Here is a 144,179-nt window from a genome sequence, read left to right as displayed (position 1 = left end):
CTCTGCAACTTAGCAACTTTCACATGACTATCACCTTTATACAAAGTCTCTAGCTTCTTCTAGATCTCATGAGCAGTCTGCAAATCCATCATGTTAGTCATCTCAAAATAAGTAAAGGAACACAACAATTCTTCCTTCACTCTAATATTGAATTCAGCTTCATTTACCTCATCCAGAGTGGTAGGACCATTCTGAGGAACATCATACACATTTTTAGTAATCTTCCAATAGTCTTCACCAATGCATCTCAAATGACATTCCATATGGATCTTCCAGAGAGTATAATTTGTTCCATCAAATCTTGAATGATCTTTCTTAAAATCAAAGGTTGCCATCCTGGATCTCCTCAAGTGGCCAAGCTTCTTCTAGAGGATCTACCTTTGATACCAATTATTGGCAACAATGCAATAAACTAAGAGGGGGGGGTGAATCAGTTTGCACCAAAACTCTACACAACTCAAACTTAAATTCAAATCTTATTGTTAAAAATTAATACATAAATTAACACCACATAAATAACACATAACACCAAGATTTTTGACGTGGAAAACCCAGTTAAGGGAAAAAACATTGTGGGAACCTACCCACAATGAGATAATACCTTGTTAGGAGTAAGTGAAATATTACAATGGGGAATGTGCATGCATTCAAGAACAATTCTGAGAGCTCACTGCTCAAACCAACAAAGGGCTACAACCCTGGGGAAGGCTCACTGCCTTACAAAAGATTTGGACAACAATTTGGATTACAAGAATTGAGAAAATAACATCTCCTAATGCATGATTATAGTTTTGAATAGCACATAAACTCAAACTCTGCACTTACACACTTTTGCACACTCTATCACACTTCTCAACTCTTCTCATCTACTGCTGAGTGATCAAAAAAAAATTCACACATGCAGATACATCTCGCAAATGAATATTACATGTATTTATAAAATTCATCAACCTATATTTCAAGGTTGGCTAAACCCTCAACACAAATTACAAAATAACAATCTCACATGCTACAACAACACACACGGACCAAAACAATGATTGATAAGACATATTTTGGACCCAAACCAACTCCTTGAACATGCAACACCAACAAGAATCGTGTCTCGATCATCTGCAACACGCTACAACCACTAAGAATGTCACATAACACAAAGAACACCACTGGATAAAAAAAAATGATCAATAACGTGCACAATGATCAATGTGGACCAAAAACATGGATAGAACACAATATTGAAACATCCACAAGCAATGTGAATCACCACATAAACAACCACAACATCACCACTTACTAGAATCATCATCATCATTATACCGAACCTCAAGAACATCAACTCAACTAACTGTCAAATTGAAAGATTCACTTACGGACTTCCAAATCATGAACCACCTGATTTGAGGACACATCTAAATGTCCTAAACACTTTGTCAAATCCACAAACCAAGATATTGCAATTCTAGAGCAATGCGAAGCACAAACCAGAATACTGAATAACATAAACAACTGAATATCAACCATAATACCAGATCACACAACTTGATCAAATCATCATGCAGATCACTGAAAATTTGGTTGAATCAACTAGAGATAAGCATCTCAAAACCCATTAAACTACAACAACTCATTTGGAACACACTAACCAAAACAACTCACTTAATCTAGCTGCAACACTGGAACACACAGAAGAATATGTTGACATCAATGACAAAACATCATTCCAACAAACTTCTCAACAATATCCAGCAAATATGATGTTTTAGGCACAAGGTCATAGAATCTCCTTACTCCTGATTTGGACTTGCAAGATAAGATGCACAACCTTAAGGAAACATACAATGGACTTGCATTAATGAGATGCATGATCCCAAGACAAGATACAAATTTTCACAAGCTACCAAAAGAACTCATTGTCTTTTGACAAGCCATGAGAAATGATGAATTGAACTAAGTAGGATCCATTGATTATAAATGCACAACAAACTAGTATTCACAATTCTTCTTCCACACATATACTTCTACATCGTCCTCAATCAATCCACACCATAATTCACACATCTGCACATCTAATTATATCAGCTTATTCACTAAAACACTCAACTAGGTTGGCCACAAACAAAATATACATAGATTACATAAAATCAACCACCATGAGAAAATGCACTAAATGCGGTCCACTCCAGGAGATAAAGGGCACCCAAATACATCAAATCTCTTCCTAAGTTGATTGAAATGAACCACACACACCAACACATCCTCCAAAGTATGCATCAAACATAATTTGTAGATAAATAATTAAGTATGTTAACCAGTTGGCCAAAAACCTTATCCAGGCAAGTAGCTTAATGTGGATATTCACACCATGATAAGACCCATAACAACATCTTAACTCAACCTCCAATGCATATTTGAACCAAAATAATATGATCTAAATAAGATGAACCAACTAAGTTGGCCAAAGACCAACACAATAGATAACGTCAAACAACAGTCTAACATAACTTCACTTGCAAAGCAAACCAACACATAAATTTTGAATTGGAACATTGTACAAGCAATATAAATGTGTCCTCCAAGCCACAACACTTGAAGTAACACTATGAAGAAATGTAGAGAATTCTCTAGACTAGTCCTGATAGAGAGCCTCACTATTAGCAAACTACAACAACCAACTTCAACACCTAAACCATTGAGGACTTGAAAACATAAAAGTGCAACATCCATAAAGCCTAGACATTAAATATAGAACCACAAGACATCATCTTCAAAAAAGGAAGAATGCGGAGGAGCATTCTCTCATAAAGACTTTAAATACTTTTTTGTGCATAATTCAACTTTTAATACTATCACATTCTAAAAATAACACATACTCACTCAATATCACCACCAGACTTCACAACAACATCTGAACAGTCATTTTTGGGCCATATATGGAAAGTGATAATCAGATTGATAACAATGACCACAACTATACTAAAATCACAACTGAACATCTACAACTTCATCTTCACATTTGTCATCAATGCACACAAGTGTGACATCAATGACAATAAAAACTCATATTTTCAACATATAAACATATATGTATGTTGGAATCCAAGAACACTGAGGGGGGGGGGGGGGTGAATCAGTGTTCTACCAGAATGGAGAAATTTAACATTATTAATACAACTCAGCAATCGGTAAACATAAAAGCATATAACAATAAGCAACAATGCAACCACAAAGATGAACACCATAACACCATAGATTTATATGTGGAAAACCTCAAAGAGGAAGAACCACGATGGGATTGGAGACCCATAATATCTATCCACTGATTAGATGAATAAATATTACAATAAGGGGCCTACACATGCAGGAAGGCCAACAACCTAGAGCACACTTCTCATCACAAAAGGAACCTCACTCACTACAGAAAACATCAGACTACAATCCATGATGAAGATTGAACTGCAAGTATAACATCTCCTATGCCTGAGTACAGTTCTAGTTAAGCTCAATATCGGAGGTCTAAAACCTCTTGCATAAACCCAACTCAATCACCTATGATCAACCAAATCCTCTGCATATGATTATTACATTCTTTGCTCCTTATATATGATCTACAATGAGATCTTACATATATTTATACAAACCCTGGACCTAAACAATTAGGTCGGCCACCCAAATGATAATTCAGTAGATCCATTACATAATCCTAAAATAAAATCATAAAACATGTTGGCCTAAGGCCAAACATATATCATCCAATCAATAAAACATCCCGAAAGCACATCAAAAGGATCTATCAACACGTTTCATGAAACCGGTCCATAACCTAGATAGCACCGGACCTAAATTATATCCTAAAGCAGTCATCGGTGAGGAGGGACCTCGAGGAGATCAGTCCAAGTCTACAATACTATCCTCACTGAATTCTGGTTCATGGTACTCACGAAGATCTGGAATGTTGAATATAGGTGAAATACTTAGACTATCTGGTAGATCCACTTCATATGCATTTCCAGAACTGAACTTTCTCAAGATCTTACAAGGTCCAAACTTCTTCATCTGCAACTTATTATAAGTTCCAACTGGGAATCTCTCTTTTCTCAAATAGACCACCACTTCATTGCCAACTTCAAATTCCTTATGTCTCCTCTTCTCATCTGCCTTCTCCTTGTATTTTCTATTCATGTCTTCCAAATGTTGTTTAACCTGAATATGCAATGTTGCCATGTGATCTACAAATTCTTCTGCTTCTGAACTCTTCTAGTCTTCACTACTAATGTCTCTCAATTTTGCTATTCCTTTGGGATGCACTCCGGTAATAATCTCAAAAGGTGTTTTTCCGATACTTCTATTCATTGAATTGTTATAGGCAAACTCTACTTGTGCAAGGATCAAATCCCAACTTCCGGTTTTATCTCCCACTAAACATCTCAACAAGTTTCCCAAACTCTGGTTAACTACTTCTATCTGTCCATTAGTCTGTGGATGAAAAGTAGAACTGAACTTCAAATCTGCCTTCATCTTCTTCCAAAGTGTTCTCCAAAAATAACCAACAAACTTAGTGTCTCTATCTAAAACTATGCTCTTAGCTAATCCATGCAATCTTACCACTTCCTTGAAAAATAGGTCTGCTATATGCAATGCATCTGATGTCTTCTTACAAGGTATGAAATGAGCCATCTTTGCAAATCCATCCACTACCAAAAATATAGAATCATTCCCCCTCGATGTCTAAGGTAAGCCAAGTACAAAATCCATACTTATATCCTCCCAAGGTCTTACCGGTACTATCAAAGGTTTATACAATCCCACATTTTGACTACCACCTTTTGCAACTTGACAAACTCTACAACTCTGCACATATCTCTTAACATCCTTATGAATCTAGGGCCAAAAATATTGCTCACTCACCAATGCAACTATTTTATCAATGCCAAAGTGTCGAGATAAACCTCCACTATGCTTCTCTTTTATCAAGTTCTCTCTCATGGAACTTTTAGGTATGCACAACTAAACTCCCTTAAATAACATCCCATCCTAAATGAAGTAATCCAACCATTTGCTCCTATCAACCATAATTGGTACTCTACATGCTTTCCAAGGTTTTGCAAAATCTGGGTCTTCATCATACAAGATCTTCAAATCTTCAAAACCTAATACTATCACACTCATCTCTATCAGCAAATTCCTTCTCCTATTCAATGCATCAACAATTTTGTTAGATTTCCCACTTCTATGTTTCAACACAAAGGTGTAACTCTGCAAGAACTCTACCCGTCTCATATGTTTCTGATTCAACTTACTCTAACTGTTCAAATATTGTAAAGCTTGAAGATTTGTATACAACACAAACTCCTTAGGCAGCAAGTAATGTCTCCATTTCTTCAAGGCTTGAATTATGGCATAGAATTCCTGATCATATACTGAATATCTCTTCTGGGCATCTTTTAATTTCTCACTGAAATATGCTATTGTTCTCCCTTCTTGACTCAAAATTGTTCCTATTGTTGTTCCACTTGCATCACAATCCACTTAAAATACCATATTGAAATTCGGTAAAGCCAACACAGGTTGCTTAATCACTTTTTGCTTCAACAACTCAAAAATTTTGTTTGCTTCAGTGGTCCACTTGAATTCCTTCCTATCTCCCCTCATGGTCTTAGTCATAGGATTACAAACTGAACTGAAATTTTTGATAAACTTCCGATAAAAACTAGCAAATCCATAAAATGATCTTACCTCTCCAATGCTTTCTGGCGTAGGCTACTCAATAATGGCTTTCACTTTCTCAGGGTCCATCTTCAAACCATCCTCAGATATCACAAAGCCCAAATAGACTAGCTCATCCTTCATGAAAGTATACTTATTGATATTGATCAGTAACTTTTCTTCTCTCAACCTCTTCAAAACTTGTCATAACTGCAACAAATGCTCCTCTTTTGTTTTACTAAAAATCAGAATGTCATCCAAGTACACAATAACAAACTTACCCAAGAATTTCTTTAAAACCTCATTCATCAGCCTCATGAAAGTACTTGGTGCATTAGTTAGTCCAAAAGGCATCACCAACCATTCTAATCTGATGATATCCACTCTTCAAATCTATCTTTGTAAAGTACTTTGCTCCACTGAAACACTCCATTATGTCATCCATCCTAGGCAAGGGAAACTAGTATTTCACTGTGATCTTGTTTATTGCTCTTGAACTGGTACACATCCTCCACTCTCCATTATTCTTAGGTGTCAATACTGCTAGTACTGCACAAGGGCTCAGACTTTCCATGATCAAACATTTATTCAATAGCTCTTGCACTTGTCTATTCAGTTCTTCATTCTCTGTCAGTGTTAACAGGTGCGTAGCTTTGTTAGGCAAACTAGCTCCGTGAACTAAGTCCATGCAATAGCTAATACTTCTAATAGGTGGCAATCCATCAAGTACATTATCTGAAATGATGTCCTCATATTCTATCAACAAATCTCTTATCTCTGTCAGGTGTTCTCCTTCCGGTTCCAGTCTCTCAGTCTTCTTAGGAATTAAGGCAAAACACACATTCTCATGTCTCAGTCCATCCATGAACTTCCTTCCATCTACAAGACAAATTCTAGTATTTGTACAGACTTCATTCTTCAAAGGTTCCTCCAAAGGCAACAAGGTTTGCTTCATCCCATTGGCCACAATAGTGTATGTATTCTTCCTCTCATCATGTATTTTCTATCTATCAAACTGTCAAGGTCTTCCCAAAAAAACATGACAAATGTCCATAGGCATAACATCACACAAAACTTCATCATGATAATTCCCAATTTTCAATTTTACTAAACACTGTTCACTTACTAACAACTTATGTTCATCCTGAATCCATGCTATCTGGTAAGGCTTAGGGTGTTTCAATCTCTCCAATTTCAACTTATTCACCATCTCTTTTGAAACAAGATTATCTAAACTACCACTATCAATAACAACTTTACAACACTTACTGGATACCTTACATTTGATCTTAAACGGGTTATTCCTCTCCAAGGGTTCTTTATCTTCTCTGGTATGACACAAATCTCTCCTCATCATCAACAGTTCTCCATCTTTCGGTTTATTGTCTGATCCAATGGGGTTCTCTTCCACTACTTCTGCTCTTCTGGTAGTCTCTGACTTCTTCCATTCAAATTGACGGTGTCCCTCTCCTCCATATTTAAAATAGGTTCCACTGAATGTTCTTTTGTCTTGTCTTCCAAAGTTCTCATTCTGGTAACCATCTGGTTCTCTCCTCCGATAGAAATTTATATCATCCTTCTAGTACAAATTACCTTCTTTTCTCACTTCCTTGTCCTTGTTATGATCTATACTAGTTCCTCTTCCTCTAGTGTATCCTCTTCCTCCTTGAAATATTCCTCTGGTAAACCTTCCACCTCTACCTCTCTATCTCTTCTCATGCCTCTTATTCAAATTTTATTTAGCCTTTATTGCATACTAGTAAGCCTCTTCAACACTCTCTAATTTGATCATACTCAATTCATCTTGTATAGACATCTGCAATCCATTCAAATATCTAGCAATTTGTTCAATTTCATCATCAGCATGTCCAAATCTAATGTTCAACTTGTAAAATGCTTTGGTGGACTCCTTCACACTAGATTGCTTTTGTCTTAGATTCTGCAACTTTCGGAACAGATCTACTTGATAATTTGTCAGGACAAACTTTGATTTTAACTTAGCAATCATCATATCCCACGTTTTAATCTTTTCTTTACCTCTTCTTTGCCTATCAACTTGCAAGTGCTCCCACCAAAAATATGCATGACCCTTCAACCAGGTATAGGCATACTTCACCTTCCTCTCTTCTACAGTGTTTTCAAAATCAAAATACTTCTCCATCTCCAAGATCCAATCTATCAATTCATCTGAATCTAACTTCCCATCATATTATGGTGGGGTAAAATGAGGTTTAGTGTTTGCCCTACTCAAAACCCTTAAAAACCTTTCCTCCTCCAGATCAACTGTCGGTAGATTCACTTGTTTTGTCGGGGCTTCTTCTCCTTCATCTTCACTCACATCCTCAACATGTCAGCCTCTTCTCTGGGTTGTCTCCACGGCTTCTATCTAGGTTGTTATTCCTCACAACATCTCTATTACAGTAGGATTTGCATTCCCACGTGCTCCACCATTCCTAGTTCCTCTTCGTGCCATTGATCCACGCTAGTCCTCTGTAATTGCAGGTTGGATCCGCAATCCACCACCCTACAACAAGATTCAAGACACGTAATCTCCAGAACAAACTTCACTCTGATACCACTTGAAGCAATCACTGATGAGGAGGGACCTCGAGGAGATCAATCCAAACCGATCATAACAAACTATTTTATTGCATGATATTTAACTACATCCAACTGGTAACAATCAGGTTACCACATATCGGCACACAAGCCTGGTAGAATAGGTCACACCGAGACCTTGAATCAAAAGATCTATCTTCTAGGCACAGTCTATCTATCTGATACTTCTTGATTCTTTGAGTTTATTGATTTCATTCTAAAGCATGATTACAAATATATATATCTATCCAAAGGATCTGGTTAGCCCAAAAGGATCCAAACCCTAACATGCAGAAATGAAAGAGGGCAGCCTTCGCCAAGAGATTCTTCCAAAAAATCCAAAGGATGAAATGCAAAAGGTTGTCCACATGCCAAGAAACATTGAGATCAATGTGCAAGACTCCGCAAGCATCGGAATGGGTTCTGGTAGATCACTTGAATAGGTCTTAGGTAACTGGTAACAAAGGAACAACCAGTAACAAGAAACTATCAAGGAAACTAGTAGCGATATCTTGTCAGAAAGTGATCCAAATGAGATGTGGATAGAAAGAAAGAAGGGTAATCAAGTCTTCAAGTAGAATCCAACTCCACAGGAACTAGTGAGCCATAACCGGTACACACAAGGAAAAATTGAAACTACAAACAAAATAGAAAAGAAAATGTTTTTGGTTGATGCAAGATTGTTGTGAACCGGGGATGCTCCTGCATCAGATCCACACATGCCAAAGTAATGACACCAATCAGTTGAGGCACAAACACAATCACCATCAGAATCCCTTCTAGAAGCCACATCAACACCACTTATGCATTATATCAAAGATCTTCAATAAAGCTCTATCGGTGAAACCCTTACCAGACCTACAAAGCAGGCTTACTAGAACATAAGATAGCATTTGATCATCAAGTCAATACCAACTAACTGAAACATACTTCAAAATCATATGAACCATTCATACAAACTTATTCCATCATTCAGATCGTACCAGTAACAATCAACTGATAAACTTCCCAATTCAATTCTTCTACTAGAAGCTGGTAAACAACCATAACAACTAGTGTTGACATCAATGACAAAATATCAATGCAACACAAAACCAATTCCTTCATATTGCCAACAATCTCACCCTTTGGCATGATGGCAACACTAGATGTAAAAAAACATCCAAGTGCCAAAAAATGCCAAACAAGTCTCCCCCTATGGAAGACAGCCAACAATCTCCCCCTCCTTGTGCCAACAATCTCCCCCTTAGACTGATATCTCTGTTAAGCTTTGTTTTTCACATATATATCTCCCCCTTTGACATCAATGCCAAAAATCTAACATAAACACCAAAGAAAAGCCTTTGAACCACACAGTTGACTACTCCCCCTGAGTAGTAGCACCAACTCATCAATCCAGAATGAATAGAACCCCTGTAAATGCATATCGGATTGATGCCAATCAGCATCACTCAAGTCTCTACCCGAGGGATAGAAACTCCCAATCTATCTTTGAAGTACTCAAATGATTCCTCAAACCAATCTAACTTCATTTCCTTCTCCATCAGAAAATTATACTTGATAGAAATGTGCTTTGTCTTAGAATGAAATATCAGACAGTTTGATATGTCAATAGCAGCAGAGTTATCATGGTGAATAACTATCGGTTCATTGCAATGTACCCTTATATCCTTCAACATTTGCTTCATCCATAGAACTTGTGTACAGTTAGTAATAGTAACAACATACTCAACTTTAGCAATAGATAAAGAAGTACATGACTGCTTCTTGTTGATCCATGAAACAAGTTTCTTTCCAAGAAAGAAAGCTTCACCAGATGAGCCTATTTGGTTACCTATATCTCTATCCCAATCCGCATCTGAATATGCTCATAGTGTAAAATCCTCATAAACCAAAAACCATTCCAGAAAATCCTTGAAAATATCTGAAAATCCTAGCTACCGAAGCAAGGATTCAACATAATCAATTTCTTCCTTCTGAGAATATCCTTTGTAAACCAATCATGTATTGTCCTTTTCTAACTGATCCAATTCCTCTTCCATAGTTTACATCCAACATTCATCCTTTCAAGCTTCATCCACTAATGTCAGTTCAACTTGAGAAATTAAACGTACCTCATCAACTGCCAACCTTCTTCTTGTCCAATTATCTAAATGATTCAACCTTACATACCTAGGAGTCTTCTGAAATTTTGTTTCTCTGCTCTGATCTTTAGTTACTATTAAATTTTCTAATGTTGTTGGGGTAACTGGTTCAACATTATGCTCTGGTATAGGCACTACCAGTTCAATTAAGATCATCTCCACTTTCGGTTCTCACTTATACGTTCTAATTAATAATCTTCACAATTCTCTACAATTTTTTGTTATAACATCTATGTGCTTTGATTTTATTAGAATAACCAAGAAATATCCCTTCATCACATCTAGGATCAAACATTCAATTCAGTGTCAAAGATTCTGAAATACTTAATTGTAGATGTAAGACTAAACCATAACTCATAAAGTGACTTATCGGTAAACCAAACCAGATCGAAGATCCAACAAATCTTCATCGTTTAACCTTCAAATTGACTTCTCCAAAGATCTAAAATGGGCTTTCAGATCACTACCAGGGGAAATGCAAGCTCTGTCATTAATTTGCCTCCCCCTAAGGCGAATGCCTTAGTTATCGAATGAGTTTCCTGCCAGTGCAGGAACATTTTGCTCTGTTGGTTGAGTAACCGGGGTATATCCTTTAGCCAAATGAACTTATGGGGCAATTGATTTTTCTGGTTGAGCCTCAGACTTCATAACCCACTTCTTCTCATCCTCCTTTCAAATTTCATCAACCTTATTCTTTCCTTTTTTATCAGATTTATCACTTCCTTCCAGTAGGTTCTTTCTTTTGCAAAACTTAGCAATATGTCCTACTTTGTTACATGCATAACAAGTGATATTATTCTTTTGAACTTCCATACTATAACCTTGACCATTCCTTGACTTGCATTGATGAGCCATATGTCCAAACTTTCCACATGCATGACATTTCACATTCATTCTACAATATTTTGTCTTATGACCATACTTTTTACAATTTGAACATTGACCGAGAACTGCATTGTTATCCTGATTTGCTCTATTTCAACAATGTCTTGCCATATGACCAAATGTATTACAAAAAAAACATCTACCATTGAATTTATGTACAGGGGTTGTCTTATCAGTGACCTCTCGTTCTGGTTGACCTTCTGATCGAATGTGTCATCCTAATTTTCAGTACCGGAGCTTTCTCCATGCTCAAATCCAAGACCTAAGTTCATCTTCTAGCTTTATGTTCTTAAATTTTTTAGCTTCAAAATCTTCAAGAGCAACTTTAAGCTACTGCCTCAAACACATCTCTATGGATTCTGGATTCAAGATCTTCCTCAAGCTATTAGGCTTCCTTTGAGGCACAAATCTCTTATACCAATTGTTGGAATCCAAGAACACTGAGAGGGGGGGTTGAATTGGTATTCTACCAGAATGGAGAAATTTAACCTTATTAATACTACAACTCAGCAACTAGTAAACATAAAAGAATATAACAATAAGCAACAATGCAACCACAAAGATGAACACCATAACACCACAAATTTATACGTGGAAAACCTCAAAGAGGAAAAACCATGGTGGGATTGGAGACCCACAATATCTATCCACTGATCAGATGAATAAATATTACAATAAGGGGCCTGCACATGCAGGAAGTACAACAACCTAAAGCGCACTGCTCATCACAAAAGGATCCTCACTGACTGCAAAAAACATTGGACTATAATTCGAGATGAAGATTGAACTGCAAGTATAGCATCTCTTATGCCTGAGTACAGTTTTGGTTAAGCTCAATATTGGAGGTCTAAAACCTCTTACATAAACCCAACTTGATCACCTATGATCAACCAAATCCTCTGCATATGATTATTACTGTCTTCACTCCTTGCATATGATCTACAATGAGATCTTACATATATTTATACAAACCCTAGACCTAAACAATTAGGTCATCCACCCAAATGATAATTCAATAGATCCATTACATAATCCTAAAATAAAATCATAAAACATGTTAGCCTAAGGCCAAACAAATATCATCCAATCAATAAAGCATCCTGAAAGCACATCGGAAGAATCCATCAAAATGTTTCATGAAACCAGTCCATAACCTAGATAGCACCAAACCTAAATTAGATCCACACACACCAAAGAAATGACACCAATAAGTTGAGGCATGAACACAATCACCATCAGCATCCTGAATCCCTTCTAGAAGCCGCACCAACACCACTTATGCATTATATCAAAGATCTTCAATAAAGCTTTGTCGGTGAAACCCTTATCGGACCTACAAATCAGGCTTACTAGAACATAAGATAGCATCCGATCATCAAGACAATACCAACTGACTAAAACATACTTTAGAAGCATATGAACCATTCATACAAACTTATTCCATCATTCAGATCATGTCGGTAACAATCAACTGATAATCTTCCCAATCTAATCCTTCTACCAGAAGTCAATAAACAACCATAACAGCTAGTATTGACATCAATGCAACACATAATTGATTCATTCACATTTCCAACAATGTATATATGTATGTATTTGTGTGTATACGCATATACATACATATACATATATATATATACATATACATATACATATATATGTGTGTATATATGTGTATGTGTATGTGTATGTGTATGTGTATGTGTATGTGTATGTGTATGTGTATGTGTATGTGTATGTGTATGTGTATGTGTATGTGTATGTGTATGTGTGTGTATACACATACACATACACACACATACATATACATATATATACACATATATATATATGTATGTATATATATATATATATATATATATATATATATATTCATACAAACTTATTCCATCATTCAGATCGTACAGGTAACAATCAACTGATAATCTTCCCAATCCAATCCTTCTACCAGAAGTTGCTAAACAACCATAACAGCTAGTATTGACATCAATGACAAAAACATCAATGCAACACATAATCAATTCATTCATATTTCCAACAATGTATATATGTATATATGTATGTATTTGTGTGTGTGTGTGTCTATATATATGTATGTGTGTATGTATATACATACATACATATATATATGTATGTATATGTATGTATGCATATATGCATATATATATGTATGTATATGTATGTATGCATATATGCATATATATACATACATATACATAAATATATGCATAGATATATATACATATATGTATGTATAAATACTACACATACATACATGCATACATACATACATATACATATGTGTGTGTGTGCGTGCATGCATGTATGTATGTACATATGTATGTATGTATATGTACATATATATATGTATGTACATATGCGTGTATGTATGTATGTACATACATACATAGATGTATACATACATACATACATACATGTGTACGTACATACATACACATTTACGTGTATATATATGTGTGTATGTAGATATACATACACACACATGTATATATATGTACATATATATGTATATGTACGTATGTATGTATGTATGTATGTATGTACATACATACATAGATGTATACATACATACATACATGTGTACGTACATACACACATGCGTACATACATACACATATATGTGTATATATGTGTGTGTGTAGATATACATACACACACATGTATATATATGTATACACATACGTGTATGTGTGTATAAATATATATACATGTGTGTGTGTGTGTATTGTAGACACGGAAAAGATTTCAAAAATAGTTAGAATCACAAATCAAACAAAAATAATGCAATTATGTTGATCATGAAACACTTAATCAAAGCATAATAATCTATCCTCATCTTACCAACATAATCAAAAAACATGAAAATAAGCATCGTTGCCATCTCATTTCTTCAACGCGGCCTCGTTGTCTCTTCTTTCATCTCCAATGCGGATTTGTCGCTTTTGTATACAAGGTGCACGAATGAAGAAAGCAAGGTTGATAGCGAGATTTACTAGAAGTGTGATTGATCACAAGATGATTGCTAAATGATAGAGTTAGATGATTACTCAAAAACTAAATTGATAGAGTGAAGATGCATAAAGTTAGATGCTTGCTAGACAATTTGACAGAATGACAATAGAAATGTTAATTGAAATGATTGAAAGGGGAGTCTCAAATTATAGAAAATCGGAGACTTGACGAATGGACGAGATTGAAAATATTTTAGATCGGGTGGATGGACCAGATTGAGTGTACAGTAAAGCTGCCATTCGAGGAAGGATGAAGGTGATGAGGAAAAAGCAAAGAAAAAGAAAATAAAGTAGATTTTCTGAGGACGCATGCCTCATTTTTTATTTAAAAATTAAAATGAATGAGATATTTTCAAAATGATAGATTTTTTAAAATCAAAGAGGATATTAGGCAATTAAAAATTAAAAAGCAGATATTATCCTCATGTGAGAAGATAATTAAAAAAATAAAAAAACAAAGATATTTGTTTAATTTTGATGACATAATTAACTAATTGAATAATTTAAATAAATTATTCAACTTTAGGGCATATAAATTGAACATTTAATTAAATAATTAAAGATTATTTAATTAAAATGTGAAATTCAAAATTAATTAAATAATATAATTATTTAATTAATTTTAAAATGGAATGGTTAATTGATGAAATATTAAAAGAAGAAAAAATAGCAAAAAGGGAAGGCTTAATTAATTAAACCTAAAAGGGCTAATGGATAGAAAATGGAAAGATTTCAGCGAAAAATGGGAAAATTATGTCAAATTGGGTTAAATCGAGCAACAACAGGTAAACCAAATCAAAGCAAGTCAACGGATGGAAAAGGGACGAATGTAATGTCATTGGGAAAGAAAGAAGGCCAAAATGAAACCATAAAATAGGAATAGGGAAAAAATGAATCCAACGAGATAGAAAATGGAAAGTGGGAAGTGATAGGACCAAAAAGAGAGAAAAACCCTAAATTGAGACAGGGGTTTAGGTAAAAAATTGACATCACTGGATCAAGAGGGGAACGAACCGACACCAAGGAAATGAAGTTGAGCATAAAATGAAATCCCGAACTTGAAATAGGAAGAAAATGAAATTATCTGGATAGAAAATGGAAAAGGCAAAACAACAAGACCGAATCAAGAGCAAAAAACCCTAATTGGGACAAAATTAGGCAAATCAACATCGCAAAAATGAAAAGGGAAAGATTTGACACAAAGGGGATGAAGTTAAGGGTAAAATTAAACCCCAAACTCAAGATGGTAAGAAATTGAAACAATTCAAACAGAAAATGGAAAAGATCAAATAGGATGGGATCACGCGAATAATGAAGATTATACATGCAATTAGGTTAAAAATGAAGAATGTAAGTGATACTGATTTTTAGAGTCTACACATATGTGTGTGTAATATATTATATATTATATATTATATATTATATTATATATTATATATTATATTATATTATATTATATTATATTATGTGTGTGTAATATAATATATTATATTATATATTATATTATATATAATATATATTATATTATATATATTATATATTTTATTATATATAATAATATATATTATACATTTTATTATATATAAAGTGAGGGGAGAGAGAGAGAGAGAGAGAGAGAGAGAGAGAGAGAGAGAGAGAGAGATGGTTAATTAGGGGGAGGGTTCCCAGGGGGAGAAAGACATAAAAACAAACAAAGAGGAAGAGCATGGTAAGGAGAGACCTGGAGAAGGAAAAAAGAATGAAATGGAGAGAGAGAGAGAGAGAGAGAGAGGGGGGGGGGGGTAATTAGGAGGTAGGAGGAGAGGGGGATAAGGGGAAGTGTCAACAAAGGAAGAGAGGGAGATATGGTGAGAGAGTGAGAGAAGGGCATGATGGGATCTAGGTAAAGATCTAAGAACATAGAGAAGGGGAGAGAGGTAGAGAGAAAAGGAGAGGGGTCTAGTAGGAGAGGAGGGAGGTTGGGATCTCAAGACAAAAGTATTACATATATATATATATATATATATATATATATAGAGAGAGAGAGAGAGAGATGAGGAGAGTTGGGTGCAAATAAGTGTAAGGTGGAAGAAATAGCGATAGAGGTAGACCTGTAGACAAAGGGAAAGTGTATCCAAAAGAGAGAGTATAAGAGGGATAGAGGGAAATATAATTTATTTAATATAAAATGTTATATCAAGCATGTATTTAATATTTTTAATATATATTAGATTAATATTAATTATATCGTATTATATTTATTAGTAATTGTGTGTACAAATATGTGTCAATTGATAAACAATAGTGTAAACGACACACCAATGAAACATTATATCTAAGGATGTAATTAATAAGAAAATTAAGCAAACAATCATTCAAAGAAGTTTCATTGTTCTCTATCTCTAAGGTCATGGTTTTGCTCTCAGATCATTGAGCACTTGATTTTCAGAATGACAACCTAAAGAATGATTGCTATGATAAAATGATCTATATGTTATGCAATTAAGATCTATATGAGAGTAATAATGCTACTATAATTTATGGGTGTGTAAGAGAGACCTATGATAATGAAGGAATGAGTCCTATTTATAGAGGAAAGGGGCAAATGAAGGATTGAGATTCAATTGAATGAGGAAGGGTTAGGATTGTCATCCATGTGCTCCCCTTCAAGCCATTCACATGTTTACAAGTGTCAACATGGGAAGGCTTTAGAGGAGAGGGACAAAGCATTAAATGCTTGAAGAGACATGATCGTTACCATGGGTGGTTAGGTAAAGGTTAGGTTAATGGATAAAGCTTTTATCCAAGGGGTAAATGAATATGCAAGGGTTAAAGGATTAGATTGGTAAAAGTATTAAATGATTGAGGAGAATTGAGGGTTACCATGGATGGTTGGGTTAATGGATAAGTCTCTAACCAAGGGTTAAAGGTGGGTTAGTTTGGTCAAAGACCCATGTGGGCTAGCTTGTGGAAGAGAAAAGGCTTTTAAGGCTCTATAAGAGCCTTAAATGTTTTGAGAAGTGACTCTTCTATAATCCCTTAGTTTAGGAATGTGCAAACACTTAGAGGGTTATTAGGCTAATGATAGGGGTTTAGACATGATTAGGAGAAGGATTAGCGTGCAACTTGAATTTTCTAGAAAGTGCGAGTGGGTGAGGGATTTAAGAATTTTAAATAAATAAATATTTATTTAAATGTGAGGGGGGAATTTAATTAAATAAATATGATTTATTTATTTAATTAAATATCTGAATTTGGTTAAGTGAATTAAATTAAATAAATTGAATAATTTGTTTAATTAATAGGAGAAGAGGGTTGGGGAGAGTTAATTAAATATTAATTTAATCAATAGTTGAAAAAAGAGAAAGGATTAATTAAAAGCGAATTTAATTAATAGTTGGATGAATGATAATTAAACAAATATAAAATTTATTTAATCAAGTGGACAGAAATAGGTGTCTACAGTAATATATATAAATATTTATATATATTAAATACAATATATCTAATTTATATTGATATATTAAATTTATATATAATTATATAAGAGAGTATAATATATCATACATTATAGACTAACAAATTAAATATCAAAATATATAGTTGAAATAACAAATTATTTATAATAAAACAATTAAAAAATAGACAAAAGTAATGGATATCGATTAGCATCGAATATGCGATACTAACTAATATTTGTTACTAACATCTGTTGCTGACAGAAATTTGTTGCTGATAGATATCCAATAGCAATTGATATCCATTTTCTCTAACAAAAACCTACAACCTTGGGATTTGACTTGGATGTTCCAAACCTAGAAAATCAAACACAAAAAATGTGTTTAGAAGTTTTCCTTGATCTTTCAGACTTCGCCCATGTGGGTAGCAACTTTTTTTCCCAAAATTAATGAAACGAAAAGGGTTTATTAGATAAATTGTTAGCTTTCCACCAATATAAATTACTTATTTTGAATTTAATAAATAATTATTATTGATTTTCTATATGAATTATGACTAAAGTCCTAATTGATGGTTTGATTGGAAAACATCTATAACTTTCAAATGGTTTCATATTTTTTGAATTTAAAAGATGCACCACATTCTATGCTTTTGATTAATTTTTTATTTTTTAAAGAATTTTTGAATTTTTATGATTTTACAATCGATTCATCTCCCGATAAATTGAATAATTGATGTTGCTAATTAAATTGATTAGGCAAGTGGAAAAAGTTACCCTACATAATTACCCCTTTTCACCCCTTAATAAGGTAAAAAGTAAAAAAGATTGATCATTTAAATCCATTTTCACCCTATGATTTGAAAAGAGAGGTTGGAGCCAAAATGGTTATCCCATACCATACTCATCGATTCGAGCAAGTTAGGTGATATAAGTGACCCATTGCATATGGACCTTCGCTAAGTAGCTTGAAAATCCTCTTTTAGTTGAATTTTTTTTTTTAAACAACACGTTTTTTATGTTTAAACATGAAATTTAGTGATTTAGCGCATTCGAATTGTGTTTTAGCGCTTAAGTTTTCTATTTTAGCACATGAAGATCTAGGGCAGTAGTTTAGTGCATAAGATTAGTTTGCTAGTGTAAATATAGGTTTCTTTAGTGCATGTGTTATTTTTGGGCATAGGATGATTAGATTAACGTAATTAAAGATTGTTTTAGCGTATAGATAGTTTTTTCTAGCGCATAAAAGCATTGTTTTAGCGCATCCACACCAGAATGATGGAAATTTTATTTTTTCTCCTTGATTTTGAAATTTTTCGTTTGCAACAGCTTTCATTGTGTTGATTTCTAATAGGATGAATGATGATTGATCTCATGATGAATGAGAATAAATGATAGATGCTCAACGAGATTGATTGAAATCTCACCTGAGCTAATTAGATTGATAGATAAACTGATTGGTCAAATGTTGATTTGCGATATTTTATGATTGTAGGAGAATTTAGGAGTACTACAGTCTCAGGAGCCATACCTGAAGAATTAAATATTAATCCCTCATCTGGTGTAGGTGGATTTAGATATCATTGCTACATGTGGATTATCTTTGTTCGTCGAGATGCTCTGGTACAGGATTAACAAGGGATTATTGATGGCATTGGTTGAGAGGTGGCATAGCAACACCAACACTTTTCATCTGGCAACTAGTGAGATGGCAGCCACTCCTGAGGTTGTTTACCAGATTCTGAGGATCCCTGTGGTTGGAGATTTGGTCCCATATAATTACACTGAGGAGGGAGGTACAGAGACTCTGAGGCAGATTTTTTGATGATGATCAAATTAACGGCTATGAGATCCCATAGTAGGAGATGGTAGATTTGTATGAGCCACTACCATTAGTACTTGTTGGATTTGTTGTACGCTTCTTATGTCTCGACCATAGGTCGAAGGGACTCTCAATTGACTGGGGACAAGTATTAGAGAACATGATTACAGAGGGTACTCGGTATGCTTGGGGCTCCTACACGTTTGCACACTTATATCACGATCTTAATCAAGTGGTGTATCGTAGAGATATGAGCATATCAGCTATGGTCACACTATTATAGGTTTGGGCATGGGAACATATAGCTATTACCCGACCCTTGGGCAAACAAAGAGTGACCAACTAGATGACCATATGTTTTTGGATATGTCGGTGTTGTTGTCCAGCATAAGTTGGGAAAATTGGAGTACTGGCAACGGGTGCTTGATGATTTAGACTCAATTATATACCAATCGTACTTAGATTGTGAGCCATGGTCGAAGGATGATACAGAGATGCCTTTTGTTTTTACCTCTAGATATTTGGTTGGACGAACACCTTTCATTATAGAGAGATTCATTCATATGAAGATGTATCGATAGTATAGTTGTGTATAGGGGGTACCACATGGAGCAACGTTATATGCTCATTGACAACAAGATGTTTCAAATAGGGGTCCCACCATATCATACAAGGCGGTGTGTGCATAGTATTTTGGTTTAGCACCATAAATATGGGATTATGTAACTAGTTTTATTGATGGTGGGATGACTATCGAGTATTCACAGTATTTTGTAGTACATGTAGTACCCAAATTATCTTGTCTCAAGATGATGATGATGATGATGATGATGATGATGATGATGATGATGATGATGATGATGATGATGATGATGATGATGATGATGATGATGATGATGATGATGATGATGATGATGATGATGATGATGATGATGATGATGATGATGATGATGATGATGATGATGATGATGATGACGACGACGATGATGACGATGACGATGACGACGATGATGATGACGATGACGATGACGATGACGACGACGATGATGACGATGACGATGACGATGACGATGATGATGATGGTGCTGATGGTGATGATGGTGATGTGGGTACTGATGGTTATGGTGATGGTGATGGTGATGATGATGATGATGATGATGATGATGATGATGATGATGATGATGATGATGATGATGATGATGATGATGATGATGATGATGATGATGATGATGATGATGATGATGATGATGATGATGATGATGATGATGATGATGATGATGATGATGATGTTGGTGATGATGGTGGTGATGACGGTGATGATGGTGATGATGATGATGATGATGATGATGATGCTAATGGTGATGTTGATGGTGATGTTAATGCTGATGATGATGTTGATGCTGATGCTGATGCTGATGCTGATGATGTTGTTGATGATGATGATGATGATGATGATGATGATGATGATGATGATGATGATGGTGATGATGATGATGATGATGATGATGATGATGATGATGATGATGATGATGATGATGATGATGATGATGATGATGATGACGACGATGATGATGATGACGATGATGATGACGATGACGATGACGATGATGATATGATGATGATGGAGTTGGGGCAGGTGCCAGCAATTCCAAGTAGGGATTGGATGTCAGGTAACTTAGAGGAGGAGAATTGGGATCCCTCCTACACAAGGGACAAGCATGTGAGGAGCTACTAGGCAGGATATAGGTGCAGTAGGTGTTGCTAGTCAGGCTCCAACATAGGCACATAAAGGACAAAGGTAGGTGCAAATTAGAGTTGGGGTAGGTGCCAGCAATTCCAGGTAGGGATTAGATGTCAGGTAACTCAAAGGAGGAGAATTGGGATCCCTCCTACACAAGGGACAAGCATGTGATGAGCTACTAGGCAGGATATAGGTGCAGTAGGTGTTGCTAGTCAGGCTCCAACACAGGCACATAAAGGACAGAGGTAGGTGCAAATTAGAGTTCCCACCCATCAGCAATGATCTCATAGCTGCTTTATGGACTATGGTACAGGGATTGCAAGGATAGCTCAGATAGGTATAAGGGTAGTTAGCCTAGGTTCAGGGACAGATTGCCTCCCTTATAGTAGAGAGGTAGGTTGTTATTGATAGATATGAGTTGGTAGAGCCTCAGATTAAGAGAATACAAACAGTGGTCGAGGGGACTAGTGCAGGTGAGGCCATCAAGGTGATTCAACACTCATCCCAAGAGAATGAGTATTATAGGCAGTTATATTATGCCAGCATTTTAGCATATCAATGAGCCTCGAGTTATGCACAGGCCACGAGTACTAGGTTAGGACGTAGTCAGTCATGGACTAAGAGACAAGGGGTCACAAGTCCACTTCATAGGGATCCATCTGATGGAGACCCAGGTGCTAGGGGTGTAGCAGCAGGAGGGTCAAATAGACCGATAGCATCTAGAGGGAGCACAGTTTAGCTCTTTGTGTCATATTTGCCACACCTTTTGTACAATTTTGATGTATATACACATTTATTTGGATATTATATGATTCCTACCATTTCTGATGTATCTCTCATTATTGATGTGATATCCTTGTACACTTGACATTGATTAGTTTTGAGATTATATGAGATGCAGTGGCGACTATTGATCTATATGTTGTCTACATGCTTTATGATGTGATGCTTCCTTGACTTGATGGATGTATGCATGTGAGTCTTATATGGATGATATGTCCTTATGATTTACTTCTATGATGAGTGGATGTATTTGATTCCTATATGCATGAGATGTCTATGTGCTTTACCTAATTATGCATATGATTTATATTTGTTGGTGTAAATAAATATTCATTTTGAATGTTATTACACTTACTTAAGTTAACTTAGGATAATGCATCTCTTCGTAGTTTGGATTTGAGACACTTAGGGAAGTGTGCACATAGGGATAGAGCTTGTAGGAGAAATTCCACCTTTTGTGGTCTTATTTTGCTATTACACTCCACATTCAGTGAGTCATCCACCTCTTGTGGAATATTATATTATTTCTCCTACCTACCCTTAGTATTTCTTACCTACCCTTGTTTCTCATTGAGCCACATGTCATATTTGTGTGCTCATACATCCATATGGCCTTGCCTATATAAGCAAGCCTATATTCATTGTATTTGTATGAATCCAGTTGATCATTTGCATATTGATGAGAATACAGTTTTGTTCTTGTCATTCTATTTTGTTCTCTCTTATTTGTTCTTTCCATTGCCTCTTGATCTTGGCAAAATCTCACAATATTCTAGATGTGTTAGATGTCTATATGATGTTAATGTATATGATAATGCAATGATGAAATTTGAACATGATAATGATTATGCAATGTAGAATATGGATTATGGTGATATTTTTGATGTTGTATGCTTTTATGATGATGCATGCTACTTAATTTTATATGATAAATGTAATAATGCACTTAGTTTATGTACTAATGGTAATGCACTCTTGTTACTTAAATGAATGCACTAATGTGAAAATGTATTTAAATGAGATGAATGAATGAATGCAAATGCTACTAAATGAAATGATATGTATAAATGCATGTTACTAAATGAAATGAAATGTATGAGTGCATGTTACTATATGAAATACAATTAAATAAAATGATAATGAATGTGACTAAATGCAATGATATGAAAGATGATTCCTTTTGTTAATGTCAAGTGTACTTAATCCCTGAATAAGAGAAATAATAACATGTTAAAAAATTTCAACCTTGTAAAATCATGTGATGGAGATGACTAAGAATGATTATGCAAGACATGATATGAATGCAATCTATCTTAGCCACACAAACCTAAGAAACACAATGTTGTCATTCTGTCAACCAAACTGTGTTGTGCTTTGTATCATCATTGAGCTTTTAAATTGTTGAAAGTTAGCACAAACACCAATGGTATAATTGAACCATGATGACCTTAGTACAACTTACATGGATTTTGATATTACAAGGCGATGCAAGCATTGAGGTATAATTGAACCAAGATGACTTGAGTATTGCTTGTGTAAAACATACAAGAGTTGACCCTTCTTTCTTATGCAAATCCGAAATGTCCTCAATGATATGTTACCAATCATGTCCTATGAGAAATTTTCATAGTACTAATGATCCACTCACAAACAATAGACAAAGAAAAATATCATGCTCTTTCCTTGCTTCTCTAATTCAAGACATCCTTGAGTCGCTTAGGAGATATGATAACAAAAATCAAGATACAAAAGTTGAATCTTCCTAGCAAAGTGATCAAATTATGATTCAGAATAGATCATCCATTGAGTTTTTGTTTTATCATCAATCCTGATGTTGAATTTGATAGTTGGTTTAAAAAATTGTGAGCTATGTTCAACATTGATTTTCTTTGTGATCCTTGTTTTAGATGTGTTGTCTTATTGTTGTTTGTCTATTGTTTTAAGCTCAAAGCAGATTACCTCTACTGAGTTTAGGATTTTTCCCCCACTGCAGAAATAAGCTTTTATTATGGATAGGTACAATGATCACTAAGCCATGGTGAGATGTTATTGCAATGCCTGAGGTGTATACGAGGCTTTTTATTATGGATATGGACTGTAGACATCTAAAAATGGTCAACGCTTGCGGAGTCATACTTTAACATTTGCGCATTGCCTTATTTTAGGGTTTTTGCGTCGCATTAACATTTCTTCTATGTTGCGCACTTGGTCTTTATCATTTATGAGCATCGAGTCCTTCTTCTGCATTCTTCATTTGTCTCGCTTTCGAATTTGGTCTTGTCGATAATAATCTTCAGTCATGATTTTGGTCGATCTTATCCTATCGCATCAATGTGCGTGCTCATTTGGCATATTTTGACATCATCAATTCGATTTCATTTTGGACATCGTCAATCCTAATCGATGATAGAATTAGGGTTTTGTCCTCTTGTCAATCTCATCATTTTACAATCGATTCATCATCGATCATTGTCCTCTTGCCAATCTTGTCATCTTGCGATCGATTTGTCATCGATCCTCGTCCTTGTCAATCTTGTCATTTTGCGATCGATTCATCATCAATCATTGTCCTTTTCAATCATGTCGATTTGGATCAATTAGTCATTGTTCCTCATCAATTGGCGCCTATCAATTTGATCTCTTTGTCAATCTTGGTCAATTTGTCAACCAATCTTAATCGTTTATCAACATTGGTCCTTTGTCAATCAGAATCATGATTGAACCTACATCAATTATCTTTTGTCAAGACCTAATCGTCGTCCTTGCATTTCTAATTCATCTTCTAGGGTTTTATGATTCGTTCATTTAATCTCATTTGTCATTTTCCCTCTAGGTTAAATAATTTATTTATTTATCCTAAGTCTTCTTGTCACAATTAAATATTTATTTAATTGGCTAATTAATTCCCCCTCTTTTTGTGAATTAATTAATGAATGAAAAATTATTAATTAATTTACCTAATTTTCTATTTCTCCTATTTTTCTAATATTTCTCCTAATTTCATGGGAATGGCATTTTCAATTGTCATAATTTGTCATAATTTGTCATAATCAATCAATCTTGCATGTCAATTTGTCATAATTTGTCAATCAATCAATTTTGCATTTCAATCTTGTCAATTTTGTCATAATTTGTCAATCAATCAATTTTGCATGTCAAGTTTGTCATAATTTGTCATATTTGTCATTCTTGATTTGAAATTTCCTTTCAAATCTCTTCATGCTAATCTTGTCATCTCTCCAATTTGTCTATAAATTGGATGAGTTTCTTCAATCAAGGGATCAATTAATGACATTATCGAGCTAATCATATTTTCAGAGAATCAATCACGCTTCTAGTATCCTTACACTGCCATTTCATCTTGCTTTCATGCTATGCCTTTGCATTTGTAGGTGAGATCCACAAACAAAGCAATTTGAAGGAGAAAGAAGGACAATGGAGAATTATGGAGGAGATATTCACGTTTGTAATGGTTTGCATTTGATTTGAATGTCTTGTTTTCATATCTCTATTGAATGTTTTTAGGATTTCTTATCATTGCAGTCTAGTTTTCGTGATTGAGCTAGTCTAATTTGCTATTTGCTTTGATGTTTTCCCAAATTCCTATGTACATGGACAATAATAGAAAAAAGAACATGCATAACATATGCACCAATAGATGGAAGACTCGATCTATCACAAATAGCGCCTGTTGTCAGGTTTTCACTACTTGCTTTTATTGCACCGTTTTTTATTTTTTATGATTTATTTTTACTTTTTCTGTGAACTGGATGACTCGGGTGTAAAAATTATTAAGATGGATGTTGTTGGTAGGCTCTTCAAATAGGTCCCCTTTCGGTGTAGATAGATGAAATGCTAGAAATCCATATGTTGATATGATGACAAACAAAGCTAGCTAGTTTGGTTCAAATTTTCCCTTCTTTTCTTGATCCTGTTGATTGCAGGGATTCTCTTTTAGAACCAAGTCACCAACCTGAAACATTATTGGCTTCACCTTGTGGTTATAGCTTCTGGACATCTATTGTTGATATTCTTTAAAAGCATGTTAATAGCATTTATCTAGCAGCTCCAACTCTTGTAGTTTGGATACTTGGTATTCCTCATCTGGGATGAGTCCTTTCAATGATACTCCAAGTAAAGTTGGCTAGACCTCAATGGGTAAAATGTCTTCTAATCCATACACAAGTGCATATGGTGTGGCTCTAGTAGGTTGCGGATGCTAATTCAATATGCCCACAAGGCAGGGTTTAGTTGGACATGCCAATCACGACCAACATCGTTCATAGTTTTCTTTAGGATTTTCAAAATGGTTTCGTTTGAAGCTTCTGCTTGGCCATTCCCTTGAGGATAATAAGGTGTGGAAAAGTGATGTTGGAGGTGAAATCTTTCACAAAGTTCTTGCACATCTTGGTTCTTGAAGGGTCTACCATTGTTAGTGACAATAGAACTAGGAATGTCATACCGACAGATAATGTAAATCAAAATGGAGGATATTTTTTTGTCGATGACGGTGGTTAATGGAACAACTTTGATCCACTTTGTGAAATACTCAATGGTTGTGATTATGAATTTGTGTCCATTTGAGGAGGAGGGATGGATCTTACCCACAAGGTCGAGTCCCAACTGACAGAATGACCATGATGTCGTGAATTGTTGTAACTCTTGTATTGATGCATGTACAAGATTTCCATGGATTTGACAATTCTAGCACTTTCTAGCAAATTAATAGGTTTAATTTTCCATGTTTGGCCTATAGTATCATATCCTCAAAATTTTCTTGGCTAGAGTAGGACCACTTGAATGTGTGCCACAAATACCTTCATGAACTTCTTGTAAGGCGGTTTCAAATTCATCACTTTCTAGACACCTAAGGAAGTACCATCAAGACCTCATCGATAAAGCATATCAGTTGTTAGGGTGTAACGGGCTACTTGACGGATAAAGTTTTGTTTTTGGTTCCAGGATAAATAAGGTGGAAGGGTATTATCTTTTAGATAGGTATAGATCTTTCCATAGGTTGAAGATTCAAAACCAACCAAGTGGCATACGACTTGGGAATCAAGATTGTCATAGGAAAGGGAAAACAATTGTTCCACTAGGAACTCATAACGTTTTTCTTGTGTAGTATTTGTAGAAGAGAGGTGATGGTTGACATTGCAACTATGAAGCTTTTGTTGTCCAATCTTGGAATTTGTTCAAATTTGATCTCAACAAAGTATTTCTTAAAATCATCCACCATTATTTTGTACAACAACAACTTGTCATCCTTTACTTGATAGTCATCATTGACTTTATTAATGACCAATTGAGAGTCTCCATAGACTTTCAACTCTATGATCTTCCATTCCACTACTACTTTGATGCTAGTGACCAGTGCTTCATATTTAGCTATATTGTTTGTGCAAGGAAACATCAACCTCTAAGACCTAGGGATTATGTGTCCCTAAGGAGTGACAAATAGGATTCCAGCACCCAATCCATGTTGGGTGTAAGATCTATCAAAGTATAGTACCCACACTTGTGTTGTAATTGCTAGTACATTTGTATCCAAGAATTCAATATGCATTCGATGATTATCTTGCAACGATCCTTTAGCCAACTGATCTGCTATTTCTTGGCCTTTGATGGCTCTTTTGTACATATATTGAATGTCAAACTCACTCAATATCATTGCCCACTTTTCTAGTCTGCCTGTTAGAGTGGCCTTGTTGAGTAGACATTTTAATGGATATATCTTTTCTATAAGCTTGATTGTGTGGGTTAACATATAGTGTCTCAACTTTTTAGATGAAAATACTACAATTAAACAATCATTTTCAATGAATGTGTAATTAAGTTCATAACCACTCAATGTTCTACTGATGTAGTAAACAACCCTTTATTTGCCTATTGAATCTTCCTATGCTAGCAAAGCTCCCAAGGATACCTCAGTTGCTGAGATGTATAAAAGAAGTGGTTTTTTTGTTATTGGTAGTACCAATATAGGGGGATTCATCAATTATTGCTTTAACTGATCAAAGGCTTCTTCACATTTTTACTCCCATCTGAAAGGAACATTCTTGTGTAGTAAATGAGTGAAAGGAAGACATTTGTCAATCAGCTGCACAATGAATCTTCTAATGGATTGCAGCCTTCCTTGTAGCAATCTTAATTGGTTGATGTTTCTAGGAGGTGGCATCTCCATGATTTCTTGTAGTTTTTCTAGATCTACCTCAATGTTTTTTGTTGACACTATATACCCTAGGAGTTTTTCGGATGTAACTTTGAATACACACTTCTTCAGATTTAGCTGTACATTGAATTTTTTGAATCACTGAAAGATTTTATCTAGGATCTCTAAATGTCCTTCCCTTGTAAATGATTTGGCTAGTAAGTCATCTACATAGTCCTCCATGAATGTGTTCATCATGTCATGGAAGATTGTGGTCATGGCACATTGATATGTTGTTCCTACATTCTTCAATCTGAAAGGCATGGCATTCCAATAATAGGTACCCCATGAGCATGTAAAAGTTGTTTTGTCATGGTCTTTATGTGCTATTTTGATCTAATTATAACTTGAGAAACCATCTATGAGTGATAACATGGCATTTCCTATTGTTAAGTCCACAATTGTATCTATACTTGGTAAAGGAAAGTCATCATTTGGACAAGCTTTATTAAGGTCTCTGAAATGTGTGCATATATGAATGCTCTTTCCTAGTTTTGATATAGGTACAATGTTGGAAATCCATTCTGCATAGTCGATCGGCTAAATGAATCCTACATCTAGTAGTTTTTTTGATATTGCTTTGACTAGAAGTGCTACATGTGGATGCATCTTTTTTAGCTTCTTCTTTACTAGCTTAGCTTTAGAAGATATGAATAGGTGGTGCATGATTAAATCTAGATCTATCCCTAGCATATCAGCATATCACCAAGAAAAATTGATTTGTTTTTCTTTGAAGAACTTTAAGAACTTTGGTCTCTCCTTATTTGTTAATGATGTAGCTAGATGTATAGTCTTTGTTATTTATGTTGTGTCGATATTTATTGATTGTGTTTGCTCAATCAATATTGATGATCTTTCTTGATAATGTTCAAGAAAAATGTCAAGTCTTTCATCCATCAGTGCCTCAGAGAGGTTTTCACCATTGGATACACCCTTTCTTTTTACTATTTTATGATCTAACACTGTCATTGCATGGTTTTTGCCATTAGATCAATTTTTTGCTTTATTTTTTTTATGGCTAAAAGACTTGGCACTCCCCTAGTTAAAAGCTTCATTACGAGACCTGTTGGTGGAACATATTTCTAGATCCACTGAACAGAGGTGATGGACAACAGAATTGTCATCTTGGAAGATGGGTATATTAAGTGGTTTTGTTTGTTCCCAGTTGATGAGTTCGGGATGTATCGATGGTAAGGAATCATCTGGTGGGTGAAGGTCTAAAGTAGTAAGGGTAATAATAGAAATATTTTCATGGTTTGTGATAGAAAAGTCAAGGTCTATGATATTATTCTCCTTGCGATTGTCTATCTCGTTTTGAATTTGATCATCCTCACTAGAGTCATCGATATGTCGTAGTCCACATTCAAATGGTCTAGACCTTGAGCTTTACCCTTCATAGGGTATTGGTATATATGATTGTACCACATCAACATCCTTCTCTTCACAAGATTCTTTAGATGGTGAATCCCATTCCCATTCATTAGAAATTGTTTCAAAACTAGCTTGGAATTTAAGAATTTGTTCATAAACCTTTTGAGTGGCTTCTTCTATGATCTCTTCTTTGTACCCTATTTCTAGCTTGTCTATTGTATTGGATAAGGTAGGTTGTATTGGTTTCACAATACCTTCTTTTCGTTTGCTGATAAGACCTTTTCCTTCATATCCCATCCTTTGCATGATCTTGAACCCATTTCCATATTGTTTTGTTGGTATCTTGATGTTTAAAGCTGCTTATTTTGATTCCTATTCATCCTTATAGATCCAGTGTAGGATGTCTTTATCATCAAATTCATTATCTAGAGTTCCTGCTTTAACAAATGCATCGTCAAAGAGTTTGATGGGCTATGAATATTGTTGTTTAGATGTCGATGGTTGTCTATTGGATCTCGGTGAAACTGGTAGTTTTCATAGACATAAAGAATGTTTAAAAGAATATTCTCCCATGACCTTATCTTTCAACTAAATATTTTTCTCAAAATCTATTGATAAATAATTGAGTTGGGTTTCACTGTATGATGAAGTAGAAGCAAGAGCTTCCCAGTTGTGTGGTACAATGACATCTTGAACTTCCTTGAGATTATGGCAGTACTAGAAGGGATTACAATCTGTTGAGATTGAGATTTCTTGTCCATTGTAGGGGAATTTCAAACATTGGTGGTAGGTAGATGGCACTGCCTGCATTTCATGTATCCAAGATCGACCCAAGAGTATGTTATAAGACAAGTCTATGTCCAAGACTTGGCATATTGTATCTTTCTGAATCGGTCCCACTTTGATGAGCAATGCCACTAATCCTTCTAAAGATCTCTCTTCATCATCATAAGCTTTGATGGTTATCTTTCTCTTAGGATCTATATTATTTTCTAAGAAATCCAATGCATGGATAAGCTTTAAAGTACGAATATTTTCACTGGCTCCTCCATCTATTAATATGTGTTTGACCTGATGTTTATAGATTAAAACCTTGATACAAAGGGGAGTGTTGTGTGGATGACTCAAGGAGATGTCATCATTCTTGGAAAATGATAGATTGTGAGGCGCAGATAAATGCCCCACCATGGCTTGGAATTGATCGACATCCAAATTGTTTGGTACTATGGTGTCACTAGAGCTCTTTCTAGAATATCCTTATGCGTAGGTGATATTTTAAAAGTTCTTGTATGGGTATTTATGTTGGTGTCTTTTGCAATTGATCTACTAGGTTGTATTGATTTGAAGCGATAGTAGATGTTTTAGATGTGTTTCCTTTCAATACAAACTTAGACTGTCCACATGTGGTTATATTTACCGATCTATATTCTTGTTTATCCTTGATTTTGATGACATTTACTTGGTTGTCAAACATGGAAATGTGATTGATGACATTGTCATAATGTAATTCACTTTTCTCCTTTTGTTGTTCGATGAAGAGGGTTCTCCCTTTTCATAATTATGAAGAGGATATTTGAATGCTCTGTGATCATCATTTCTTTTGTGTCCTTCCATTGTTATGTCACTTCCATCTATTAAGTCTTGAACTCACAATGATGTGCATCATTCCATCATGATAGTTTGACTTTCAGATTGAAATCTCGTGTATCTGGTAACATTATGAGTTTGTTTGCAAGGAGCTCTTTGAATGTTGATTCGAGTGACTGTCCAAAAGGTGTAACTTTTCTTCAATATGGTGCAGGTGTCAGTTTAGATCTGTTGTTATCTTGATTGATTTTGGATGTAGTACCTCATAAGTTTAAGATTGGTTGATGTGGCTTTACGTTATGTGCATCAACTACACCGTCATTAACAATGTTATTGTTTCTTGTTAGAATTTTGATTTGTCATTGTTATTGTTGTTGTTGTAATTATTAGAATAGTGTGTTCCATCTTTAGAGAATTTCAATACTCCTCTTTTACCTAAGGCTTCCTCAATCTTGAGACCATTTTCAATTAAATTTTTGAAACTTTTTGGACATTGCAGTTGGGTTCTATAACTCATCTCGCTATTTAGATTGTCAATAAAGATATCCATCTTTTCTCTCTTAGGTACTAGACGAGAATATCTAGCAAATAATCATCTCCACCTTTGTAAGAATGTAAGGAATGATCCACCAATTTTCTATTTTGTGCTACATAAGTCAAGCATAGTTATCTCATGTTGGATGTTGTCTGAATATTGAGATACAAATTTGTTTACCAACTCTTTGAATGTTCTAATACCTGTTGTAACTTTTGATAGTCATTCCATGGTTTGTCCTCCCAAACTTCTTGGAAACAACCTCATTAAATAGGTCTCATTGTGTGCAAATTCCAAACTCATGGTGCAAAATTCCCTTACATGGTCTTGTGGGTTAGTTTTGCCATTGTATTTGTCATATTTTGGAATTTCACAATTTCGTAGAAATGGTATCACACTCAAATTCTGATCAAATGGATAGGGACAAATGTCTTCCAAGGAGTATCTTTTGGTTGTTCCCCTTTGCATGTCTTGAATTTGTTGTTGAAGGATTTGAATTTGTTCGGTTAAAGTGCTTAAGGGATTATTGTCATTATTTCTTGCCTCAACTTTTTCTTTCTTGGGATCTTCTTTTAGTTTGTTTATGTTGAGATTAGTAGGTAGTTCAACACCTTGACTTGCCAATGTCAGAAAGTATTTTCTCGATCAATTTCTAGAACCTTTTCCATAAATTTATGGAATTTGGGGTCTTCTTGAGCCTCTTGAATTAGTTCATCAGTTATCTCCTCTATTTCAGTATCTTGATACTTGTGAAAAGGATTTTCCTCTCTTTCTGCCATGGTAGGTGGAGTTTCTACCTTCTTTCCTTTAAGTTTCAATTACTGATATCTCATCAAAACAAGCATGCAAGTGATTGAAATTGTTTTAAACTTTTGATCTTTGTTGTGAGTGCCAATTTAATATGAGATACCTAAGTCAAATAGGAAAGATCCTTCCTATTGATAAGACTAGGATAATCTGATTTCCACCTTTGTTTCGTGATAAAGGATGGCATATCCTGATAAATGAAACTTTGTTGAAAATCAGAGCAATAATTACACTTAATTTGTTTGATCTAAGTTTATATGAAATCATTGTACTTGCAATAACCTAATTTTTCCAAGTTTAAACTGATGTTTTGATGATAGATAAGATCAACTCTAAAAAGGGTGTCTGAAAATGATTTTGGTTTTCTGAGAAAATTTAAAATATGCTCTTTGTCTGAGATGTTTTATAGTTAACAAGTTCATACACTAAAAGAGACATTGAATGCGTTAAAATATATGATCAATGTGTTGCTTTGTTCTAATTATGCGCTATACTATCCCCTGAATGCCCTAAATTATCTTATAGATGCGCTAAACTAGGACTAAATTTGACTATTATGATCGTGTTGAAGGTTGAAAATTCTACTTGTTTGATGTGCTACTAATGACATTGGATGTGCTATTGTATTACTCTAATACACTACTATGTTTCCTCTATGCACTAAAAAAAGACTTGGATGTGCTATTAAACTGTTTATGTGCTAATTTCTTCTGTCAATGCGCTAAACTACTCTATGACTAGAAATTTGGACAATTTGAATGTGTTTTGAGTGAAAAATCTGAGTTTTTAATGGATGATCTTTTGAAAAATGATTGAAAATATAGTAGCAAGTAATAAGATAGTAGTTTCGATATACATTAGCAAGTAATAAGATAGTAGTTTCAATTTATTTCACCCTATGATCTAAACAATGAGTGTATGCTCAATGATCTTTTCAAATCCCCTTTGTTTTCACTAGTTTTAACAATAAAGACGCATTATTTAGACTCTTCTATACTCAAGGGTCATTAATAATACCACAGCCCACATCTTGATACTCCTTCAGCTCAAACAACCTTGTCACACCCGAGGGTGCACCTATTTTTTTTGCCTTTTGCCAGAAGTTGAACAAGAGAGAATTGATTCTCAATTGGATCGTTTCTTGGGAGCCATATGGTAGGTTTCTTGGGGGTGGATTCTTCCCCACCCTTGCACTATGATATTACAATGTTTGGATAATTGACTCATCTTGGCTCCTACACTTAAAGTTCATAGTAAGGGTTCCATTTGGTGCATCAATGATAAACTCTCTTAAGAGGCTTCTCAACCTTTTAAACAAAGGCTTTACGTATCTCAAGGATATTGGGGGAAGGTTATCAATGAAAACTACCATTGGATGTGATTTTAGTCACAATCCACATTTAATTATAGTGGGTTGGAATGTTTGGCATTAGTTGTTCCCCTCTCACCCGGTTGTATAGGTTACTTGCGAGGGCAGGCATGCTAAAAGTTGTTATCCTAATGCAAAATTTGAAAGTGTGTCTAGCATTTTGATCACCCAATTAAGGGGAGAGCATAGGCCTATCATAAAACAAAGTAGAAATGATGTTCATTAACCTTCTGATTAAATTAGATTCCTAATTTAACCAAAGGAAAAAAAAAACCTGCAAGAATCATTAGTATTTTTAAATTTGGTCTTTGACAGCGTATTATTTCAGATCTTGAACCTTTTATAGCATATTAGGTACTAGAAACATAAAGAAATATAGATTAGTCTCAGATTTTCAAATTATGTCATAATAAGAAGATGTAATAAAACAAAGCATGGATATGCTAAACTTTGTAGTAAATGCGCTAATAAAAATAGCATATGCGCTACTAAATGACTTCAACACGCTATGTTGATGACTTAATGCACTAAAAGAAAGGAAGATAGAGAGCAGAGATAGATTTTGTGGATGCGCTGAAAATTTGTGTAGATGTGCTTCTTTGGAGCTTCAATGAGCTACAACAAAGCTCTAATGTGCTAAATTTTACATTCAATGCACTACAATTTGCAACATATGCGCTACTCTAGGACTCCATTAAACCTGTCTGTGAACCTACGAGAAAAAAATTAAAAATTTGGGGATGGGAGCCATAAATGTGTGTACAAATATGTAACAATTGATAAACAATAGTGTAAATGACACACCAATGAAACATTATATCAAAGGATGTAATTAATAAGCAAATTAAGCAAACAATCCTTCAGAGAAGTTCCATTATTCTTTGTCTCTAAGGATTCTTCAAGTCATGGTTTTTCTCTCAGATCATTGAGCACTTGATTTTCAGAATGACAACCTAAAGAATGATTGCTATGATAAAATGATTCATATGCTATGCAATTAAGACTTAAGTTTAATTAAAAAAAATCCTGAAAATTTTAATTAAAAATACAAAATAAAATTTAAGTTGGGGTTCACATAACCCCATACCACTTTTTTGTGCAAGCATCATCAACTAACAAGCTAATATATGATGACTAACTTTACAAGTAGTGGATCCCATCACTAGCATTGGTTTAGCCTCCCCCCCCAGCGCCCCCTATATGATCCCCCAGCCATATCGAGAACCTTAAGAATATCCTAGGTAGGTATTTTGATATCTTAAAGAATTAAACGACAATTTAAAATTGTGTCAAGTTCGTAGGGTGGGGGAATAAAATTTTCAATGAAAACAAATTTACTAAGTTCTAGTTTCTTAGCTTGATTATCACCCTAGCATGTCATTGCTAACCGACTTGCACCATTGCTAACATCAACATGACATCATCAAATTTTATAAACTATACAACCCCTAAACTCTCTTATAATAATAATGGAGCTATTTTATTTTACGGGCATAAATTTTGCCCATGATGTCCATTTTTCAACTTTTGATAGTTGACAAAAAGCTCTTTTTGAGCACTATGTAGTTATATAGGTTCGGTTCTATGATTTTCCATTTTCTTCATTTTTGGGGACTAGAAGTCAAATTTTTTTTGAGACATGTTTACACTCATAATTTTTGCACACAAAAATTCTATTTTTAATTTCGAATAAGCGTTGGAGAGAATTTGGAGTGTGCTAGATAGTTGGTCATGTATATTTTTAGTTTATGGTACAAAAGGAGTTCGATTCCTGGTTGATCACTTGCATATGCCTAAGATTTGGAGTGTGATTTTATGAGCATTTGAATAAGTCAATGGGTGAAAGATTGAGGGAGTTTTATTTGATATTTGTAATGGTATAGATGACTATTATTTTGGTACTTCTTGGCACAAGTTTACAAGTGTGTTCAAGAGTTTGACATTTATGTTAACACATACAAATGTTGTTGTCTAGTTTGAGGACATTGATTGAAATGTGTGGAGACTTGGAATCTTGGTATAGTGATTGTTGAGTATAGCTACACTATCAATGATGATTGTGGTGTCATGGACATGAGGGTAGTATATTTGAGTGTTAGCATGAGGGTAAGTGCACCAAGATGGTGAACAAAAAGGGGGGTATAAGTGGCCACTTGTTTCTGAAAACGGGTAAACCTGAACTTCAAAGAGATATTTGAAGGTCATGCACTAAAAACTAGGAGTTGAGAAAAGAATAAGAATTGTAGTGCTCTGAATCTAGTTTCTAAACTACTAATTTTAAAAAAAATTGGATAAGATTAAGAGGGTCAAACCTTTCATGCACGAAAAATTGTTCCCTGATTTTTTCAGAAAAATACAACATAGCTATTTTTGTGCACTGCACAAAATATATAGTTAAATTTACTAGTTTGCAAAACCCTTTGGTAGGATGATAGGTAAGAGTGAGATCTAGAAGTTGTGTATTTTTTTGTAATTTTCTATTGAGTATTTTTTTTATGATTTTTTGAAGTGACCGCATCCTAAAAATTTGGTACATGTTCATGTGTTGGGCATAACTTGCATCAAAATAATTGAAAATGAAAACTTCTTTTTTATAAAGTGTATAGAATCTAGTGTAGAACAATAATGTAATTTATTTTGAATTTGGTCAAGTATATCAAAAGTTATTAAAAAAATGGTAGACATATGTCTGTGAGGACTATCAAGGCACTGGTAAAGAAAATTAAAGTTTACTATGCTAATGTTGTCCAAAAATTAAAAAAATTATATGGTTAGAAAACTGAGAAGACGTGTGAGATTATGGTATTAATTTTAGAGATACCCACTTGATCATTTGTAAACTTCATGATGACAAAGTCGAGAAATCATGTTGGAAGATGAAAAAACTTGTAAAGGGACAAAAATGGGGGGTAAATGGGCTTGCAAGCCTTAGGATTGTTTTCCAACCCTCTTACCAAGCCAAAACCCACACGGGTTTTTAAAAACAAAAGGTACTATTCACAATTCTTCATAACCCGCACGGGTTTTGAAAAACAAAAAGTTCTATTCATAGTTCTTCATAACCCGCACGGGTTTTGAAAACCAAAAATTACTATTCATAGTTCTACATAACCCGTACGGGTTATGTAGAACTAAAAGCATTATTTTGTGTTTCACAAAACTCGTATAGCTTATGAAGACATAATAATGTATGCTTGTAAACTTAGCATTTACTACACATATGTACAAACATACATATATAATATGTGTTTATGTATGTATATATTCATCTATAGTTATATATACATATATTAATATAGATATATGTATATATGTTTGTATACATGCATGTCTCCCTTATTTTCCTCCCTCTCTCATCTTCCTTGCCCATCACTGTATTTGTCTATTCTAAGCCCTAATTATCCTCCTTGAGTTCTATCTCATCTCTCTCCCCCTCACACTTCTTTCTCTGTCGAGTCTCTCACCCTTTTCTCCTTCTTGTTCTCTCTCTACCTCATGTCTCTCTCTCTCTCTCTCTCTCTCTCTCTCTCTCTCTCTCTCTCTCTCTCTCTCTCTCTCTCCCCATCTTTGCACCCCCTCTCTCTCCCCTCCTCTCCTTATCCTATTCTCTCCCTCTTCATATCTCCTGTCAATCTCTCTCTCTCTCTCTCTCCTATTCTCCCCATCTTTGCACCCCCTCTCTCTCTCCCCCTCTCCTTATCCTATTCTCTCCCTCTTCCTATCTCTTGTCAATCTCTCTCTCTCTCTCTCTCTCTCTCTCTCTCCTATTCTCCCCATCTTTGCACCCCCTCTCTCTCCCTCCCCCCTCCTTATCCTATTCTCTCCCTCTTCCTATCTCCTGTCAAACTCTCTCTCTCTCTCTCTCTCTCTCTCTCTCTCTCTCTCTCTCTCTCTCTCTCTCTCTCTCTCTCTCTCTCTCTCCCTCCCCATCTCCTTTTCCCAATCTCCCTCCCTCCCCCTCTCCTTATCCTAATCTCTCTCTCTCTCTCTCTCTCCCTCCCCATCTCCTTTTCCCAATCTCTCTCTCTCTCTCTCTCTCTCTCTCTCTCTCTCTCTCTCTCTCTCTCTCTCTCTCTCTCTCTCTCTCTCTCTCTCTCTCTCTCTCTCTCTCTCTCTCTCTCCCTCCCCATCTCCTTTTCCCAATCTCCCTCCCTCCCCCTCTCCTTATCCTAATCTCTCTCTCTCTCTCTCTCTCTCTCTCTCTCTCTCTCTCTCTCTCTCTCTCCCATCTGCTTTTCTGAATCTCCCTCTCCCCTCTCTCTCTCCCTCTCTCTCCCTCTCCCCCTCTGCTTTTCCTACTCTCCCTCTCCTCTCTCTCTCTCTCTCTCTCTCTCTCTCTCTCTCTCTCTCTCTCTCTCTCTCTCTCTCCCCACTTCCTATTTGGTTCCTAGTTCTATATAACCCATACAGGTTATGCAGAACTAAGACAAAAACTGATAGTTTTGCATAACCCACAGGTTTCTAAAAAGTATAATGTTCAAACTTTTCATTTTTTATTATAAAATATAATGTTCCTCTTGATTTTTTACTATTTTTTTAATTGTTTTTGGCTAGGCTTGGTGTTACCAAGCCTAACACACATGGGTTATGAAAAATTTCACTTTTTTTTGCATGTGGTCACTTTTTTGTTCACCATCTTGGTGCACTTACCCATGACATGATCATGTATGTGGTTGTTTATTGGTGGTGTGGTTTAGTGCTAACGAATTTGTTCTCATTTTCTAAATGCTTGTTTGATTCTCTATCTATGGTTACTCATTTGTGGACTTGTTTGGAAAATTAGATATGTAGTTGATTTAGTGTTTGAGCCTTATGGTCTATATAATTATCTTCTTGGATATTTCATTTTGGAGGTTACTAATGTCGTGATGACCTTATATATACAATTATTTAGATCTTCATGTTATTCGAGTTATGGACTAGCTACCCATTTTCTTGTAGAGGGATGAATCGGATGTGGACCATCTATATCCATGTGATTGATTCAATGTTGATATAGAATATGTTACTTGGCATTGTCTATGGTCATTTATACGGTGTTTTGCGTTGCATCGGGATGGGAGGATGGATTACTAGAGTACCCAGATAGTTGGTTGTTGGGACTTATAGCATGTTTATCACAATTTCATGGATAGCTTGGATACACTATTTCCTTTGGTTAGAGATCTTGGTTCCACTTTGGTATTATTCATATTATAGATGTTTATGTGTGGACCATGTTGATCTTCAAATTAGAAGATATTTTATCTCGATTCTATGTGTAGCTCAGTATCATAAGTTTTTGGCAGTGATGACGATTGTTCACCTAGTGATGGATGATCTTCTTTAGTGTTTGTTGATGTCATAGAGGAACTATTGGAATTTTCTACTATAATGAGAGTTCATTCGCAATTACAAGCTCCCTATTGGTATATTTTTATCTTCACATGATTGGGGATATTAATTCTTGGTTCATGTAAGGACCTCCATAATATTAAAATAACATAATTATACAATCATTTAAGTCAACTTTCTCAAAATATACTAGAATAGAGACATGTTATTAAATTTTGACATAAAGTATGTGTACAAAAGCCAATGAATAGGAAAAACATAAGGAAACTATTTCCTTTATATAAGACAATGAGATCAAATACATAAGTACATAATTGAAGACAACTAGGCTGACATGTACTCCCAACATATGATCTCTCTTCAAGCACACCATAGGAAAGAACATTGTTGGAGTACTTTACCAGCCAACCTCAAAGATTTACGCTTCCCCAAAATCCTTCCTAACATGAAGAATACCCAACCTTGCATGAGGATTCCTAGCAATATAAAACTAACAGGAGTAACAAAATATGGTGTAGTGTGATATATCTGTATTCTAAATGCTAATATTTTAATATCATGATATGGTAGAGAGTATGAAAAATAACCATCGAATTAGCAACATATACTGATATATTGATCAAATAAGTTTTGGCCAAAGCGTCCTTTTCGTTCTTTGTCAAGAAATAGATTTAAGATGGAAATCTATCCTTCTCTATTCCTCCATATTTGGCACCATCTAACCTCACGTAATATAATCATTGAAGATACTGTAAGAAATCCACTATGCATAAATTAGCCTGCAAGCATCAACCAATGCAATATCTATTTGTTTAACTTAACAAATGTCTAATTACTAATTCAATCAAAAAATTCTAATGCATAACATAACCACAAAATTATTAATAAGTAGAAAGATGAACATGTCAATTATGCACATATAAGATTATATTACACTCACAAATCTTAATTAATTATTCACACAAACATATATTTTGCACATCTAATTGATGTCAAAGCATATTTCAATGTCACAATGTTTCTTAAACTATTTCTTATCCAATAAAGCATGAATCATAAATAGATTTCAACATATGAAAATGATGATTACCAACACCTTTCCAATTACATTCAAGAATACAGAGTATGATATTTGAAGCATCATTCATCTACAAAAAGACTTCTATAATCTGAAATATTATCAATTAAATAAATCATAAGATAATTTTTTTAAGTATGATAACTTATACTAAATTAATCATTATCATGTTATAATTTACTAATGAACCATTGCTTCTTATAACCAAGATATGCTTACTCGATGTTGGTTCCAAAGACTAGCCTCCTTACCCAACCCTTGTTATATTCCTTGTCCCAAGTTTAGATCTTTATCAAGCTCTCACGTGATACCCAAGGTTTAAAATGATCATTATCTATATGATTTAATATCTATATTTATATAATCTATTGGATATATTGAGGATTAATTCTATTATTCTAGGATCTTTAAATATCTTTATTTAAATTTTGATTCATTAGAAGATATCCCATTACATAAAAAACCTTAAAACTATAAGTCCTAGATTAAACTAAGTAATATAGCTCTACAACTATCATTTTGAAATCGAGAATTCATAACCATGAAAACATGGATTACTCAAATGAATATTTCATTAAAACTTGATCATATATGTATATATGTATGTGTGTGTGTGTGCATGTATATAATGTATGTATAAATAAACATTAAAACTTAAATATCCCATAACGTATGAACAATAAGCTATCAACATTTCAACTATTGCTTATCAAAAAAACAAAAAAAACTATCAACGCAATCTATATTTTAGAAAAAATTCTAAATAATATAAATGACTATCATCTATAGGTAGTTCATATTTATCTCATATAAAAGTAAGTAGATTCCATTACCTTTCTATGTACAGCATAAGTGTTTAAAATTTCACTTAAACGATTGTTTACCCTAGCTATCAAGAATAAGTTTAACCTAACAATTCAATAGTTTCATACAAAAGGTAAAAAGATTTGAGGTACAATGTCAACTTTTCTAAGAGTAAAATTTCCTCCATTTTCACTAGACTCTTCACTATATCCTCCTTAGGGATTCTATCACTTACCAAGAAACTAAATTAAATGAAATCCTATATATTTAATCAATAATACCATGACAGAGAATATATAAATATATTATAGCTACTTTACTTTCAACAATATGTTATTTTGACATATCTTGTAAATAAAGATAAATTAAGAAACAATCTAAACATAAACAAAGATTGTGTTATTTTCAATATTGAAAAATTAAGAAACAATCTAAACAAAAACAAAGATTGTGTTGTTTTCAATATTGAAAATTGAGTAATTTATATTTTAAGCATATATAATAGAAAGACTTGGATCTTCACATTAGGCAACACATTAAGTCTAGAGAATGTCAATCAATTCTGAACATTTTAAAACCTAAAAATCACAGCTTAATGTGTATGATTAAAATTGTCCAAATATAAAAGAAATTACTATGACCTTGAAGATACTTATATGGGAGTCTAAAAACCATCAGCTTGATATATCTGTTAGAGATCTTGCATTATTAATATAAGATTATCAACTTGCAGATAAAAGATTGAAAAGAATTCTAGATTCATAATAGTTCGTGGTGAATGGTTCAAAATGTGCCTTAGCATATGCCATGAGACTACAAACCCTTGAGGTTAAAGATACAATCTAAAATATGTAACCAAAATATAGGTAAGTGATTATGAGATTTTATAAACAATATTATGGTTTGACATGTAGGTAAAAAACTTAAAATTTATCCAATTTAGTTCACCAGCATGGTAACAAGGAATCGATTAAAAGAGAACTAAGGAAAGAATGTATTGCCTTGGGAGATTCCATCCCCTAGGAATGCTATTGATGGGTTGCCTGAACTGATAAAATTTAGTCATTAAAGACCAATTTGGGTGCTTGAACGACTTGAATGAAAAAGCAAAAGGTAAATATATAATTGAATCTTCACCATGCAAATATGGTCCAAAAAAATGGTCACTTAGGAATTGTGTATGGTCATCTAGCATAGCATCTAACCTCATAAATGGTGAAGCAAAGATCAAGGTAATGGCATAGATCAAACATAAAGGATAGAGGAGTTGCATAAAATGGTGAAGATATGGCTATCATGGAAGATAATTATGTCATAGATTGCAAGAAAAACATTTGTATTGTTGATAGGATGCCTCAAAGAAGGCATCTCTTTAGGGTTTGTGATGATTGCAAAATATTCACTAACTAAAAGTAAGAGATCTCTGATCACAAAATGCTTCATTCATTAAAGTATGAGTTTCGCATGCTTGCTATCGATGAAGAGAAAATCTTTTAAAAGCTATAAACTTGCAAATGATTTTTGTGTGTATATGTATATACATATATATATGTATATGTATATACATATATATATGTATATGTGTGTATGTGTATGTGTATGTGTATGTGTATGTGTATGTGTATGTGTATGTGTATGTGTATGTGTATGTGTATGTGTATAATTTTCTTAATGGCTATAATTATATTTTGTATGGAGAATAGTTCTAGGCATTTTTAAGTATATTTTATTTCTAATAAATATAAACAAAAAAAAAAAAAAAAAAAAATTTGAATGCAAGTTTAGAAAATAACTTTTTGTACACAATGAAAAATGGTAATTTCTTGAAATTTCTATGTCATATAAGATACTCTTTTTACACCTGTGGTGTTCCTAATTTGAAATGAACAACCTTCTTTTAGTCATCAACAACTGAGGCAATGCAAGACGATTGAACACTTTTCAGTCCTCGATTTTTCAATTGTATTTTTTCATTCGTGCTTTTTCCTTTGACTTTTTTTTTTGGATTCAACATTTGACCGTTTGTAAAGTTTGATTTATATATATAAATTAGTTATCAGAATTTCTAATTCAACAATTGTTAATAAATATTAGCAAGGATTTGGGTCGTGACAGTTCAAAGATGTTGTGTATAGTGCCATGGTTTACTCTTGATCCTAGGTTTGAGGTTTGACATGATATAGGTTCTCTTGGAACCAACATGTGTGCATTGGTGCATGTGATCTTCTAGGAGCATGTGGTTAGATCATGATGCATTGAGATGGGTAGTCTTTGGTGAATTTTCAATTGGAAGATCAAGGAGCCACCTAGATATAGACTTGAGAAGAGATTGTTCTTGGGGTTATTCGTGATGACTTGGTTATCCTAAAGGAGAATTCTCATTCCACACTCTTAGTATACTCATAAGTTTGACAAATAAAATTCCTCTTGCCATTCTTATTTTTAGATGTATTATTTTTTATCTTTCATAGATATGGATCTTGAGATATGGATAATTATTTTTGGAGGATTCATTTTGAGGGATGGTTAGCATGGTTATTTCCTTGTGCATCAGAGTTATATTATGATGTTGTGTTTGAGGATACTAAGAAATTTTTTATTTTGAAAACAAGACGAAGTAAAGTTGCAATAATAAATAATGAATGCCTATGCAAATTTATAAATAAGATTAACAAATTGAAAGTATGTGATTGCATATTCAACTGTAGTTTGAAAATTAGAAAATTATAAAGACACTAAATTTACATGGAGAAATCCTTTTGAAAAAATATCCACACGAGAAATAGGGCAAGCATATATTATTAATATTCAATGAAGATATGTACAATAGCACTTGAATACTATCCTCTTATCAACTCGATATCACCCTATTATCTACAATAACTCAAAATAACACTACCATCTCATGGCTCCAATTTATAGAAATCTGTAAGAGCAAAAACCACTATAGTATCCCCAAAAGAGAGGCAAGAAACCACTTACAAAAGCACACATCTATGATAATGGACATCCAATAAGATACGATCATATAATTCAAATGGCTCCAACGAGGGCACCTGTCCCATATCTTCTTAACTCTCGAGCTTATCAAATGCCTTGTAAATTCCTAGTGACCCTTCAAATAACACAACATAAAACCTTTCACCTTCAAATATTGGGTGCCCAACTCATGAATTTCCAAATTCCCAAAGTGGATGCCTAGGAGGAACCTTTTTCCAATTTTGACTTGTCTCCATCACTGACACATGTTCATCTTTTAAATACATAATTATAGTTTGTCATGGAATAAAAATATTAAATGCTTTTCCTCTCATGTTCCTTATAATGTTTTCCAAGGAACACGAAGACACATGAATGACATAGGAATGAAAGGTTAATGTCACCTATCCTAGTGTTCTCCCACTTAACATCATATATTGCAATTGCATCTAAGAGATACAAGTAAAAAACAAGTACAATGATGAAGACCCATGGCCTCCTACACCAAAATAACTTATCCATGGTCATTAGCTTTGTAAGAGAATCTACAATATTATCCAAAGTGTCAACCTTTTCAATCAAGACCTTACCATTATCAACCACTTCTTACACAAATTAATGAACATCAACATGCTTAGTATCGGCATAATACATGGCATTTTGGACAAACAAAAAATACTTTGATTGTCACATCCAATAGTCACAGTCCTACAATAAAAACCAATAACATTAACAAGTCTCTATAACCATACCACTTCCTTAGAGGCATGTGTAGAAGCCATATACTCTACTTCAATGATAGATAATGCAATTCTAGATTATCCCTTACTCATCTAACTCATTATGCCTCAAGAAAACCACTAATGGACCTCTAACTATCCAAGTCGCGTGTCCAATCTACCTTAAAAAAAACCTTCAATGTCCAATGACTACATCATTAGTAACATGATAAACCAAACAATATTCATAAGTACCTCTCTTATTTTTAAACACCCTTTTAACAAAATTCTAATACTCTCTACTAGGATTAGACATAAACCTACTTAAAACTCCCACTACTTAGACTATATTTGGATTAATGCAAACAATTGTAGACATCAAACTACCAATAAAACTAGCATAATTAGCCTTAAACATCTCAAAATCATCATTAGAACTAGGATAGATGTCTAACTCAACTTACTGCCAACCAAAAATAGAATATTAACTAGCTTACAACCATGCATACTAAACCTCTAAAAAATGGCATCAACATACTTACTCATATGTAACCAAATATTTATACATAGCCAATCTCTATCGATTTCCATCTCAAGAATATATTTTGTTTCCCCTAATTCCTTCATATCAAATGTGCTAGAAAGCTAATTCTTGAGTTCTTCAATCATCACCTTGCTATTACCAAAAAGTAGCATTTTATCAACATACAAGGCAATAATTATTATTTGATCACCTTCAACCTTAATATAAACACAATGATCCTTGTTTCTCCTATCATAACCCAACTTCAATGTAAAAACATCAAAGTTTTAGTACCACATCTCAGGTGATTATTTTAAACCATCAAAGATCTCTTTAACTTATAAACAAATTGTTCTTTTTATTTCTCCACAAAATCATCAAGATGTCACATATAAATTTCCTCCTAAATATATCCATACAAGAAAGTAATTTAAACATCTATTTTCTTTATCTCAAAATCAGAAGCACCAAAAGTAGTGCTAGCCAATTTTTTCATACTTTGTGTAAAATCATCCATCAAGTTTAAGATGAAAAATGACTTTAATAATGTGTATTGTTATATTCCATTTTTGTTTTTTTTTAGAAGTTATCTTTTGCCATTGGGAAGGGTCTTAGCTTTTGATAAGTCTTAGAAGTCCTTGCTTGGTCAAGATTATGTTGTACTTGAATGGGGGGAAGTTGAAATAATTAAAGTTTTTAAGTTTTTGAAACTTCAGTAAAGGTCGACCATTGGAGTTTTAGGGTTCTTTTCATGAAACTAGAACCATTCTTGGTGCCCAAACTGATTAGCATGTTTAATGGAGGGTTTTCGAGCAAGATTTGGTTGGAGTTATGGAATTATCTTCAGCCCAATGTGGAGAATCAAAGTTCAAGAATGCAATCGAGTTTTATTCCTACTTTCAGTGCCTGAAACAACGACAACATGACATGTTCACTAATGGACACATTACTAGCAAGCATAATATCTCACAGAATAGTTGGCAGCTCATTGAGAAGCTTGAGGAATCAATGAGGGAGTCAAACAACCATCAGAGAACATGTTTCTCAAACCATCTAATTACCAAGTACATGAGGATTCATTAAGTGACCAACAATAACATTGTATTCATGTAACTTAAAGTGTTATAAGTGCCTTATTAATCCATAGGAGGTTAGGATCTATATTATTTCCATTGTAGTGTCAAAAAATGTTAATGCCCATCATTGTGATGATTTCATCAATAGAGCTCATCCAGATAGGATATGTAGATTATTTTGAGGGTTTGATAGTTGTAGGAAGTATTACTGATAATTTCTCAAACCCTCACATCTTTCTTCCATAGACACTCATACCCATATTTTTTAGCCTTGCAAATATTAAAGGAAAAGGTTTATAGTCACAAACATAAATAAAGCATGACAAAGAGTTTGTGATGATGGAATAAGACAACCTATATATTAGGTGACAATAATATAATAGCAACACTGCTTAGAAGTATCCAAACGATGTGAGAAATAAAAGGGATAGTCATCATTTACTTTTTGAGGATAAGGATATTGTGCTCTCAAGAAACCATGGTCGTACTATAAGCATGCTATTAATGCAAGGAAGTGGTCATTTGAAGTGAGAGAAGGGTGCATAGAAATTTCAATGATACTCATTGAATAGAGACAATGACAATTAACAATGTGCATGGGCTCATTCATGATCTTCAAGGTGATGAAAGACAATGCCAACTTATCATGATGGTGGCAAGGAATGATAGAAACAATCTAGGTGAGTAAGTGTTTGAACAACAATAGGAAGGGGCCTCATATTCCTTATAACATAGATATTTCTCTATCCCTGAGGACTGCAAAGCTTAACTATGATCTTTCAAAAGAGATGGCATCAGTAGTGTATAATAACTGTAGCGTCCTAAAATTGTGACACTTGCAATTTCGACTACATTTGGGTCTTCACGATGGCGGCACAATGTTGAACCTGAATGGAGACCCCGAAACCTGTTTACGACACCAAAAACTACATTTTTCCACACCCTGGCCTGATCCCTCCTTGCACCCTGCTGTCCCGGGAGGTGGGACCATGGCGCCCAGCGCCCTGGTCCTTCCCAGCGCCCTGGTCCCCCAGGACCATGGCGCCCCGCGCCCTGGTCCCTGGCCCTATTTTGGGCCCGGTCTCTTGTGGGCATCGGGTCTTTAAGTTTGCAAATTGGAAAATAATGTTTCCTGGTCGGCCTAAGGTCGGGAAAATCAGTCTATCAGCCCTAATTGACAAGTATATAAACCACATTTCCCCTCCCATTTGAGGAGGTAGAAAAAAAGAGGAAAACATATGCAAGCAAGACGCGGAAGCGATATTCAAACATTCAAGCATTCCTTCAAGCAATTGAGCATTCTAAGTCTCCATTCAAGGCTAAGTGTTGCATTCAAGACAAGGATTCAACCATTGAAGAGAAGATCACATACAATATACAACATATTACATACATTACACCTTCGCATGTAAGAATACAAACATTCTTACAACAAGGTACCAGTACTTGTTTACATTACAAACATTTACATTTGCAGCACTCTCATTTCTTGGTTAATTCCAAAACCAGGGTTTGACCTAAAGGCAAACCCCTCATCCCTAACCCCCCAATCGTCCTCTCTTTTCTGTGTGTAGGTTGCAGGTACACAGCTATAATTGAAGATCTGGAATCCTTGTGCAGAGACGAACAGATCCCCCTTCGTTTCGCGGATTTTTCGGAGGACCATGTGCACGTCGGGCGCCATCATCCCGTCAACTTTCGCTCAAATTTGCAGAACAACACCGTCTCGACATTTTACTGCTAATTCCAGGTCCGTAGCTTCATCCCGTATCCCTATCTCTGTTTATAAGCGAATCTTTCCTACTTTACATGCATTCTTAGTTCAATCATTCTATCTACATTCTTTACAAAAGAGGGTATCCTTGATGTCTTAACCCTTGAAACTCATTTAGAATCCAATCTTGCATTGCGTGGGATTGGATCTTGTGGGTTTCAACCCCTCTTTTGAATGTAAAGTCTCTCTTAAGTGAAAACCATCAACCCTAGTGACTCTCCCTTCTCTCTCCTTGGAGTTGGGGAGGGGAGAACGACTAGGGTTCGATTTTTCTGCTTTACATTTTGGTGAACCCGACGTGAACATCCTCATTCTGATTATTCATGGTTAGATCTAAAAAAATTTTGCTTTCCTAATTATGTTTCCATGTTTGATCTTTTGCAAATTTTAGAGGTTGATTGCATAAAAACCCTAGAATTTTCTTTTTAGTAATTAAGCTTGTGAAATGTTTAATTGTAAATGCTTGTTTTAGATTTACCCTTCTATTGCAAATTGTCAATTCATGTTTGTGATTTAATTCTGAAAATTAAGTGGTTAAATGTCAAAACCCTAATTTTTAAGACCTTCTTGATTCAACCTTTGACTGATAATTTCACTAATCAAAACACCTCCAAATCGGCTGTAACTTTGGATTCTGCAATAAAATCACAATATCTTTCATCCCTGAAAATTTGGAAAAAAGTTGCGAGGACCGTGTGCACCCCGAGCGCCATCGTCCCCGACATTTTTTCTGAAATTTCGGGAGCTAGATCTTACTGTATTTTTCTGCTAAAATCCAGAATTTTGGCTGATTTTATCAATTTTAACACCTTCAAAATTAAAGTCAAAGTTGGTCTGGCGATTGCTTGGATTGAGGCTTCTAATCATTCAAAAACTGTTGAAATTGAAATTCATATCAAAATTGTGTTTCTTACAGTCCTAAATCTGAAAAGTGTGTTGGCATTCATTCGAAATTTCAGTGTTTTATTCAAATCCTTACAATTTGTGACTTTTGAAATCAAGTGTTTAATTGCAACGACTTTGATTTCCGCTTTCAAATTCGAATTTTGCATGAAATTGAGTCAATTTTTAAATTTCAAAGCCTGCATTGCTTTCAGTATTCCCTCTAAAATCATAAAATTCAAAATTTTAGTTTCCCTCTCTTTTTCAAAATTCAAAATTTGCATTTTTTAACAATCTTGGTAGGGTTCAATTTTGAGATTGCAACTTTAATTTGGCCTATCTACAGATCATAAAATCACTCAATTTTTTCAGATTAGCTTTAAAATCATCATAACTTTCATCCTTGAAAATTTTGAAAAAAGTTGCGAGGACCGTGTGCACTCCGTTCGCCACGGTCCCGGACATTTTTTTCGAAATTTTGGGAGATTGTCCTTATTGCATTTAACAGCTTAAATCTAGGAGATTGGCTGATTTTATTGAAATTTACTACCTCTAAAATTCAAAATCTTCTCTCTTTCTTTAGTGCATGAGTTTTACAACAATAAGTCCTACTTACACTATTCCCGTTAGACGAAGCCTTAGAATTAAGTCTTTCCAAGGTGTAATTACCGAGGAGATGGAACCTAATTTGAATGGCCTTTTTAACGAGGACATGGGTAATTCCTCTAATCCTCTTAATGATGAAGAAGCTCTCCATGAGGTTTCTGTAGAACAACTTTCAAAATTGGATAACCAATTTGATGATTTTCGACAATGGATGTCTCAAGAATACCCTGATAGTGAAGCTCTTTCATTAATTGAGGGTCTAAAACGTATGGTTCAAAGTGATAAGAATGGAATTGATATTTTGCGTGGTATTGCACACATTGTGGATTCGAATGTGATGCCTATGAAAAGTTGTGCCGAAACCTTAGGTTATACACAACCTCCTAATCAAGCTAATCATTCTATTCCTTTGACGACTTCTATTGCTAGTATACCTACTTTTACATCAAACATAATGACTACTTCAATAAAAGACATTCCTCCTATGATCACAAGTCATGGGGGCAATCCTTCTTCTTCAATCAACCCTCTTCCTTCATTCAACCCGACTTCTTCATTCATTCCTTCAATGAGTGTCCCTATTATATCTCCACAAATAAACATGACGCAAGGGGGCAATTCACTTAACCCTTCCATTCCTCCTTGTAGTGTTCCTCCTTTCCAATCATCTCCTATGACTAACTATCATAGTGTCCCACCACCTTACTCTCTACCTTCTTTCAATAACATAACACCTCCACCACAGTCTAACACGTCTAATATGAACTCTTCGACTGAAGCGACCATTAACAATCTTGCACAAACTGTCTCTTCTTTACAACAACAAATTGCCTCTATGAATCAATCTAAGTTTAGTGTGCCCACATTCGATATCGCGAGCCCACTTTCTCTTGACATTGTTTGAGCTATCCCCCCTAAACATGTTGAAATTCCGCATTTGGAGCTTTATAATGGTAAGGGTGATCCTCTAACACATGTTAAGACCTTTCAAACAATATGTACTGATTTTGCTTATGACCAAAGGTTGCTTGCAAAACTGTTTAATAGAACATTAAGAGATAAAGCCTTACAATGGTATTGCTCGTTGCCTTCTTATTCTATTACTTCTTTCGAACAACTTGCAAATGCTTTCATTCAACAATTTCAAAACAATATAAGTCCTAAAGTTACTTTGATTGATTTAATGCATTGTAAACAAGGTGTTAAAGAAAAAGTGACTGATTTCATTGGTAGATATAAGCATTTGTATGCTCAAATTTCTTTTCCAGTGCCTGACAATGATATTCAAAGAATCTTTATTTCTAATTTACAAAAAGATATTAGAGAAAAACTTCTATTTTCTGAGTTTACTTCTTTCCAACAGTTGTGCGCAACTCTTCACAATTATCAACTGACTGTGAGTCAAATGGAACAAGCAAATCCTATGGCTCCGAGTGATAAGGGTGATAGTAGTCAACAACCATTTGGGAAGTTTAAACCGAATAGAGAGTCCATTAAATTCAATGAAAACATCATCAACAACAATGTGAATGCGGCATCAGGTGTGCCTCCTATTTCTAAGTTTTTCAAGAAAGAAAGAAAGTTTACTCCTTTGAATGAATCATTGCATAGTATTATGAATAAGTTATTGGAACAAAATGTGCTTAATCTTCCTCCAATAAAGCAAATAGATCCTGCAAAGATTAATTCACCCTATTTTGATAACAAATCTTTTTGTCAATTTCATCGTCATCCTGGGCATGATACTGAAAAATGTTTTGCTTTAAAAGGTAAAATTCAAGATTTGATTGATAATAATACTATCTCTATTTCTGGTGTGAATGATAAAGGCAACACATCTGTAGCTCCTCCTAACCAAAATCTTAAGATTTTTACTGATCCATTGGCTTCTCACACCTCTAATGCGATTGATACTACTGATTCCTCTGTCTCACCTGATGATCTTGTGTCTATGACTCCGAATGTGATTAACTTTGTAGAGCAGCAGAAAATCCCTAAAGAACTTTCCATCACCTTTGATTCCAGTGAAACTATTAGGGCACCTGATGGTCCTTTATATATAGTTGAAAAAGTCAAGAATACACCTTGTCGTGGAGTGCTTATTGATCCTTCTTGTATGGTTAATGTCATTACGGAAGAATTTCTTTTTACTTTGCAATTGAATCAAGTGATCTATGATGAAACAAATGTGGTTGTGAAACTATTTGATGCATTTTCTTCTCCTGCAATTGGTTCTATTACATTACCTATTGAGGTCCATAACAAATCCCTTGATGTGGACTTTGCTATTATTCCATCATCCGAACAATTTCGTGTGAAGCTAGGCTATCCTTGGCTATCTTCCATGAAAGCTATTGCTTCTCCTAGTCACAAGTGTTTGAAATTTCCCCATAATGGTGAAGTTGTTACTATCAATCATAGTCTCTTTAAACCAGCTAAAAGAACTTCTAGCATTCCTATTGATTATTTTTGGCCTAAACAATTCCAATCTCTTCCTCCGTGAAGTGATCATCTTTTCAAATCTTATCAAAAGTGGAAAAAAGATATGATCCTATCTCTAAGTGAACCTAGAACACCCAAACTTGACATTCCAATCGTTCTTGAGAAGGAAGTTCTTCCTTTGAAAGATAAAACTAATGTCTTTCCTCAAGAAGATTCCCAACCCATTCCTATGAATGTGACTATGCCTATATCTAATAAACTTCCTAAAAGTAGACCTATACCTCCTCGTCATGATGGACTTGGTCTTCTTCCTAAACTGAATATTCCTCCCTTATATGGAGCAGTTCCTCCTCCTCCCTCTAATGGAGAGAAGAGACCTTCCTCTTCTCCTATTATTCAACCTAAGAGACCACAACCTAAACACCCAAGTGATAAGGATGAGAACATTCCTCCTCCTCAATCTTCTCAACTCCCTACTAAGACTAGACGAAATCGTTCTGCACGTGAACGCCGATGAAAGCATCATCTTAGAGCTCAGGCAGATGCTTCTCAAACTTTGAAATCCCCAAAAACACCTTCAGCTAGTATTATTCCATTTTCTCCTCAGCCGACGATTGAGCCGAAATCTCCTAAACATAAGATGCATGATGGTCTTGATCCTGTGCGAGTGAAAGATCCTATTTTTATAAATCTTGATGATGATATAGATGAAAATGTTATTCATGATGAAAATGTTACTCCTCTTCATTCTGATAGTTAATATGAATATGTTGATGTTGATAACCATCTATCTAACGAATTTTCTAAAGCACTTATCCTAGCTCCTAGACAAGAACAACGTGGCTCGGAACATGAACATAGCCCTTGTTTGGATCTTGTGATAGCTCCATCTGTTGTGTTGGATGTTCCTCCTCTAGCATGTTTCCTACCTTCCCAAAATATTGATCAGCAAGATAGGGGGGTAGATGACGTGCTAGACTAGTTCATTAGCATAGCAAACTCTCTCCTCCTCTCTTTTGTTACTTCTTCTATGTGTTATTCTCATTCTTCTATTTGTTGTCCTTAGTGTTGTCTACTTGAGTATGATGCAAAACATTGAGATCTCTTTTGGTCTCTCTCATGTTGACTCAAAAGACACATGTGTTCCCTTCTTCTAGGTGACCTTCCTTGATTGGGGAATGAAGAACAATTATGCATACATACATATGATATACATGAATTATCATACAACATACTGACCCCGAGGAAAGCGAAGTCACCTTGTGCTTTGTGTTTTGTGTCTATTATCCTTGGGCTTATCTCACACTTGGGGGCTAAATCCTTGTGATAACGTGCTCCTTTCTCATTTCTTATATGTATCACTACCTTAAAGCAATCACCCCCAGTGAGGCGTGTGCGATCGCTTTAATGTAGGGGGGCATACATCCCATTCATATCTTTTCAAGATACTTGAAAATTTCTTGACAAATTTAGCTTTGCCTTGAAAATTTTTGATATCTTTCTTGCATGACTCATAGTGAGGGAACCTTACTACTGACAGTCATGGTTCTCCCTCATGATCTTCCCTTTTACTTTTTCAATCGAAGTCGTAAGATCCTTAGTCCATTGGGGGCTTGGTGTATCTTGCCTCCTTGACGTGGTGAAAGATTTTCAATGTTGTTTCCTTGTACTTTACCGAAAGTATGGGCGTACGCTTATACTCCCGCTAAAGTGGGGGCTAAATGTAGCGTCCTAAAATTGTGACACTTGCAATTTCGATTGCATTTGGGTCTTCATGATGGCGGTGCAACATTGAACCTAAATGGAGACCCCGAAACCTGTTTACGACACCAAAAACTGCATTTTTCCACACCCTGGCCTGATCCCTCCTTGCACCCTGCTGTCCCGGGAGGTGGGACCATGGCGCCCAGTGCCCTGGTCCTTCTGGACTAGGGCGCCCAACGCCCTGGTCCCTGGCCCTATTTTGGGCCCGGTCTCTTGTGGGCATCGGGTCTTTAAGTTTGCAAATTGGAAAATAATGTTTCCTGGTCGGCCTAAGGTCGGGAAAATCAGTCTATCAGCCCTAATTGACAAGTATATAAACCACATTTCCCCTCCCATTTGAGGAGGTAGAAAAAAAGAGGAAAACATATGCAAGCAAGACGCGGAAGCGATATTCAAACATTCAAGCATTCAAGCATTCAAGCATTCCTTCAAGCAATTGAGCATTCTAAGTCTCCATTCAAGGCTAAGTGTTGCATTCAAGACAAGGATTCAACCATTGAAGAGGAGATCACATATAATATACAAAATATTACATACATTACACCTTCGCATGTAAGAATACAAACATTCTTACAACAAGGTATCAGTACTTGTTTACATTACAAACATTTACATTTACAACATTCTCATTTCTTGGTTAATTCCAAAACTGGGGTTTGACCTAAAGGCAAACCCCTCATCCCTAACCCCCCAATCGTCCTCTCTTTTCTGTGTGTAGGTTGCAGGTACGCAGCTGCAATTGAAGATCTGGAATCCTTGTGCAGAGACGAACAGATCCCCCTTCGTTTCGCGGATTTTTCGGAGGACCGTGTGCACGTCGGGCGCCATCGTCCCATCAACTTTCACTCAAATTTGCAGAACAGCACCGTCTCGACATTTTACTGCTAATTCCAGGTCCGCAGCTTCATCCCGTATCCCTATCTCTGTTTATAAGCGAATCTTTCCTACTTTACATGCATTCTTAGTTCAATCATTCTATCTACATTCTTTACAAAAGAGGGTATCCTTGATGTTTTAACCCTTGAAACTCATTTAGAATCCAATCTTGCATTGTGTGGGATAAGATCTTGTGGGTTTTAACCCCTCTTTTGAATGTAAAGTCTCTCCTAAGTGAAAACCATCAACCCTAGTGACTCTCCCTTCTCTCTCCTTGGAGTTGGGGAGGGGAGAACGACTAGGGTTCGATTTTTCTGCTTTACAATAACACACTAGGATAGTTTTAGTTACTAAAAAAAAAAACAATGGCAAGGCAAATAATGAGGGAAGATGTTGAAGAGAAAGGCAGTAAACTCAAAAAAATGGGCAATGATTTCATTTCATAATTAATAAGACAATGATTGTTAGCAAAATCAAATAGTGATTTCTTATATGAAGTCATTCATTTGCCAACAAAAAGCAGACATTTTAGAAAATAATAGTCATGACAATGATATTTGCCATACAAGAATAATGATTTATCTTATGCAAAAGCACTGAGAAGAAGATTGAGCAACATAGAAATCAAAGGACATTGATTTAGTATTCATGACAATGATAAATCAAGAGTATTCTTAAATACCAAAAAGCATAGCATGAAGGATACATGGTCTTCTAATTGAGGAAGCTAAGACTCAACAGAGGATGAAGTCTCTAAAATGAGAACATGCACAAGTCTGAAGCAATTTTTGTGATAGTAAATATGAGAATAGTTGCAAAGAGTAGTATAGAGACCATTTTTTGAGACTCTTAAAGTCATTTCAACATGTGTAGAAGGTTCCCAAAGGATGCATCTACATTCAAGAAGTAGTTTGAAGTTTTTATGACTTAGTTACAAGTAGTTTGAGGGGTCTTTATGACCCCTAATCAATTGAATCTAAACCAAGGTAGTTGGATGAAGCAAAGGCATCATGGAGAGGAGATTTAGAGGTGGCTTGATGAAGTGCACAATAAATAGAAGAAATTTAGGAAGGGGTTAGTGAGTTGTCCAAGTGGTGGAGCAAATATAGAGGTAGTCTGAAGACTTTTTTCACCTACTTCCAAGTATCTGAGAGCATAAATTAAAGCCTTATCCATAGACAAGTCAAAGAGGGGAGTTAAAATTAATTAATGTTGCAGTTTGAGGCAATTTGAAGAGTCTTAAAGTGACATTTTTAGTTACATCTAACCCATCAATAGAAAGAAGACTTCTTCAACCATCATATGTAGGGATACTTGTCATCTCTTTCAACATCACATGTTGCAGATCTTCAAGGATGTAAAAAATTATAAGTATTCAAATGTTAAGCTTTTAAAAAGTTAGTTCTTGCTTTGATTTTGCAACCATTGTAGCTATTTCTAGCCCTTTCAAGCAAACTAATAGACTTGCAACTAATTTTCAATCACTTAGTGACTGCTCTAGCATTGTAACACAATTTTTAAGCAATAGAAGACAACTTTATTTAGTTCAAATACTTTGTATTACTTCTTTGTATCAGTTTGAATTATATGCCTTATATGTGGTTGTTTTCATATGTTTAAATCAATTTATGAGCATATTTTTTTGTGTTTTACTTTTAAAACCTCAAAATATGCTCAAGATGCAAACACATGAATAGATTTTGGTACTTTCATGCAAATCATAAGCTATGAACAATCTTGTGCAGTTGTTCTATCTAAAGGCAACATATAAAAACATCCTCCATGTAAAATACTGATATATGAAGTGTTGAAAATCATATTTTGTTCAAAGCATATGGTTATGTTGAATCATTGTAAGTTTTATGCAGGAGGGTATAGAACTAAAATCAACTTTTGGTGAATCACCTAGTTAGTAGTAGGAGCATTTCATCTTCAAAAAGTCATTTTCATTTTTTATTTTCCCCTTTTCCCAACTAGTATCCAATAGTGTATAAGTCTAATTTTCCCCTAAGTGGATGGTGGTGAAGCAAATGCTACAAGGGCCTTGCCCTTTCCTTTCCCCTTGTTATTCTCTTTAGCCTTGTTCAACACCTCACTTGAACTTTGTTTTACAAATTTAAGAACATTGATATTATTATTTTCAAGAATGTGTGTCAAGTGATCAATTTGTTTCTTCAAACGTTTATGCTCATCATGAGTCTTTTACAATAGACACATTTAACTCTCTCTTTCTTAGACTTTCCACCATCAGAAGATTGGGTCTCATTGGTTTCTTTTGAGGTATCTTGTTTTTTATTCTTCTTCTGATTATTATTCTTTTTTTCTTATACTTATCGTTACTACTTTGTCTTTTTTGTTATTTTGTGCCTTGGTTGGAAACCATGGTATGTGACTTAGAGTATTTGAGAGCACCCATTTGGATTAGGTCATCTTGCTCCCATGTGAGAGAAATAGTAAAATAATCCAAGGATGACATGATAAATTAAGTCTCAAGTGCACCCTTAGTAGCATAGAAGGTGGAAACAAATACTAAGAGAGTATACTAAGAATCAATTGTTCATCTTTATTTTCAATTCCACATTTCTTTAATTGTAGCCTTATTGATTTCAATTTTGGTCTGCAATATCAGAAAGAGAAAAAAAAAAAAAAAAGATAGTAAATTTGATCAAGACCATATGGATGGAAAATTCTCATCTTTATGTTTCCAACGATATCGTGTTCCCTAAAATTGACACCCAAAACAAAAGGTGTGAATTTTTTTTAAAAAAATTGTCTTGTAGGAACGATTTTTCTAGGATAAAAAGTTTTAAATCTAATTTAATTTTTGAGAGATCTACTCATTGTATGTAGAAAATAACAAAAATGAAAAAAAATTGATGCAACAAACAAAACCCATAAAACATTTTTCAATGATCTAGTAAGTAGATGATGAAAAAATGAAATAAATTCAACCTTCTACTAGCCAAAAAATGGGCATGCAATGCTTTTTGGATAGTGATTTTTGTTAGATTTAATTAATATTTGTAAATATAATAGATATCCAAGTGGTTTTTAAGGGCTGAGAATGAAACCCAAAAACCATTTTTTGATTTGACTTGCAAAAGACATAAATCAAATGCAATATAAAAAACACCTCCAATCTAAATCTTTAATTTTTGAGCTCTAATTTTGGTGAAATTAAAGCTAAATTTAACTTTATTGAGCCTTATAGATGCTATTAAACAACTAAAAAGCTACCAAGATTGCAAAAATACTACAAACACCTGGATTTTATAAAATATATGCTTAAAAACCCCAAAGATTAAAAAAAAGTCCTCAAACTTTTATGATTCTCAAGTTCATATGAAATTGCAAGAGAAGATCATTCTAGGCTTTTAGGAAACTTTAGAAAATCTATTAGCCCCTCTTAAATTTCTTGAATAATGAAACTAAAGTTTATTCTTACACTAGAATTGCTTTGATATTATGTTAGAATCTAAAAAGATGAATAATCCAAGATACCTGGTGCAAATGAATAGAAATAAAAATGTGAATGTAAAAGATACAAGATCAAAATAACAATACAAAGTTAGTCTCCAAGAGAGAAATAAAAATGCTACAAAAGAAAAATAACATTAGGAGAATAAAAGATCAAATAGTTGTAGAATGCAATTATAATGCAATAGAAAATGGAATTCCAAGACCAGGTAGGAGTGAGTATATATGAAAAATGAGAGAGAGGAGAGGAGGCAAATATGACCGATGGGAAGGGATCACCATAATAACCTAAAATAGGAAATTTTAACTCCCGTGAAAGGTGTAGACACCTTGCACCCACTCACACTAATAATTTATTCCTTAATCTTAAACAAGTTTAAGTAAAAGTGTAGGAAAAACCTAGGAATAGGAAAATAAATAACTAACTAGAAAATAAAAACCTACACTAACATAGGGTCTATGCCTCTCATGTCATGGTAGTCCCAAATACATGCAAATGTGTGAGCTTGCAACATGTGCAACAATTCAGAGTGTTGGGATTTTCTCAACTCATTACTGACATTTAGTGTCTTACCTGGAGACACTTCCATTAGTGTCATTGTAGCCATGATAGAGGAAATGTCTAGGCCAAATATATTAAGGTTGCAATTGTGTGGAAGGAGTTCATGGAATATATTGGAAGTGGAGTCTATTACATTGGATACTAGGCTATGTAATAGACAAGTTATGCATGATAAGGATTGGTCTTGTTGTGGTTCTATTTGATGTAGAGGTCGGCAGTAGTAGGGTGATAAACCCACACACACACCTCTGGTCTTCTCTTTTCGGCTCTGTTTCACACCTCAATGGTGAAATCAACTTCTCATCACTAACCAGGTTGACACATACTCCTATCCACTTCCTAAGACCTATCAAGATCTTCCACAATGCAAATTTGAAACACAAGACAAGTGTTGGTTTTTGAGGACTAGACAAGCCCATCAGTAGAGGTCTACTGGTACAAGTTTCATAGTTTTACCAATACCAGTTTCATAGACTTACCAGTACAGGTTCAGTGGCTAGTAGCCCAATTTCACTGTCTTTTGGGACTTTTCTCCAAATAACACCAAATAACTCTTACCCAACTTTAGGTTTTAGACACCCTTTTGGGATCACTATCAGATTCAAAAAGATTAGATTTTCCACCCTATTCCTGCACTCTTCAACACCTACTGGGTTACAGGCTAATTGATCAGGTTAGACCAGTCACACAAAAGAGGAATGGAGAATGGGATCACAGGAAGGTTCCAACTTTTCAGGAAGTTTCTCCTATATTCAAATACCCAGTTTCAACACTTCAACTCATCTTCTCATCATTGTTCATTGTTTATTTAAAGAAACTCATCTAATCTAAACCCTCAACCGGTTTAGACTGGGGCTTGGTGGCACTGTACCAACCAACTCCTCTGACCTCGTCCCTCTAGAATCTCAAAATACACATCCCTAACTAGCATTCTACCCATGGCCATCGGATCCCAATGAGTAGACTGCAAGTTAGGGCCTTACTTGCATTATAACCCTTGAAAATGGAGGGTTTCAACCTGCAGAAATTAAACATTTGTAACGTCTATTAAACTCTACTTTGAGAGGTCAAACCTAGCGCATTAGAAAGGTGTTTTAGAGTTACTCCTAACCAAATCAAAACTTCATCAGAAATTCTCACACTCTGTATGAATCGTACGGAAAATCCTCTATATGGCGAAATCAAATTTATCTTATTCACTTTCTCCACCAAACTTTACAAAACCCTCGGCATGCCTTCCTATGGTTGTCCACATATATATAAACCTCTTCTAATGTCTATAACCAACTTTTGAATAGTTAGGACCATTGGAGAAGTAGTTGTCATCTACCGACAACTTTGAAAAGTTGCTTGACAACAAATGCAACATTTTGCAATTTTGCAATTTTAGAACAACACCGGTTATTGACTACCAAGACCTTATGGAAACACAACCAAGGTCATTATTTACTCCAACACCTAAGACAACATCCTAGACACACTAACTTTGTCAAAATCCAAATTCCAAGCCTTCATGGCCTAATAGACCTCTAGGTTCATATGCTCACTTGAGAGATTATTGACAATACAAAATAGGCATTCAGTTACATCAAGGTTGATCATTGATCCAACCCACAATTACAACATAAATGAACCAGTGGACAACACCATGTGCTTGAAAATTAGCTATGAAATGAAATGTGCTCTGCACCATACTCCCTAGCCCAAAAGAAACTCAAGTCCCTTGAGTTGGGATGTTTGTAAAGCGAGTTCCTGTCTTCTCAATGGCCTTAGAAGTCATCCACGTAGCATCCTCTAAAGGTTGATTCTTCCATTTGACTAGGTACTCCAAGTAAGTCTTCCTCCTAGTTTGCTTGTTGATCCTTTGATCCAGAATACATTCAATTTTAGGTTTGGGTTGTGGGAAAAGTCCTGCTATTATGTCTGCAATAGAGGAATCAAATTGACCTGCATCACAAACATCATCAACAACACCCTTATATGCATATATATCAGAAACATTAAATATAGGTGACAGTACCACTTTCGGGGGTAGGTCTATTTTGTATGCATTGTTCCCACATCGTTTGAGGACCTTAAAAGGACCTATCTTCTTCATGTGCAACTTGGTGTACTTCTCCTTAGGGAGTCTTACTTTATTGAGATGGATCATTACCAAATCTCTTACTGTAAATTGAACATCTCTCCTTTTGAGGTCTGCTACTTGCTTGTATTTTGCAGAGGTATGAATCAGTTTATCTCTGACTTGTTGGTGTATATCCTTCATGATGTCATCAAAGTTAACTGCCTGAGCACTTCTTCTATCAATATTCTTTGCATCTCTAATTTCAAGAATACCCCTGGGATGTGTACCATACACAATTTGGAAAGGACTTAACCCGGTACTTCTATTCATAGAGTCATAATTAGGAAAATTCTGCCTGTGGAAGAATGGTATCCCTAGTAGTTCCATGCTCCTTGGTCAAGCACCGTAACAAGTTTCCAAGGGACCTATTTATTACCTCAGTCTGCCCATCAGATTGAGGGTGATAAGCAAAAGAGAACCACAAGTTAGTCCCCAACTTATGCCGCAAATTTCTCCAAAATTGTCCTAAATATTTAGAATCCCTGTCCAAGATAATGCTCAAGGGTAACCCATGAAGTCTGACAATTTCCTTGAAGAAAAAACCTGCAATATTAGAAGCATCATGTGTAACCTTGCATGGTAAAAAATGTGCCATCTTAGAAAACCGGTCTACCACAACATAGACACTGTCATAACCTGATTTAGTCCTAGGAAGGCCTAAGACAAAATCCATACTAACCGAATCCCAAGGTTTGGTAGGGATTGGTAAAGGAGTATAAAGGCTTGCATTTGAACTTGTACCTTTTACCTGTTGACACACCACACACTCTAAAACAAATTTCCTCACATTTGTTTTCAATCTAGGCCAAAAATAAAACCTTCTAACCAACTCAAGTGTCTTATCAAGTCCAAAATATCCTGACAAACTCCCACAATGTTTTTCTTTGACAATATTCTCCCTCATTGAACAATTAGGAATACAAAGGTGACTATCCTTGAAAAGTAAACCTTCTTGAAGCATATACTCAAAAAAATCAATACGATACCTTTCATTCATAGCTTGACAAACCTCATAAGCCTCCTTGAAATTTGCATCTTCTTGATACATGTCCTTCATAGCAGTGATTCTTATGCTTTCTAATTGAATCTCTTGGATTACCAAGTTCCTCCTACTAAGGGCATCTGCAACTTTGTTGGCCACTCCCTTCTTATGCTTGATAGTGAATGTGAAATCTTGAAGGTACTCCATCCATTTCATTGTCAGTGATTGAGTTTCTCCTGCCGGTTCAAAAAACTTAAAGCATGGTTGTCAGTGTAAACAACAAATTCCATTGGTAACAAATAATGACTCCATTTCTTAAGAGATTGTACCAAGGCATATATCTCTAGGTCATAGGTTAAATACTTTTGTTTTGCTTCATTTAATTTCTCACTGAAAAAGGCCACAGGCCTACCCTCCCGACTCAAGACTCCTCCAATAGCTTTCTTAGATGTATCACATTCAATAGTGAATACCTTATGAAAATCAGGAAGGACTAAGATGGGTTGTTCTACAATCTTTGTTTTCAAATACTCAAAAGACTTGTTGGCTTCATCAGTCCAAGCAAATTGACACTTTCTTCCACCCTTAATGATATCTATCATAGGAGCACTAACCCCACTAAACTTTCTTATAAACTTCCTATAAAAACTTGCTAAGCCATGGAAACTTTTTACCTCACTTGCAGATCTAGGTGTGGACCAATTGAGGATTGCCTCCACCTTCGATGGATCCATTCTCAGATTACCTTAGGAAACAAAAAATCCAAGAAACACCAATTCCTTCTGCAAGAAGACACACTTGTCCAATTTGACCTTGAACTGCTCCTCATGCAACCTTTTCAATACCAAATCCAAATGCATCAGATGTTCATTTTTATCCTTACTGAAAACCAACATACCATCCAAGTATACTACCACAAAATGATTGATAATTGGTTTAAGAACCTCATTCATTAACCTCATAAAGGTACTAGGGGCATTGGAAAGCCCAAATGGCATTACCATCCATTCAAACAAGCCTTAATTAGTTTTAAATGTTGTCTTCCATTGGTCTCCATCTCTGATCCTAATCTGGTGATAGCCACTTTTCAAGTCTATTTTGGAGTAGTACTTGGCCCCTCCTAGACAATCCATCAAATCCTCTATTCTTGGCATTGGGAACCTATATCTAATTGTTATCTTGTTGATAGCCCTAGAGTCGGTACACAACCTCCATGTCCCTTCTTTCTTAGGAGCTAACACTGTCGGGACTGCACATGGGCTTATACTCTTTCTAATGAACCCTTTCTCAAGTAACTATTGGATCTGTCTTGCAACTTCTAAATTTTGTTCAGGGGTCAGTTTATAGGCTGCCTTGTTAGGTAGGGTAGCACCTGGTATAAGGTCTATGCAATGACTGATTTCTCTTTGAGGTGGTAGACTATCTGTGGTACAGTTTGCAACCATTCCCTTGTCCTTATCTAGTAGGTCTTGAACCTCCTTAGGCCCTACCTTCCCTTTTTCCTCATGGATTTTAGACTGCTTTTTAGGTTCATTCCTAGGCTTGACAATTATGGCAAAACAAGGAGTATCCTTCTCCTTCAAATCCCTTATGAATTCTTTCTCATCCACCAACATGACACCAGTCACAATGTGTTTATCCTTACTATCATCCGGGAGAGGGGTCATGGTAAAATTCTCTGCATTTTTGGTGATGGTGTAGACATTCTTTCTACCCTCATGCCTAGCATCTACATCATATTGCCAAGACCTACCAAGTAACAAATGACAAGCATCCATTTCTACCACATCACACAACACTCTATCCTTATACTCACCAATTGAAAAATCTACCCAAACTTGTTCACTAATCAACACTTGTTGTCCTTTATTCAACCAAGATACCTTATAGGGAGAGGGATGAGGTATTCTTTGCAATTTACGCTTAGTAACCATTTCAATAGAACCTATGTTATCTGTGGATCCAGAATCTACAATGACCTTACAAACTTTACCTTGTATCTTGCAGGTGGTTCTGAAAAGGGACTTCCTCTGAGGTGGTTCTTTGTTGATTGGTTCCTTCAAGAGAGTCCTTTTTATCATCAAGAGCTCTCCTTGCTCTGGGTCTGTAGACTTTGAAGTTGATGTGTGGTAGGAGGTCATGCTCTGACTGTCTTCCTCTTAAATCAAATGTGCTCTCCTTTCACCCCCTTGACCACCATTTCCTTGCTTCTCCGGACACCTAAAGGATTGATGTCCCTCCTGGTTACAAGAGAAACACCTATTGGTGAAAACACTAGGTCCTCTTCCACCAAACCTTCCTCTTCCATTTGCTTTTCTCCCTCTAAAACTACCTCTATTCCCTGATTCTCCCTCATGTTCCTGATTGCTAGTTTCTCCTTGGGTTTTAGGGTATGATCCTCTACTATTGAATCTGCCTTTACCTTTGAAATTTATACCCCTTCCTCTATTATGGTGTTCTCCTCGCCTTTTTTGCTTCTCCTCAATCCTAAGTGTCATTTGATAACACTTATGCACTAATTCGGGATTAAAAAAACTGAGTTCATCTTGAATGTTAAACTTAAGGCCATTCATGTACCTTGCTAGCTTTTGTGTCTCACTCTCTGATATCTTTGCTTTGAGTGTCATTCTATGGAACTCCTCGGTTTAGGTACTAACATCCAGATCTTTTTGCCTCAAATTTTGTAGCTTCTTGTGTAGGATTATCTCATAATCCTTAGGGACAAACTACTTCTTAACTTATGACACCATCCTCTTCTATGAAGTGATGGGGTTCTTACCTTCCACCGTTCTTTCCCTCTGTAGGACATTCCACCAACTGAGGGCCAGGCCTTTCAATTTTGACTTAGCCACCTTTACTCTTTGGTTATCCTTCACCTCCTCATATTCAAAATAGTTTTCTAAGGCCTCAATCCAATCCATGCACTCCTCTGGATTCATCTTTCCTTGAAACATAAGTAATTTTTCCTTTGTGCCTCTTCCACCTACTTTCTTAAGGGCTTCAATGAATTGCCTTTGATTTCTCGGTATAGGTGGTTCCTCTCCTTGCTCTTCTTCTTCTTCTTCTGCTTCCAAGTCTAGGCCAACTTCCTTCCCATCCTGATCCTTCTTCAACTTTGCTAGTTTTGCTTCTATCCTTTTGTTCTTGGCTACTTGCTCCCTCACTATCCTAGGCAATTCCACATTGGCGACTCTAGAGGGTATCTCTTCTTCACCTTGTCCCTCTATTCTATCTCCCATGGTTCAAACTCTTCCCAAGTTCTTCTAGTGATTTGATACCATCTGATGTAGAGGTCGGTAGTAGTAGGGTGATAAACCCACACACACACCTTTGATCTTCTCTTTCCAGTTATGTTTCACACCTCAATGGTGAAATCAACTTCTCACCACTAATCGGGTTGACACACACTCCTATCCACTTCCTAAGACCTATCAAGATCTTCCACAATTCTCATTTGAAACACAAGACAAGTATTGGTTTTTGAGGACTAGACAAGCCCACCGGTATGGTTCTACCAGTACAGGTTTCATAGTTTTACCAATACCGGTTTCACAGACTTACCAGTATAGGTTCATCGGTTAGTAGCCCAATTTCACTGTCTTTTGGGACTTTTTTGGGACTTTTCTCCAAATAACACCAAACAACTCTTACCCAAATTTAGGTTTCAGACACCCTTTTGGGATCACTACTGCACTCTTCAACACCTACTTGGTTACAGGCCTAATTGATCAGGTTAGACCGGTCACACAAAAGAGGAATGGAGAATGGGATCACAGGAAGGTTCCAACTTTTTGGGAAGTTTCTCCTATATTAAAATACCCAGTTTCAGCACTTCAACTCATCTTCTCATCATTGTTCATTGTCTATTCAAAGAAACTCATCTAATCTAATCTAAACCCTCAACCAATTTAGACTAGGGCTTGGTGGCACTGTCCCAACCAACTCCTCTGACCTCGCCCCTCTGGAATCTCAAAATACACATCCCTAACTAGCATTCTACCCATGCCCATTGGATCCCAATGAGTGGACTGCAAGTTAGGGCCTTACTTGCATTATAACCCTTGAAAATGGAGGGTTTCAACTTGCAGAAATTAAACGTTTGTAATTTCTACTAAACTTTACTTTGAGAGGTCAGACCTGGCGCATTAGAAAGGCATTTCAGAGTTACTCCTAACCAAATCAAAACTTCATCAGAAATTCTCACACTTTGTACAAATCGTACGGAAAATTCTTTGTATGGCGAAATCAAATTTATCTTATTCACTTTCTCCACCAAGCTTTACAAAACCCTCAACATGCCTTCCTATGGCTATCCACATATATATAAACCTCTTCCAATGTCCATAACCAACTTTTGAATAGCTAGGATAGTTGGAGAAGTAGTTATCATCTACCGGTAACTTTGAAAAGTTGCTTGACAACAAATGCAACATTTTGCAATTTTAGAACAACGCCTATTATTAACTACCTTGACCATATGGAAACACAACCAAGGTCATTATTTACTCCAACACCTAAGACAAAATCTTAGACACACTAACTTTGACAAAATCCAAATTCCAAGCCTTCATGGCCTACTAGACCTCTAGGTTTATATGCTCACCTGAGAGATTATTGACCATACAAAATAGGCATTTAGTTACATCAAGGTTGATCATTGATCCAACCCACAATTACAACATAAATGAACTAGTAGACAAAACCATGTGCTTGAAAATTAGATGTGAAATGAAATGTGCTCTGCACCACTATCCCATAATCTAGTTTTACAAAATATGGGCAAGAATTTTGTCCTTAAACCAAATGTGTATCATGGGGATCCTTTCAATGGTCATAAGTGTTTGGAGAGAATGTTGGTCTTCATTTTCCAATTTTGACCATATAGATTGATATAAATTAACATGGGGATACATAGGGGGATAAAGAATCAATTTATTCATCACATCTCATTTAGAAATGATCATATTTTTAGACCTATAACTAATAAAGGCATTTGTTGTGGCCAACCATGCTCATCCTAAGATCAATGGGTACTCTCCCAAATTAGTCTTAGGTTGTAAGAACATGAAGTCACTGGGATACTCCTAGGAGTCAAGTGTAATAACCAAGTCCTCAATCCTATTTTTTGGCTTAATAGTTGATCTATCTACAAATTGTAGCAATGTTAAGGTAGCCCTTTATTCATCAACTACAAATTGTTCATTGTTTTCCTAGTCATCATATTTATGGCCATGCCAAGATTAATTAAGATGTTTTAGATAAGTGTCCCATTAATTTGGACATCCACTATAGGGCTACCATGGCCTGAGTATTTAGGGTCAACTAGGATTCCTAATATCATGGTGTCATTGTCATATAATGTGGATAGTTTGGGGATCCTTCCTTTTTTGCCTTGGCCTTTTGAGACATAATTTCTTGATACTTTTAATGTATATTGGTACATCCTTGATTGCTTGGATAAGGGGAATTTTAATGCAAACATAAATTAACTAGCTCGAGGGGTCTATTTTAGGCTCAAGATGATATGTTGGGGTAGGCAACCTTTTTGGAAATGGTGGCTCTTTGCTTGCAAAATCTACGTGTGGTTGGTTTTGCTCAAGCTTCTCATTGTTATTAACTTCAATAGCTAGTTCCTCATCAAAAAACTTGGTAATTTGTGAGTAGGGCCAGTGAGAGTTTTTCCTGAATGTAGATGAACATCACTAATCTTAACCACATAGGTTGGATACTAGATGGTCTACCTAGAGTATAAGCCTATTGAACAAGCTTGTTGTTAGGGTTTGTTATAGGTTGAACAAGCAATCGCGGTGCTCTAGGTTGTGTGACGACATACATGGTTGGGTTAGACATGATTACTAGTTGTTGAAATAAAGGTTATTTTTGTTGTGGGTAAGACACATTTGAATTTTTCCACTAATGGCTTTCTTGCCATTTTTGTGGGCATGGGTATTGAGGGGATTTCCATTGTTGGTTATAGTTAGGAAATTGATATGATTTTTGTTGTGGATGCATCCCCTATTGTGACATCAAAATTAAGGGTGGAGTGTTTTAGTCATGATTGTTTAGGTGTAGAATTCCAAGGTGGGCTACTCTAATTTGAAGCACTTGTATTGCCCCACAAATTGAAGCATTATAGGACAAACAGTCGATATATATATTGTCTTTGTTGCTAGTATTTGCACTAGATAATGTAGAAACTTGTCCTTGTTCATCTTCTAAGGTACAAAAAATTGGTCTTCCTTACATTTCTTCAAAGATGCTATAATGACCTTCTTGCATTTGCAATTGACCTTCTTTTGTTGATAGTGTGTGAAGTATTGTGTCAGATTTGCCTTTGCTTCCTCTTATTTCTTCTTTATATGTAGAGTGTCTAACTATGTTGCAAGATGGATAATAATATCTTCCTTCGTGATTGAGAGAATATTGATAAGCTCTACTCTAGAGACGCCAGTAGGTCTCTTAGTGGTAGGTAGGAGTCTAGATCTATTTGACTATCTTAGAGAGGACTGGGAGTAATTTCTATAGATTTGATAGGTTTCTTTGAAGGATACTTTGAAGACATCCATTTCTATAATAAAGTTCAAGGAATCTATACAAACTTCATTTATTTCTCTCAAGAATACAAACTCAAGAGATTCCAAGGAAAGCTTTTTCTTTCATGATTTATTTAGGTAACATTGAAATATCTCCACATAATCTTCAAGAGGTTCATCCTAATTCTGTGACATCCTAAAGGTATCATCTCACTTCATATCTCCTCTATGAAAATAATCTTTATACTTTTATAGGAATTTTTCTTTCATTGTGCTTAGCCGATGATGGCAAATGTTCTTACCTAGTCTCATAAACCACCACAAAGCAACCTCCTTTAGGGTTTCTAGAAAAAAGGTTGGTGACTATGGGTACTAGTTGTATAATCAAAGCTCTAACACAAAACATCAAATTTAAATAACAGGGTATTAGGGTCCTCCATGATTAGGCAATATAAATTAGGTAAGGTAGATGGAGATATGTTTATAAGAGCAACAACATGCCCCTAGTCAGTAATGTGTCAATAATTGGGAATTCAAAGGTTACTAGTTCAACATGATTCTCTACTTCTTTGTCAGTCATTGTATAGAGTGATTCTTCTACTGTTGTAGATGCAATTGATAGTGTTGATTCCTCATAGGATGTTGAACTCTCTCTTGTTGAACAATGTCTCCTTGATCTTGAGTAGATGGAAGGAATATTTTTAATATATTCCTCTTGCAGCGTCCTAAATTGTACTCCCTTACAATATGGTCCACATTTGGGCCCTCATCTTAGTGTTCATGTCCCATAGCCGGACTAGGACCTTATTCTGCTCATACCATTCAAATCTACCCTCCTTTTCTCTTTGCACATCACATGGCCCTTTTTTTTATGGCCCTAAAATGGGGTAGGACCAGGGCATGACACCTTGGTCCTCTCAAATGGGACCTTAATTTGGCCCCTCCTAATGGTCATAATGAGTTGGTGGGAATGTGATCTCCATGTCGACTTATGTCAAAAAATTAAGATGTTTTTCGATGGGAAAGCATAAAAGGAGGTCCATCCCTCTCATTCCATCATCACAAGAGAATCATAAGGCATCCGATCAATCCATATTCAAGCAATCCATCATTCAAACATTGAAGCATTCATCATCAAGCATTTCTAGATATCTTCAAGGCTGCATATTCTTCATTTACTCATTGTGAAGAAACATTAGATCATTCATATGAAAACATGTGTGTGTGATTAGGGTTTTGTCATGTTCATGCCATTTCACACAACATACATGGTTACATTCAAGAGGCAAAGCATCATTATCAATCATTGTTGATTTGAGGTATACCTTTCCATCATTTATTTCAGTATTTGCAACATTTCATTCAAGGTTAATTCCTAAAATGAGGTTTTACTTAGGCAAACCCCCATTCCCAACCTATTTCCCCTTCTTTCTGTGTGCAAGAACTAGGAACAAAGTTGTGATCTTTAGAATAATCATTATTTACAGTGACAAATCAACCCCCCTTTGGAGTGTGAAAAGTTTGGAGCAGCACCAGGGTGATAGGCACCACGATCCTGACATTTTAGGAGCTCTTTCTGGGAACAAGTCTAAATCTACTTACATTTCTTAGATCCAAGTTTGTGGCTTAATCCCACAATTGTAGCTCACTGTTTATATACATTTCTACTCCAATTTCCAACACTTTTACCCTAATTTCAACAATTCAACTTACAAAAGAGGGTTTATTAATTTACATCATCAAAACCCCCCAATCCAATCAATATTCTCCTTCCTAATCCTTGCTGGTTTGTGACTAGATCTATTGGATTGAAACCCTCTTTTGAATGTAATGGTCTTTAAGTAAAAATTAGCGGTTCCCTTCCTTCTATGGTGGAAACCCTAATTTTTCACTATTACACCTCTATCATCACATGCAATGGAGGATGAGCTTAACAAATGTCTTCTTGCACTTTGTTAGTGAATGGTTTAAAGTTTATCTAAAAAAATACTAATCCTATTGCTAAAAAATAAACTCTCCTAATCAATAAAGCAAACAACATATGAGGAAACCTAACTAAGAGATCCTAAACCTTAGCACCGTCTTTGACAATAGTGCCAAAAATGGCTAACTCCTTCTAATTATAATAGATTGATGCAAAAAAAAATCATCTATAAGGATCAACAAACCAACAATTTCCTTGTCATGTAACCTATTATCTCAGGGTATTCATATAATTATCGATCAAGGACATTTCTTCTTAGATGATGTTGGCACTATATGTGTAGCTAAGGACTCTCTTAGTATTTTATCAGCCATGTATAGGAATTTGACTGAAAGTAACAAATTGAATTGAAAACAAAACAATGCTAAAAATAATTTTAAATTTATAGGAGTGGTTGGGGTGACTAATCAACAACACAATAGTGGCTATGCGTGACTAGTTCCAACGAGATTTAACTATGTTGCAACTCATTATACTCAACTTATCTTATTAGTTGTTAACCATTAGTTATATCAATAAAGAAATTAACTCAATGATTAGTCTACCAAATTAACCAATATTGTAATTATCATATTAAAATGGTGTAGGAAATGGGTGTTCACTAGTCTAAACACACAAACTAGGAATCAAACCCATCCACTTTAACATTCATTAAAGAATACCAATTAGGCCCAACTTCAGCCTTTAAGGAGAGTATAACATTGTAATTGATTATTCTCGTTTGATTTTGATATGATTGGAATGAGAAGTGATGCAAGAACTAGGGATTTTGATAAGAAACAACATAAAAAAGAAAGATACAAAATTGTAAATAAGGAAATAAGCTCAAATATGGAAATGTGATAGATAGAGAAACCTATGTTTATAATCTGGGCCTAAAAGTGGTGGTCACTATAGCTAGGTGCCACTATCCTAGGGTTTTTTTGGTTAGCTTTGATGTGCAAAATCCAGATCAGGATGCTTTGTAGATTGTCCTCTTGAATCTTCAACAAAAAAATGTTGGACACTGTAGTTAGTTGACAATAAACATAGTTTTTCATTTTTTTTGTGTATCTTTACCTGCACTTTCTAGATTTGTAACTCTTTGTCGTCGGATCTATCACCTACACACACAAAAGAAAGGAAAAGTGTTGGGTTGTATATGGGTTTTCCTAAGTCAAACCTCAAGTAGGAATTAACCTTCACCACAACAATGATTAATGGGAAAGAGAGCTCACCCTTGCAAGGCAAAGGCTAAAAATCTTAAGGAAATCTAGAATTGAAAATTTTATACCTTTTCTATGAATTGTCTTGTCTTGAAGCCTCATGAAAGGTTGATGTTACTTGATAGGAGTTCAAGCATGTCTTCATTCATGAAGGAAACACACAAACTTGATCATGGATGCTAAATTGAATGCTTGAATGCTTGAATCTCCTTCACAGCCTTAAAAATGCCTAATCATAATTGATTAATTGGAATTGAATGCCTTGTAGAAATATGTTTGAATGAGGGGGGTGAAACTAGTATTTATACACAACCTCATGAAACATGTTAAATTTTTCAAGAAGATCAACATTGGGGAACACTTTCCTGCTCAACAACTTTTCGACCATTAGAGGTTTGAATTTGGGCCCATTTTGATTGGACCGTGACATTAGGTGTCGTAGATTAGGAGGTATAGGGTGCTAGGTGCAATAGTTCTACAAGAGTAGGGTGCTAGACATAGTAGCTTTGGTATCTTGAGCTAGAATCTTGGTTAGTGAGTAAAGAAAGGTGCTAAGCTTCCATATTTGGTATTGGCTTGAGCACAATTAGTCAAAATTAGAGGAATGGTGGGATAACCACAAAAGTGAGCCCCAAATGAGTGTGAATTGTATGAAGATACAATTTACAACACTAAACATATACAACAAGAATATACACTACAAAGAGAGTTACAATACCTCAAGTGGCCCTTACTTGAGTGTTGTAACCTCATATATCAAAATCGATCTTTAACTTGAAAGTTCGTCATCAACATTCCATCAGGTTTGAGATTCAAAAGAAATACATAAAGCCGATAATAGCTTGCTGATTTGATGAAGGAAACTATGAGAGGATCTAATGATTGATTGATTGATATATTCTAGGTAATCCTCCAACTTTGATAGGATCTAAGGTTTATAAATGAAGGCCGAGAGTTAGATTGTTGTAGGACTCTAAGCAACTACCCTACCAGCTATCAGTTCTCTAAGATAATAAGGATACAACTTATTCTTTCATAAATAATAATAAATAACTAACTAAAAGGAGTTGAGGGTGTCACAGTCCTACTCAAACTCATACAACACCAAAGAATTGTTGAAATAGAAAACATGAAAGAATATGGTAGCATGATTATGAATCGTGTTCTTTACTGTTCCACAATCTCTCTTTGTTCTATGACTATATTTATTCTTCATTAATCAACAATAACAGGAAATAAACATAATCGCTTCCCATTCTCAACAACTGTACCACAACCACTACTTTATGAGATGCAAGGGATAGACACATTGTGGGTAGCGTAATCACCCTTTGGTTGTAGGTCAATAGATGAGCTTTGTTGTTATGGGTTAGTTCCTCAAAGAGAATTCATTCACATTAACTAACATTACTAACATAAAAAACCACATCATTCCATAAATATCCATAAAGACACACTCATTTGTCATATGACATATATATCATCCATTAAACTTAGATAATAAAGTTAAGGTATTGTTTTAAGAGCATATGAAATGTCATGAAAAGTACGAGTTAAAACAAATAAAATAGGATAACAAGGCCAATCCTAAGGCTCATCATTGCGTATATTTCATACATTTTTTTTTTTTGTTGTTGTTGTAAAGTTGTGGTCTACCTTGAAGTTCAATGCCACACTTTGGGTATTTCAATATTTTCCAAGGTATATGTTTTGTGCAACATTGAAAATGCATTTAATTACGTTGATAGGTGTAACTATAATGACAAGAAGTGTTGTGATGGAGTGAGTTGTTAAAAAAACTCCTTAACACAAATTTGAAATTAATTCACATGTCAAATACTCATTACATCCAATTATATATCATCTATATTAAAATCCTAATAAACTAGCATAGAAGATAAGACATTTTGAGCTCATGGATTGTCAAGTATTTTTGGTTTTCCTTACGGGTTGAAATGACTCTTAGTTTTGGATTCAATCATGGGTGGTTACCTTGAGAAATGTCACTTGGGTGCATTGATTAGAAAATTTATTAAGTTTTCATATTAACTTTTTTTATTGCTCTCTTGCTTATATATATAAGCGCTTGAGATGAGGAAGAAGATAATAGAAATACACGAACACATTGCCAAAATAGCTCTTGGAAGTGAGTTGAAGATTTCCTTATAGCATGGTCAAATTCTCTCATTGTGTTGTAATTTTCTTATTTCAAAAACTTGAAGAGCATTGCTAATGTTTGCTAGTCTTCCCATGAAAGAGTTTCTTAAGGTAGGTCTTGTATTACATGATTACATTAAAAATGAAATGTTTAAATTCTAAATGATAATGCTTTTAGCGAAAAATTATGTAGAGATTTTTTGAATAAATACTTTGGATCATACACATCATCACAAAGAGGAAATAGCTTTTCCTTCATTTTATATCACATTTTGTGATCCATCCTTAAGAAGGAAAATAAGTTTTGGATCACATTTCATGATCCATAATTGAAAAGAATATTTTTCTATTCTTTTAAATCAACATTTTGGATAATATGATCCATTGATTTAAAATTCTTTTAATATTTATAAAAAACATTCTTATTTACTATAATAGATAATGAAAATTTAAGTTTTCAATTATTTAAAACTTTTTTAACTTTACAAATATTCTAAAGGGATGTTATTCCCTTAGAGTATTACTTTGTTTAATCTAACCACCAAAATGATAAACACTAAAATTATTCAATCAAATTATTATAGTCATTGAAAAAAGGGAAGATTATTGAATATACTCTAAAGAAATGATTTATTCATAAACAGAATATTAAATACAAACTCAAGAAATCTATTCGCGTGTTACATATACTCGCTAATATTAATAGAGGGTGTACGAGGAATATTAAGTTCCCATTAAAAAAGTTAATAAAAAACACAGCTCAAAAGTAATTAGCCTGTATGCAAATAAGACAAGACCTTACCGACCAGATTAATACAATCCTTACCATGGCGGCCGTAGATCCTAATTACCGACCAGATTAATACAATCCTTCCCACGGCGGCCGTAGATCCTAATTATTGATCAGATTAAAATAATCCTTCCCATGGCGGCCGTAGATCCTAATTACTGATCAGATTAAAATAATCCTTCCCATGGCGGCCGTAGATTCTAAATATAATTCTAAACGGTTTTGAAACTATAAATAGGAAACCCCTGCTCTGCCGCCGGAATCTCACTTATCTGTTGATATGGTGGGGCAAATCAAATCAAAATCACCACAGTTTTAGCCTAAACACCGAAAAAGCAAGGAGCAAAGGCTCTGCCTTCAAATGGAGGAAAAAGCTGGTCCAAGTGCAGTCAATGTGTGGAACATTGCTTGCGGGTCGGCTGTTCTTTATCTTATAAGTACTTTCTCTAAAACCCATTTCATTCCAGTCCAGATTTCACGACACTTTGCCCTCCCAAAGCTGCTAAAAAACTTCATAAACATCGGATAATCTGGACAGATTGTAATGAAAAGGAATTCGAGGATTGGATTCAGCCAATATGCAGCCTAGGGGGGCTACTCATTTAGCAGAAGATACAGCAGCGCTTTTAGTTCCCTTCAGATCAGGGAAGCGAGAATGGCATATAAAGATGCTGCGTATTCTTTCATACTTGATACTGGTAGGCTTTGGTGTAGTTATTGGGGTGGTCGCAACCTTCCATATGACCAGATATTTAGGCGCCCAGAACATGTTTAACCCACTTGGAAAGCCATTGGCTTTCCCACAGGCTCAGCTATCATGTAAAATGACTAGGGATCGGTCGGGATTAGAACAGTGGATCAAGCCAAGCGAGTTAATGCACAATATGAGCGATAGCGAGCTTCTTTGGAGAGCTTCCCTGGCGCCCAGGAGAAAAGGGTATCCCTTTCACAGGGTTCCCAAAGTGGCTTTCATGTTTTTGACCAAGGGCCCATTGCCGCTTATTGCTTTGTGGGAAAAGTTTTTTCATGGGTATGAAGGAATGTATTCTATTTACGTGCATACGCTTCCTTCGTTTAAGCTCAATGTCACCTCAAGGTCTCCTTTCTATGGTCGGCAGATTCCCAGTCAGGTAAATATAATTATGCTTTCTTGGTTTACAAGTTACTGTTGATCAGTGAACTTTTGTGTGCTTTAATGTATGTCGAGAAATTATACATGTGGCCAGGGATATATAAGCTTAGATCTGGGCCAGTGCGTTAGTGATTCTCATAAATTGTGTGCCATATAAGAGTAAAATCAAATATCATTGATTTTATTTCCGTTTTTTAAAATTTGAATTTTGCCCATCCGCTAGACTGACTCTCACTGAAACCTTCTGTTTCGTTTTCAATATCGAATTTATCAAAATTTGGTGCAAACGATATTTTGAAGATCTTTAGATCACTGGGTGCTCCGAGTTTGATTTTCTGATTGCAGAATGAGCACCCTGCTGGTACCTGGATATCCTTCCATCCTCTTAGTTTGTACTTATGAGGAGTCATACCTTGTAGTCTCTTTGTGAGTAAGCATTCTCCACTAGTTGGATTTGGCTCCGTTTGATGGTTTGATTTTTTAATTTTATTCTAATTTGTGAGGATCGGGGTTCAAGTTCATCTGAGGAGGAATTCTGTAAGAGGAGAATGAATGAATACATTTTAATATCTCCGAGGTTAAAAAAAAGCTTATGAGACAATCATTTTGGTCACTTTTGTCTTTTGCTTTCTATCCTTTTTCAATTCAAGAAGATGATGAGCACACTCAACCTCTCAACACACCCCCTTACTGAATAGACTGTACCAAGAAACAACTGTCATGATATCGGCTTTTTTGTCCATGATGTCCACAGTCTATAATAAAATTTACTTTTGATTCCACTGTCCTGGGAGTGCAAAAAATTCACATCCTTTCTTCCCATGCTTATATAGGATTTTTCCTCTGCCCGTTTCACATTGGAGATATATATGAATGTTGTTATAGGGCAGTTGGTGATGGTGATTTGGAAATTACACCTTATCATAGGAATAATCACCTCAGCCTTTATGAACTATAAATCTCTAAAGTCTTATCTTTGCATAACCTTACCTGGTGGAAGGCTATTGGGGCGCTCCCCCTGATACTATATTGAAAGGCAGAGTTCTACTACCCTTAGTTTTGATAGGAGAAGAACATGTATTTGTGCAGTCACAGCTAACTATTTAAATACCAAATTAAAACAAATATTAAAATGGAATATTATATATAACGGTCATGTTAGATTTCTAGTTTTGGGATTATATCAGCACATTTCTTGACAGTAGCACTTTGGATAGCATACATTATTGATAGCAGTACTTGTCTCCAAGGCGCTAGAATATTTTCGGGATTGCATCTCCTGCTTGTGTCCTTGATAGAAGCTCTTTCCTTATTTCTACTTTGGGTTTGCATCTTTCTCAGTGTGACCTTATTACCCTTTCTCTCTCCCTATTATTGCATAAGGGTAATGATAATGATGAATCTCTAAGTTCCTATGAATTAGCTCGTGATCCCATTTTGTTAGAACTGCCAAATGGTAGATGTGATGCTCGCATCCACATTGTCTTCCCCCTGAAAACATAAGTTGCTATTACAAATTGGTCATGATATTCCAGGTCTGTGAGTAGATCATCCGAGTTATGTTTTCCATTGATATTTTCAACCATCCTGAAATTTTACTGTGATAACAGATACTCGATGGCTTAACCATCCCTTGAAGCATTTACCTAAATTATGGATTCTTTATGTAGAAATTTAGCTGGTCAATGGGGCTGTCTTCTATCAGCAAGTTAGAGCTAAAGTTGGAAAGGGTGGGCTTGTTTCCTGTGATAGTGTAAAGAAAGGAATATAACCTGTAAAATGGAGTTTGTTTCCTCTTCAGGGAATGTATAAAAGGCTGTTTTTCAGTCAGAATGATTTGGAGCACAACGAACTTATATGTTGTAGCAACTCCATAATGTGTTGACATCAGACACTGCACTTAAATTGGGTAGCTGCTTACCATCATTCAACTAATTTACGTTAAAGAATCCAAATGGCTGTGAAATTCCGAAACTTAAAAATAGAGCTTTATTGTTTTAGATACCAAAGCACATGCTGTCATAGGCTTAAGGTCAAGTAACAAAGCCGAGACGATTCAATCTGCAAGATCTAACTTTCTAAAGAATAGTTAAGCTGAAAATAAAATATGCTTGAAAAGTAATGCTGGGAAAAATGGGGATAAGATCATTAATATCAATCGAAACAAGTCTGCTTTATTCTAGTAATAGACAAGAATGGTCGTGGTTTCTAACAGCAGAACAAAGGTGTGGCTGTGATTATGAAATGAAAATTAGGATGTGATCTTGGTAAGTTTGTTCCATAGTTCAGAAACTTGGCAGGCCAAAATTTTGACTTGGACTCTGGATTGGGAAAGAACTGAGAAAATTGGAATATTCTAAATCTAAAATCAACTTAAATAACTTCTTAAAAGTTAATAGTGTTAACAAGCGTTCAAATCTATTGCAATGGGAAAAAAATTTAAAAGAATTAAAAAGGAAATTGAGAAAATGAATTGGAAAAAAGTTGAAAAATAGTCTTTTTGCTAGCTGGAGATTTTTGGAGAGCACTTGGCAAGCCTTAGGGAGTACTTTTCAATAGCTTGGTGGAGTTATTAGGTGAGTAACTTTTGCTGAGTTTTTAAATTATGGTTTGATGATGATCAATGTGATGAAAATTGTGAATAGGGTGGTTGTCTTTGGCTAGTAATTCCCATTCCAGTAACTTGAAGTGGCTATTTGTGTTTCTTGAAAGGGAACAAGGTGCGGAAACACTTCCCACAGTTGTATAAGAGGAGAAAATGCAATTTGAAATAATTTGTTGAAAATAAACAATTCAATAAAATTATTCATCATAACACAATGATGTATCCTAGGAAAAACCTATTTAAACAAAAACCTAGCCTTTAAACTCCAAACCAATGCATCAATCAACAATAGTAATGGTTACAATACAATCTAGGCAAGGAGCCTTCATATGCGACAACACTGATACTTAGATTTGTGTAATACAGGTAGCATAATTTGGTTTGTGGATCCGACAATTTTTTGTGAGACTTGAGTTTATTTGTACAAAAAATAGATAAAAAATTTAAATATATCTTTGCAGCCTAAAAGCAGGAATATTAGAAACAACATACATATTATTTGATATTTTTTATGCATAGAAATACATATAAACCTCATAAAATATTAATAAAATTAATATACTGTAATCGTAAAATTAATAAATAAATATTCATATAATAATATATCAATATTGATAATATAATTTTATATTAACATTATAATATATATTTTGGCAAAAATAAAAAAATAATTCAAAGAAATTAATTACATTTACACCAAATAGATTTCCAGATAGCTATTGCCGTCAAGATAGCCAACAAGAGAGTAATCCGTCGGGGGTCCTTGTAATATCACTCAGTATTGCATTTAGTAAAATGTAGATTTCTATCTAGATAGCAATTTCCCCTAATCAACCAACTAGATTTATTCCACTTGATCATCTTGGATAAGTTGAAGAATTTGCTAAGCTTTATTTTGAGTCAGCTTTCCCCAATCTGCAACATTCTAATTATACATCTCTTTAGAGGCCCACTTAGCCAAAGGCCATCTTATTCCATTCCCTAGGAATATGGACAAAGGAAATTGAAGAATTTGATTAACCACCAAAGCCAATCTCTAGGATGAATCTTGCAGATTATTATTTTTTTATCGGTAAAGTTGTATTTGTATTAATATCGAAAACATTACAGAATATATGATGTCTGAAAAGAGTTTGATCATCTCCCTTAGAGTTCAGCAGAATCTGAAAACTAAAACCAATCCAAAGGGATTGTCGTGTCTTCTTATTTGCGCCCCTCGAGTTACCCCATTTGCATTGCGAAGAGGCGGCACCAAATGTAGAAGGGGACTGTTGATCGTAAGGGCCCCATTTCTCTACTTCCCACCTAAGTCTCCTAGCTTCTACTGCCTTTAGATAGTCCTTCACCCCCGTCATGCCAACCTGGGCCGAGGCTCTTTGAACTTCCTTATTACTATTTGTGCTCCAGATAAGGAATGGGTGTAGGGTTGGGATGAATTCACTCATTGGAAGCCATACACCACTTGGACAGATGAAGCCTTGCCCATCTCGCGCCATTTCCATTAAACTTTCAAAACCCCCCGCCACTCTTCTATAACACAATTCTCCACCAGCCACCAAACTGTTTCCTTCGACTCCAACGCGAAACACCACGCAGTAAACATGGACGCAACATCAACATTGATACTTGAAAGAGGCTTTCAAGTATTCCTCGCCTAGAATAATCTTGACTCGCGTCAAGAAGTCTTTGTCATCAAACTTGAAGATGTTTGAGAGCCTTTCATCTGATATCGACCCCCTGAATGCAACCATTGGCTTTGAAGCCGTTAAGGAGAAATTTGCCTCCATTGCTTTAGCAGAGAAGAGAATTCTTTTCTTCTGAGCCTCACAAACTTTTTTGGAAAAACAATATGAAACTAGCTTCTGCCATCTTCTTATGGAAGACTCAAAACTCGACGTACTATCCGCCACCCAAGAGCAATAAATGATGAGTGCTAAGAAATAAAGATCCCATTCAGCCATGCGTAATATCCAACTCGTCAAGGTCCATAAATGTACAAGATACTTCATGCCAAGCAAGCCTGAGCAACAACCAACCACAACCCTCCATTGCCTACCAAAATTGTACACCCACAAGGAATATCGCCGCCTAAATGTTGTTGGAATCAGCGTCACTGAGAGGGGGGGGGGGTGAATCAGTGATCTACCGGTTAGCAAATTTTCAGACTTAACTTTCAACCACCGGAAGCAAATACTTGAAACTGAAATGCAAAAACATAAAACAAACAACCACAAGATCATAACACTAGTATTTTTACGTTGAAACCGAAATGGGAAAAACCACGGTGGGATTTGAACCCACAATATTATTCCACTATGGCCAGTAGCAAAACGATATTACAAAATGGGAATGCGTAGGCATTCAGGCACACTGCTTAGAGCTCACTGCTAATTTACAATGACCCAGAAGGCTACAACCCTCAGGGAAGTCTCACTGACTTACAAAGTTGTTACAGTGATGAATTACAATGTATGAACTTTGAAATAGCATCTATTATGCCTGGATGAGTTCCGGTTAAGTATTGAATGCATTGATTGGATCACTTTTGCTGTTCTGCCCTGTTCTTTGTCTCAGTTAGCTACCAGATCAAGAATGCGCACGTGAAACTGTGCCAAAATGGATTCTCGATCACCTCTTGCTCGCATACAGTTGCACCATCCACCAAAAAGATCACCCACACCAAACATATATACTGGCAACCACAAAATAGATCATACATCATGTCAGCCTAAAGTGTTGATTTTTCTTACAATACTAGGAACACAAGAAGATGACCATGCACATTAACCATAGGGTGTGCTCGATTAACCACAGGCAATGATTCACATTATTGTTGCCCTCCCAACCATAGATGATATACTGTTATCGTCTCCACCGAGCACGAAAATTATATCTCCAATATATATATCAATAGCAAGATGTTGTTACAATGACACAAAGACCAATGTGAATTGCTTCAATCCTTGAAGCTTATAGATGGATCTAGTTACTTTAAACTGAAGGAGATGCAAACTGAATTGCTGTAGGATGTACCACCAATGCTTTCCTGAGTTGCTTGCTTACTGCACGATAGTGCTGAAGAATTCACAATGTTTGAAGAATGACAATGCATACAGCACGATAGTGCTGTAGATGATAGTTTGATCTGCAAGTATGTTATATGTACTTCGATCTACTACAATATGATCCGCACTGCTCACACATTCTAGATTGCAGTCTATATAATTCGATTTGTTCACATTTATGATGGTGAACAATATCCACGATGCTGAAGATAATATCGATATGCTTATGTGTCTTGCTGTAGTGAAGACCCAATCTGAATATATGTCTTATGATCTGTGTATATGTCGCTTCGATCTAAAAATATTTGTGAGAGGAAAGGCGCACTATTTGTATCCATTCGTGGGATACATCAAATGACATGTCTTCTTGACGATGTCGGCTATGATCCTTCATGGTGACCTTTCCAAGGGGTGGCAGGTTTATGAAATAATTGTTTTGTATTAACCACTTAATGCAATTTGTTAACCAATAACAAATAGTTAGGAACAAATTCGTATAACATAAATATGATTCCTTTTAATAGGCAAGATAACTTATAAATCGTTATATATAAATGTGTAAGGCCAAAGGCCATTCACACATTTGTAATTTGCTATGTCGGCTTGAAGGATCTGACCATAGATATTATTTCAACATGAAGGTGTAACGTGTAGTCACATGTCGGCTTGACCGAATCAAAAAGGATAAATGCAGATCACCAAATTGATAATAGAATGATGTGTCTAAGTCGGCCCAATCATCCCAAACACTCTTCAATGCATCTCAATCACCGAAAAGCTTCCGGACCCAAAAATGCTCCGTTCTTCCTGAAATACCGGTTAATCAGCTACCAGTTAACACACGCTCTCATATAAGAAAAATCACGACCACCGGATCGAATCTCTATGAAGAGTTTCCATCAATGACAACCCTAAACCAATAATCAGCCACTGGAAACCACCGGATGAGTGTCAATTGCCAACAATCTCTCCCTTTGGCATTGATGGCAACACTCGTGAAAAATGGCTAAGTGTTGAGCACTGGACACTGGTTCAAAAAGAATCAAAAGAATCTCTAAGGCTCCCCTTAGACAAAGAATTCCACTTTCCAATACTGTACATTTTTCATCATCTCTCTCCCCCTTTGACAACAATGCCAAAAATGGGGTGCTGTCCTAAACAAAGATATTTACAAATACTTGAAGAGGTCAGCATAAATAGTCTTAAAAAATCCTAGGTGAGTATCCCACCCACTCTTCAAGTTATCCAAAATTGTGATCCCACTCTTCAACAAAATTGTGATGAATGCACTAAATACAGTAGCATGAATTTCTAACTCCCTTAGATCAGATGACACACGCCGGGCCATCTCCTTCATAGAATCCACCTTATTAATTAATATGGTGTCCAATCGGGTGGTAATCAGGTTCCGGAGTTCACCTACTCTTCTCAAAATTTTGGCCTTGTCCGCTTGGAGGCTTGAGATTTGATCACTTAGAGCTATAGCCCGCCCTTCAACACTTCTGGTTAATGTTGCATTAGGATCAAAGGACTGAGAAATACCAGCAAGCTTGCCCTGGTAAACACCTATCTACTTGTCACTATCTATAGTGCATTTAGGCAAAATTAGGCAAGATTTATACAATTTACCGGCTTCTGACAATGTGTCAGAAATAATTTGCAATCTCTTATTCAGTCTCATTATATCATCCTCAATCATCTTCCGGAATGTTTGAATTTTGACATCCTTAAATTTATCCAAAACTTTTTGTGTAGCAGTCTTCTCCAAAGAATCAAAACTGGTATTTACACTGTTAATCAACTGTAACAATTTACCGGAGGGGCTGTTATTGGAATCCGACTGTACATTTGGAGTCACCTTCTGCAAAACATCTACTGACATCAAAATTAGCCTTTTATCTTCAGATTTTGACTTCACCAGATCTTGACTGGCCTGGGCTTGCACAACAGCTACGAGCATGAGCTTCTTTGCAGGAGACATCTTTCCAAGATTAACAGAACCATCAAGATTAATAGAGATCTGAGGCGGGGTCCCTGTAACTAGAGGAGTGACAATTGCGGGTTTAGCTACACCTTTACCTTTATCAACTTCAACAACCTTGGCCTCTGCTGTCTCAGCATCCTTCTTCTCCCCCTCATCTCCCTGACAATCTTGCTTCACAACGGGCGCTGAAATTCGCTTTGGAGTCGCCGATATTGTTGTAGAAATCACCAAATCGCTTTGCTCTATTCGCTTGATTGCATTGTGACAAATGAAACTTCGAAATGCACTTTTATCCTTCGAAAACCTAATTTTCCACTGCAATAAATGCAACAACCGGTTATCATGATTTTCACAGAGTCGCATATCGGAGCATCAAATTTTCTCAGAAACTTCCGGATAACAATTGCACAACTAATTTAAGCCTTCTGCAACCTTCTGGAATCGATTGCAGACCACCGAAGAGGGAGTTCTTAGAATCTGCATGAAAAGCTCCCCCTAAAGCATAAAGCCTTAGTTACCGGATGAAGATCCTGCACCGGATTCGAGTGCAGACCCATTTTCTGCTTTAGATTCATCTTTTCTAACCCACATCTTCTCATGCTTCTCCTTGATCTCTTCTACTTTTGCTTTTCCCTTCTCATTTGATTTGTTATTGTCTACCGGAGCACTGTTCTTGCTTCTGTAGTACTTTGCAATGTGACCGGTTTTGTTGCATGCATGACAAACAACATTATTCTACATAGGTTTGAAGTTCATCTAATTTTGTCTTGTCTTGCACTAATTAGAGATATGCCCAAACATCCCACAAGCATAGCATCTTTTGTTCTGGAAGTTATTCACTACTGCTCTACACATATTTGACTTGTGTCCAAAGTTATTACATATGAAACACTGACGGGTAAAGGTAGGAACATTATTCATGTTCATTCCATTTATTCATCCTACTTCTGCACTGATTTGCCATATGACCAAACTTATTGCAAGTAAAGCATCTACCATTGAATTTGTGAGAATTAGGCTGTCTTATTGGAGGATTCTTGCTCTTCTTTTGATCAGGTTTAGCATTGCCTTGTCCAAATCCGGAGGATTCACCTTTCTCAAATCCAAGACCTTGCATGTCCTTTCCATGTCTCTGACTTTCCGACATCCCATCAAGCCTTGCTGAGCTAGCTTTGAATTTGTCTTTGCATTCATTAGCAGTAGCAAGTTCCTCCCTTAAAGTAGCAATCTGTCTTTCAAGTTCTTGACCATTATTCCTTGATTGTGTCAACTCAAGCTTCAACTGATCATTCTCATAGGTAAGCTTGAAGCATTCATCAGCTCTTTCCTTCGATGATTGTGCCAAATTCTCTTCATTCTTCTTCCGGTCCTCAATCTCCTTAGTCAGCCTCATCACAATGGATTGCATCTCATTCTTCAAAGCAACACTCTCTCTCTCAAGCTTGTTAACTTCATCCGCTTTTCCCCGGTATTCCATGCTTTGATCTTCTTTCTCCTTCAGCTTGTCCATCAATTCTTTCCTCGTATCTAGGATTGTTCACTTGATCCTTCAGGTCATTGATGAAATCATCAGTAACATTCATTTTCTTCTTCAAGGTATAGATCTCATTTCTAGTTGCATCAAGATCCTCAAGTGCCACACTAAGTTGTCTCTGAAAACCGGAATCCATTGAATCTATTTCCCGAACCTTCCTCAAGTGGTTAAGCTTCCTCAGAGGTACTAGGCTCTGATACCAATTGTTGGAATCGGGGATCACTGAGAGGGGGGGGGGGGTGAATTAGTGATCTATCGGTTAGCAGATTTTCAGACTTAACTTTCAACCACTGGAAGCAAATACTTGAAACTGAAATGCAGAAACATAAAACAAACAACCACAAGATCATAATAGCGGTATTTTTACGTGGAAACCCAAATGGGAAAAACCACGGTGGGATTTGAACCCACAATATTATTCTACGATGGCCAGTAGCAAAACAATATTACAAAGTGAGAATGCATAGGCATTCAGACACACTGTCTAGAGCCCACTGCTCAATTACAATGACCGAGAAGGCTACAACCCTCAGGGAAGTCTCATTGACTTACAAAGTTGTTACAGTGATGAATTATAATGTATGAACTCTGAAATAGCATCTATTATGCCTGGATGAGTTCCGGTTAAGTACTGAATGCACTGACTGGATCATTTCTGCTGTTCTGCTTTGTTCTGCCTTGTTCTCTGTCTCAGTCAGCTATCGGATCAAGAATGCGCACGTGAAATTGCGCCAAAACGGATTCTCGATCACCTCTCGCTCGCATACAATCGCACCATCCACTAGAAAGATCACCCACACCAAACATATATACCGACAACCACAAAATAGATCATACATCATGTCGACCTGAAGGTGTAATGTGTATTCACATGTCGGCTTGACCGGATCAAAAAGGATAAATGCGGATCACCAAAATGATAATAGAATGATGTGTCTAAGTCGGCCCAATCATCCCAAACACGCTTCAATGCATCGCAATCATTGGAAAGCTTCTGGACCAAAAAATGCTCTATACTTCCTGAAATATCGGTTAATCAGCTACCGGTTAACACACGCTTCTGGATAAGAAAAATCACGACCACCGGATCGAATCTCTATGAAGAGTTGCCATCAATGACAACCCTAAACCAATAATCAGCCACCGAAAATCGCTAGAAACCATCGGATGAGTGTCAATTGCCAACAAATGTCAAGTGTGACGAAGCCAACAGTGTCGCATGAATTACCAAAGATTACAGTAGGATTTGGATTAAATCCCAATAGGTCAGACACCTCAGAGCATTAAAGCCGCCATCCCTTCTCAACAGCCATGAACCTAGGCAAGAGGCAAGGAGAATATTCCAAACTCATATTCAAATTCGAACCCAACCTTCCCAAAAATGGATTCATTTGAATTCAAAATTCCTCCACCACTTCGTTGTTAGGTTCACATCTAAAAACTTGTGTCTTACCTTCTAGGATGTCAAAAGCTTGATTGGCACAAGCATCCACCTCCTGATTTCCTTCCCTCCTTATATGAGACACCTGAAACTTCTGAAAGGTTGGGAGTAGATGTCTAATGGATTGGATATTTCTATCAATTTTCCAGTGTTCAGTTCTGCCCTTAAGAATAGCATGAGTAATAATCTGTGAATCACCTTCTAGATGGATATTGGCAATTCCCAATATTTCCACCAATTGAATAGCTAGGAGGGCAGCTTTAGCTTCTACAACATTATTGTACCCCTTCCTAGATTTTGGAAACATTTGGCAATCAAATTTCCTTTGTCGTCTCTTGCAATACATCCTGCACTCAAAGGACCCAGGTTACCTTGAGCCGCACCATCAAAAGTTATCTTGACCCATCCTTGATCCAGGGGTGTCCATGAAGTTATAATGTTCAAATTGTGAGAAGGATTAACCCTTGAATGCCCATTAACAGGCGAATCTCGCAGATTATTATTACCAAACAAGGAAACAAGTATCATAGAAGTTATTTCACATATGACTTTCCTCTAGCCTAGCTCACAACTATTTCTAAAGCCTCAAGAATGGCCCAATCCTCCATTTGATTATTAAAGTGTAATCCCATTTAGGAAGAGAAAAAAATGGATTGATCCTTAATTGTCTTGATCGATTCCACTAATCTATGTTGCATCCATGTTGCCTTGAGTGGATTCATTAGTATTAATTTAAATAAAAATTACCAGGAGGAGGAGACACTTATCAAACCTATCCACATTCCAAGAAGGCCATATTATATGGCTAGGTCAAACTTTGAAGGCATTGGAAGGAGATAACTCCAAGAGTCTAGCAACTCACACATTTGAAGAAAGAGGCTTGTCAATTTTGAACTTGGCCTTTATAGGCTCCTTGAGGATACTCCTTATCTTATGCCAAACTTGCATAACTATTCTTTGGCACTCCTGGAAGGTACAAAGGTTTTACTCAAGTCAAATTCACAAAGGATAAAAGAGGAACCAACATGCCACATAGCCACTAGGAAGGATGTAGAAGCCAGGGTCAGCCCGATATTAGCCACAACTAATACGTTGAAGTAGCATGAATACTAGATTAATTCCAAATCTTCCATTAGAAGCTCCAAATCACCGTAGAGAAAGGACATTAAAAGAAAAAGTGATTAGTGCATTCTTCATTTCTACCACATAGGCCACAATTAGAAGGCCCATGGAATCCTCTCTTTTTGATATTCTCCTAGGTGAGATTGTTCTGGTGGAGCAACCACACAAACAAGTCACACGTAGACAAACTAAATTTATTCCAAGTCATCCTCCACTAAGGAGACTCTCTATTCACCTCTTTTTGCTCCTTTAAAGAATAATAGCTACAAGCAACTCAAGATTCCTTTAGGATTGTGGTCCCAAGCAACATTATCATTGTATTCCAAAGAATTGCAAAGGTCTACAAGAATAGATTCAAGAATATTTCGCTCCTCTAAAGAATCTCCCCTAGGCTATCTTAAGGGCTCCCACCAATGACAAAACAAATCCCCTAGAGGAGTAGTGTACTTGAAATCAACAACTTTGGACTGAAATGATAATTCGATGTTGTAATTAATTAAGGAGAGGAATACTCCTTAATAGAAAATTACAAGATGATTGAGAATAGAAACACGAAAGATAGAAAGGAAACTTCCTAAAACTAACTAAAGACAAAAAACATAATGAAAGTTTCTAAATACTAATTAAATGACTAAGATGGCCGTTATATCAATATTACAATATTATTTTGATACCCTCCCTTAATGGTCATTCTACTAACCACCCTACAAAAGACTTGACATACTCTGCAGGTCATTTGGCCATGAATGCATAGAAGGCTGCCCCCTTCTTTGAATGCTTTGTGAAATGGAAACCATCCCTCCAACATGATGTTGGGTAACAAAGTCATCCTTCCGGCTATCCAGAGACATGGAAATTGAGATCAACTTCTCAAAAACTTTCGCAGCTCAAAAAGCAACAATACCCATGACTTTGTAAAAAATCATCAAAAAAACATTTGTGGAATAACACTGTTTGCCCGAGGAACCCTAGGTGTGACCCAACACAAGCTGCAAGAAACCACAATCTTTTGGAAAAATCATCAAACCCTAGATGCAATGCTTAAATCACACACGATCTTGTGAAAAAATCAGCAAAAACCTTTGTTTGTGGAAAAAACGGTAAAAACCCACAAACTCTGTAATGACCCTTTTTGTAAATGCCCTAGTTTTTGCCCCAAAATCACAAATCCAAAATGAAACCAGGGCAAACATAGTTAGGGATATAATCTTCATTTAAGAATAAGATGAAATAAGCCTATTTTTTTGAAACCCGCAATGAGATTAAACAACAATGTAGATATAACTCATGGAATACATCCAATTCTAAGGTTAGGATATGTATAACTATAAACCAATACCAATAATTACATGGAAACTCAACCATAACAAGGGTTGAGTTGGAAGACATGATGAGGTGCCCCAAGTATCCTCTACCCTAGGCCCAACAGCAAAACCTTATCCTCTATAATAACCCTTGCTGCAATTTTATATTAGATTTACAAAATTTCAATAACCCAACTCAGATTTACAATTTGTAACCAAACAATGAAATCGGGTATGCCGAAAATTGCACCAATGAGCTTATAAACACTTAAAACCCTCATAAAAATACAAGAAGATTTTGCTGAAATTTTGGCATTATAGCAGCATGCAAAAATATGTTTATAACAGTCTACAAATCTGCCATGAAGAATTACAAAAATAGACTCCAAATAATGGAGCTTAAAGTTCACAAATCCACTATAAAATCCAAAATACTCCCCAAACTCCTCACACTTCTCCACAGTAGCAAGATGCATGAAATAAATGTCTAACACCATCCAAGAACAACAATATATGCTGTTATTACCAGCAATACAAATCTGAAAATGAACTAAGAAACTACAACACACCAACTATTACAACTCTTGCCAAAACAACACACGTAAAAATCTCTTCGAAGCACAATTGCAACCCCTGAATGTGATTGCTACTAGAGACCTGTAAACACATTGCCTGCAAGCCTCTATCTCCCTGGTTTATCAGCCTTGGAGATTTCACCTTCTTTGGTTTACTAGCCTCTGAAGGAAAATAGCTTTTGGCTGTTGAAAATGATAAGATAGAATTAATCCAAATGGAGCCAACTCCATCCATATATGAAATCACTTTCAAATTCAAATTCCAACCAAAATGAGCGCCACAAATCCAACTCCCAAAGAAAGGAAACTTTTCTCTTTCCAAGTGTCTCCAAATTACTACAACTCCCAAGGAAACATGCCTTTTGCCAACAAATGTCAAATGGGCAATGGAATTCAAAATGTTGCTAAAATAAGACTTTCTAAGAACCCACACCATCACTTGAGTAGAAAATTCAAAATAATATCTTTGATGATAAACCACTATTGTTGATTGGAATAAATCAACCCAAAAAGATATTATTTTCTAGTCTTATCCAAAAATCCTAATTTACTATTTTTGGAAAGCCAAGCTCACAAAAAATAGGAAGTGCTGATTTTGGAAAGGGGACATTATGAATATTAAATAAATAATCTTTCCAAATGTATCCTATCATAGCTGGCTTACTATTTTTGGCCAATGGGAACTTAGTAAGTGTTATTTTTAGAAAAAGGGACATGATATCCTTTTTGGCCTCATGTGGTCCTTAACCATCATCATGAGGTGGTGTAACTAGTGAGGGCCCTTCCCCTCCATCATATCAACCTCTCATCTTTTATGATTGATTCACTTCAACAATTGATCCATGTGGAGATAGTAGGGAAGCTACAATAGGGTGGCTTTGACCCTCAACCCTAGGCCCAAGGTTAGGTCCTTATCTTCCTTGGCCTCATGTGGTCCTTAACCGATGGTCCTCAACCATCATCATGAGGTGGCCCCGTGGTCCTTAATCAATGGTCCTTGACCATCTTTACAAGGCATTGTGCCTAGTGAGGAATCTCACCGTCCCCCCTATTGTGTCCCTTCCTTGTATCACAATTGCAAACAATGATAAAGTATACAAATTATACATCATTATGTTTTATTACATTAATAGTATTTAACATTCCCCTCTTATGTCATATTAATTATATTGAATTAACATTATTATATTATATTATCAGCATCATAATGTATTAACAATATTATTATATTAACAGCAGATTATTGTATTAACAATATTGTATTATATTAATAGCAGCCTATTATTAAATTGCTTTAATAATATTAAATTGTTTTAATAATATTACCAGCAAACCTCATATTCATACCCGTAGTGTTTCCCAGTCAATGTGATGGCTGATGTGTTCCTTATTTCCTCTTTTTTCTTATTCTCCAAAGAGATCTCAATCTCTTCTTAAAAATTCTGCTTACTCTCTTGGTGTATGCACTTATCTTCTTTTTTTCACACCCAACACCCACCGTATAGAAAATGGATTTGATATCCATTATATATGTTATCATGCTGAAAGGTTGCAATCCTTTAGACGTAAGAGATATATTTTTTGTTAAGTGCACCTCTTCATGGCTATCTGATTAATTATCCCTTATCGCATCTTTTATGTTTAACTACGATTTGTTATTTTTTACTTGCTTTTGACTAATCACTATTGTTTGCTTCCATATAGTAATCACTGATTATTATGGGCCGTAATATGGTTGTTTGAATAGTAGCATACCAATAAATATTAAGATATAATTCTTTTCTTCGCTAATTCTTTGTGGGCCAATGTTACTTTGGCAGAGTGGCATTAATTGATGGCCCTTGCTTTTGGACTTTGACAGATCATTGTTTACGTGTATGGTTATATATCCTTATTATTCTTGGTAATGTTTTATACGAACTTGCCTATGGTTATTTAAATATTATTTAACAGTAATTATTACTAATGTAAGTTAATATTTACTGTGGCTATTAATAATTATTGTGAATATTAGTTAATAATAATTATTGATTGTGATTATAAATGCAAATTAATATTTATTTAATAATTACTGTGAATGTTAGTTAACAATAATAATTATAGATTATGATTATAAAATGCAAATCAATATCTATTTAATAATTATTATGAATATTGGTTTGTGAACAAATAAATAGTTTAGATCTTCTTCAAATAGAATGTATATACTCAAAATATAAAATTTGGAGAAAATTGTAAAATTCCTCAACTTATATTTGTTTGAATGCCTCAGAAACATATCAGGAATTGTTTAATGCATGCAATCATTGTTGGTGTATTGTTGAACAGGAAACATTAATACACAGTTCTGGAGTAATACTAATATCTCAAGCCAAAGTCCACAAGTTACCGTCTGTTTGCAATTTTAACCATAGACAAGTTCAAAGTATGACAACGCAAACTCTGTTGAAACTCTAGATTCTTACTAATGTTCAGTGCTTCAATGACATTAATTAATTCTCAACTATTTATATGCAACACTTTCAGGGATATCTGAAACATCTCTACAGGAATCCACAAAGAACACATACTCTGCTTTTTATTTTCAAATGCTAGGTACAAATGAAATTCTGTGCAGCTTAAGAATAAATGGGAATGAACAACGATGCACCTGGAAAGTAATCTGTTTGTCTCGAACCATTGAATGAATTTCCATCACCGTGCTTGCAATTGGATTGCCAGGGAAACAGTAACAGTTACGATTCTTCCTTCTACTGTGTTGTCACAGAAATACCAAAGAATAGTGTGCACTATATGATACGATTCCGCCAGGGAATGGAGTGACATATGCTGCTATAGAATACGAACCCACATTGTACAGTTTAATTACTGCGGACTGGTCCACGAACTCAGCATGGAAAACGCCGGAAATGAACCAATAATATCTGCGTCTGGAATATTATCATTTTTTAGCACAACACATTGTTCACAAACTCCACGGCGGTCTTATTTGGTCACGTTCGCATCATACGGTGTCAACACAGAAAGAATGTCAAATGCGGTAAGGACTTAAGAATCATGCGAGCCTTTTGCTTCCGAAGGAATAGAAGTCAATATAACATTCAACGCAACCGGTTCTACGCATATGCCAGAGAAATTATACTTTGAACCAAGCCACTGCTCCGAAATTTGAAATAGGAATGAACCTGCACTGTGATATTCTCCTTCAACGGCTATAGACCAATAGGTCAGATTTTGATTCTGATGAAAGGCCGAGTAATGATGCTTCAATTTCTCACGCAGAGAAATTAATTACCAATTCATCTGAAACCTCTGTAATCAAGTCTGCCTGTATCTGCTTGCAGTGACTTATTTAAAACCAAGCCATCGGGAAGAATATTCCCGTAGGAAAACCAACTAACTCCCGCAATGAATTATTAAATAATAGTTTATTTAGAAAACTAGTATTTAAATAATGAACTTTATTGAAAAAGTAAAATTAGCTAAATAGCTCAACTTAATAATTATAATATATTTGTTCATTGGAAAAATAATTAAAGTTTACTTTATTTCACCAGAAGACATTAATTTTTCGGGGACATCACAAAAATTAACCCATGATTTTTGTATGAAAAACCCACCATGAATATTTTGGAAAAAAGTCACGCAAAAACCCTCCATTATTTTTTTTTTCAGAAAAAATAAAAAAACCCACGTCGTCTTTTTTTGGAAAAAAATCAGAAAACCCACCATGTCTTTCCTCGCTTTGATATGATGAAATGATAATTCGATGTAGTAATTAATTAAGGAGAGGGCTACTCCTTATATAGAAAATTACAAGATGATCTTTACATAACAAAAATGATCCAAAATAGAAATACGAAAGATAGAAAGGAAACTTCCTAAAACTAACTAAAGACGAAATACATAAATGAAAGTTTCTAAATACTAACTAAATGACTAAGATGACTATTATATTAATATTACAATTGTTGATTTTAGGCAATCAGATGTTAATCTAGTTACTTAAATTATAAACAGACTGAGAATAAGCAGAAATAATAATAAAAACCAGAGTTACCCGAGGACGCGTCCCCGACCTGAAAACCCCTGTCCCCGTCCCCGTCCCGGGGACGTTTCGGGGACCTGGGGATGGCCAGGGGACGTTTCCCCCCGTCCCCAAATTGCCCTGTTTTTTGAGGGGACGTCCTCGAAATGGGGGGACGCCTGCCCTAGCTTTGGGGGACGTCCGTACGTCCCGGGGATTGCTGGGACGTCCCCAATCCGTCCCGGGGACGGCCAGACGTCCCCCATTCTAAGGCCCTTAAAAATATTAAAAAAATTTAAAAAGTTGTATTTTCAATTTTTTATTTAAATTTTCTAATATAGGCCCCTTATTAATTCAAATTGTTATTAAAAATTAAAAAAATTAAAAGATAACATTAATTAAATTTTAAATTTATTAATTTAATTCATAATTTTGACAATGAAACTATATGGCAGTAGCGTAGCCTTTGGGCATTTTGACACAGAGATTAGAAAATCGCCAAACTTAGCGAGTCAATAGAAAAATAACACCCAACGCCTTTATTAAAGAATAAGTTTTTTTGGTCTCGCGGGGTGCTGCCCCTCGAACCCGCAAGGGGTGATGCCCCCTGACCCCACCTTGGGGGTGCTACCCCCAAACCCTCATTGAAAAATATGGGGGGAATCTGCGTTGATAGAAGTAGGGAAAATTTAACCTTTGAGTCTATTGATATGCATATTGACAATGTGAATGAATTGAAATTCTGATTTATGAATGCATAATTGCATATTGTCTATTGAGTATTAACAATGTTGTATGTTCAGAATTTACATTCTAAAATGTTTTCAACTTTTCATAGTATCATACACATGCTATATCCATGTTTTGTTGTTTTCATATGAATATAATGTATGTATGAATGCTTTATCCATGTTTTCTTATGAACATTTAGAATTTTGAAATTTTCCTATATATTTTAAATTTTTCCTATATTTTATATAGCCGTTCCCTTTGCCGTCCCCCGCCGTCCCCAAATTTGGCAAAAAAATTTGCCGTCCCGGAAACGCGTCCCGCTGTCCCCTGCCGTCCCCGTCCTGGAAACTTGGGGTAACTTTGATAAAAACACACAACACAAGACACAAGTACCCAGGGAAAACCTCCCTCTTGGAGGTGAAAACCTAGCAACAAGATCTCAGTTTATATTAGACAATATCAGTATACAACTTTGCTTCAACACTTGAAGCAACATATAAATAAGAACAACAGAATGAAGATTCCAAACTAGGGCACAAGGAATAGCTTGATAGACTTATCTGCAATATCAAGATTTGCTATTTGCTGTCATGCAGATCATTTGTAGAGCATAGGAGTGAATTCGCTGATCTTTGAATGTGATTCGCTGCCACTGAGATAGTTCGCTGGTTCCTAGGAATGAATCGCTGCCTCAAGAAGATAGTTCGCTGGTTCCTAGGAATGAATTGCTGCCTCAAGAAGATAGTTCGCTGATCTTGGAAGGATGATTCACATAAGGCTAGCAGTGCTTAAAATGAAGATGATGCATTGTGTAGAATGAATCTTGTTTATATACAAGATTCATGTTCAAGTCTTCCAAGTCGGCTTTAACCAATTCCCTTTATTTTACAAATTTCAATTTGCACTTTTGGCGCCCAAATTGGGGCCTACAGAACTTGCAAGTTGTGACACGTTTCCTTTTGGGCCCAGCCCTATTAGACACCACATGTTACATTTGGGCCTAGCCCTATAGACATAAATCGCTTAACCTTATTACAATAAGATAATATTTTAATTGCCACAAGGCAACATTAAAATATGATCCGAACTAGCTAACCATTTCAACAACAATATTATTTTAATATGGATCGCCTTGCCATCAGAAAATTTTCACTCAAAGATTGGAGGTGGGGTTAAGAAGAGAGAATAGGAGGGTGATTATCCTAGGAGCTAGTTCAAAACAAAGCATTATTGCGCTTCTTAATTATCCAATAATGCTTTTCCTTAATAATTGAGGTCCCCCTTTTAATCTTGTTCCAAATCATGGAGCCTCTCCTAATCAAATCCATCACGAAATATTCTCATCCTCAACTCCTCCCAAATGCTTAAAATTAAGAATTTTTGCTGAAGGTTGATAAGGATTTTTGCACCATTTCTAATATAATCTAGTTGCTAAGGCCTACCTATTGAGTTCTGATTGCTTAAGTCCAAGCCCACCTGCCTCATTTGGTTTGCAAACCTCGTCCTAGCTCAGAAGACTTCATTTTTGATTTTCCAAATTTCCTGCTCATAAGAATTTTCTAGAAAGAGTATCAAATTCCTTGAGGAAGCGCATGGGAGTAGACAAAATTAAGAACCCATAAACACAAAGAGCTTGCAAGATAGATTTTAGAAGATTTAATCTTCGAGGAACAGATAACCATTGAAAGGTCCAGTGATTGACCCTTATTCAAAATCCATCCAGATTCTTCTTCCAATGAAGCCTCTTAAGCATTCCCAAAGATAGAGGAACTTCCATATAATCCATAGGAAGCATTCCAATCTAAAATTGAAGAATATTAGCTATTTTGTGCTGAATAAGCTTGAGCATATTGAAGAAGAAAATACTAGATTCATCTTAATTAATTTGTTGACTAGAGGTAGATAAGCAAATATTTAAAGATTTTCTAAAATTAATTGCCTCCTCAAATTTAGCCAAACCCATCAAAACCATATCATTTACAAAGTAATGGTGGGATTGAGAATCCATGTTCTTAGCCCAAGCCATCCCTAGATGAGACCATTTTCTTCATGTTGTTTCAACAAGTGGCATACTCCTTCTGCCATTAGAATAAACAGGGAGATAAAGGATCTCCTTGCCTAAGTCCTTGAGATGCTAAAACAAGAGCTAACGGGATGCTATTGATTAAAATAGAATATGAAGTTGAAGTTGCACAGCTCATAACCCAATCAACCCACTGAGAGCAAAATTTATAAGCTTGTAATATGTGATGAAGGAATGATCACTTGACTCTATCATAGGCCTTAAGACATGTCGAGTTTAACAAACATGGCCTTTTTTTTGGAATTAGACGTAGAATGGATAGCTTTAGTTGGCACTACTATATCATTTAAGATCTAATGTCCTTTCATAAATCTCTCTTGCTCAAATGATATCAGGTAAGCTAAACACTTTTTCAAGCGCTCTACAATTAGCTTGGTAATTATCTTGTCACATTACACAGGCCGTAGGATGAAAAAATCTAAGGAGTTGGCTTTGTCTTTGTTGGGAATAAGAGCAAGAAAAGTAGAATTATTGGCTTTGAGCTTCTGCTTACATTTCTATAATTCACCATCAACCTATAGTAGGTCAAATTTTAGAATATACCAAAATTCTTGAAAAAATCTATAGGAAAACCATTAGGTCCAATAGATTTACCTTTCTTCATCAAGAACACCACTGTGTCTAGCACCTTAATGGAAATCAGTTTTAAGAGAGAATTGTTCATATCTCTAGAAACCAAGGAAGGAATGCAACCAAGGACGAGTCTATCCCCGTCCACAGCTTGTAGACTATGCTCTATGAATAGATAGGAAAAGTGCCTAATAGTTTATTTACTTAGAACTATCATTGAATAAGGTTAATTGAGTTCCTTGGGTAGAGATGAGAGAAGATATATAACGTTACCACTTTTATGTTCCTTCCTCAAATTATGAAATGAAGAAGTGTTCTTATCTCCTTCCCGAGCCAATCAACTTGATATTTCTGTTTACAAAAGATATCATGAAGATCGCATTCAGACTATTCTTCAGACCACCTAGTCTTTTCCTCCAATAGATCCTCTGTCATTCCCTCTATAATTTGGAAGGTGATTCTTTTCAGGGTATCCTAAATTTAATTTAAAATTTAAAAAGGTTTCCAATAGAGTATCTATTCCATCTCTTGAGTTGGAATTTGATAAATTGTAGTTTCTTCAATCTGATAAAATGGAGTCTCTTGAAGAAAGAGTACACAGCTGTTCCAAAGGTTGGCTTCTCGTCTAACCACCACCCCTCCATGAGCTTGTGCACCTCATTATCTTGAAGTCATGTAAGTTTTGGAAAAAAATTGGCGGGCCAGTGATTAGACCCTTTCCACCCTAGACCAATTTTTGCCAACCCAATAATTTGACTCAAGAAGCCTGTCCAATCGTTTAGAGATAGAATTATTTCTGCATCTTCTATTATTCCAAGTGAAGATACCATTGGTTGGCTTCACAACCACCAAGTTAAGAAAGGACACATAATCCCCCAACAAGGTAGGAGATGGGCCAAGATGTCCAATATGCCCCAATTTGTCATCAAACTACTTATTTCATTGAAATCTCTTGCCAATACCAAGTGAAAAGGAGAGCTAAGGAACAAATAGATCTAATTTGGGACCAAAACACAACCTTACCTAAAAATTTGCTAGGGGCATAAGCATTTGTGAAGAGAAGAGTCTATCTTGACTCAAAGGACAATGCCACAATTAAAATTGAATTTCTAGTCTTTGACCACCAACATGGTGTGAGCTTATAAGGATCCCATAAGCATGCTACTCCACCTACAATACTGTTGATGTGTATTTTGTACACCACCAAACACAGAATAAAATACCCAAAAGGTACCTTATCCTCTCTTGATTAAAGTCTCCGAATGCTGAAGATGTTGCGAAAAGGATCAATCGGGATGACTTCAAGGTTCTTCGTTGTAGGATCTCTACGTGTGGATAAGCACTAGTGGTCGTTGTATATGCTGTTTCTTCAAGGGGCCTTACGTACTTTCAGAGAAAGCTTGTCCGTGTTACTCTCTTTTCGACTGCAGGAACAGGATTTTCCAAACACTAACAGATTTTCAAAAAATGTCAGAAGGATAAGGGTTTCAAGGAAGGAATGCTAATCTAATCCTAAGAATGACTCAATGAAGGCTAGACTTGGTAAGATTTTACCAATTTTAGTATCGCCAAGAAATTACAACTCTACTGGAATTGATGCGATCTTCTAAGGTGATTTAGTAACTTTCAAATCATCAAGGACATAGATACTATCATAGAGATACATATCAATACTTCCCAAAATGATTGAATTTTTTAAGCAATCTCAATATTTCCAGTTGACCACACAAGGCATCCTTACAATCAGTAAGAAGCTAATGGTTTGGAACGTGAATCTCACCAAAGATCAAGCACAACACTTAGTCCTTCAAACTTAAACTTAAATACTACTTCAACTGATAGTGATTCAAGAAAATAAACAATCATGAAGATAGCCACAAGTATTGCAATAAAACACCATAACTTCAATATTTTATTGATCTCAAAGCCAAATAGACAACAATTGTTCAAAATTCTTTCTTTACTACTCAAGCTTGCTACACAATTACTTTTTTCTCTCTAAGCTCTCTCTCATTTTTTCTAACTTCTAACTATCAAAATGAAAATGAGTGAGGGTATATATAGCATCCTCAAATACAATGAATGGCCCAGATCGAAAGAAGATCAACGGCTGAGATTTTGACACGTAAACCCTAATTAGGGTTTGTTACAAAAAGGTCCCCATTTAGATAAACATCATTAAATGCATAGCCAATAATTAATTGGCACAAATATCGAGGAAACATAGACCAATAGGAATTAAGCTGCCACATCATCCTATAACAACTTTTCATCTAGAATTTTGTTCCCTTTCCTGTGCTCTTTCTTAGCATATTCAATGAATCTGGACACAGCGCTCTCGATCTCAGCAATGGGAATCTCAGGAAGATTCTTCATTCGTTCTTCCAAGTGAAGGACTTGATCAAAAGCAGTGAGAAGAGCTGTCTCCCATCCAGGTTCAAGCTCTTTGGTCTTCTCAATCAGGAACATAGTAGTGAACATCTGATCTCGTTGCTTATCTGTGATGATGTTCTCCTCTTTGCAAAAGATGACCTTGACTCTCTCCTCCAACTCTTGGATGTCCACATCTGTCTCAATCTCGATCCGCCTGTCAAGAATGGTACATAACACCTCAAACACCTTATCTTGAATTGGATGAATGATACCTTCAACTTGACTACATCTGGTGTTGATGTCTTCAAAAAGGACCTCTTTCATCTGGAGCAGAGCTGACCACTGTAGGAGATTATGGGTTCCTCCATCCATTATCTTTTCTTGTGCCAGAATCCGTCTTGGTGTTTGTCTTATCACTTGTAAGACAGGAATGATAACATCTCTAGTGTGAGTGAATGCAGCTACAGTTATCATTAGATTATGAATAATCTCAAGGACCTAGATAGCTCAATGAACTGTCTTCATCATTCTTGTTGCAAATTCAACGGCTACCGTGTGGGATTTATCAATCCAAGAGCTCATAAGCTGAACCAAGCTCTTTACCCTTTCTTCCTCGCCTACTGATTCAAGAGGGAGTGCCTGTAAAGGGGATACTGCTGGATCCTGACGTCTCAAGGGCTGATTGAGATGACTAAAATAGCTTCTCCAAGCACTGACCTCCCTCTCAAGCTTCTTATTCTTTTCCATTTCTTCTTTAAGTTTGTCTTTAAGTGCTTCAAATGAATTGGTTGCTTCTTCCATCGCTTGCTCAGAGGTAAGTGGACCAAGCTCAAATGTTTCTAAGTCATACTCATCTGCAAGAATCTCACCCTCATATTTGTCCACTACTGGTGTAGCTACTTGCAATTTCCTAGATCTTGTCTCATCTCTAATTACCTTGGACATCTTTGTGGCCTTCTTTTCCATCACCTCTTGAGAACTTCCTATAAGGCTTTCTAAATCAAATACATCTTCTTCCTCTTCAACCACAACTACCCTTGTCAGTCTCTCCTTTAACCAATCCGGAATGGCGGATCTTGTTTCCCTTACTTGTATTTCTTTAAGCAGTGGTCTATCCTCTCGGAAAGGAGATGTCGCTTCATCATCATTCTTCTCTTCATGTAGCTCATTAGCATCAACTTGGGGAGATTGACTCGACGACTGCTGAGGTGTCTGTCCTTTTTCTTGCTTGTCATTTTGTACCATGGATTCCATAGATTCATCAATTTCATATACCATCTTCCCCTGATCTTCTCCTTGATTTGCCTTCTTTTCATGTCAAGAAGATGTGCTTGGTGGGTGATCGGGGTTTGTTTTCTGCTTCTTCCTGGTGGGTTCCCTTTTCTCAGGTCTTTCTTTCCTCTTTGAGCCTTTGGAATGAGAAGTATTCTCACTCACGCTTGCTTCTCCTTCCTCTGGTCTTGCCTCCAAAGTGAATGTCATTGATACATTCTGCTCTTTCAACTTCTGATGCTGTACATCCACCCATCTGTGAGTGCATGATAAAACGGGAGCCATCAAAGCTCTCAAGTCTAAAACCTCGGGCTCATTCCAATCTATTTTTACTTCCTTGTCCTCTTTCTCATAGGATGACTGGAGGTATCTACCATTGTCCTGGGCTTGATCAGCTACTCTATAAACTTTGCATTTCCTGATGAGATCTAAGGGTAGCCTGGAATGCATCTTTTTTTTTAACCTCTAAATCACCGGGAAGATTCATCCAAAAGTCCTCCACCTGAAACTCATGCTTGTACTTCCTGCCGAGTGTCTCCTCCATATAACCATGAGGATCAAAATTCTCCCGCGAGGCAAAGAATGAGAATTAGTATAAAGATAATTCCTTCTCTGCATCTTTCGAGGCTTGAGGGTTAGGACACACTTCAACTGAATTCCCCAGTATGATGGGCACGGGAATTCCATTTCCATGCTTGTGTCTAGATGCCTTCGCATAAGCTGCCAACTGTCTAGTCACCTCAAGTAGTACTATCCTGTCTGTTGGATATCTTGGCAACATGTAGGGAGGTGAAGGACACCTATGAACTCTGATGTATGTGATTTTTTGAAACTGGATGAACCATGCACCATACTTCTTCACAAGCTCCTGCGCATCCAGAGATAGTCAATTGTGAATCCCACCTTGCAATATCCTGGTAATGTTCATCGTGAAGGTGTCATTGACTAACTTGTAGTCACTTCTAGGTGGATGATGCAGATGAACATAAGAATCACAAACTCTCATTTCTTCGGGTCCTCTTCCGATCACTCCTCTGTGAGGTAGCCCTGCATACTCGAAACTCCTGATTAAGGCATATATAACATATGAGCTCATGTGGAATGATTTGGTGGGTCTGAGCCTTCTTAACTGTACGTCCAAACAATTGCTAATAATTCTAGCCCAATGAAGCATTCCTTTTCCTTGGACTATCATTTGAATGAAGAAGAACATCCACTTTTCGAAGAAGAAGACTTGAGGAGGCCCTGTAACTCGATTGAGCAAAGTTATCAAATCTCTGTATTCCTCCTGGAAGTCGATCCTATGTGGTGTATTGGGAATCTTGTTCAGGCGAGGCCGACTTTTGAGCAACCAATTCTTATTGATGAGATTCAGACAAGTCTCAGGATCATCTTCATAGATCGACCTTGCTCCTTCTAAGCTTTTGTAAATCATATCTTTATGGTCTGGAAGATGAAGAGCTTTGCTTATAGCTTCCTCTGAAAGGTAAGCTAAGATGTTCCCGTCTTTGGTTACGATCGTCCTTGATTGTGAGTCATAGTGGCGTGCACACTCGATCATCAGCTCATGACACTTGATGGCGGGAGGGAAACCTGCAGCCTTGATGATGCCACTTTCAATTATCCTCCTCGCAACAGGTGATGGCTTGCCAATGTAGGGGACCTCTCGAAACTTCTTCACATTGAAGTTTCCTAAGTTGGTGTTTTCAATATTACTCCACTTGGACACGATCCTGGTCTCCAATTCGTCGCTCCTTTGATCTTCCTTGATGAGAGCCTGCCGACTAGTAGCTCCTTTGGCTTTGGGGGTCGCCATTTGATGCCTACACAAAAATTTCAAAATTAGTCTTTAAGCATCATATCTTAAAGTGTAGAAATTAAGACTTCTCAAAGGGAAGATTAATGATAAATCTAGAATTCCTTATTTCTCAATTAATGGAATCAAACTTTCAAGACTTAGACCTTTTTCTAAAAAAATGCTATGAAATTAAAACAAGCCTTGAATAAGAACTTCAAATAATTTGATTCCTCATACCTTCTCCTTTGAAAGCCTAACTATGAGTCTTGGTAAATGGAAGAAACAAGATCAGATCTTGCTGGATAAGGATTGAATTGCTGGCCTTCTTGGATGAATTGTCTTGATTAACCTTCAAAAGAAGTTCGCCTTTCACTAGCCTTTCAAAATCTGGAAATTATCCTTCAACACGTAGCAAATTCTGGAAATTTAGCCTCCAATCTGCTGGATTTTGCTCCTCAATTTGCTTCTCAAAATCGCACTTAGAAGGAATGAATGAATGATTTGAAATTTGAAACAACACCCCCCCTTTATATAGGGCGCTCACCCTAATCCCTTCAAGGCCGACTTGGCAAATAAGGGGTAAAAATAAATAAAAATTCCTTGAAAAGGTGGCCGACTTGTCTATAAAGGCATAATAATGATTTTTGAGCGCTCAAAAAATTAATTTTAATGCCTCCAAGGTGAATTTTTTAATTATTTCAAGGCCTAAAAATTAATTTATTAAATTAAAAATGCCTTTAATTAATGCAAATTTAATTTAAACCTCCCAAATGTTTCGAATTTAGCAAATTTGGTGATTTAGTACAAACTGGAGAATATCAACGTTTGATCAAGGCCTAATGAAGTTTGCTAATGATTTCGCCCTGGACCCTCTGGGAGGGTCAGGAGCGATTTTCTCAATTTAGTCTTGAATATCTCATACCTTGACTCCAAAATCTCCTGGAGGGTGAATTCATACCTAATTAAAGTCTTGCATTTCAAATTTTGGTATTTCACAGGAGGAAATTAGGTGAAAATGTGGATTTCGCCCTGGGCCCTTTGGAAGGGTCAGGAGCGATTTTTTTATTCTAGGCCATAATCCACCTTAGCTTGATCATTGAACTCTTCCAAGGCAATCTCCAGGGTCCATTTCCTTGTATCACTGAGTTGGCTCACCAAAATTTTGAAGGAAAAAATGCATTTAGGAGAATTTCGCTCTGGACCCTCTGGAAGGGTCAGGAGCGAAATTCACAATTGGGCTCAAAATTTTCATTTTCAAAGTTCAAAAACCTCTTCAAGGCACTCCAAATTGGCTCTTTCATTGCATTCCAGACTTAGTTTTATTCAACTTAGGAGGAAAAGTGTGATTTTAGGGTTTTTCGCCTTGGACCCTCTGGAAGGGTCAGGAGCAATTTTTCCTCCTTAGGCTATTTCCTTCATCATCTTTCGTTGAATCCTTCACTCATCGCTAGGCAATATTCTTCCTTATTCATTCCACCCAAGTTAGTCTTGTTTCTGCAAGGTAAAATAGGGGTTTTTCAAATTTTCGCCCTGGACCCTCTGGAAGGGTCAGGAGCGATTTTTCTATTCTAGGCTTGGTTGCTTCTTCTTGACTATCCAAATTATCTTCAAAGGACAAAACATACTTCCTTGCATCCACTCCAACCACAAAAATCGTTTTGATCTTGCATGAAAAAGGTGTTTTTGAGAATTTCTCTCTGGACCTCCTGGGAGGGTCAGGAGCGAATTTTGCAATTTTGACCAAAATCTCTCACTTTTCACCTTGAAACTTCTTTGTTAAGTAAGATTTCACCTTTCACTATGCTAGAAATAGGGTTTCATGTCCAAGGAAGGCCAAAAATGTGTTTATAAGGAATTTCGCTTTGGACCCTTTGAAAGGGTCAGGAGCTAAATTGCCTTTCCTGGCTAGAATCCTTCATTTGCTTCATTTCCAAACAGGCCTAGGGGCTTCATCATGTTCATTTCACCTTTCATCACGCCTTTGACTCTTTAATTCGACCAAACCAAGCAAGAAATGCCTCCTATAGAGATTTTTGCCCTGGACCCTCTGGAAGGGTCAGGAGTGAATTTCTCAATTCAGGCTTGTTCCATCATCATTTCAAGTTGATTTCACCTCTCCAAGAAAGAAGACACTATTCCTCTCTCATCCAAACCCAAGCTTGACTTGATTTTGCAAGGAAAACAGGTGATTGAAGAAATTTCGCCCTGGACCTTCTGGAGGGGTCAGGAGCGAAAATTTGGGTTTAGGCAAAATCCTTCATTTTTCCAAGTCAAAACAACCTCAATAGGCAAAAGCAATTTATTCTTGTTTCATTCATGCCACAGACTTGACCCTTTTCATTGCAAGATGAGGGTTATTCAAAATTTTGCTCATGACCCTTTGAAAGGGTCAGGAGCGAATTTGCCTTCCTTGTCCAAAACTCATCATTTTGCATGCTTCCAAATCTTCAAATGTATTAAATGTCATCCAATCTTTCCTCCAAGATGCCCTGCACATCACAATTTAGCCAAAGTTAGTGAAAAATAAGCTTCAAACAAAATTTTCGCCCTGGACCCTCTGGAAGGGTCAGGAGCGAATTTCCTCATTCCAGGCTAAATTGCTCAGTTTTTAAAGTTTCAAACCATTTCGCAAGGCAAAGTCAGATCATTTTCAAGGCCAGGAACCAGTTTGCAAGTCCACTCAAAACAAGAAATTTGTGTTTAGAATGAAATTCGCTCTAGACCCTCTGGAAAGGTCAGGAGCGAATTTTAGGTTTTTAGGCCCTTAATCCATCTCATTCTCTATTTAACTTGGCCAACTGGACTCCCTTTCTTCACTGACCATGCTTAGCTGACTCAGACTTGTTGACGGGAATAATCATTATGTTATGTTGTTATATTATGTTTATGTTGTCGTCGGTAATAATGAGTTACGGCGGTCAGTTAGTTAGCCGACGGGTAGGTAGTTGGAGTCGCGACGGTTGTGTCGCGCCCCTTCGGGTATTATATATTGTGTACCTTTTCTTCGAAGGAGGATCATGTTAGTCGTGTCAGATGTAATGTTATAAGCACTTGATGTACATGGACTGTTGAATTAATACAGAGGCTGGTTATTTAATATATTTCCATTATGTTTTGTGCATTTACGTTCTGCATTTAACCGTTTACCCGAGAGGGCAAACATTTGGCGCCGTTGCCTAGACGAACTCGGGAAGGGAAGACACGGATGGCGCACAGACATAATGGGCCTACCCGTTGGTGAGGTAAACCCGGAGGCCGACGACGCGCAGACAGAACTGTACACGGGAGAAGACACGGCAACGTGAGAATTCTCGATTTTGCTCTAGGTAGCCATTCAGACATACGTTCGACGAGAAGCGGCGGAGGCAGAAATCCCACCAAGTGCCGTGTGGACAGCGCTGGAGGTTAGCCCGGCAGTAAACCGGTTAATGAACCACCTCCCCCGGCTGCTTGCACAGGCATCGCTGGCACAGCAGGCCCACCTGGAGGAGATTGCCCAGGAGGAACGACGACAACAAATCGTGCAACGCTACGAGGAGAACAGCTGACGGGACACGGAGAGAGATGGCGCCAGGCCAGGAGGGAATTGAACTGTGAACTTCTTATTTTCAAATAAAAGTGTCATTGACACGAGTTGTACTTGAGCAGATGAATTAATAAAGATATGTTTTGATTTAAGAATTGAGAAGTTATGGAGATGTGTGACAATTAATGCCAAACCTATTGAATAAAGATAGGAATAGAAAACCGGAAACGAACGAGTGGGAGGCCGCGCAGAGGGCTTTGATTCTGGAGCAGCAAGTAGAACGAAGACGGAGGTTGAGGCAACTTGCCGAAGGATGACCTGCCGAAGGGGGGCCCGAGGGGAACCAAGGAGGTGTCACGGAAGGTGCAGAGGCCGACGAAAATTTCTACGCGTCGCTAGATCATCGTAGGACGCGGAGCCATGAAGAATTTTTAGAAGAAACAAGGTTACGGCGAAATCTAGTCGAGGAGACTCGGGATCAGTTTAGGAACTTATCCCTCACGCCACGGAGTGAAGATCACCAACGGGAAGCAGGAGTAGGAGTGTGTCAAAACGAAGGGGAGGGCAACAGTACGGGTGTAGGTGCCACAGGCGACAGGCAAAACACCGTACCTCCAGGACACACCACCAACACTACCGGAGGTAGCAGCGCAGGGACACAGACACAGACACAGACACAGACACAACCGCCTCCAAGAAGACGACAAGGGATGGCGAGCAAACAAAAGTTACCAAAGTTCACAGGGGACGGCAAGGAAGACCCCTTACGGCACTGCCGTACATGTGAGACCATTTGGTCCGCCAACAGAGTAATAGACCACGACGACTGGGTACAGCAGTTTCCAGCCACGTTACGAGGAGTCGCCATAGATTGGTACTCCGATGTAGATAAGCAAAAAGTGGCCACATGGGCTACCCTACAGAAGGAATTCACGGAGGAGTTCCGGTTGCTTCGTGATGACAACGAAATTGTGACAGAGATATACAGTACCAAGCAAGGTACTAAGGAGACAGTACGGGCATACAGTCGGAGGCTGAAAGAACTCTTGGGTAAAATGGAGAGCCAACCGGCTGACGGCTTAAAAAAACGATGGTTTGTGGAAGGATTGAAATCCTCCCTACGAAAAAAAATGAAGATTGTACCCTCGATGTCATATGATGACGCCTATAACAGGGCGATGGATCTAGAAAGCGAATATAAAACATCAAGGAAGAAGAAAAGTAATAGATATTCATCTGACGATGATGAAGATTCTGACGGGGAGAGCAGTAGCGGTGGCGAATCGGGTAAAAAGGTACACGCGCTCCAGAAGGACATGGAACGAATGTTGAAAGAATTCAAAGCCATGAAAGGGAGTACAAGTAAGACGGAAGAAAATGAAGTGTGGTGTACAGATTGTAGGAGTGACGGACACACAAGGGGTACTTGCCCGAAGAAGGCATTCTGTGAGATTTGCCAAGTGATGGGACACTCCACCAAGGAGTGCCCATACAATATGAAAACCCGAAGCACGAACCAGGTGTTGTTCACGGAGCAGGCTACAACATCCGCACCAGCGGGTACCGGCCAACATACTAACACAACGGCATCATCTGGAGGATATCGGGACAACAGACGCGGCGGCGGAAGGAATAGCACCAATAACAATAATGGAAGCCGTATCCAGTATGACGCCAAGGGCTGGCCAATTATCCAATGTAGGGCCTGTAATCAGTGGGGGCACTTTGCCCGTGATTGCACGAAGGAAGCCACCCCTCAGCACCTCTGCCGTTGGTGTGGGCCAGGCGACCATGAGGACGCAAATTGCCCGCAGGCAGGGGTTAATCTCCTCAACATTGAGAAGGCTGAGAAGACTGGTGAGAAAGAAGTACTGGTGATCACCCGCGCCCAGACGAAAAAAGCCACTTATCCTGACCCCCGTACGGAGAAGGAGAGATTACGGGAGGCAAAGGCCAATATTGAACGTGAGATGACGACCGAACGACGGGACAACGAGGTGGCGAGTACATCATCCCGTACGGAAGCGGAAAATAACATCATTGGGCAAATCTTGCAGATGGAGGTGTCGATAAAGGTAAAAGACCTTCTAGACTCCATGCCACAATTGAGGACTGCCATCCTCACCAATGTGCAAAGCACCGCATCGTCGAGTACACCACAGGTAGGGGTTCCCGCCACCGCTTTGAAGAGTACACCACAGGTGGAGGTTTCCGTCAGCCCTTCGACTGACCCGATGTTACTAGCCTTGAGAAGTGGTAGACACCCAGCTGTGGTAGAAATGGGTATCCGTGGGACCATTCTAAAGGACACCATTGTGGATGGTGGATCTGGGGTGAATGTACTACCAGAAGAAACATGGAAGCGGCTGGGGAAGCCCACCCTGTGGCCACCCACATTCAACCTGGTGGGAGCGGACCAACACGACATTAAGCCACTCGGCCTGTTGATGGCCCAGCAAGTGACAATTGGTACACAACCATTCTTGTTAGATTTCGTGGTTATTCCCTCGAAGAAGAAAGGCTATGACGCCATCCTGGGGAGAGTGTGGTTGATCAACGCGAGGGTAAACCACAACTGGAAGAAAAATACACTTTCCATGGAGAAGGGAGGGCGGAAATATACCATTGACCTACACACCCAAGATGTCGGCGAAGAGCTCGCCTCTTCAGACTCAGACTCAGAGGACTCTAATAAAAGGGAAGGGGGTCCCGATGAAAGCAAGGGCAAGAATGCGATGGAGCCGAACAGTGAAGGGGTGCTCGAATTGGAGGGATGTTCTGAAGATGAGGTATGCTCATTTAACGGGCTCTTCCATTGGCAAATGGAGGATTACGAAATGTTCCAAAGCTATAGGCTCGAAGTAGAGGAACCAGAGCAACCAACAGAGGTGTACTTGCCGGAATACAGAGAATATTGGAAGGGAGACGCCCCAAACCCTGGCAACGTAAATAATCCGAAGAGTGTCGGCAACGATTGGAACCCTGTATGGAAGACCGCAGTCTTCAAAATCTTTATTATTCTTCTTCTTCTTATGTACGGGAAGGAGGTCGCGGTCCCTGTAGAATTTGTGGTTCCAGCTCTTCCGATGGCCATTGAAAATAGACTTGCCACTAACGGGCCCAAATTGAAACCCTACCACGCGAAGTGCGCAGGGGACCCGAGAGGCCGGACGGACACCCGAGAGCCCAAAGGGGGACCTGAGCGGATGGAAGGGGACTTGAGAGGCGAGGCAGGCGACTCAAGAGGCACAGGACCACAACAGGAAACCCTTGGGCAAGGAAAACTGAGAAGGATGAAGGGCGATCTCAGAGACAGGGGACCTCAGCAGAAGACTCTCTAGCAGAAAAAAAAAATAAAAAAATCGTATGGCCGTAGGGGTCAGCTGACCGTACGGAAAAAAAAAGAAGAAAGCCACGGTGGAACCACCGTACGGTAGCACCACCGTGCGGTGGCAACACCGACGGTGGGGCCACCGACGGTGGAACCACCGTGCGGTGGCAACACCGACGGTGGAACCACCGTGCGGTGGGACCATCGTACGGTGGGACCATCGTACGGTGGGACGTCCACCACCGTGCGGTGGAAACCACTGCTGTCGCGGAGCACGAAGACATAAACGCAGCCCCCGCACAAACAAACACAGTGGTACGGTGGAGGGTGTTGACCGCACGATTGGAGGTGCCAGTGCTGTTGTTGACCGTACAGGGAGGTTGTATGGCTGGGGTGCCATGGGGGACATTACAGTGCCTATAAAAAAAAAAACAAAAAAAACGACGATGACGGATTGAAAAATGATTCGATGACATCTGGAGCCTAGACACTGAAAATATTGGAGTGTAGAAGAAGGGTTTTGCCATCATAAAATATCACAGAAATGATGCGCGCCATGGACTTTCGTGGGGTTTTGAAGGTTGTAAATGATGCGCCCAGGACCCCGCGAGGGGCGCTGCCCCTCGACCCCGCTGGGGCGCTGCCCCAGACCCCGCGAGGGGCGTTGCCCCTCGACCCCGCTGGGGGCGTTGCCCCCAGACCCCCAGTTTATTTTGAGCTACAGAAGACCACGGGAAGTGTTGTGCCCGCAGCTAAGCATTGGCAGGGAAGCCATAAGTCGTAGAGGGAGACGGATTTGAAGGTTGGGAACAAACAGAGTTTGACGGAAGGCATTGCAAGTCTGTGCAGTTGTATGACACCAGGGAGTTATTCAGTTCAGTTTTTAGCCTTTGGGGAGTGTGATGGAGGATTTCAGGTGTCTCCTAGCATTTGTGCCAACAGGTTGTGGCCACCTCCAGGCATGACTGGTGCGCTTTGAGGAACTCGGAGTATGTCTCGGCTGGACGTGAGGTTGCCTTGGTGGATGCATAGAGGGCTCGGGAGGAGCTGACCACCAGGTTGGAGGCAATAGTTGCGTGAGGCTTAGTTCAGCGTACCCAGGAGTTGGATGCCGGGAGAGCAGCACGGATGGCTATTGAGGACAAATTGGCTAGGGAGACAGTATCATTTGAGTAGCAGTTGGTGGAAGCTGAGACTGGAAAACGTGTTTTGCAGACAAGTTTGGGTTAGGCACAGGAGGACTGTGATGGCAAAGGAAGCAATATTGGTGAAATCCGCACTTGAGCATCGGATGGTAGCAGAAAAGGGTTTTCAGGCGAGGACGCAACAAGTGTATAAGATCCGGGCTCGACTGGCGTCAGTAGTTCCTGCCATTCATCTCTATTTTGTATTAAGTCGTCGGAGTCGACTTCTTTTCTTGGGGGGAATGATGTTGACGGGAATAATCATTATGTTATGTTGTTATATTATGTTTATGTTGTCGTCGGTAATAATGAGTTACGGCGGTCAGTTAGTTAGCCGACAGGTAGGTAGTTGGAGTCGCGACGGTTGTGTCGCGCCCCTTCGGGTATTATATATTGTGTACCTTTTCTTCGAAGGAGGATCATGTTAGTCGTGTCAGATGTAATGTTATAAGCACTTGATGTACATGGACTGTTGAATTAATACAGAGGTTGGTTATTTAATATATTTCCATTATGTTATGTGCATTTACGTTCTGCATTTAACCGTTTACCCGAGAGGGCAAACAAGACTCAGAAACAAACAGGACCTTACCCAAAAAAACCCCCCTTCAATCTAGACCTGACCTGAGACCTGTCCTATCCTTGACCTAACCAATTTGACTCTCTTGAAAGGTATACTTCATTCCGACAATCTTGAATCTTCAGGTAGACTATTAACAATTCCAAAACTTGGTTAGACTTAACTTGAATGAAACCCTAAAATGAGCTTCCAAGGTTTATCCCTAATCTAGCTAGTTCAGACAGACCACTCACTCAATCAAAATCCTAAAAGCAGAGAGAAAAACAAGCAAAGAGAAGGCAAAACCAAAAACAAAAGAGGGGGTCCCCATTCTAATGGGGTGATGTGTGAATTGGTCACAACAAATACCTTGGGAACCAATACATTAGCATTGACCCCCTCTCCAAATCTTGGAAGAGATGCTAATCATATATTCCGCTCAACGCTTTGTCTTTGGTCTATATTCATGAATGAGATCTTGAGTAACCTTTTGTCGAGGGATGCTACTCAAATCCTCGACATTCCAAGAGATCACAATCATTTTTGATGGATGCAAAAGTGAGTATCCTCTATCTTAATAACACCAAATCCATTAGTGACTCCTATAAGAAGTTCTTGATCCTTTTGCTTCCCAGCATTTGAAACTTTATAAGTACCCCTTTTCTTAATATTCTTTCGTTGAAGCCCTAACAAAGGAGGGATCTTCCTTTTGCCATCTTCTTTTGCCTAGATTTGTGCAAAGTTTCTAGCAAGGTATTAACTTCATTTGATTCCATTTGAATTTTTGTCATATGGGCCAACTCCAATCATAATATTGGTAATCCTTTACCATCCTATTGCCTGCTAATTTGCTTTGTAAAGCTAGCAACAAGAACGTTTCCTTTCTTTTCTGAATCAGTATATGTATCGATTGGAGTAGATAAGATACTCAAATCCATAGAAAGTACACCGTGGCTATCTCGGATTTTGTCATGCTCCATTGCTTCCACTTCCTCATTTTTCTAGAACATCAAATTGGTTGTTCTAGGAGTCTCCTTATACTGATGATTTGTGACCTTCCCCTTAGAATGAGATTTCACAGGATTGAATTTATGTGCATCTAGCTCTTTCTATTGGATTGGGGTCTTTCTTTTGCCTTTGAGTTGAGAGTCTATGTCTTAGGGGAGGATTGAGGGATTCTAGAACTCATCTTTGAATAGTTCCTTTGAAGATTGTCCATATTCATGACATGCACTATAGTGAATGGGAAGTGCTTACATACTCTATTTGTTGAATCCAAGTCATACTACCCAATCCAATCTCTAAAGAATTGGAGAGATGATTATTTAAATTGATTCTAACACATAAATAGGCAAAATTAGCTACCTTTCTGTTTAGTGTATGGCAAGAAGGGCCCAAGGGTTTCCTAATAATTGCTGCAGTCAATTGTAGAATATCCTCTCTAGAACTCTGTTGGAAGCTCAGGAAGGTGAATCCATATAGGGATTTTAGCTGGAATCTCCTCCATTGGATCAAACCTACATGCCAAAGTTTAATAATTAAACCCACCTAAATATTGAAAAAATGGTCCTCCCTCAAATATCATGTTTTAATCTGTCATTCTAGTAAACACCACTAAAAAATACCCTTTCACCGCTAATATAATTTCCAAGAGGAGAATAACCATGATATCATCAAGCATTAGTTTTGAGATAGTGCATCCAATAGCCATTACTAGGTTGTCCCACGAGTTTGGCCAAGGACATAGAAGGGTCATGCGTTGATCTTCCTCTTCCATCTTCACATTTATGGATTGTAACTAGGTTATATTGATGTTGAATGCATTCAGGTGCTTACTAGTAGAATCACTATCCCATCCTCAAAGTGTACAACTTCTTCTGAAAAAAAACTAATTAACTAGAGATTTAGCTTGGTATAGGTTTTCAAAATTTTCCGAGAAAGTTTTTGTTGTGGATTCTTCAGAGTCCAGACATTCAAATAACACATGATTGGCTAAGCAAAGTCTAATAAGGCTTCTCACTTTTCTATCCAATGCTTTTGAATCATCCGATGTCATTGTAGTTTGTTTGGTTCTAAATACAACAGCCTGTAGATCTTGATCTATGAGCAAAGCCCCCATCTCCAGCTTCCACAACCCAAAGTCATTGCTGCTGAATTTTTCCATTTCTGATCTAGTGCTTGCTATTTTTCCTGAAACAAAGATCTTCTCTTTGCATGCTCTCTCTCAAACCAAGATTAGTACAAAATTGTTTCTTCCTACCACCCAAAATTTGACCATATGAAAGGAAAGCAAGGTGCAGAAATGTTTCATACACCAGTCTAAAAGGAGAGATAAACAAAAAAATATTTTGAAATAGTTTGTAAGAAAGACAACACAATAAAATCATTCAGTATGACACGATGGTGTATCTTGGTTAAACCCTTGTAGAAAAAAACCCCAACCTCCAAACTCTAAACTAAGAATTGATTACAATACAATCTAGGTAAGAAGACTTCACAAAGGACAACAACAACATTCAAATATGGAGTAGTACTGACAATATAACAATACCTACAAAATACACTCTGCAAACTCCATCCCAAGCACTCGATAAATAAAGAAACCAATACATGAAAGTGACCAAAGGGAAATCACAAAACCATAAGCTAACACCACCCAAAAGTGGTGCCCAAATCCCAAGAGGAATCCTCATGCTAATATAGCATATTCTTTACCCTTGTAATAAGAAGTTCTCATAACATGTCATAGTTCTTCTCCCAACTTGGGCACTCCAATTTGTTTATCTAAACTCTTGAAAGATGCTTTATTATGTTTCTTAATACTTATGACCTGTCATAGGTTCGTGAATATTCTGGATTAACACGTGTAATTCCATCTTACAGATGTGTTATAGATGCTCTTATATTTTTGTTGGGGGAGCTAAACTTCCAAAGGCTATAACTTTTGATCTAAGAAGCATGTTGAGCTCATTTTTTTATTTTATTTATAAATTAAAGATCTTGAAGAGCCCTAGATGATTGCAACTTGTTTTAGCTGGTTAAAGTCTGTTTCAATATTTTTCAGAGCCAAAAGCAATCTCAATAGTCCAGAAATTCCATTTTTGTGTTCTCAACATTAAGATGCAAGATTGAGATGCCTTTTCTAACATTTGTGAGATCCAGTGTTCCCAATCAACGAATTTCACAAATTTAAAAAAGTTCAAATCAAAGTATTGTTGTAAATAACATTCCAAATGTCATCAAAATCTGAAAGATGCTTAACCATCCTTTTTCCAGGTAATAAAGTGGTGAGCAATATGAAGAAGGGTTTTTGGTTAAAAGAGAAGATTATGCAGTTGAAAGGAAGGTCAACAGTTTGGAAATCCATTTTACATCTGAAAAGGGAGGTGTGTGACAAGGAGAAGGTTTGTTAGTTGAAAGTGGAGACAGTAGCATGAAATGTTTCACAGATGAAGGAGATGGAAGACAACAAGAAATGTTTTTTTAAGTTAAAGAGAAGATGGGCAGATCTCATAACTTCCTTGATCATCTAATTTTCCCAATTTCTCCGTGGCTTCTTGTAGTTTCTTTCAATAGGTTCAGCTATCTCAACGGCTACGCATGGTGATAGCTGGCTTTTGAAATGTGTACAAAAGTAGGGAGCTTGGAGGAAGCTAAATCTCTTGAAGGGGGATGTAATAAAGGTGACTTTATGAACCAGGATATCTATACAAGTGTGAGGGCCTACACTTTGTATGAATTCAACCAAGGAATTGATGATATAAGTAAACTAAGATATTTTCCAAAAAAGATGGCTTTGCGATTGGTGGTCGATAGAGCAAAGGCAAGTAGGCTAAGCCAAAGTGGATTGATATCAAACATCAATATGCCAAACATGAGCACACTGGCAAAACCAATGATAATGAATAATGTTAAAAAAAGGCAAGCATTTACGTTAGTTTAGGTTAAGTTAAATATTTATTTATTTATTTCTGTTCTTAAAGCCTCAGGCTTCAGCAAAGTTTGTTGTGATTATGTTCTGGAAATGGCCTGGAAACAGGGAGCCTTTCTCGGAAATGTCCCAGGAATTGTGAAGAACCTGCCATTTCTGAAGAACATGGGATGTTATCTTCACTTATTGAAAGTTCTGAAGAGCCCAGCAATGTATTGTCTTTCACGATTTTGACATATTTAGTAAGGGCCAGATATGGGGAGCTTCAGTTGCATACATTTATGATTTTTTTTAATCACGTTGATTTCTAAGGACAGGACCTTATTAGGTAGGTGTCAGGATTGGATGAGATGCAAATCTGAAAATGAATGATAGACAGGGAAGACTGCACCAGAAGTTATAATATAATTTTCATTTCCTACATTTTCTTTGGAAGTTTTAGATCTGAAGATTTCAAGAAATCCAGACAATTTTGAAACATGAAAAATACATAAACTATCTGGGACTCTTCCTGAAGGTGTGTAGATGCCAATTTGGGTTTTAAGGACGTAAAGGACCAGTATAACCGCTGCAGATGCTGCACTTATTTGTTTGTGCAGGCACTCTGCGTAACACTCAAAATGCCTTCTACTAAGACTGAAATGATGCTTTTATATTTACTCATCTTCTTTGGTGACATCTTCGATGCTTTGTGACTGGCTCATTACACCATGGTTCTTGCAACTCTCTAAAATACTTAAATATTCTGTAATTCACTTGTTGGGAGAAGTTTCTTTGTAGTTCCCTGTACACCTAATTTGCTATGTAAACCTGCTTATCATTTCAAGAGTCTTTATAACTACTATGACCATGTTCTTTCTAATCCTACTAACAAGAATTTCGTAATGTTTTCGTTATGATCTTTATGACAGGTTTCTTTGTAGCTCTCATGACATTATTATGAAATATACATGTCCTTTTGTAATGTCCCCTTTTGGGAATTACCCTGGATTCTGCCCTAGAATCATAAATTCAATAAAACAGGGAACACAATATAGTTAGAGATATAACTTTACCCAAAGGATGTAAAAGAAAGATAGATCCTTGTTGAGATCCGGCGATCATGTTAGACAAATATTGAAGATACAATTCATAAGATGTTCATATATTCATAATTATCTTAGTCATATGACCTATCTAATTCATTGTTTGAGTACAATTATAATGGATCTTGGATAAGGAGATATGATAGGGTGCCCAAAGCGATCCTCTACCTTAGGCCCAAGAGCAGATATACCATCCCTCTTGGCCTCATGTGGCCTTCCGCCATCTCATATGACGTGGTGTGCCTAGCGAGGTGTCCTATAGCCGTTCTCCCTCATTGTGCCACCCTTATTCAACCTCCTATGATTGAGACTCCCTTGAATCCATAGAATCGGTCAATGTAGAGGTTGGAGGAGAAACTACAATAGGATGCCCAGAGTGATACTCTCCCCTCGGCCCAAGAGCAGCTATACCATCCCTCTTGGCCTTATGTGGCCTTCCACCATCTCATATGAGGTGGTTTGCCTAGTCAGGAATCTATACCCATTCCCCCTCATTGTCTTCTCTTCCTAACTTCGCTATGATTGATTGTTGCTTATTTGGAAACCATATTACTACTCATGTGTAATATACATGGTGTTAAATGCATAGATATATTATATTAGTATATAAAGATTTGTGCATTTATTTTGGCATTCATCAGGTATATATATAAACAATTATTCATGCATACCACAAGAACTAAAGTATTATTGAGTATTGACAGTTGATTAATATGGTTCAGATCTGGACTGATTTCTATATTGAAGACTGCTGATCTCCTTTGATGCTTTTCCTTACTGATTCTCTTAGATGGTCCCTTATTCGATATGCATACTTTACTTTCAAATCCGCCGTATTCATATGTCTGCTCCATGCATTCATATCTGCTGCCCCAAGGCTTCTCTAATTCTTACTGCTTCTTAGATTTTCTCTGATACACAACGCTCCTTTTTGTTTTACAACATTAAATGCTTTCATACAAATTAACATAAACTTGTCAAAATATTCTATATAACTCATACCTCTGCTATTTCACATTTACTATCAATGAAACCCTCTCACAAAATAAAATATTTCAAAACATTCAACACAGATTGAGATGTGTCTTCTTACTGTTCCATACTTTAATACTTCTCAAGAATCACGCCACACACTCAATCTTCTTTTGTCAGCTTATAATCCGCTCAGCAGTTCTCATACTTTTCTCATTTCACATCAGATATAATACTTATTTTTTTGATGCATACTTGTAACTTTTTTTTGAACTTACGTGATACGCTTCTATTTTTTATATATTGTAATATCCCGAATAATTTTTTTGTGGTTTTAAGTGCAATAAGAATTACAAACAAACACATAACCCGTTAAGGTTAGAAAATATAATCTCAATGCTTGCTGAAATTGTAACCCTTCCACTTTCTGATCTCCAAGTGCCCAATGTGGGAAGGTGAGAGCATACAGTGATAAGGGGTTTGTTAGCTCACTGATCTGCTGGAAATTATAAAGCAAGTGCAATACTGGGCGACAAGCCAGCCCCTTCCACTTTTCAGCGGGATGAAGATCAAGAACTTGGCGGTAAACCAGCCAAGGGAACAAAAGCATAACCAGAACCAAATCACTCTACCGCTTATGCAGCGGGAGGACTTATGCTAAAAACTATCACTCAACCGCATATTTCAGCGGGAGGACAATACCACTCCTCCACTTATTCAATGGGAGGACAAAAGTACAAAGAAATTACAAACACTAAGGCGGCCCAGCCAGCCTCTTCCACTTATGCAGTGGGGATTACAATGAGCACTTCACGTTCAAAAAGAGGTTAGTACTACTAACCAATGATACAAGATGACTACGATGAAGTACTACAACATTCAATCATAGACTAAAACTGATTTCAGGCTAAAACATAAAAACAACAATTCTGATATAAATACCAGCATCTCCAGAAAAGGGCTAGCAACATAGAAATGCACATAACTCTTCCGAATCAGCTCCAAAATGCTCACGAACTCAAGCGAATAACTGCTATGACCAAGGCGAACCAACGAGGAGCTCAAACCAGCACCCAAATCACCACACACAAATGGCATGCAAACCAAGGCACTCCAGGAAAGGTACAACTAGCTGAAAATTTCGGTTTGCTCTTAAAAAATCCAATCAACACCAAATCCAAAGCCCTTCCAGAGGAATGATCGCCTCTCCAGTACGCTTCCGACGAGCCTCTACCCAGAAGAAACAGACACTCAGGCAGAGAGTTGTGAACAAAAATCTACTTCAGCCACTCCAAACCAGCAACATAGAAAACTCACCAAAACTCTAAAACTGAAAATCCTCACACCAAAATCAACTCTCAATCACACCCACTAGCTAGGTACTGTATTGCAAGTACGAAACTGTGCTAGCTAGGAAGTCTCAACTCCGAAGCTCAGTTTTGCTCTCCATTTCGGCAGCATAACAATGCAAATTCTTTAGATGATCCAAATGAGAGCCCAAGGCTCTTATTTATAACTTTTTTGCTCCCTAAATTCAAATGCAAATGCGCCCAAATACATCCAAATTACATGCCACTTCATTACACCTCCCAAGGGCACCCAAATACATTTGAAAAATATAAAATAAGTCCCTCAAGGATGGCGTTCCCTTCCCTTAGGCAAGTTCAAACTTTGCCTAGGATAACAACTTGCAAACAAGACATTAAGTGATGCTCATGAAATAATTCGATTTCCCTTATGCCATTGACCTAAGGAAAAAATGATAAAATCACTTGAATAAAATAAACTTCTATTTCCCAAAGTCGTCCAAAATAATATAATTAAATATTAATAAATCATCCTACAAGCCAAATACTGCTCAAAACCCAAATGAATTGAGGACTGAAGTGCCGAACCATCCACCGGACTGAACTGAATCTTTGAACTGCCCTGCTATAAATAGAATCACCTGAATTGATACTTACTAAAAATACTAAGTCAAGCAGTATAGCTCCGAAAAACATCATCTTCGCACCCAGTGACAGAACATGGAAAACTCAATAAGATAGCACCATCTAAACAGTCAACCCCTGACTTACTAAAAATAGTAAGTTCATGTTGCACCACTGTTTGAAACCCTAATTCTTCATTCCACATAGCCTACGGGTCCTTGAGATAGGCCAATGGAACATTGAAAGCACATCATTGAGAAGGGGACATTACATATATCTATTAATATATCGACTTAAAGCATCATATATATACAACATTCTTTTCTCTATCGGCAATGAGTTTCAACTAATACAACCACCATACAACTGTCCATATTGGTTACAACTGACTGCTGTTTCATATAACTTAATACTACTTGCAACAATATGTTTAACAAACACTTCTTTATCGTTCAATGCATGAACATACTTTCCATAATTTGATTGTTGTTCTACTTATTTCTGAAGTTATATAACATCAGCGGAATGCACAAGAAATATAACCAGTCTTTTCAATGTTGAGAATTCAACCGACAATGAATTCAGCATGGGTAGGACGTTCTTTGTTGTATCCATTGATGTTCATTTTGTCTAACTTATAGGATCACTGAATAAAGTGATATTGCAATATATCAAAAGAGTCTTAGATTATTTCCATATCTGAATCACTCAATACCATTCAGGTCTAATAGAAGAATGTCTTCATTTCAAAGACAATGACACATGTATAATACTGCTCAAATCACTTTCAGCTTTCAAAACAAATTTATCTTATTCGGCTATGAAGGATCCACAGAACAAACACATTAAAGGTTTGCTTTTGAGATATATCTCTACATTTAATTCTGCAACACCAACTTAACATATGCCTCAACATTCATGTGTTCATTCCAACATCTATTGGATTTTGACATCAATGACACATTTGCTAACAGCATGCAAAGCACTGCACCACCTTGGCCAAGGTCTTAAAGTTGCAAGCATGATTTACGCATTGTCAGTATTCACCATCCTTGCTTGACTTGTACATTCAATTCTTGAGTCCAACTGACTCTTTGGTTGACAACCAACTAGGCAAGCCATTTGCCTAATATCTACTGACATCAACAGTCATGTCAACCATCATAAGATAATAAGTTAACGGTTTCATTTTCTGGTAGTTTTCCTATCAATTGAACTTGGACAACCTATCTTCCCGACTTAACAAGATTTATCACTAATCAATTGTGATATTATTCATAGATTAATACTTATTTAACGGATTCTATATTTAAATAGATTGATCAAGACAAATGGTCCTTATTGATCAACTAAAATGAATGTTGCTTCTTCAGAGTGGGGTCCTTTGACTGTAATAATAATTATATATATATATGTTTAGTAAAACAGAGTTGTTATTGTTGTCAATAAGATTTGCACCCTACTAAACTTAGAGTTCAGCAATCTATTAAAACATGGAAACACTCTTGGGCCTATGGGTTGCCCAAACTTGAAGTGAATCTCTAGAGAAAGTTGGTTCTTTTGGAACTATCACCTAAAACTACTTCTTGACTGGGAAAAGGGAAGAAATGCTTGCAATTGAAACCTACTCTAGTGGGTGATGCACCAAATTGTTTTTTAGACTCTATACTTGCTATTTTAACCAAAGTTCCTAGACTCGGACTCGGCTTTGACTCAGCAAGGCTGACACGGCTCGGACTCGGCAATGACTCGGCAAAATAAGAAAACCCTTGAAATTTAGAGATTTTTAACGATTTAAAAGTTGTTTCATACACCCATTATTGAATTAAGCTTAAAGACACTATAACATCATCAAACAGAAGCTAATTTGATCACATACATAAACGTACATCCATCACATGCGTAGAAATGTAAATTGTAGTTGAAGGAACTAGAAAACATAGATATATAGAGTTATAAATGTTGTCCAATGTATATAAAATCCATGACTTCAAATGTTCCCAAACATATATGTAATTGTAAAGTGTAAACAAAAACAAGTCTATGGCTCAGGCTTTGGCTCAACCTTGTCTATCAGCCTCCTAGAAAGGCGTCTAAGGTAGGTCCTGGATGACTGAGTAGCCATAATCTCTGCTTGTGATGTGCCAGTCTGAGTAGCCATAGGTGTTGTGCCTGATCGTGCTCTATCCTCCTCCTCTGCCATAGCCACAACCTCAGCCTCTCTGTCTGCCTGGTCAACCCACTCAAGGTCCTCATCAGTGAAGACTGGATCAGTGGACTCAGTGAGCCAATTAGACTCGGGGTCGACTTCCTCTAGAGTGATTGGAGAGGAGTCAGCGTCCAAAATCTGTCTGGTCTTGAGACAGAGGTTGTAATGAACAAAGACTAGATCATTCAACCTCTCCATAGACAATCTATTTTGCCTCTTCGAGTGGATGTGCTCAAACATGCTCCAGTTGCGCTCACATCTAGAAGTGCTGCATGGTTGGCTCAATATGCGGATGGCAATTTTTTGAAGCTTTGGGGTTGAAGGCCCAAACATTTGCCACCATCTATCTGAGATAAGGAAAAGAAAAAAACATTAGTCTCATTTCCAACTTTAAAGGTAGATTGTAAAATGAAAAATTAAAATGCATAAGTCATAAACTTTAGAATTTTCTACCTGGCTGCAATTTTGTCTGACCCTCTTTGCACAATTGGTTGGCAAATATCGCCCCTACTACATTATTAAATGCATCCATCTCGAGCAGTGTAGCTGTGGTATCAATGCCCATCCGTTGTACTACTGAATATAGCCTGCTAAGAATCTCCTCATCCGCTTTGAAATCAGCACAGAATGATGGATTGAGGTAATAAGCTGCTGCATGGATGGGCCTATGAAGCTGGTTATGCCATCTTCCTCTCTTTTTTCCTCTCTTCCACTCATAAAAGTGAATGCCAATCCTTTTAAGGGTTATAAGAAAGGGAAATGGCAAAAAAATCATTAAAAAATGTTATGTTTTTTTTTTTTTTTTGATTGTACTTTTTTAAGTGACGCCGGCCAGGTCACGACCCTCGGACTCGGCGAGTCAGGGAGTGACTTGCTGACTCGGCGAGTCAGGGAGTGACTTGCTGACTCGGCGAGTCAGGCAAGTCACGCCCCCTGACCCGTCCGAGCCTGGGTCAGGGTCATCGTGACCCGACAGGGGTCACCCAGCCCGCTGACTCGCGTGACTCGCCGCAAGTCACGGAACTCTGATTTTAACACACAATCTATCTCAAAAACAAGATTTCTCTCACTCAACTCAAGCTCCACATGTTTATACATCATCGTTTAGAAAAAGAGGGAGTTTTCACAACTAAGAAATGATGAAAGCCATAACGCAAACTATAACCTGTATAAAACATGCTATTTGTGCATGAAGGTATTGTAGGAAGAAGACATATTAAAGGATTGACATATGAATCACTAGAAAAACATCATTCATCCATGTTGCACACAAAATACAGATTAGAGAAGTTAAACAACATTCATCTATGTTGCACACAAAATACAGATTAGAGAAGTTAAACATCATTCATCCATGTTGCACACAAAAAACAGATTAGAGAAGTTAAATACTTGCTTTATTAATAAAAAAGGTGCTTCCAACAGTTGTACATATCTGAATATGAGTTACAATACACAATAGGCAAGAAAGAACTTGTTTTAGGTTACAATACAAGCTTGGAGCAGCAAGAACTAACTTAAAAATGAAGCCCAAGGTTGAGCTTTATAGCTGCAACAACTTGCTACAAGGAACATATGCTTAGAATTCAATGACAAGGACGACATGTGTTACATTGATTTTGCTTGGTCAATCCTCCTTGGGCGTCCAAGTTGTTTGTTTCTATTTTTTAGCTTTCAAATCAGCTCCAAAAAGTGGTTTTTATGAAGAAAAGTTCTTCCCAACTGTTACCCTATTGATTAGGCTCTTTAATCAGCTCCTAGATGTTTGGAAATTCTTTGGAAAAAGTCTCAAAGTGCCCCCTAAATTTTCTCAACTGTTTGAAGAAGTCTTCAATCTCCTCCTAGATGCTCTCAACCACTTGAAAAAGCCTTCAAACTGTCCTAGATTCTCTCCTTCACTGTTGCAACCTCCTTCCATGTTAATAGGGCATGTGCTTTGTTTGTTTTGAAGTTGAAAAAGTGTTAGGGTCGAATTGAACTGAAATAGGCCAACCTCCTTCCATGTTAATAGGGCATGTGCTTTGTTTGTTTTGAAGTTGAAAAAGTGTTAGGGTTGAATTGAACTGAAATAGGCCATTAAAGACCCCCAAAACTACTTTAAACTATGTCATTATAGCTCCAAACTGCACCTTGAATGCATTCATATCCACAAAGGACATTCTCACATGTCAAAATGACACCTAAGAGTCCTAAAAGTAAAACTGCTTTTTTTCTCTGCATTTTATACATTTTAAGTTGTCTTCAAAGGACCCAGGACCCTTTTTGACAAGACTATAGGATTTCAAAGTTTACATTTAATTTTTTGCAAATGCTAGGACCAAACTCATGACTTATTAAACCTTGAGAACACAATGTTAAAGGCTATTTGGCTGTAGGAAAAAATAGAGTAACACTTTTGGCGACCTCTGTGGATGTTTTGCTTGCTAAAACTCATAAGACGAGCAGCCTTGCATATTTATTGGGTAATAGAGTCAAAAAGACCTGAAACATGCTCTCAACCAGACTTGAACATTGTTGCTCACACCTCTAAAGACTAACAAACTGATTGTGCCAAAGCACTTGGAGGAAAACAAAACTAACAATGTGATACAACGCATATTGGAAATGAAACCTAACCTAACCTAAACTAACCAACAATGAAACTTGATTAAATGAAACCATTAACTGGTTCTCTGAAGTAGCTGCCCTTTCTCATTTGCATGCAATTCTTCACATGGTTTTGAACAGCTAGAGAAAGATGAATCATGGATAGACAACCAACAAATAGCCGCAATACCCCTTGAAGAACATACACAAGTACACTTACCTCCTCATACCGAGCATAAACACTGCTGTTTTGACATGGATAAGTGAGCTGATAGTGCTCTTCTTCAGTTGCAACCCCATGCTTGGGTGCAAGCATGACTGATTTTTGTTGGCATCCATCCTAGCAAGATGCCTGATAGGACATCCCCTTGAAAAGATGAACTTCGAGCTCCTCTTGCCGGTTTCTTGCTGATCAGTTGTTTCCTCAACTTCACCTTGCTGGTTAGAATTGATTAGCTCATGTGATTCAAGTGCAAAAAAGGCTTCTTTCTCTATTTACTAGGCTGTTCACATTTTCCTGAGTTAGGCAGTAACGTCTTGAGTTCAATCTTTGCACAAAACTCTTCTTGATGCTGGTAAAATAATCTTCCTGAAGTTTCTTATCAACTTTTTCATGCAAAATATGTCCTACCTCCACTTCATGACTATTTTCTTCAAGATTTGAAAAGTTATCACGGACCATACCTTGGAAATCAGGTTGTTGCTTACCTTCTTGCTCATTTTTCTCAATACTTTCATTCATATCAGCCTTTTCATCCCTCAAAACAAGTCTATCTTCTTTTTCCTCTTGATGGACCAACACCTTGTACGAATGGCTTTCATCCTTCTGCTGCTCAAAACTTGCTAATGGTGTTAGTATGGGTATTCTTTCTTCATCATCATCAACAAAAAATGGAAGTTCATTGAACAATTGAGTCATTATTTCATTAGTCTGCTCAACAAAAAATGGAATTTCACTGAACAAATCAGTTCACCCTTCTCTATTAACACCAATTGCTTGCTCTTCACCTTGTTGTTCTAATTGGTTCTGCTTACAATTCATTTGCAGCAAGTTTGATTTTTTATTTCACTCATCATGTGTAAGTGAAAATCCAACCAAAGATTCTTCATTTACATCACAAATCTCGTTATTTTACTCACTAGGCCTGCTCTCTTGGTTAACAACAGGTCCATCTGGATAAAGGTGAATGATACTAGGACAAGGAAGCTGACTTGGCACGGAAACTTGAGAAATTTGTTGAGTTTCTTGAAAGCAAGTGGGCTCTTGAAAAGACCGCTCTTGAGAAACAACAGACTCAAATTGTGTAAGCATAAGTTCTTGCAAAGCATGAGGCCTTGTAAAGCTTGGAATTTCAAATTTCGGACACTTACTTGAGGGTTCAAGGGTCTTACTTTGTTTGAAATTTGGAAATTTGTGCTTACGAACCCCCTCTTCAACAAAAAATGGTTTTGGAAAATAGAGAGCTGATTTGGAAACTTGTTCTTGAGAAACCATGGGATGATTTGGAACTTCTTCTTTTGTAAGTTGATCTGGAATGTGAGAACTTGGTTGGGATTCAAACCTTTGTGCTTGGGCTAGCAACAACTTCATTTGCTCCTCTTTCGCAGCCATCTCCCGTGCAAGATCTTCCTTGTGTTGTCTGCTCTGAGTCTCTAACTGCTGCTCATGAAGATAGGCTTGGTATGCCAACTCTTCCTGCTGCAAATCATACTCCTACTGCTTCTTTATATCAGCTAATTGCTTGGTCCAATCTAGCAATATGTTTTTGATGTTTGCAATATCCATTTTTTCATCATTTTGGAGCTGATTAGGATAGTGATTGTGCTGATTTGGCATAAAATGGGCTTCTTGAGGCTGATTTTGAGCATATACTAGCTGCCGAAATGTTAAAATTAGGGTAAATCTGGACAGGGTGACACTAAAAGTAGAAACTTACTAAAAATAGTAACTGCTAAAAATAGTAAGTTTGATTTTTGGCAAAATAAAAACAATCCTAGAGGCAGTGGAATTCCATAAAAAATAGGACTCAAATTTCATTGGTAGCTTCGTTGAAGTTGAAGGGTCTTGATTCCAATGCAATGTTCAGTTTTTTCAAAACCCTAAGGAAAAGACCTCAAATCTAAGTATGAAGGGCGAAACCCTAAAATAAACCAAACGAGTTCCAAACTTTTAGCCAAATTCACTCAAATGATTTGCAGACTTGATCAAATTTCACCAAAACACTTGCAGACCAGGGAGATCAAAGAGATTGCTGCTAAAAGACCCAGAGTAACACAACCAAAAGACCAAGAGGACCTAAAAATTAGGGGGGTCCCCATTTGGAATGGGGCGATGTGTGAAAATGTCACAACAGGTCAAGGATGGAGTTATGTCCATAATGGGGAGGACCCATTCCAAATAATCAAATCAATTCAGGAAAATAAATAGTTTTGTTTAATTTTATTTAAAGATAAGAATGAGGATGGAATTGGCATATCTACCATGACTACCTCAAAATTGGACGGCGTGGATGCAGTCTTGTCATCTTTTGAGGAAGTGTTTGTAGAACTTAAAGGGTTGCCATCAAGAAGGGAGGTGGAGCATGAGATTCAAATCCTACCAAAGTCCCTTCTACAAAATGTTGGTTTGTATTAGCAATCCCTACTTGAGACCAAGGAAGTCAAAAGATAGCTATAGGAGCTATTGGAGCAAGGGTTAATCCTTGCATTTCACTTTGTGGGTCACCCATAGTGACAGTGTGGAGAAAGGATGGTTTGTGGAGAATGTGCATATATGATTGGGCTCTTAATCAAATTGCATTTAAGAAAATAAATCCTCCCGTGAGGATAGATGATTTGTTGAATTTAGACATGCTAAATGTTTTACTTAGTTGGAACTTGGAAGATTGGTTTTAGAACTAAGAAAGGACTTTATGAATGTTTAGTACTTGCGTCCGGCTTGAGTAATGTGCCTGCTACTTTCATGAGATTGATGAATAATGTTTTAAGGAAATTCACAAATAGATTTGTGATGGTCTATCTAGATGATATTCTAATATTCAGTTGTACATGGGAAGAACATTTTCAAATTAAGCAAGTCTTGCAAAGGTAAAATGAACAACTACTATGGAATCTAAAGAAATGTGAAATTGACAAAGAATCATTGGTATATTTAGAATTAAGAATTGATCCATTTAAAGTTGAAGAAACTGTATATTAGCCTACACCAAAAAGTACTAGAGAAACTAGGAGTTTAAATGGGCTGCACAATTCATTGAGAAAAATTAATTCTTCTTTTTCTTACATCATTGCACGTTTACATCAAATTGCATCACAGGGAAATAATTTTAATTGGGGTAATGAACAAAATGAGGCATTTGAAACATTGAAATATAAAGTAAGTCATGGTCCTGTTATGGCTCTTCCTGATATAGAAAAGCCATTGGAAGTAGAAACAAATGCTAGTGATATGCAATGGATGTTGTCTTACTTCAAGGTGGTAAGCCTATAGGTTATCATTCAAAGGTGTTTATTTCAGCAGTTAGGAGTCATGCAACTTATGATAAATATACTAGCTCAGGCTATTAAGAAATGGAGACACTATTTACTTGGTAAGGAACTACTGCGCATATTGATCACCAACCTCTACTATATTTGCAAGCACAAAATAAATTACAAGAGCCAAGACGTTACAAATGAATGGGTTTTCTTCAACAAATTCATTTGTAATCAAATATAAAAAAGGAACTAACAATGTTGTGGCAGATATGTTATCTTGACCACCAATTTCAGAAATGGCTATGCTAACATAGTGTGTTGAAGGATGTGAACATGATAAAGATTTTGGTGCAAATGGGGTCAGTTAATAAAAAGTAGAAGGAAAGCAAGAAAGTAGGATACCCATTCCCCTTGAGCTTGAGCTAGTATATTTGTCATCATCTTCAGATCCTCAAAACATTGAGAGGTTTCTTACAAAGGTTAACTTGCAGTTTTTCGACACAAGATTCCTCTTTGACAACAAGAACTATGTTAGAGATCACTTGCATCTTAGACCGGGTACATTCATTCACCTCAATCGGAAGAATATTGGGAAGATTGCAAAGATGATTTTGAAGTTAGAAGATGTGATTGGATGAGGCTAACAATTGAAGAATTTAAAGCTTTCAATCTAGAATGGGATGTAGATGACATTGAAGATTATTGCTAAGACATGTTGGACCCAGTCTATGGTTCTACGATCCAATCACTTATGCATATTAATTGGGAAATGATTGAGATTCAAGAAATAACACTTTTTGTAATGTAGTAAACAAAAAGATGGTTAAAATAAAGAACTGCAGAGCACACTACCACTATGATATCTAAAAAAAATAACACCACAATGAAGCCAAAGCACAATGTATCTTTGTTTCATTGCATTTGTATACTCCACCAAATCTAGTGCTAACACGGTTGGTGGTTGTGACGATGAAGATCCTAAGAAGGGATTTGGGCTAAAGAATACATGTGGAGGAGGAAGTTTTGAGCTATGTAGAGTTCATTAGCCTAAGGTGTAGAAGGGCAATCCTGAAGTTTTTGTTGATGAACAATGTCCATACTTTTTTCCTTATCCCCCCGTGATCTCTCGTTCCTCCACCATCTCCTCCTTGTCCACCTTCTTGTCCATATCCTACACCATGAAGTAACATAGGTGTTAATACTATCCCTAAGTCTACCGTACCTCCCATTAGACCTTACTCTTTGTCAAGATCCAATTCTCAATCAGTACCCTTCCCATCATTCTTGTTGAAGGAAATAGTTGCTTAGAAGAGGACACTTACACAAGTTGTAGATCCTCAGTTCAATGCAGTAGTGAAGATGGTACATATGACACCTCCACCTAAGAAGGCTCTTACCAATAGATTGATGGTGGATTCTTCTTTTGGTGATTAGTGTGTGGAGATCGTGGAGCCTACACCAAACAAGAACAAATAGGATATGACGGAGGTTGATTACAGAATCTCGAGTTGATCTTGGCCTGGTCACACATGAGAATGACATTCACAACTTTTAAGTGACGGCTACCAAGTTAGTGGAGAGAACAAAGAAAAAGGAGGAGACAAGAAAAATTGAAAGAGCAGATCCATGTATGGACTTTGTATATCAAATCTATTGTTGATACTTTGCTCAACCTCTAAGCATATTATTAGCTTCTACCAGATCAACCGTGGGAGATTTGAGCAAAGAGAGCATTGAGACCATTAGCGAATATCACTCCTATGGCAGAGCATCCGAATCTTGGGTAGAACAATGTATCTTTGATGGACTTATTTATATTGAAGAAGCTGCCAAGTTATACAAAAATGTTGAAGCAAAGAAAAAGGAAGTAGAAATTGAACTACAAGCCACGAAAAAGAAGGAAAATGTGTGGCAATTAATAATTAGAGGCCTACAAGAAATGATGAAGATTGATGCAAATATTCTGATTTTTGAAAGTTTTCAACAAACTTGAAGAAAATGAATGTATCTTATGTTTCAAAAGGGTTGGATGTCAAATAATGGTTTTGAAACAATCTACATCAGAATTCAAAAGGATAACAAAATCTTGTGAATCAATAATGTTTGACATTCAGGCTAGTTGTTTAGCTTCCAAATCTGATTCGCCTAAAGAGGATGCAACTGGGCTGGCCAATGTTCATACCACAGAATAATTTCAAGGATATGATTTTGGAGGAACTTTTCAGAAAGGATACTATTGATGACATTAATATGAGAAAACTAAGCAGTATATCCTTTTCACTGACAGTCTTTCATGGGAGAATTGAGGAGATAATCGAGGCATTACTGACTTGGAAACTACACCTCCATAGGACCTTTATACGAGGGGTAAGATGATTGTGCCAATTGTAGTAAATTTCAAAAGCAGGGCCACAACCTCTTTACAATAGTTGTAGTCATCATAGTCTGAGACTTCAAATGAGCAAAATATTTGAAAAGATACCATTACAAGGCTAAAGAGTATTTTCCTTGTTATTATATTACTTAATCTAAATTGTAATCTAAGTCATTATATGGGTTAATGGACTGACTTTATGTTTATAACTTAAGGTTAGAAAAATTAAGTTAGAAAAAGTAACGACTCTCTTAAAACATTATAAAGTTATAAACAAAAAGGGTTGCAAATTAGTTATGGGCGATGAGGACTATTTAATGAAGGCTTATTTGTAAAGAAAGACCTTTCAATCTCTCACACTGTACAGAAGCAGAAAGGGTCTTTGCGCTTTGAATCAAATAAAGGATGATATTACTGGTCTATGAGCCTGTGTATTATTTTTTTATGCTGTAGATTTTCCTCATTTAAATTTGTAGCTATTCCTATAAATATGTCCTGTTGTGTGGAGGATGCAATTAGTTTTGTTCAATATTAATGGCTACCATATGCACCTTGAGATGAGGTAAATGGTCATTTTCAGATCTATGAGTTAGAAAACCCTGTGTGTATATATCTTTCTTCTATTAGATGATATTTCCTCCTTCAAGCCCTAGTAGCATACTTTTCTTCAAAAGCAATTCATTTATGGAAATACTAGATCTTTGGCCTCATAATATAGCTTATCTAGGGCTTCACTTCTTTTATCTCAGTTTTAGTTCTGTGTCTATTTGGCTTTCTAGTTAAAAGCATACCCCAGAAACTAAAAACCTATATCATAAGAGGGAGCTGCTCCTCAAATGCAGTGGAAAATCACTAATCTAAAAGTGGTTTCTTCAAGTGTTGTAAACTTTGTCACTGCCCATTGGGCGAGTCAAGTTGTTTTCAGTGAAACATTGCAGTGATAAATCTGATTACCAACACATATAATTCATCTTCTGTATCAAAGAAAGAGTTTACAAATTGCTTTAAGGTATCTACTCGTCCAAATAATAATGAAGGAAATGCTTAAGGTTTTCTACATTTTCTGGGTGTTGCCAAACAATTCTGTCTCTTCTGAAGAATTTTCTTAATATGTTTAGCTATAATGTGGCATGGTTGGGCTGATGGATGTGGAATGTAAGTATATTCTTTTTCCATCCTTCTATGTGGTTGACAAGTTCAAGTTAACTACTAAGGTTGGTCATGAGTTTAAAACCTAACAGTTACAAATTCGAACAATATATAAGGCAAATAAAAAATGATCCCCATGTGGGGTCTCATATGCCAAACTGGCATCTTGCTTAGCAGCGGCCAAATAGATTAGCTTCCCCTCTCCTTATCAGATGTGCGTATTCATCACCTTCTATATCAAAAAAATGGTTTACATATTACTTTTAGTCATCTATCCATACAAATAACAATCTAGGAAATGCATGTCTTTCTACTTTTTCTGGGTGTAGTCAACAAATTCATCTTTTGAAGAATTCGCTTAATATGTTAAGCTATAATGTGGCATTGCTCGGCTGATGATTGTGGAGGGTAAGCATATTCATTTTCTATCGTTGTATGTGGATTGACAAGTTTGAGTTAACTACCAAGGTTGGTCATGAGTTCAAAATCGGACAGTTACAAATTTGAACAATATGTAAGGCAAATAAAAAAACGATGGCAAACTGGCATCTTTCTTGACAATTGGCAGTGACTAAAAAGACTACCTTGGCACTTTACTTACTGGAAGTGCATATTCATCATGAAAATTAGTTTCGTTTCTTATCTCGATGTATTTATTGTGTAACGTCTTTGAAGCTTCTGATTTTTACATATATGTTTATACTATGTGTTGCCAGGGCCATTATCAGTTGGATATCTATATCATCATTTCAGTTTTTTAGCTTTTTGTCTTTTAAAACTCTTGTTGTGATTGTAATTGTAAGGTTGATGATTTAGACTGTATATAAGCAGACAAATGCACTGAATATGGAGAGTAACAACACATGTCATCCCTACTAGATGCGTATATGCATATCTGGGCTTGTCGTTTGGTTGTCTGTTAGCACCTAGGCAAATTTATCCAATGTAACTTCATTTCTTTCTTTGGCCATCGGTTTCATGCCTTCCCAACTTCTTGTTAAATAGGTTTCTGAGATTAAACAGGATAATTTAGGTAGTTGGACTGTAGTCTTTTCCATTGTCTTCGGTATTTGTTCCTGGACTCTATATACACACTTGAGATGCCTCTGTAAACTGAATCAAGATTTTTTGGTCAAAGATGCGGATTTTTCAATACATGGTAGCAAGATTTCTGCCATGTAAAAGTGTCTGCAGAGTAATCTGTTAATAAATTTAATTTCTAATTGAATATGTACATTAACGGAAAATTGTTTCACCTTAACATTTACCAGAGCATTGGTTCTGTATATTGTGTGAGATGTCTCTAGCGCCTGGAATACTGTATTATGCATCTTTTTAAGAAAATTCTTCTAGGTAATATTTTCCAATCCAAGTTTAAAAGTTAAATCATTTGGAGTGGGCGTAATTATGTGTTCTTTATGATATATCATGGCTGGTTTTGTCGTTTGTCTTAATATCTCTCCATGGTTGGGTGATGCATTAATTTGGCCATTTTCACTGCTAATTTAATCTATATACTTCCTGCAGGTTGTACGGTGGGGAGATTCAAATATGGTTGATGCAGAAAGGCGACTTCTTGCAAATGCATTACTTGATTTTTCAAACGAAAGATTTGTACTTTTATCAGAAACTTGCATCCCTGTATTTAACTTCTCTACAGTTTATGCTTATTTGGTACAGTCCTATCATAGTTTTGTGCATTCATTTGATGACCCAAGTCAATATGGAAGAGGGCGGTACAACAGGAACATGGCACCAGATATAACATTACGGCAATGGAGAAAAGGGTCACAGTGGTTTGAAGTTAATCGGAAACTAGCAGTTAAAATAATCTCTGACACCAAATATTATCCTATATTCCAGACACATTGCAGGCCATCTTGCTATGTTGATGAGCATTACATTCCAACCTTGGTGAATATGCAACTTGGGTCATTTAATTCGAATAGAAGCATCACATGGGTTGATTGGTCAAGGGGTGGTTCTCATCCAGCTATGTTTGGAAAAGAGGACATCACAGAAGAGTTCTTGAGGAAGATTCGTAATGCAAGGCATTGCATGCACAATAGTCAGAAATCTTCAATATGTTTCCTTTTTGCTCGTAAATTTTCTCCAAGTGCACTGAATGTTTTGTTGCAGATGTCCTCCAAAGTTTTGGAATTTAATTGAATTGATGCTAAACATGATGTGCGAGTTGTCTGATGGTATTGATTTGTACCATCTACAACGGGCTTCTATTTTGGTCTCCCCTTCAAAGTGTTCTGTAACTTGTTTGCTGATCCAAATTACTTCTTAGTAACAAGTCAGTAACTTCAAATCCCTTCTAGGTGATATATGCTTTAATTCCACATTAGAACCCAATTTGACTTGGGTTTGATTATTTTACCGACAGCAACTAATTGCTGAGGTTGTGTTGCTAATTTATACATTCTTTGACTTTGAGCTTAATAAGTTGCTTTAAATTTGAAAATTATGCATTCAGGGATTGATCTTTTAATCGCAAGTCATGCTCAAAACTTTTATAGCTTGCTTAAGACTCTAAACTAAACTAATTATGGTTGACCCACGTATCGATTTTATGGTTACAGTGCATATGCCAAAGGACATAGTTGTATTAGGGTTCTCAACAAGGTAGTTGGTACCTTTATGACGTACATGGATTTGAGTCTCTACCTGACAATACGAAGCAAATGTTATATTATTAGTATTGGACTGCTAAAGTAGAGTAACTCATTTATACTGTAAATGCATGCTAAAATGTTTAGCGAGGTTGCAATTTTCTCTTGCTCTATGAATTATAGAAAATGGTCATTGGAAGGAAAAGTAGAGCGTGGCATACAAGAAATTAAACTACAGATAACTATTAAGGTGGTGACACGAGTAAGCTTGATGAGAGCCTTTGAGAAAAATAAAGTAAATATAGTTACGTTTATAATCAATATCAGTTGAAAAAGTAGAAACAAGGAAGAAAAAATAACAAAATATAAAAATTGGTCTTAGGGGTTTTTATTTCATATGCAAATGGAGACTTCAATAGCCAAGAGTTACATTAGAAGCTAATCAATGTTGAACAAGATGGTTGATTTGGCACAAGATTTTGTATGAGTTAATTATAGAATGAATATGTGCATATTATTGTATGAGTTAATTATAGAATGAATATGTGCATATTATTGTGGGTATCTATTGTGGTTTTTGTTTGAATAAAAACATATTTGACTAGATTTATGAATGGTAAGTGGATTTTGAAAGTGTTCTAAAACTTTGTACATCAATGGGCAACAACCACAAGAGATTAGAACTTAAAGATTAGAACCAACAAAAACAATGAAGAAGATCCAATAGATAAATGAGCCTTAAAACAAGAAGAAACTTCGAGAAACAAACAAAGCCACAACAAAGGGACAACCATAACAAGAATCATGAAGGTTTAAAACCAAACCTTATTGAATAACTCTTAAGTGGAATCAAAACTTGGGTAGATTGGGCCATTTGGACTATTTTTGAAGAAGAGCTATTCTCAACCAAAAGAAAGTGAGTCATAGCTTTAAGCTTTCTCTTGTTCATAAAGAGAAACTCTTGCACACTCCTAATAGGACACATTACATCAATGTTCAAATTCTTTCCTCCGTTTTCTTATATTAGAGCATTTTGTGTTTGGTAAATCGAATAAAACATTATTTTCTAAAAGAACTTGTAAGGCAAAGAGACCATTAGAGATTGTTCATTCGGATGCATGTGATCTTGTGGATGTTGATTCTTTGGGTAAATTTCATTACTATGTTTCTTTCATCGATGATGTCTCAAGGTGCACTTGGATTTACTTTATGCATTCTAAATTTGAAGTTTTAATTTAAGTTTAAGGAATTTAAGTCCTTTAGTTGAGAAGCAATCATATTTTTCAGATAAAAGTGTTGAGATCTAACTATGGGGGTGAATATTGTTCAAGGTAATTTGATAAGTTTTGTGAGCATGCATGTATTGTTCGACTAATAGAATACTCCTTATAGTCCCCAACAAAATGGGGGTGGCAACAAGAATGAATGAAACTTTGATGAAAAATGTTGTAGGTATTTCTTGCTATTTAATTAATAAATCTCATTGTTTGACTTTTGTTGATAAAATTCCTTATGAAGTGTGGATAGGTAGAAATCTTTCATTTTTGTACTTAAGGGTCTTTAGTTTTGAGGCCTTTTTTAGTGCACCTCAAGAGAAGTGATCTAAACTCGACACAAAAGGACATAGTTTCATCTTCGTTGGTTTATGGTGAACATAACATAAGGTTATAAGCTTTGGAATCTTCTAACTCATAAAATAATCTTTTTAAAAGATGTTATTTTTAGGGAGTTTAGAGTTTACTCAAGTGAAGAACAACCAAAGGAGGAGGATAAGATAAAGATAGTGCACTTTGAAACAAATACTGAGAAGTAGGAAGATGCACATGTGGAAGAATACTTGGACGGATTTGACAATGAAGAACATGGAGAGGTTTCATAGGGTTTAGTTGATGTGTAGGATGAGAACATAGAGGAAGATGAACAAGTAGAGCCCATTACTTCTACCTCGAGGAGGTCCAGAAGAAAATTAAATCTAGTTGATAGGTATAGCTACCTCAATTTTCATTGTGTATTTTCTTTGTTGAGTACTGATGATGAACCTAGATCTTCCAAAAAGGCCCCCTCTTTGGAGAAAAGTGGGTTTTTAATGTAGGCCATGTAGGAGATGATGGCCTTGGACATTTGCGACACCTAGGATCTTGTCAGTTTTCCCAAATGAAGCCCATTGGATGCAGGTGGATATTCAATTTTTTTTTTGGCACAAATAGTCAGAGTAGTACAAAGCTAGACTAGTGGTCAAGGGCTATTCCTAGACAAAGGGAGTTGATTTTGGTGAAGTTTTCTGTTTTATTGCTAAATTGAATTCATTTAGATTCCTATTGCCTATTGCTACTTCTTGTGATTTTATGATAGAGAAAACAGATGTTAAAACTGCTTTCTTGCATGGGGATCTTGAGGAAGAAGTTTATTTGCTACAACTTGAGAGATTTATGGTGGAAATAAAAGAACAATTGGTTTGTAGGTTGAAGAGATCTTTATATGATTTGGAACAATCACCCAAGATGTGGTACCAAAAATTTGATGCTTTTGCATTGCATTTGGGTTATACGAGGAGTGAGGAGGATCATTGTATTTATATTAAGGGTATTGATGTTTTGATACTAATTATTGTCTTGTATGTCGATGAATTGTTTATTGGAAACGACAAGGTGACGATTAGAAAATATGAGGTTCACAAGAAGCTTTGTTTAAGCCAAAGTATGCACATTAACACTATTTTTTAGAGGTTTAATATGCATGACTGCAAGCCAATCAATTTTCCATTGTGGGTTGGTACTTAGTTGAGTTTATACATGTTTTGTAATTTTGATGATGATTTTGAGGAGATGTCTAAGGTTCCTTATACTAGTGTCATTGGTAGTTTTATGTATGCAATGTATTGTGCTAGAGTAGATATTGCCCAAGTAGTGGGAATTCTGAGAAGGTTTACGTTTAATCTTGGTAGAGAGTACTCGAATTTTGTTTAGAGGGTATTTAGTGTAGGAAATATTGAACACTGAGAAGGGGGAATTAGTGTTCTTGCAAATTTTCTTTTTAACTAGATCTTTTAACCAGTTAATACACTTAATCAAAAGAAAGATACCAGAACACAAGAACAACAACCACAAAACCATGACACCACAATTTTATATGTGGAAACCCTATTAGGGGAAAAACCATGGTGGGGATGAACCCACAATATGTATACTCTGCAGAAGTATAGAAATATTACAATTGGGGAATGCACATGCATTTAGGCACTCTGCCTAGAGCTCACTGCTAAAAAAGGAGGCTAACTGCCTACAAAATCATTAATAAATGATTACAAAAGAGTTTGAATTGAATAACATCTACTAATGTGTACAATTTTGGTTAAGCACCCTACACTGATTTCTTACACTTATCTCTTACTGCTATGTTACACTGCTCTGCTTTGATCCAGAGCACAAATCACTATCTTGCACATGTGAAACTACGCATAATTGATCACACACACCTTCCACACCATCAAAATGTTCAATTACATTGATCTTATATATCCGTAACATGAAATCAAATCATCGCTAGTCGGCTCAACAAGACAAAATATTTTCCAAACGTGTATTCACTGTCAGCTGAATTCGGACTCGAATACTTATGCGGACCAAAAATAATTGTCCACATGCTTCCACAAATGTCGGCTAATCATTTTGGATCATAAAACCAATCACAAAAACTACTCTACCAAATCCGCACAATGATCAACTTCACTAGTCGGCTTGATATTCACTGGCAGACCAAAAACCGATACACAAAAGCTTCTAACTTGCACACAAATTATCAACGGAGACCAAAACTTTGGAATAAGGTGTTCCATTCATCTGACTACCTTCCCTTAGATCCGCAAGACAAAATATTCAAGACGAATAAAATGCTAACCAAAATACTATACACTATCTAATACTCTGTTCTAGCTCGCCGAACTTAACTAAATCTTCACTCTGACTTCTGGTACAAGAAAATGAGGCACTGTGGATGGGGATCACTGGCTCAGGTTGCCATCAATGACAACATCTGAATAGCTGTGCAATGTCTCTTGCCAACAATGTCTTCCTTTGGCATTGATGGCAACACTTAATGAAAAATGACTAAGTGTCGGAATTAGTACCAACATATGAACATACTGCAAAACTAAAAAACACCAAAATTTCGGACTCCCTAAGATGCATATACCATTTTTCATTGCCCTACTCTCCCCCTTTGACATCTGTGACAAAGGTAGAGATCCACACCCCAAAAATCCATGCAAAAACTTATGAACAGACCGGATATTTACAAAGAAACTCCCTAATTTACAAGAACTTAAAGATGTCTAGAAAAATGTTCTTCAATAGGTTCAAATCATTGTCCCAACCCTTCTTGAGACACTCCAACACTGAAATGTGATCACTGAACAAAAATGCCTGCATCTCTGCAATCTGAAGATCAACCGGATCATTGGTTACCATAGCAGCTTGGGCTTCCTTCAAAGCACTCAACATTGTTTCCATCTTGGGAGCTATTAAACTTCAAAGTTCACCAACTCCGCCAACAATCTTGTCCCTATCATGCATTAAGTTCTTAATTTTTTCAAGCAAGGATATGACTTGAGCTTCTTGACTGGCCATAGAGACTATTAAAGGATCAAAAGACTAGGAGATACCTGCCAATAGCTTTTCATTTTCCTTTATCTGCTTCTCAATCTCCTCAACAGATTTGGAACATGATAAACATGACTTGTAGACACTACCTCCTCCTTTAGATAAGGCATTTTGAATGCTTTTCATACTAGTGTCTAACAATATCCTATCATTTGCAACCATACCTTTCAATAGATTGAATCTTTTTGCATCAAATTCATTTCGAGTCCTAATTTCAATAGACTTCTCCAAAGATTCAAAATGAGTTCTTACTGAATTTATTAGGCTCTTCAGCTGTTCGGATGGAGAATCAGATGTGTCCTTTTGGAACATGGGCATTATCTTCTCTAGGACACTGGAAGCAAGATCAAGCAGCTCGCTGTCCTCCATGTGAGATTTCAGGATCTCTTCTCTTGCGTTAGCATGCGCAAGTGATGCTAGCTTCAACTTCTGAATAAGAGATAGAGTATCCAAGTTGATTGGCCCTTGATACAATACCAGATCATCAAAGATCTAGTTATCTTTCTCAAGAAAACCCTTAACATCCTTAGCAGTGTCTCTTGCCTTAGAGTTAGCACCAACAATCTCAACCTTCTTCTCCTTTGCATCTACCTCTGACCAAACATCTTTCGAATCTTCAACTTTAGATGGAGCGTGAGTCTCCATAGATGGCATGGTGTTTATAGGCTGATTCAGAGGATTATGAGTATCCTTAACTGCATCTACTCCCACTTCTTCCTTTCCACCTTGCTGTAACACATCTTCCTTTTCTTTATTTATATTATTCTTTTTCGGAACATAGAATTGGTTCCTTTCAAGGACTGCTTTCATGACTTTCTCAATCTCCTTGATTACATCATCCATTTCTCCAACCATAAGCTTATTAACCCTTGTTTTTCTCCTAAACTCCCTTTGGGATTCCTTGATTAATCTGTTTATTTCTTCAACAACTATTACAGGAATAGATTAACCAATACATATTCTTTTAGCTTTTCATCTTCATCCTTGGCACTAACTCTCCTCATCTCCAAAATATCATACATGCCTTTAGGTATCTCAGACATAATCTCAATTAAATCCCTACTGTATGTATTCAAATATCTAATAGTGGCTTCCTCTAAACTCCTTTTCCCATCCTCATCAAACTTTTCATAACAATCAGATAGAGGCTTCAAATTTCCACGCTCAGTCACAACACTAACAACCTCATCTACTAACATAAGGGGTTTAACAATTTTTTTTTTCTTGCTCACCTTTTCCTCACCGAATGGTTTGGCTTAGGAAACTTTAGATACTTTTGCACCCTTTGACTTCATTTCCTTTATTGCCTCATCGAGTTCTGTCACTTCATCATCAAGGACTTTAATGAAAAATTTTGGGCTCTTGTCCTTCCTTTTTCCTTCCTTGCCAGATGGCTTTTATTGGGGTTTCTCAACACTGATTGCCTTGGAAGAACCGAAGGTGGCAATAAAACTTCTGGTTTGACTTGACTTGCTAGGAGATGCACCCAGAATAGTAGATCTTACCTTGGCGGTTTTCTCCTCTTCAGCTACCATGGCTCTCTTCCAAGCTTCTCTCACAACTTCTTTGGTTATCCCAATACTCTTTGCATACTCCTCAATTTCCCTCCTTACCTTGTGGACTATCTCAGGTCGCTTGAACTGAGATTGCAACTTAAAATCTTTCTCTACAAAAGTGCCAAATCTCTCCTCTGAGGTGTCTATGGGCTTGCTCAAAAGATGTTGAGCATACACATCAAGGATCTGCTCATCAACCTCATATCCCATGGGCATTATCCATACTGATCTTGGCTCCACAACCTCCATCAAACATTGATCAATGTCAACCATGAAATAGATGGAGTCCTTGTACTTCTCAACAATAGATTTAGGGATTCTTTCCCTAGCCTGCATCATACTTTGGAAATTCTTGAAGTATCCCCAAAGTGCAGTTCTCTATGCCTTGCTATCTCCAATGCTGTATAAAAGTGTAGACACCCAAAAATGGTCAACGCTTGCGAGGTCATACTTTAACATTTGCGCATTGCCTCATTTTAGGTTTTTGCGTCGAATTAACATTTCTCCTATGTCACGCACTTGGTCTTTATCATTTGCGAACATCGAGTCATTCTTCTACATTTTTCAATCATCTCATCCTCGAATTTGGTCTTGTCGACAACATTATCTAGTCATGATTTTGATCGATTTTTATCTTATTGCATCAATGAGCATGCTTATTTGTCATCATTTTGGACATCATCAATCCTAATTAGGGTTTTGTCCTCCTAGCAATCTTATCAATCTTATCATCAATCTTATCATTTTGGACATCGTCAATCCTAATTAGGGTTTTGTCCTCCTGTCAATCTTATCAATCTTATCATCAATCTCATCATTTTGGACATCGTCAATCCTAATTAGGGTTTTGTCCTCTTATCGATCCTGTCAATCTTACGATCAATTTGTCATCGATCGTTGTCCTCTTATCAATCTTGTCAATTTATCATCAATCCTTCAATCTTGTCGTTTTACGATCAATTTGTCATTGATTGTGGTCATGTCTAATCTTGTCATCTTGCAATCTATTTTGTCAATTTTGTCATTTTGCAATCAATTTTGCTATCGATCATTGTCTGTCTCAATTATGTCAAGTTGGATCAATTTGTCATTGTTCCTTGTCAATTGGCACATCTATCAATCAAATCATTCTGTCGCATTGGTCCTTTATCAATTCAAAATCATGACATTAATTATCTCTAATCAAGACCTAATTGTCATCTTCGCATTTCTAATTCGTCTTCTAGGGTTTTATGATTTGGTCATTTAACCTAATTTGCCATTTCTTCCTCTAGGATTACTAAATTATTTATTAATCCTAAGTCTTCTTATTACAATTAAATCTTTATTTAATTGGCTAATTATTCCTCTTTGTGAATTGATTAATAAATGAAAAATTATTAATTAATTCACTAATTCACTAAATCCTATTTTTCATCAATTTCTAATTCCAATTTCCTAATTGGTCATCAATTTCAATTTCCTAATTTTCAAATTTCTAATTCTTTTTCCCTCCTATTTCATCTCCTAATTCTATGGGAGTGGCATTTCAATTTGTCATGAAATTGTCATAATTGATTAATCAATCAATTTTGACATGAAATGTGTCATAATCAATCAATCAAAATTGTGCATGGAAAGTGCATAATTTGCATAATTTGTCATAATTAACATATTGATTTGCAATTTCCATTTGAATTGCATCATGCCAATCTTGTCACTTCTCCAATTTCTCTATAAATTGGATAATTTTTCTTCAATCAACCCCTTCAATTACTTCTTGAAATCCGAATTGCTGTCAAACTATCAAATTTTAGTTCTAGTACTCTTGAGCTTTTTGCTTTCAATTGTGAGAGCACTTGTAGGTGAGATCCACAAAATTATTGAAGAGGAAAGAACAACAATGGAGCCGCATGGAAGGAGTATTCAATCTTGAATCTGGTTTGCATAATGTTTTCTTTTGAATGCTTCATTTTCATACCTCTATTGAATGTGCTTTGGAATTAGGTTCATTGCAATGAGTATTCTTATGATTATGTTATCATGTTTTGTGTTTTGATTTGATCTACTTATCTTGTGATGATTCCTAATTTCTACGCTACAAAAAGATCTCTGGTTTGTACTGCTACCGATCTCTCACTTGCCCATTACACATTACTAATGCTCAGAATCTCATTCATAAAATAGAAGAATAAGCAAAAGTTTAAAGTACCATATTTGAATGTATTCTTCTTGTCCTTCTTGATTGAAGTGAGATTCTCCATCAGTTGACTTTAGAGTAGCTCACACAAATCATACTACTTGTTCTCTTTCACCATCTGGTATGCAACATAGATTGTAGTGGTGGATACTGAATTCTCCTTGCTGGAGTGATAAACCTTGTACCTAACAACCATAGAAGCAAATTTCACATCAAGCTCAATAATATCATTGATTGTCATAGCTCTTTTGGTGAATTGCATCGATAACCATTTGATTCTTCACAGACCAGAGTGCGGACAAACCACCAAATGAGCTAAAACCTGTTACGGTTTCGATTACATCCTTAGTGATTTTGAATGGTTGATTCAACCACATGAATTCATCATGAATTTAGCTCAGAACATACCAGACCCACTCATTCTTGTTGAATACTAGAAACCTAACGATCTGCATAAAATTATTCTCCTTCAAAGCATTGAATTCGAGCTTGATCTTGAAATTCCCTCCCAAAATGTGATTGGAGTACAAATTTAGCAACTGGGATCCTCCCAACTCCTCAATATTCGCATGAATGTATGCACTAATATGCTTGACATGAAGAACACCGTTCAAAATTGATGAAAATGCACCTAGTGGATCATCTTCTACAGATTTGTATGGGTGCTTCTTGAACTTCGGGCGGGATCTCTTAGTAATATAAACTACCAACAACATATCCATTGCCAAAAATTTTGATTTGCAGAGTTACGCAGATAAATACCTTTTTTCGTTGGATTAGGGTTGTAATGAGAAACTTCTTGCAGCTTTGATCTCTTAGAGATTCACTTGCAGAGTGCTCTAAACTTCTTTTGCTTCTAATGCAAAGCGACAAATAACAAAGATAAGTTACCATTTATCATCCGCACACTTAACTTTTCAGTGTAATAAACGCACTAACCCTAAACCTTCTAGATACCTTACCCTGCTCACAGCTTTGAGGATTTCTCCATGGATCTTGGACATCAACACAAATCCTTCTAAGGATCATTCCAAAACATCTGCAATACCTCAACACATCATCTGCTAGCCTGCCAGATTCATGCACCAATCGCTAACAGGGGGGAATAGGATCTTCTTGAAAACTCCCCCTAGGCCAGAGGCCTTAATTCAATTCATAGAGGAATTTCCAGCACCAGATTCAGGTATCCATTCCCTGCATCAGGTTCATTATTCTTCACCCATGTCTTCTTCATTTGATTCCTGATCTCTAGTGCAGTCACTGGTTAGGAGGGACCTCAAAGAGATTAATCCAGACCAGGCAAAAAGAGTAAACACAACAAAAACAAGAGGATATGATGGAGGCAATGCAAAACTGAATGAATTAGATCATTAAAACTGTTTACAAGCAACCAGTAACATCTGTGTTACAAGATTTGTCTCACTGTCCTACTGCATACACGCTCAATTACAGAATTAGTCAACTCCAAACCTCTAAATCTTAAGATCTATCTTCTATGTTCTGTCTGACCCATTTCTAATGCTTAATTACAATGATTTATACGATCCAAGGGGATCCGATTGTTGAGAAGGGATCAAATGCCAAAGAACAAGATCAAATGTGTAAAACCAACTGGTCAGCCTCTTCCAAAGAGATTCCTTCAAAAAATCCAAAGGGTGAAGTGTAGATCAAAGGGAAGGTTGACCACATGCCAAAGAATGGAATCAACGAACTGGGATCCACAAGCTACAGAAAGGATCCAGTAGATTCACCAATGCAAATAGGTCCAACCGGTTTTGGTGCCAGAAAACTCTCTCGAAATTCAGAATCGATAACTTGTCAGAAAATGATCCAAATGCTCTGCGGTTTAGGAATAAGGAAGATGATCATGTCCTCAAGAAAAATCCAACTCCGCAAGATCCGGTGAGCCAATGCAAGGAAATACAGAAAGAAGTGCTAAAACAAAAAAACAAATGAAAAATAAATTTTTTTGGTTGATGCAAGATTGCCAAGAACTGGGGATGCTCCTGCATCAGAACCGAAGAACATATACTAATGCCAATGTATAGTTCTGGTTAAGCACCATACACTAATTTCTTACACTTCATCTCTTACTACTCTGTTACACTGCTCTGCTTTGATCTGGAGCACAAATTGCTATCTTGCACACGTGATACTATACATAATCGATCACACACACCTTCCACACCATCAAAATGATCAATTACATCGATCTTATATATCCACTACATGAAATCACATCTCTAGTCGGCTCAACAAGACTCAAAACATTTTCCAAAGGCGAATGCACTGTCGGTTGAATTTGGACTCAAATACTTATGCAGACCAAAAAGAATTGTCCACACGCTTCCACAAATGTCGGCTAATCATTTTGGATCATAAAACCAATCACAAAAACTGCTCTACCAAATCCGCACAATGATCAACTTCACTAGTCGGCTTGATATTCACTGGTAGACCAAGAATCAATACATAGAAGCTTCTAACCTGCACACAAATTATCACCGGAGACCAAAAATATAGAATAAGGTGTTGCAGACA

The 144,179-nt window shown here is 36.6% G+C and overlaps 1 protein-coding gene across 1 annotated transcript; it reads left to right on the top strand.

The window, feature by feature from the left end:
• Positions 1–74,760: 74,760 nt before the first annotated feature.
• LOC131053988 (glycosyltransferase BC10) lies at positions 74,761–133,124 on the top strand. The gene is made up of 2 exons (XM_057988550.2): positions 74,761–75,826; positions 132,155–133,124. The coding sequence occupies exons 1-2, from the start codon at positions 75,275–75,277 to the stop codon at positions 132,794–132,796; spliced, it is 1,194 nt and encodes a 397-aa protein (XP_057844533.1). The 5' UTR covers positions 74,761–75,274; the 3' UTR covers positions 132,797–133,124.
• Positions 133,125–144,179: the final 11,055 nt, after the last annotated feature.

Source organism: Cryptomeria japonica, chromosome 2 (genome assembly GCF_030272615.1).
Source record: "Cryptomeria japonica chromosome 2, Sugi_1.0, whole genome shotgun sequence".
NCBI lineage: Eukaryota > Viridiplantae > Streptophyta > Pinopsida > Cupressales > Cupressaceae > Cryptomeria > Cryptomeria japonica.
This window is presented reverse-complemented; position numbering and strand designations above follow the sequence as displayed.

Coding starts and splice junctions, on each gene's coding strand:
- LOC131053988 (XM_057988550.2), top strand. CDS start 75,275: ATGCAGCCTAGGGGGGCTACTCATTTAGCAGAAGATACAGCAGCGCTT. Junction 75,827..132,154: donor GTCGGCAGATTCCCAGTCAG/GTAAATATAATT, acceptor TACTTCCTGCAG/GTTGTACGGTGGGGAGATTC.